General features: G+C 37.2%; 1 protein-coding gene and 1 long non-coding RNA gene across 4 annotated transcripts; one reads left to right on the top strand and one right to left on the bottom strand.

Moving 5' to 3' along the window:
- Window positions 1–75,205: 75,205 nt before the first annotated feature.
- On the bottom strand, window positions 75,206–89,508 carry LOC127680459 (uncharacterized). Of its 2 annotated transcripts, none has more exons than XR_007976951.1 (4): window positions 89,269–89,508; window positions 78,326–78,419; window positions 75,823–75,909; window positions 75,206–75,622 (listed from the first exon to the last, which is right to left on the bottom strand). It is a non-coding gene; the product is annotated as an uncharacterized LOC127680459 (long non-coding RNA). The 2 variants fall into 2 exon arrangements; XR_007976952.1 differs by lacking the exon at window positions 89,269–89,508 and adding an exon at window positions 86,677–86,738.
- Window positions 89,509–89,588: 80 nt separating this feature from the next.
- On the top strand, window positions 89,589–124,415 carry Crispld1 (cysteine rich secretory protein LCCL domain containing 1). Of its 2 annotated transcripts, XM_052175907.1 has the most exons (15): window positions 89,589–89,936; window positions 90,782–91,101; window positions 108,587–108,705; window positions 108,974–109,106; window positions 109,938–110,053; window positions 110,668–110,768; window positions 112,735–112,875; window positions 113,325–113,385; window positions 113,494–113,560; window positions 113,766–113,896; window positions 115,744–115,787; window positions 115,874–115,946; window positions 118,506–118,581; window positions 121,357–121,487; window positions 123,322–124,415. In XM_052175907.1, the coding sequence occupies exons 2-15, from the start codon at window positions 90,844–90,846 to the stop codon at window positions 123,371–123,373; spliced, it is 1,503 nt and encodes a 500-aa protein (XP_052031867.1). In that variant the 5' UTR covers window positions 89,589–89,936; window positions 90,782–90,843; the 3' UTR covers window positions 123,374–124,415. The 2 variants fall into 2 exon arrangements, with proteins under 2 accessions (XP_052031867.1, XP_052031869.1); XM_052175909.1 differs by lacking the exons at window positions 89,589–89,936; window positions 90,782–91,101; window positions 108,587–108,705; window positions 109,938–110,053 and having other exon boundaries at window positions 109,039–109,106.
- Window positions 124,416–144,179: the final 19,764 nt, after the last annotated feature.

Raw genomic sequence — 144,179 nt, 5'->3', positions numbered from 1 at the left:
TAGGGTTGGTAATGATCTTTTCCCAATTTGTTGGTGGCCGATTTGTCCTTTTGATGGTGTCCTTTGCTTTACAGAAACTTTGTAATTTTATGAGGTCCCATTTGTCAATTCTTGATCTTAGAGCATAAGTTATTAGTGTTCTGTTCAGGAACTTTCCCCCTGTACCAATGTCCTCAAGGGTCTTCCCCAGTTTCTTTTCTATTAGCTTCAGAGTGTCTGGCTTTATGTGGAGGTCCTTGATCCATTTGGAGCTGAACTTAGTATAAGGAGACAAGGATGGATCAATTCGCATTCTCCTGCATGCTGACCTCCAGTTGAACCAGCACCATTAGTTGAAAAGGCTATCTTTTTTCTATTGGATGTTTTCAGCCCCTTTGTTGAGGATCAAGTGGCTATAGGTGTGTGGGTTCATTTCTGGATCTTCAATCCTGTTCCATTGATCTGCCTGCCTGTCACTGTACCAATACCATGCAGTTTTTAACACCATTGCTCGGTAGTATTGCTTGAGGCCAGGGATACTGATTCCCCCAGAATTTCTTTTGTTGTTGAGAATAGTTTTAGCTATCCTGGGTATTTTGTTATTCCAGATGAATTTGAAAATTGTTCTTTCTAACTCTGAAAAATTGAGTTGGGATTTTGATGGGTATTGCGTTGCATTTGTATATTGCTTTTAGCAAAATGGCCATTTTAACTATATTAATCCTGCCGATCCCTGAGCATGGGAGGTTTTTCCATTTTCTGAGGTCTTCTTCCATTTCCTTCTTCAGAGTCTTGAAGTTCTTGTCATACAGATCTTCCTAAGATTAAAAACTCAGGAGACAGCAGATGTTGGTGAGGATGTGGAAAAAGAGGAACACTCCTCCACTGCTGGTGGGGTTGCAAATTGGTACAACCAGTCTGGAAATCAGTCTGGTGGTTCCTCACAAAACTGGGCATGTCACTTCCGAAAGATCCTGCTATACCACTCCTGGGCATATACCCAGAGGATTTCCCAGCATGTAATAAGGATATATGCTCCACTATGTTCATAGCAGCCCTATTTATAATAGCCAGAAGCTGGAAAGAACCCAGGTATCCCTTAACAGAAGAACGGATGCAAAAATGTGGTATGTATACACAATGGAGTACTATTCAGCCATTAGAAACAATGAATTCATGAAATTCTTAGGCAAATGGATGGAGCTGGAGAACATCATACTAAATGAGGTAACCCAGTCTCAAAAGATCAATTATGGTATGCACTCACTAATAAGTGGATATTAGCCTGGAAAACTGGAATACCCAAAACATAATCCACACATCAAATGAGGTACAAGAAGAAAGGAGGAGTGGCCCCTGGTTCTGGAAAGACTCAGGGTAGCAGTATAAGCAAAACCAGAACAGGGAAGTGGGAAGGGGTGGGTGGGAGAATAGGGGGAGGGAAGGGGGCTTATGTGACTTTTGGGGAGTGGGGGACCAGAAAAGGGGAAAGCATTTGAAATACAAATAAAAAATATATCGAATGAAATTTTAAAAAATTAAAAAAAAGAAAGAGAACTTTAGACCAATTTCCGTTATGAATATCAATGCAAAAATTCTCAATAAAATTCTTGCCAAAAGAATCCAAGAACACACCAAAAAGATCATTCACCATGATGAAGGTTCAATATATGGAAATCCATCAATATAATCCACTATATAAACAAACTCAAAATGAAAAAAACCCACATGGTCATTTCATTAGATGCTAAAAAGGCATTTGACAAAATTCAGCATCCTTTCATGCTAAAGGTCTTGGAAAGTACAGGTATTCAAGGTGCATACCTAACCGTAGTGAAAACAATATACTGCAAACCAGTAGCCAACATTAAACTAAATGGAGAGAAACAGGAAGCTATTCTACTAAAATCAGGGACTAGACAAGACTGCCTTCTCTCTCCTTATTTATTCAATGTAGTATTTGAAGTTCTAGCTATAGCAATTAGACAGCAAAAGAAGGTCAAATTGATACAAATTGGAAAGGAAGAAGTCAAGTTGTCACTATTTGCAGATGATATGATAGTATACTTAAGCACAACAAAAAATTCCTCCAGAGAACTTCCACAGATGATAAACAACTTCAGCAAAGTGGCTGGATATCAAATTAACTCAAGCAAATCAGTAGCCTTCTTATACTCAAAGGATAAACAGTCTGAGAAAGAAATTAAGGAAATGACATCCTTCACAATAGCCACAAACAATATAACGTGTCTTGGTGTGACTCTAAGCAAACAAGTGAAAGGATCTTGAAGTCTTAAGAAGACCTCAGAAGATGGAAAAGTCTCCCATGCTCATGGATTGGCAGGATTAATATAGTAAAAATGTCCATCTTGCCAAAAGCAATATTCAGATTCAAGGCAATCCCCATCAAAATCCCAACTCAGTTCTTCATAGAGTTAGAAATAGCAATCCTCAAATTCATCTGGAAAAATGAAAAACCCAGGAGAGCTAAAACTTTTCTTAACAGTAAAAGAACTGTGGGAAACAGTGTCCCTGATCTCAACAGTACTACAGAACAATAGTGTAAAAAAACTGCATGGTATTGGCACAGTGTCAGGCAGGTAGATCAATGGGAGAGAATTGAAATGAACCCACACACCTATGGTCACTTGCTCTTTGACAAAGGAGCTACAACCATCCAGTGGAAAAAAGATAGCCTTTTCAACAAATAGTGCTGGTTCAACTGGAGGTCAGTATGCAGAAGAATGCAAATTGATACATTCGTATCTCCTTGTACTAAGCTCAAGTCCAAGTGGATCAAGGTCCTCCACATAAAATCAGATATACTGAAATTAATAGGAAAGAGACTGGGGAAGAGCCTTGAGCACATGGGCACATGTGAAAATTTCCTGAACAGATCACCAATAGCTTATGCTCTAAGATCAAGAATTGACAAATGGCACCTCATAAAATTACAAAGTTTCTGTAAGGAAAAGGACAGTGTCCATAACTTCTGTTAGTTTCAGTGTGTCTCTCTTTAGTGGACCATTTGAAATTATGTACCAAAATAATTCTCTATATTTAAGAATTTGTGTCTAAGGGAACCATTTACATATTGTCAATAGATTTTTATCAGAGTCTGTAAGTTTCTTTTTTATTATATATATTCATTATTCACATTTCAAATGATTTCCCCTTTCCTGGATCCCCCCACCCCAAAAGTACCATATGCCCTCTTCCCGCCCTCTGTATCCCAATCAACCCCTTCCTGCTGCCCTATCCTGGTATTCTCCTATACTCCTGCATTGAGCCTTTCCAGGTCTAGGGGCCTCTCTTTCTTTCTTCTTGGGCATCATGAACATAAAAAAAGAACTAACTTGTAATTTACGTGCCATACAATAAAATTTAGATGGCTATAGAATTGTGGATAAGAGCTATCTTATGGTTTCAAAATCATAATGGGATGTTTGACATTATTCAAAGGACAAATTGAGTGGAAGGAACATTAAACAGAAGTTAAATAATATCCATCATAACTGGGGCCACAAACTCATCTCAAAATTTTTGACCCAGAATTGTTCCTGTCTAAAAGAAGTGCAGGGTCGAAATGGAGCAGAGACTGACTGAAGAAAAGACTATCCAGAGACACCCCAACTTGGGATCCATCCCATGCGCAGGCACCAATCTCTGACACTATTGCTGATGCCATGTTGTGCTTGCAGACAGGAGTCTGGCATGAGCGTCCTCTGAGAGGCTCTACCAGTAACTGACTGAGACAGATGCAGATACTTACAGCCAATCATTGGATCAGAGACCCCTATGGAAGAGTAATGGGAAGGACTGAAGGAGCTAATGGGGGTTGTAACCCCATAGGAAGATCAACAGTATCAACTAACCAGACCCCTCAGGGCTCCCAGAGACCAAGCAACCTACCAAAAAGCATACATGGCCTTGTCTGGCCTCAGTGGGAGTGGATGTGCTTGGACCTGTGGAGTTTGATGCCTCAGAGAAGGGGGATATTAGAGGTGTCAGGTTGGAATGGGTGTGTGGGTAGGGGAGTACCTTCTTAGAGGTGAGTAGGAGGGTTGACTGTGAAGGTGACAACATTTGGATGTAAATAAGTAAAATAATTCTTAAAAAGAAAAATATGCATCATAACATTTTTATATCAACTATAGCAAACTACCATTAATTCCTGCCTTGCCAACCAGGTTAAACTTTCTACATTGTTGTTTGATCATGAACAGAAAATAAAACAATTCTGAAAAGTTTTCACTGAGAGCTGAGAGGACTATATACATAAAAGTTGAAATTCAACTTTAAAATACATAAAATACATAAAAATACTTAAAAAATACTTAAAAATACATAAAGGTTGTCCTTTGGGGAAAGAAGATGTTGTTAAAGTAGAAGAACAATTAACTCAATACCCAGTACGGGCAGTTAGTTAAAAAGTCTTTTTTTTTTTCCCTAGGTAATTTTCCACATTAATTTGCCAATTAGAAAGCAACATGGTGCTTTTGGACATGGATTGTGAATGGATAAATATCTATGTTGATATTTCCTCCAAAACTGAAGCCAATTTATTCAGAAGTAAGGTCATGTTGGCACCTACTGGAGAGACCTCTTGAGCCAAGTTCAACTCTATGCTTAGAAACTAGCTATGCCCTGCTCGAGCTGTCCAGCTAAAGACTTACTAGGAGTGTTCTTCTACGCAAAGCCCTTTATTAGTTGGCAAATTTTCTCTCAAAAGAGTTATCAAAAAATTTACCAACTAATTGTTGGTGACACAATTTAACCTGAGACCAAGAGAACTATCACCAGTAAACTACTGTCCACAACTGTCCACAGTGATGGCAGCAACTCTAAGACCATCAAAAAGTTTCCAGTGTATGAAATCAAAATAAGAGGATATGAACAGTATTTTCCATTCAATAATTATTTATATTCTTTGTATTAAATACTTCAATTTCTTTTTAAACTTGTTTCTTTTCACGATTTTGTTAAAAAGTTGCCTCCCCCCTTTTCCCCACTGGATTTGATTCTCAGAACAAATAAGATTCCCTTTAACTATAGCCGTAAGTTTGGACTGGTTCTTGAGCAGAGATCTCAATGACTACTTGAACATATTCAAACTTTTCAAAAGTTAGCAAGTAAGTTTCTGGTTTAGAAAGAACTTGAAAAATAAACAACAAATTTTACATTTTATTTGATCTATACACCACTACATCTGGCCTATTAATCCATTTCTTCCTTACAGAATAAACAATAAAAGGGAATGACATGTCATTTTGGAAGATGTTATGTCTATACAAGAAAACTTAGCAATCAATAATTAAAACTTTTCAGCATAATCTAGGGTCATTTATACTATCAATCACTAGCTTAAAACTAAGCAATTTTGAGTAGTCAAAAGAGAAAAATGAAAATGAAGCAAAATAATCAGAGAGAACTTCTTACTGCAGATGAGTTCACCTGATTTTAATCTAACTTTCCCCTTTCTGTACCACATTTAATGTAAACCTGAGCAGCTTCTCCTCTCCAAAGCTCCTTGTGTTCTTTGAACAGCAAACTGCTTTATTGAAACAATGATTGGAAAGTATATTAGAGTCTAAATATTTTTTTCTAGGTTTATGCACAGTGTGGAAGCCATTTTCAGGAAAGCACTACAGTCCTGTTTTGCATTCACTCTCTCTTCCTCATTTGGTACTTAGCTTAGAACAGGCACCTTCTTATTGGAGAATACATGAGAAACTTGACCCAAATGTTACAGATGATACTCTTATTTTCATAGTCTGTCATTTGCATGCATCTCTAAGGGGCTCTCTGTAGAGATTTTTGTCTTAGGTACAGTTTCTATTGCTGTGATGAAACACTACAATCAAAAACAAGTTGGGGAAAAGGATTTACTTGGCTTTTCTTGCCATATCACTGAAGGAAGTCAGGATAGAAATTCTAACAGGGAAGTTATCTGGAGGCAGGAGATGAAACAGAGGCATGGATGAATGTTACTTACCCTCTTATTTTTTATGGCCTGCTTAGCCTGCTTCCTTATATAACAGAGTACCACCAGACACACAATAGCACTGTCTACAATGGAAAAGGCCTTCTCACATCAATCACTAATTAAGAATATGCTCTACAGTTTTATCTTCTAGACAGATTTTCTTAATTGAGGTTCCCACCTTTTTGATGAATCTATCTTTTCTCAAGTTGATATAAAACTAGCCAGAATAATTGATCACTTTATAAATTGACACACAAACATATTATTGTTAAGCCATAACGTTTCCTTTTCTATTCATACCAAGATTGCAAGATTGCATTGATTGATTATTCAATCTTGACTTAACTTTGGTAAATGGTATCTAGAAAATTGTCCATTTCATTTAGAATTTCCAATTTTCTGTAGTACAAGTTTTTGAAGACCTAACAAATCTTTGGATTTCTTTATTTTCTCTTGTTTTGTCCCCCTTTTGATTTCTGATTTTGTCAATTTTGATATTCTCTCTGCTTTTTAGTTTGATTGGATAATGATTTCTTGATGATCTCAAAGAACAAACTCTTTCCTTGAGTCTTTGTACTATTTTCTTTGTTTCTAATTAATTTATTTTAGATCTGAGTTTAATTATTTCGTGCTATCTACTCCTCTGTAAAGAATCACACCAAACATAGTGTGTTTGATCATTTTTGTACTAGAGCTTTTAGGTGTGTTGTTTTTCCTGGTTGTCCTCCAGAAAAGGAGTCAGAGTTCTAGGCCAGAATATGGAGCCCAGTGGAAGGCTGCAGTTTGGGGCTGTTGAGTGGGCTTTAGGTAAAGTTAGAAGCCTGTTGGTGTCTCTCTTTCTTTTTTAATTTCAAGTCTCATATTTTATTTTATTTTTTTATTTCTGTTAGTTTTTTTTTTCATTTAAACATGTATTTTTCTTTTTTTTTATTTGATATATTTTTTATTTATATTTCAAATGATTTCCCCTTTCCGGGCTCTGGAAAGGCTCAGTGCAGCAGTGTAGGGCAATACCAGAACAGGGAAGTTGGAAGGGGTGGATGGGGGCACAGGGGGAGGGAAGAGGGCTTATGCTGGTCTCTTCTTAATCACTGCCAATTTCTCAGCTTTAGCCAGCTACCACCAATTGTCCCAGCAACTTCACTACACTTCAAAGAACATTGACTTCAAAAGGTTTCACTTTAATGATGCTGGTCTCTTGTTAATCACAGCTGCTTCTGAAGCCCTCTTAAGACAGCACAGATTCTCCATCCAAATGGCTCTGTAATATCCAAATTTGCTGCCCTCACTAATTTTGCAAGATAAACCTTTATCATCTACACTGCTTTTTATCTTCCAAGCTCCTACAGATCATTCAACTGAGCTCTCAACACTTAATGGATTTTCTAATCCAAAGTTTGAAAGTATGTACACAATCCTCAGAACACAGTCAGGTCTGCCACAGCAATACCACCCTATCCTGGTAAGAATTCCTGTCTTAGTTACTGTTAGTTGCTGTGATGAAACACTATGACCAAAAACATTGAAGCAAAACGGGTTTATTTGGCTTATGATTTCACATCATAGTCTATATCTGAAGGAGTTCAGGACAGGAACTCAAACGGGTCTGTAAGGAAAAAGTATGTTGGAACAAAAGGCCTTTGTAGACGTATGCTGTCTACTGTGTAATAAAAGATTAATCTTTTTCATCACTGTCTAAATTATTTTGATGATTAAAGTGTGCACTCTAGGGCTCTTAGCATTTACCAGGATAAATATGTGAAGACTACAATATAGAGGGGAAAATATTTGCTTGTGGTTTCAGATATTACGGTCTGTCGTGGTAGCAGGAGCATGGTGGAGCACACCATCACACATAACAGTGGTTTGTAAGCAGAAACCAAAATCCTGTGAACAGCTGGCTTTCTCAGCTTTTTCTTTCCACACAGATGCCCAGCCTACAGAATGTGACACCAACAGGTCTTCTCATATCAGATAATCTGTCTCCAGAAACCTTTGCAGACACCAAGCAAGGAGTACTTTCTAATCTCTTAGCCATTTCTCAATCTAATCAAATTTACAAACATAATTATGTCTCATAAAAAGGCCTTATATGAACTAGGCCTTGACATTTTCAAAGTAATTTAGTTTTATAGTATCAACATTTTTATATCTATACAATGGAGATCACCAGAAAGTTGATCAAAAATCTTTATTATGTTAAGGATATCAAATTGTGCCTTTCCATTGAAATTCACAGAAAATGGTGGTTGATCCATTTAGTCTTTGCATTTGAGGGAACAGTAGCAATTTCTTGGCTTTACCTGCCCAGTTTGTAGCATACCTTAAGTTAACAACAACAACAGTCCAAACTTTTTCCCCTGAGCCCTAAGTGTGCTCCTTCCTCTGTTGGGATTATTCTTCACCAATTCTCATTGAAACTCAATTTTAAAAGTGAAGCATTTCTCTCTCAAGGGAACAGCTAGGTGTACATGGGGCATATGATCATTTGAGCAGCTGGGACAGGAGTCTCCTGGCCATCATTTGTACCAAGGAGCCAGGCCGCTCTACAGGCTTCTGTGCACAGACCCTGCCAGTAGAGAGTTGGTCCCCCAGGAGTACGGCCACAGCCTTACAGACCCACAGGAAGGACAGGCTCCAGCCAGAGACAACAAGAACAACATTAGAGATAACCAAATGGTGAAAGGCAAACACAAGAGCCCTACCAACAGAACCCAAGACTATTTGGCAACATCAGAACCCAGTTCTCCTACCACAGCAAGCCCTGGATACCCCAACACACAGAAAAAGCAAGAGTTGGATTTAAAATAGCATTTGATGATGCTTATAAAGTACCTCAAGAAGGACATAAGTAACTCCCTTAAAGAAATACAGGAGAACATGGGTCAACAGGTAAAAACCCTTAAAGAGAAAACACAGAAATCCCTTAAAGAAATACATGGGCCAACAGGTAGAAACCCTTAAAAAGGAAACAGAAAATCCCTTAAAGAATTACAGAAAAAGAGGAACAAGTGAAGGAACTGAACAAAACCATCTAGGATCTAAAAATGGAAGTAAAAACAATGAAGATTTCACAAAGGGAGATAACTCTGGAGGTGGAAAACCTTGGAAAGAAATCAGTAGTCACAACAGAATACAAGAGATAAAAGAAAGAATCTCAGGTGCTGAACATACTATAGAAAAGTTTGACTCAACAGTCAAAGAATATGCAAAATGCAAAAAGTTTGTAATCCAAAACATCCAGGAAATCCAGGATACATTGAGAAGACCAAACCTAAGGATTATAGGTATAGAAGAGAGCAAAGATTTGCAGCCTCAAGGGCCAGGAATTATCTTCAACAAAATCATAGAGGAAAACTTCCTTAATCTAAAGAAAGAGATGCCCATGAACATACAAGAAGCCTACAGAACTCCAAGTAGACTGGAACAGACCAGAAAGTCCTCCCAGCACATAAAAATCAAAACACCAAATGCACTAAACAAAGAAAGAATATTAAAAGCAGTAAGTGAAAAATGTCAAGTAGCTTATAAAGGCAGGCCTATCAGAATTACATCAGATTTCTCACCTAAGACAATGAAAGCTAGAAGATCCTGGGCAGATCTCATACAGACCCTAAGAGAACACAAATGCCAGCCCAAACTACTATACCCAGCAAAACACTCAATTACTGTAGATGGAAAAACTAAGATTATTCCATGGCAAAACCAAATTTACACAGTATCCTTTTACAAATCCAGCCCTACCAAGGGTAATAGATGGAAAACACCAACACAAGGAGGGAAACTACACCCGAGACAAAGCAAGACAGTAATCGGCTTCAAACAAACCAAAAAGAAAGTAACAACAAAACATAAAAATAACATCAAAAATAACAGGAAGCAACAATCACTATTCCTTAATATCTCTTAACACCAATGGACTAAATTCCCCAATAAAAAGATATAGACTAACAGAAATATTTTTGTGTAATCTTCAATTTTATCAGAAAATGTTTGTTATTCCTCTTTCAATCAATTTAGTAAGGTTTTTATCTACCATTTTATCTGTATTATTTTCCATGATAATATTTAGTTTTAACATGTTTTTCTATATATTTCTTCAATTTTATCAGAAATATTGTGCATGTAAATCTTCACTTTTATCAGAAAATGTTTACTTTCAATCAACTTAGAAATATTTTTATGTCTACCATTTTATCTATATTATTTTTCATTAAATAGTCAATCTTAACATGTTTTTCTATATATTTCTTCAACTTTATTGAGATCTTTTCATGTAAATCTTCAATTTTATCAATAAACAGAAAATGTTTATAATTCCACTTTCAATCAACTTAGAAATATTTTTAAGCCTACCATTTTATCTGTATTATTTTCCATGAAATAGTCAATCTTAACATGCTTTTCTATATATTTCTTCAATTTTATCAGAGATATTTCCCATGTTAATCTTCAATTTTATCAGAAATTATTTATAATTCCATTTTCAATCACTTTAGAAATGGTTTACCTAAGATTTTTTCCATATAATTTTCCATGGTAATCTTCAATTATAACATGTTTTTCTTTATATTTCTACATTTTTATCAGATATATTTTCCTTGTAGATATTTAATTTTATCAGAAAATGTTTATAATTCCACTTTTGATCAACTTAGGAATATTTTTATGCCTACCATTTTATCTGTGTAATTTTCCATGACAATCTTCAATTTTAACATGTTATTCTATATTTTTCTACAATTTAATCAAAAATATTTTTCCATATAAATCTTCAGTTCTAACATAAAATGTTTCTACTTCCCTTTTTCAACTAATTTAGCTATGTTTTTATGTCTACCATTTTACTCTTTAATTTTTCATGAAAACTGTCAATTTTAACATGTTTTTCTATATAGTTCTTCAATTTTGTCAGAAATATTTCCATGTAAATCTTCAATTTTATCATAAAATATCTTTATTTCCTTTTTCAATAAAAAAATGATGCATTAAAAAGAGCTATCCAAGCCATGTGTTTTAAGATTGCTATTTTCTATTGTATATTTTCCTCATATTTTTTCACACAATTTGTTATTTGATTTGTTTTACAGTTACATTTTGTCTCTATTCTCCATAAACAGTAAAATAAATGAAATTAGAAAATAAGCCTGTTTTGTATGTTGTGATTATGTACATAGATACATAGAAAAATACTGACAAATACTTAATTTTTACTAAAAAATTGAAACACGCTCAGAATTGTAAGAACAACAACAGCAACAACTCTTGTTACATTATTACATTAGTGTCCTTTGAAAATAATTGAAGAAATACATATCTTTTGGAAACTCACCTAATAATATTTCCCTGCTTTTCTTTAAATAACACAAATAGTGATTTAATATTTTATAGCCTTACTGGTCATTTGAATTAGCAGTTAACATCACTGAAGTCTACCTAAGATAGGCAGGTATCTCTTTCTGACTTAAAAAATCTTGAGCTCATTGGTTTCAATGTCTCCCTCAAGGATCCACATGTATTTATCCACTTGTCCACAACCAAGAGGCAAATGATGAGAAATATTTGGTGCCTTGTATTAATTTGAAATGCCCTAGTAGTAAATGAATACCCTCACACATCTGTATAACCTTCAAGTCAGTCCAATATCACTAATATTTATTATGTAAGTACATCATACTTATATGTCAAAAATGCATGTAACTAGCAGTTTGCACTTATACTTTTCAGAATGGATCTAGTGGGATAATTACCTAATATAAAAAATATCTTAGATATATTGCCACATTTATTCTGCTAATGTAACCACTATATAAAACCATGAAGATGCAATAAATTATCACATTAATACCCTTTATTTATAGGAACTTCACACATAGTAACTAACACTATACTTTTTTAAATGAAAATTGACTCAACACTTAAATCTGGCTTTTGAAAAATTCTCCAGTTTTACTTTGTGGTTTGGGGCATAATAAAAAAAGTACTGAAGTGAAAACATCAGTAAGTAAGTACTTAATGGTTCTTAAGTAGGATTGGCAATACAACTGCTTTGATATATACATAAAATGTGTGTGCATGCACATGTGTGTGTGTGTGTGTGTGTGTGTGTAAACAAAATTATATTCTCATGCTTACTTTACTCTCAATTAAACCAAGACAGAGAGATACTGAGTTAATGACTTGCTTAAGGTCTAAGAGATGCAAGGTATAGACACAATACATGATTCAAGATAAGAACACAATATGTAGCTTCAGTTATAAATTAGAAGCCATTGAAAACGTTACAAGTATAGGTGTACTCCCATGCCCATTGAAGTAATGTTTACAAAACTAAGATACAGAATCAACATAGATGTCCATCAGCAGAAAACTGAATAAGTAAAATGTGGTATGTGTAAACATAGAAGAATTCTCCTCACCCTTAAAAGGGTGAAAAGCTATACTTAGCCATAGTATAGGCAAATATGTAGGAGAATATACTAGGTGAGATAAGCCATGCACATAAAAATGAATTTCTCATGATCTTTCTTATATGTGTAATGTAGAATGAAGGGATTTAGAGATGGTCAGTAAAATGATGGTTAAAGGAGCTGGGGTAGAGCTTGGGAAGGAGGGAACAAACAAGAATTACAGAGCTCTAGGAGATAAGGAGAATCTTGGAGAAGCTGGAAGGAAGAGACATCATGATCAAAAGGTAGGGAGGGACCTGGGAGGGAAAGTGAATGGGGGGATGGGGTGCAGGGGAGGAGAGGGGAACCTTATCTGGTATTTATGAGCGAAAAGGACTAAAGACCTGAGGGACAGTAGAGAGAATGGAAACAGGCAGCCTCAGGAGGTAGGAGGTTGGCAGAATGTCCAGAATGTGCCAGAGATCTGGGAGGTGAGAGATTCTCAGGACTCAAAGGAAGGGATTTAAGATGAAATGCCCTACATTGGGGAGATGGAACTTATAGAACCCACCTCCAGCAGAAAGACAGGGCATCAAGTGAGGGATGGGGTTGCCATTCCACAGTCAAAACTCTAACCCATTTTTTTCTGTATAAAAGTACTACAGGGATGGAAATGGAGAGGAGCCTAAGGAAAATAAAGTCCAATGACAGGCCCAATGCAGGATCCAGCTCAAGGGGGGACACTTGGCCTGACACTATCATTGAGACTTTGAAGCACTCACAAAAAGGACCTATCATGACTGCTCTCTGAAATATCCAACAAACAGCTGAAAGAGTCAGATGCAGATATTTGCACCCAACTAATGGACAGAAGCTGCTGTGGCTGATTTAGGGAAAGACTGAAAGAAGCTGAAGAGGAGGGTTACCCTGTAGGAGGATCAGCAATTTCAAGCTGAACCTCTGAGATCTCTCAAACACTGGACTACCAACCAGGCAGCATATACCACTTGTTATGAGGCCCCCAACATATATACAGCAGAGGACTGCTGGGTCTGGTTTCAGTCAGAGAAGATATACCTAACGCTCAGGAGACTAGAGGCCTCATGGAGTTCTATTGGGATTGTGGTTAGGGGTTGGGAGCTGGGATATCCTCATGGAGACAGGGGAGTAGGGAGAAGGTATGGGATGTGGAACAGTCGGAGGGTGGACTGGGAGGGGAAGAAAACCTGGAGTATAAATAAATAAATACATAAATAAAAGATTTAAAAAAAAACCCAAAATCTTAATTATAAAGTAAAAATAATTTAAAACCATCTGATAGATGGAATGATTGACTTTGAGGTGTTTTGTATAACATAATAACCATATTAATTAAAATCAATAATAATACATATTTCAAACTTGATTATAATGTGATTATAACTTTCAAAAGATTCAGCATAACATATGAAAGTTAAATGAGGTGATAATTGCCTTTATTGGTTAGATTCAACCTATATGTGTATGTATGTATATATGGACATACATGTGCGTCTACCAAAGCTCACATCAAACCTCATAGGTCTATATACTTTTGATTTATCAATCAAAAAAATAATAAAAATTTTGAAAATGAAAAATAAAAAATGACTAGAGAATTCAAATCCTAGGTAAAGAAAAGATAATAGTGCATTTCAGCAGCATGCACCATAGTCAATTTATAAACTGTACAAAGCACACACATGGCACATTCTCAATTGAAGACCAAAGATTCCAAGAAAGAAAGAGGGGAGAACTGGGAACATCAAATGTGCCAAAAAATAAATGAAATTTTACTAAATCATGATAAAACAAAATAAAATATATTAAAGCCTAAATATAGAAAATGCAGCACAAAAAAATGACAGATGGCAACCTACTTTTTCCCCAAATTTCAGTCCTGTTGTACCAGATCTCATGCGTAAATGCCAAACTTTTGGTATTGATAAGAATCGTTTTCGCTATTCTTTTTTTTTCCTTTGTAGATGAATTTGAGAATTGCTCTTTTCATGTCTTTGAGGAATTGTGTTGGGATTTTGATGGGGATTGCACAGAATCTGTAGATTACCCCTGGTAAGATGGCTATTTTTGCTGTTAGCTCTGCCAATCCATGAGCATGGAAGACCTCTCCATTTTCTGAGATCTTTGATTTCATTCTTGAGATACTTGAAGTTATTGGCATGCAGATCTTTCACTTGTTTGGCTAGAGTTACCCCAAGATATTTTATATTATTTGTTGCTATTATGAAGGGAGTTGTTGCCCTAATTCCTTTCTCAGCCTATTTATCATTTTTATAAAGGAAGGTAACTGATTTATTTGAGTTAATCTTACATGTGGCCACATTGCTGAAGTTGTTTATCAGCCAGAGAAGTTCTCTGGTAGAATTACTGGGTTACTTATGTATAGTATTATATCATTTACAAATAGTGATACCTTTATTTCTTCTTTGCCAGTTTGTATCCCCTTGATCTCTGTTTGTTGTCTTACTGTTCTAGCTAGAGCTTTGAGTACTGCTAGCTAATCATTTCCCCTGAAGACAACATATCCTGAGGCATCCCAGGAGATCCATTGCATTCAGAGCATTTGTTAAGAACCCTTCTGAAATCCCATAGCTGCTGTTGAGAACCCAGTGGACTCAGGACCCATCATCCCCAATACCTCCATCCACAGAATTCCACTCCCCTTCTGGCTGGTCATTTCTGCTGGGCAGATGTCTAGCTAGTCTGTTCCCCTGAAGAAACCACACCATGAGGCATCCCAGGAGATCTGCTGCATTCAGGGCATCTGACACCACAGCCTGAGATATCCTGAGATCTACTGCACTCAGGGTAACTGACAGCACAGCCTGAAGTCATCATGGGATATCTGCTGCACACAGGGCAACTGAGCAACTGATTGCCAGCTTGTCTGCTTCCCTGAAGACATCACAGCTTGAAGGCATCCGGAGTCCATCTGTTCACAGGGCAACTAGGCAACCAACACCACAGTCTGAAAACTTCTGGAGGGCTCTGTGACATGCAGGGCAACTGACCCAACAGACTGAAGGCCTCCCTGGAGTTCTGCTGCACACAGGGAAATAGAAACCACAGTCCATAGGCCCCCTGGAGAAGAGTTTTACACAAGACAACAGCTTGACTGATCTTCTGAAGACCAAAACAGTCTGAAGGACTCACTGGAGACTTACTGTAGCCAGGGCAACAGATCAGCAGCTTGTCTGGCCCTCTGAAGACCCACCAGCTGGAAGGCCCCACAGGAGGTCTACTATAGTCAGGGCTGCAGACCTATCAGGAGACCTGAAGCAACCCAAGGACCAAAGAGGCAAAGTCCAGACAGAGTCATCCAGATGAGCAAACACCAGGGAAAATCAGATGGCAAGAGACAAGCACAAGCTCATATGCAATAGAACACAATATATGTGGGCATCATCAGAACCCAGTTCTCCAACCACAGCAATACATCTGAAAATTATAAAGCTGACCTAAAATCGTATCTCATGAAGATAATAGGGTCATTTGCAGAGAATATAAATAATTCACTGAAAGATATACAGGAAAACACAGGGAAACAGGTAAAAGCCCTTAAAGAAAAAACAAATAAATCCCTTTAATAATTACAGAGAGACACAGTGAAACAGGTGAAAGAATTGCGCAAATTGGTCTAAGACCAAAAGCAGAAGTAGAAACAATAAAGACAACACAAATGGAGGCAACCCTGGAAATGGAAAACCTAGGGAAGTGGTCAGGAATTACAGATGTAAGCATCACCAACAGAATACAAGTCATAGAAGAGAGCATCTTAGGTGTAGAAGATACAGGAGAAGAGATTGATACAACTGTCAAAGAAAATTTAAAACATAAAAATCTCCTAACCCAAAAATATTCAAAAAATTCAAGACACAGTGAAAAGACCAGACCTAAGAAAAATTGGAATAGAGGAGAATAAAGAGTCCCAGCTTAAAGGATTTGAAAACTTCAACAAAATCATAGAAGAAAACTTTCCCAACCTAAGGAAAAAGATGGCCATAAAGTTACAAGAATCCTATAGAACACCAAACAAGTGGAACCAGAAAAGAAAATCCTCTCATCACATAATGATCAAAACACTAAACATGCAGAACAAAGAAAGAATATTAAAAGTTGCAAGGAAAAAGGGCCAAGTAACATACAAAATTAGACCCATCAAAATTGCATCAGACTTCTCAACAGAGGCACTAAAAGCCAGAAGAACCTGGTCAGAGACACAAATGCCAGCCCAGGCTACGATACCCAGCAAAACTCTCAATCAACTTAGATGGAGAAAGCAAAATACTCCAGGACAAAACCAAATTCAAAAACTATCTGTCTACCAATCCAATCCCAAAGAGGATCCTAGTAGGAAATCTCCAACACAAGAAAGGTACCTACACCAAAGAAAAGATATTAATCATCTCACAACAAGGTCAAAAGGAGAGAACCACAAGCACATAAAGCGACCTACAAAAAACAAATCTAACAGTAACCAATAATCATCTGTCTTTAAGATCTCTCAATATTAATTTACTCAACTCATCTACAAAAAGATGTAAACTGATGACTTTTGAGATATCTCTCTTGATGATAGCAGGGGATTTAAAAAGGAAGCTTAGTCCCAGAATTGTTCCTGTCTAGGAAAAATGAGGGGTCAGGGAATGGAGAAACGACTGCAGGGAAGGGCCATCCAGATACTGTGCCTCTTGGGGATCCATCCCATGTGCAGACACCAAGCCCAGACACTATTGCTGATGCTGGGAGGAACTTTCTGACAGGAGCCTGATACAGCTGTCTCCTGAGAGGCTCTGACAGATTTTGGCTACTGCAGATACAGATGCTTGAAGCAGTAGCCTGACTGGGCACAGGGACCCCCCAGTAAAGAGGTTGAGGGAAGCATTGAGGGAGCTGACAGGGCGTAGATGGGAAGGGAAGCCCTTTGTCCTGTTGATGGTCTGGTGTGAAGGGATGCTGGGGCAGTGGAGTGGAGTGGGTGGGTGGGTTTGGGTGCCCTCTTGGAGGCAGGGTAGGGGGATGGGGTAGGGGTTTTGTGCCAGTGGAGGGGTGTAGCTGGAAAGAGGATGGCATTTGGGGTGTGAGCAGATAAAATATCCAATCAAAGGAGAGAAAAGAAAAGAAAGAAATTAACAACCAAAGCATACAGAAATATACATATCACTGTATATTTAAGAATATAGACCCCGGGAGCTCTGAGGTGCAGGGTCTGGTTGGTTGATATTGTTGTTCTACCTATGGAGTTGCAAACCCCTTCAGCTCCTTCAGTCCTTTCTCTCTCCTTTTTAATCTGAATATATTCTTTATTTACATTTCAAACATTATTCCCTTTCCTGGTTTCTCCCTGTGCAGAAAACCCCTAACCCATCCTCCCTTCCCATACTTCTATGAGGATGATCCTCCACCCAACCCACTCCCACCTATCCTCCCTAGATTTCCCTATACTGGAGCATTTATCAAGCCTTCATAGGACCAAGGACCTCTCCTCCCATTGATGCCTGAAAAGGCATTCCTCTTCTCCAAACGCAGCTGGAGCCATGTGTACCCCTTGGGTGATGGCTTAGTCCCTGGGAGATCTAGTGGGGTTTGGGTAGTTAATATTGTTGTTCTTCATATGAGGTTGCAAGCCCTTAGAGTTCCTTTAGTCCATTCTCTAACTCCTCCTTTGGGAACCCAGCTCTCAGTCCAATGGTTGGCTGCTAGTAACTGCCTCTGTGTTTGTAAGGCTCTGGCAGGGCATCTCAGGAGATAGCAATATAATGCTATTTTTGGCAAGTATTTCTTGACATCCACAATAGTTTCAGGGTTTGTTGACTGTTTGTAGAATGAATCCCCAGGTGGGACAGCCTCTGGATGGCTTTTCCTTTAGTCTCTGCTCTAAACTTTTTCTCCATAATTGCTTCTGTGAGCAGTTTGTTCCCTTTCTCAGAAGAACCAAAGCATGCACACTTTGGTCTTCCTTCTTCTTGAGCTTCATATGGCCTGTGAATTGTATCTTGTTTAACTCCTCCATTGAGGCGTCAATGGGAGGAGAGGTCCTTGGTCCTATGAAGGTTTGATAGGTGCCCCAATGTAGGGGAATCAAGGGCAGGAAGGCAGGAGAGGGTGCGTGAGTGGAAGCATAAAAACCCCTCATATAAGCAGGGGGAGGGTGGATGGGATAGGGGGTTTCTGGGAGAGGAGGAAAACTGGGTAAGGAAATAACACTTGAAATGTAAATAAATTAAAATAAATAAAAAATATAGTCAAAGTCAGAATACTCTAATACTGTAATGAATATATGTAAATCACCACTAACTGCAGTATAAAAAGTAAAGATAGTAGATTCATTAAAAAAAAATTCATAAAAAAAAGTGCTATTCTCCAGGCAGTTCAGAAGGCCAGCTGTGCACCCGGAGGCCAGCTGCAAAGAGCAGCTTGCACTGTTGAGTCCGGCCGGCCCAATGGATACAGTCCGGGGGTCTCTGAGAGGAGCCTTCCAGTCTCCACCTCTGGATCTGGAACAGCCTGGGCCACAGCAACCCATCTCCAGGCAGTACAGAAGGCAGTGGAGGCCTGCTACGAGGAGGCAGCTTGCACAAGTGAGTCCTGCATTGACAACAAGACCAACTAACACCAGTGAGAACTAGATAGCAAAAGGCAAATGTAGGAATGTTACTAACAGAAATCAAGGCAATGTGGTAGCATCTAAACCCAATTCTCCATTAAAAGAAAGTCCTGGATACCCCAACACACCAGAAAAACAAGATTTGGATTTAAAATCACTGGTCGTGATGCTGTTACAGGAACACATGAAGGACACAAATAAATCTCTTAAAGAAATTGAGAAAAAAAAATGGATTAAAAGTTAGAAGCCCTTACAAGGGTAACACAAACAATCATTAAAAGAAATTCAGGAGAATACGGGTTAAAAGATAGAAGCTAATAAGGAGCAAATGCAAAAATCACTTAAAGAAATACAGGAGATCTTTGATGAACAGGCTGAGGTCATGAAAGAGGAAACACAAAAATCTCTTAAAGAATTACAGGAAAACACATACAAGCAAGTGAAGGAGCTGAGCAAAGTCATCCAGGATCTAAAAACAGAAGTAGGAAAAAACTAAGAAATCACAAAGGGAGACAACTTTGGAGATAGAAAACCTTGGGAAGAAATCAAGCGCCATAGATGCAAATATCAACAAAAGAATACAAGAGATAGAAGAAAAAATCTCAGATGCCAAAGATACCACAGAAACCATGAACTCAACTGTCAAACAAATGCAAAATCCAAAAAGCTCATAACCCAAAACATCCAGGAAATTCAGGACACAATGAGAAGGCCAAACCTAAGTATTATAGGCATAGATGAGAGTGAATATTTACAACGTAAAGGTCCAGCAAATATCTTCAATAAAATTATAAAATAAAACTTCCCTAATCTAAAGAGAGAGATGACCATGAATATACAAGAAGCCTACAGAACTCCAAACAGACTGGACCAGAACAGTAATACCTCCTGTTACATAATAATCAAAACCCCAAATGTACTAAACAAAGAAAGAATGTTAAAGGCAGTAAGAGAAAAAAAAGCCAAGTAACATATAAAGGAAGACCTATCAGAATTACACCAGACTTCTCAACAGGGACTACAAAAGCTAGAAGATCCTGGGCAGATCTCATACAGATTCTAATAGAACAGAAATGCCAGCCAAGACTACTATACCCAGCAAAACTCTCAATCACCATAGATGGAGAAACCAAGATATTTCATGACAAAACCAAGTTTACCCAATATCTTACCACAAGCCTAGCCCTACAATGGATAATAGGAGGGAAACACCAAAACAGGAGGGAAAATCCACCATGGAAGAAGCAAGATAGTAACCTTCTTTCATCAAACCCAAAAGAAGATAACCAATCAAATATTAAAAATAACATCAAAAATGACAAGAAGTAATAATCACTATTCCTTAATATCTCTTAAAATCAATGTACTCAATTCCCCAATAAAAAGACATAAACTAACAGATTGGATATATAAACAGGACCCTACATTTTGCTGCATACAGGAAACATGCCTCAGTGTTAAAGACAAACACTACCTTAGAATAAAAGGCTAGAAGACAATTTTACAAGCAAATGGTCACAGGAACTAAGCCGGAGTAGCCATTCTAATATCAGATAAAATTGACTTTCAACTTAACTCATCAAAAGAGACACTGAGGGACACTTCTTGCTGGTCAAAGGAAAAACACAAAAGAAGAACTCTCAATCCTGAACATCTTTGCTCCAAATGCAAAGGCACTCTCATTCATAAAAGAAACTTTACTAAAGCTCAAAGCACCTAACAAAATAATTGTGGGTGACTTCAACACTGCACTTTCCTCAATGGACTCATCAGGAAAACAGAAACTAAACAGGGACACAGTGAAACTAATTGAATCTTTGGACCAATTATATATTATATATATATATGTCTGTGTCCGTGTCCGTGTCCGTGTCCGTGTCCGTGTCCATGTCTATGTCTATGTCTGTCTATGTCTATGTCTATGTCTATGTATAATATATATATATATATACATACATACATATATATATATATATACATACATACATATATACATACATATATATATGTATGTATATATATATATATATATATTTAAAACATTCCACCATAAAACAAAAGAATATACCTTTTTCTCAGCACCTCATGGTACTTTCTCCAAAATCGACCATATAATTGGTCACAAGACAGACCTCAACAAATATAAGAAGTTCAAAATAATCCCATGCCTCCTATCAGATCGCTATGGAGTAAAAGTGTTATTCAATAGCAACAGAAACAACAGAAAGCCCACATACACATGGAAACTGAACAATACTCTACTCAATGATGCCTTGGTCAATGAAGAAATAAAGAAATCAATGACTTTTTAGAATTTAATGAAAATGAAGACACAACATACCCAAATCTATGGGACACAATGAAAGCAGTGCTAAGAGGAAAACACATAGCCCTGAGCACCTCCCAAAAGAAAATGGAGAGAGCATACACTAGCAGTTTAATGAAACACCTGAAAGCCCTGGAACAAAAAGAAGCTATTTCACCCAGGAGGAGTAGAAGACAGGAAATCATCAAACTCAGCGCTGAAATCAACCAAGTAGAAACAAAGAGAACCATACAAAGAATCATTAAAACCAGGAGCTGGTTCTTCGAAAAAATCAACAAGATTGATAAAACCCTTAGTCATACCAACCAAAGGGCAATGAGACAGCATCCAGATTAACAAAATTAAAAATGAAAAGGGAGATATAACAACAGAAACTGAGGAAATTCAAAAAATCATCAGATCCTACTACAAAAGCCTATACTCAACACAACCGGAGAATCTAGAGGAAATGAACAGTTTCCTAGACAGATATCAAACACCAAAATAAATAAGGATCAAATAGATCATCTAAACAGTCCCATAACCCCTAAAGAAATAAAAGATGTCATAGAAAGTCTCCCAACCAAAAAAAAGCACGAGACCATATGGCTTCAGTGCAGAATTCTATCAGACCTTCAAAGAAGATCTAACACCAATACTCTTCCAACTGTTCCACAAAATAGAAACAGAAGGAACACTACCCAACTCATTCTACGAAGCCGCAATTACACTGATACCAAAACCACACAAAAAACCAACAAAGAAAGAGAACTTCAGGCAAATTTTCCTTATGAATATCAATGCAAAAATACTCAATAAAATTCTTGCCAACTGAATCCAAGAACACATCAAAATGATAATTCACCATGATCAAGTGGGCGTCATCCCAGGGATGCAGGGAAGGTTCAATATAAGGAAATCCATCAATGCAATCCACTACATAAATAAACTCAAAGAAAAAAAAACATTATCATTTTATTAGATGCTGAAAAAACATTGGACAAAATTCAGCATCCTTTCATGCTAAAAGTCTTGGAAAGAACAGGAATTCAAAGCCCATACCTAAACATAGGTAAAGCAATATACAGCAAACCTGTAGCCAACATCAAACTAAATGGAGAGAAACTTGAAGCAATCCCACTAAAATCAGAGACAAGACAAGGCTGCCCTCTCTCTCCATATCTTTTCAATATAGTACTTGAAGTTCTAGCTAGAGCAATTAGACAACAAAAGGAGGTCAAAGGGATACAAATTGGAAAGGAAGAATTCAAATTATCACTATTTGCAGATGATATGATAGTATACTTAAGTGACCCAAAAAACTCCACCAGAGAACTCCTACAGCTGATAAACAACTTCAGCAAAGTGGCAGGTTATAAAATCAACTGAAGCAAATCCGTTGCCTTCCTATACTCAAAGGATAAGCAGGCTGAGAAAGAAGTTAGGGAAATGACGCCCTTCCCAATAGCCACAAGCAATATAAAGTATCTTGGTGTGACTCTAACCAAACAAGTGAAAGATCTGTAGAAAAAGAACCTCATATCTCTGAAGAAGGAAATCGAAGAGAGTCTCAGAAAGTGGAAAAATCTTCCATGGTCGTGGATTGGCAGGATTAATATAGTTAAAATGGCCATCTTGCCAAAAGCAATATACAGATTCAATGAATACCCATCAAAATCCCAACTCAGTTCTTCACAGTTAGAAAAAGCAATTCTCAAATTCATCTGGAATAACAAAAAAACCCAGGATAGCTAAAACTATTCTCAACAGTAAAAGAACTTCTGGGGAAATCAGTATCCCAGACCTCAAGCAATACTACAGAGGAATAGTGTTAAAAAAAAACTGCATGGTATTGGCACAGTGACAGGCAAGTGGACCAGTGGAATAGAATTGACAACCCAGAAACGAATCCACACACCTATGGTCACTTGATCTTCGACAAAGGAGCTGAAAACATCCAGTGGAAAAAAGATAGCTTTTTCAACAAATGGTGGTGTTTCAACTGGAGGTCAGCATGCAGAAGAATGCAAATCGATCCATTCTTATCTCCTTGTACTAAGCTCAACTCCAAGTGGATCAAGGACCTCCACATAAAACTAGACACACTGAAACTAATAGAAAAGAAATTGGGGAAAAGCAATGAGCACATAGGCACAGGGGAAAATTTCCTGAACAGAACACCAATAGCTTATGCTCTAAGATCAAGAATTGACAATTGGGATCTCATAAAATTACAAATTTCTGTAAGGCAAAGGACACTGTCGAAAGGACAAAATGGCAACCAATAAATTGGGAAAAGATCTTTACCAACCCTACATCCTATAGAGGGCTCATATCCAAAATATACAAGGAACTCAAGAAGTTAGACCCCAGGGAACCAAATAAATCTATTAAAAATAGGGTACAGATGTAAACAAAGAATTTTCACCTGAAGAAATTCGGATGGCTGAGAAGCACCTTAAGTAATGCTCAAGCTAGAACTTCAAGTACTATATTGAAAAGATATGGAGAGAGAGGACAGCCTTGTCTAGTCCCTGATTTTAGTGGGATTGCTTCAAGTTTCTCTCCATTTAGTTTGATGTTGGCTACCGGTTTGCTGTATATTGCTTTCATGATGTTTAGGTATGGGCCTTGAATTCCTGTTCTTTCCAAGACAGTGGATCAAGGACCTCCATGTAAAACCAGACACACTGAAACTAATAGAAAAGAAACTGGGGAAGACCCTAGAGGACATGGATACAGGGGAAAAGTTCCTGAACAGATCACCAATAGCTTATGCTCTAAGATCAAGAATTGACAAATGGGACCTCATAAAATTACAAAGTTTCTGTAAGGCAAAGGACACTGTTAAAAGGACAGAATGGCAACCATCCAATTGGGAAAGGATATTCACCAACCCTACATCTGATAGAGGGCTAATATCCAATATATACAAAGAACTCAAGAAGTTGGACCCCAGAGAACCAAATAACCCTATTAAAAATGGGGTACAGATCTAAACAAAGAATTTTCACCTGAAGAAATTCAGATGGCCGAGAGGCACCTTAAGAAGTGCTCAACATCATTAGTCATTAGGGAAATGCAAATCAAAACAACCCTGAGATTTCACCTTATACCAGTCAGAATGGCCAAGGTCAAAAACTCAGGAGACAGCACGTGTTGGCGAGGATGTGGAGAAAGAGGAACACTCCTCCACTGCTGGTGGGGCTGTAAAATGGTTCAACCACTTTGGAAATCAGTCTGGTGGTTCCTCAGAAAACTGGACATGACACTTCCTGAGGACCCTGCTATACCTTTCCTGGGCATGTACCCAAAGGATTCTCCGGCATGCAATAAAGACACATGCTCCATTATGTTCATAGCAGCCTTATTTATAATAGCTAGAAGCTGGAAAGGACCCAGATTCCCCTCAAAGGAGGAATGGATACAGAAAATGTGGTATATTTACACAATGGAATACTACTCAGCAATTAGAAACAATGAATTCACAAAATTTTTAGGCAAATGGTTTGATCTGGAAAATATCATCCTAAGTGAGGTAACCCAGTCACAAAAGAATACACATGGCATGCAATCTCTGATAAGTGGATATTAATTAGCCCAGTAGCTCTGAATACCCAAGGCACAAATCGCATAACAAATGACTCCCATGAAGAAGTATGGAGAAGGTCCTGATCCTGGAAAGGATTGATCTAGCATTGGAGGGGAATATAAGGACAGAGAAGAAAAGGAGGGAGGTAATAGGAGAATGGATGGAGAGAAGAAGGTTTATGGGACATATGGGGAGGGGGGAATCCGGGAAAGGGGAAATCATTTGAATATAAACAAAGAATATACGAAATAAAATATTAATAAAAAAAGAAATGCTCAACATCATTAGTCATTAGGGAAATGCAAATCAAAACAACCCTGAGATTTCACCTCACACCTGTCAGAATGGCTAAGTTTAAAAACACAGGAGACAGCAGGTGTTGGCGAGGATGTGGAGAAAGAGGAACACTCCTCCACTGCTGGTGGCATTGTAACATGGTACAACCACTATGGAAATCAGTCTGGCAGTTTCTCAGAAAACTGGACATGATACTTCCAGAGGACCCTGCTATACCTCTCCTGGGCATATACCCAGAGGATTCCCCAGCATGCAATAGGGACATGTGCTCCACTATGTTCATAACAGTCTTATTTATAATAACCATAAGCTGGAAAGAATCCAGATGTCCCTCAGTGGAGGAATGGATACAGAAAATGTGGTATATTTGCACAATGGAATACTACTCAGCAATTAAAAACAATGAATTCATGAAATTTTTTAGGCAAATGGTTGGTACTGGAAAATATCATCCTAAGCAAGGTAACACAATCACAAAAGCATACATATGGAATGCAATCATTGATAAGTGGATATTAATTATCCCAGAAGCTCTGAATACTGAAGACACAATTAGCATATCAAATGGTTCCCATGAAGAAGGAAGATCCCTGATCCTGGAAAGGCTTGATCCACCATTGTAGGGGAGTACTAGGACAGAGAAAAGGGAGGGGAAATGATTCGAGAATTGATGGAGAGAGAGGACTTATGGGACATATTGGAAGGGGGAAACTGGGAAATGGGAAAGTATTTGGAATGTAAACAAAGAATATAGAAAATAAAAAAATATATACAAAAAATAAACACTTTGAATTGAAAACATGCAAAAAAGAAAGAAGAAGAAGAAAAGAAGAAGAAGAAGAAGAAGAAGAAGGAGAAGGAGAAGGAGAAGGAGAAGGAGAAGGAGAAGGAGAAGGAGAAGGAGAAGGAGAAGGAGAAGGAGAAGAAGAAGAAGAAGAAGAAGAAGAAGAAGAAGAAGAAGAAGAAGAAGAAGAAGAAGAAGAAGAAGAAGAAGAAGAAGAAGAAGAAGAAGCAGCTTAGTTAATTGGGTTTTTTTCTCCTTGACTCATGGGTTGCTTGCTGATAAGGACTGATTAGGTGAGAGTGCCAGAGTTTATTAACTCTTTGTTAGTCAGAGAGAACAGAAAAGTAAGAAAGTCAAGCACATGTACATGCACACTGGTGAAGAAGAAAAGGGCTGCACTGCCATCTTGTTCTTAGTGTTTATACCTTCTCAGGATAATTGATCACATGGTTTTCTAAGCGAATTCATAGTCCATAAATTCATAGTAAGTTTAAACTAATAGTTCTTGTCATAGAACTATAAGGCTTAAGGAGTTACAGCAGACTTGGTTACATGTCTTTCCATTAAAGCAAGTACTTGATTAAATATTTATTATCTTTTCATAACTTCATGAGTTCATTATAAGTTTAAAGCAATATTTTTTATTTCATAAATTAGTATGGTTTTTGTCAAGACCCAAATATCTGCCTTGTGTCTTATTACTTTGATGCCTTTTATAAATAAACTAGTTCATTGTTTATTTTCTGTCCTTGCACCTATAATAGATTGCCTATTCACAGTTTATGACCTTTAGTTACCAGATAGTGCTATTCCTTATTACTAACCTAGAAGGTATATTTTTTCTGCTATGCAACAATTGCATGTCTGGTCCCACAGAGGTGAAAAGAGGGCATTGGATTCTCAGGACTTTGAGTAACAGACAGTTGGGAACTGACACAAAGATGCTGGGAATTGGATCTAGGCCCCTAATCTCTCCAGCCCCACCATCAATAATTTTCTAAGATAAAGTATGTAATAAAAGTTGCAGGTTTTCATGCAGGGCAGTGGTGGCACACACCATTAATCCCAGAACTTGGAAGGCAGAGGCAGGCAGATTTCTGAGTTTGAGGCCAGCCTGGTCTACAAAGTGAGTTCCAGGGCAGTCAGGGCTACACAGAAAAACCCTATCTCGAAACACCCCCCCCCCTAAAAAAAATAAAAAAAGTTGCAGGTTTTCAAAAGCTGCACTTTGCTTAACAACTGCATCAAGGTAGCTAATCACATAAAATGGTAGAGGAATTAAAGAAATGGCTCAGAAGTCACAAGCACCTCCAGGTTCTATTTCAAGCACTCATGTGGCAGCTCACAACTGGCTATAACTTCAGTTCTTGGATATGTGAGATCTTCTTCTGGCCTCTAGAAGCACTAAGTACACACTTGATGTACAGGCATGCAAACAGTGAAAACATTCATACATATAAAATGAAATCAATTAAAAATAAAAGAAAGTAAAACTGAGCTGCAATTCCCCCCGCCACACACACACACACACACACACACACCACTTTGCCTTATGACTGAAAACCTGGCTGAACTCCTTCCTGCTCAGTGTGCTTGCCTGCCTGACTTAACATGACTGTACACTCTTTTTTTTTTTTTTAGGGCCCCTTCTTCTGTTTCTATTTTTTTTTATTCGATATAATTTATTTACATTTCAAATGATTTCCCCTTTTCTAGCCCCCCACTCCCCGAAAGTCCCGTAAGCCCCCTTCTCTTCCCCTGTCCTCCCACCCACCCCTTCCCACTTCCCCGTTCTGGTTTTGCCGAATACTGTTTCACTGAGTCTTTCCACAACCAGGGGCCACTCCTCCTTTCTTCTTGTACCTCATTTGATGTGTGGATTATGTTTTGGGTATTCCAGTTTTCTAGGTTAATAACCACTTATTAATGAGTGCATACCATGATTCACCTTTTGAGTCTGGGTTACCTCACTTAGTATGATGTTCTCTAGCTCCATCCATTTGCCTAAGAATTTCATGAATTCATTGTTTCTAATGGCTGAATAGTACTCCATTGTGTAGATATACCACATTTTTTGCATCCACTCTTCTGTTGAAGGATACCTGGGTTCTTAAAATTCAGGAGACAGCAGGTGTTGGAGAGGGTGTGGAGAAAGAGGAACACTCCTCCACTGCTGGTGGGGTTGCAAATTGGTACAACCACTCTGGAAATCAGTCTGGCGGTTCCTCCGAAAACTGGGCACCTCACTTCCAGAAGATCCTGCTATACCACTCCTGTACACTCTTCTATAAAATTAAAATATTCTATTGTGCAAAAACACTTTGGATACTATGGTTGTTCTCCCAAGATCCTAGTCCAAATCATAGGCTCCAGAGGCATAGTTTTGAAGTTCCTGAATTTACTTTAAAGTTTGTTATTATATTATTATTTTTGACAGAGAATTTTTTGAGTATAGTATTTTAAGATGAAAACATTTTGCTCAAAAATTTGATGGCATTCTTTACATTGCTTCATAACCTTGAGAATAGATTTTGAAGAAATTTTTCTGGAATGATCTAAGTCAATATGGCATTTCCCCATGGAGATTGCATAATGACAGTGGGCAGTTTCTTTGCCACAATCCTGATTTTGCATGGCTCCAGCTAGCCAGAATCCCTGATCATTTGACAACCAAACTAGTGGTTTTGTTGTTGTTGTTTTTACCTTATATCTCTGTTTAAAGTAGAGATATTTCAATGAACTTTTAAATACATTATTCCACAATTAACTGTAATCACAGTTCTTTTGATGATAACATTCCTGAAATACTTTCTTAATATTCAAAACAACCTAAAAAATGTGCAATTCTACAGATAAAGAAATAGAAGTTTAGGTATTTAATTAGTTTTTTTCCCTATTGAGTCCTAGATTCAAATTCAGTCTGATGGAAATCTAAAATAAATGTCTTTATGTTTGATTATATTAGCTATTACTTCCATCCATTTTTTTCTTCCCTCTCTTCATGACTCCTAGTCACCATGTTTCCTTCCCTCCCATTCTCATTATTTTTCTTCTTTTTCTATTTCTTTCTGGATATTGAGACTAGGATATTGAGACTTCTGTTGAAGTCCCAGTATTTGGTTGTAGGAAGTAGTCAAGAGAGAGGAAAAAAAATCTAGTATTGGGGAGATGGTACAGTTAGTAAAGTATGAAAAAAAAGCTGGCTATGCAAGTATGAAAAACTCAATTTTATCTGCAGGTAAGAAAGCCATGTATAGAGGTGTACACTTGTGACCCCAGCAGTAGGATGTGGAGACAGGAGTGTGATGAAGCACTTTGGACCTAGCTTCATTTTTAAATTCCATGTTGATAGGAGACCAACCATATCTTTTTTTTTTTTTTTTTTTTTTTTTTTTTTTTTTTTTGGCTTTTTTTCGAGACAGGGTTTTCTCTGTGTAGTCCTGTCCTGGCTGTCCTGGGACTCACTCTGTAGACCAGGCTGGCCTCAAACTCAGAAATCCACCTGCCTCTGCCTCCCAAGTGCTGGGATTAAAGGCGTGCACCACCATTGCCCAGAGAGCAACCATATCTTAAAAGAAAGAATAACAACAGGAAGTAACTGAGTCTGATGCCTGTTTTCTATATGCACATGTACACATTTATACACATGAACAAGTAGCTGAACACATGTACATGTACACATGTATACATGCAAAAGTAGATGAACACATGAATATTCAGACATATACATATAAACGAGTAGGTAAGCAAATGTATATGCACACATGTAAATAAACATAGATAAGCACATGTACATGCACACATCCATGAACATAAATGAGTAGCTGAGTATATGTCCAAAGATGAAATAAAAAAAAAATAGTTTTATAATGTTGAGGGTTTTTTTTTTTTTTGAAATCTATCTCGAACAGTTTTGTGGGGGATAAAAATTTTATTTTATATGACTTCATAATAAAAACAAGAAGACATTTTATTCATGTGATTTTCAGTGAGACGATTTTGCCTCAACTATGGTTAGATATTATCATCACAAAGACTAGACAACTATAGCCAGTTCATTAAAAATGCAATGTCAGATTTTTTTTTTCTTTTTACTGGATAGATCAATTTAAGCAAGAATATGCTATTTCTACCAGAATATTTTCTGAGTTTTTTAAAAATGCAAAATATTCAAAGTTTCATGAACCCTAAAAACATCTATAAAAATGTTTCTCCCAAATCAAGATGCTGATCCTAATGATTAACCTCAAGCTTTATCCAAAGGAACTATCTTTGTAGAAATCTTCAGTGTTAACATAAAATAAAATAGTGGACCATTTTATGATGACTTGGTTATTTTTAAAGATATTCATAAAGTTTATGAACCTTCTTTCATTATCACTTTACTTCACATAACCACATGGAAATCCACTTTTCAAACGTCTATGGATTTTGGTCACCTATGCATTCTGGAGGTATTAGTCATATTTTTTATTTGTTCTTCTCTCATGCAATACATACCAACTACAGCCTTCTCTTCTCCCAACCACTCCCCCTGTTTCTCTATTTCCCTTCAGAAAAAGTAGTCCTTTTAACAAGGTAGTCATATTGTTATGGTTAGATGCTTAGCATTTATTCTACCTGTTGCTCTATTGGCTTTCTGTCACTGCAATAAAATATCTGGCACAAAAAATTCCTAGGGAGGAATTTTTGGCTTGAAAAATTTGCAGTCCTTAACTTCATTGATTTTGAAAATAACTACTTCATAGTGGAAATGATAGAAAAGACTGCCATGGTCAGAGAGAGAGGGGAGAGGGAGAAGGAAAAGGAAAGGGAGAGGGAGAAAGAGAGCGGGAGAGAGAGGGAGGGAGAGAGAAGGTGAGGGAGAGGGAGAGGGAAGAAGAGAGAGGGGAGGGAGAGAGAGGGGGAGGGAGAGGGAGAGGGAAGAAGAGAGAGGGGGAGGGAGAGGGAGAGGAAGGGGAGGGGAGAGAAGGAAATGATGGGGAATGAGAGAGGGAGAGGGAAGGGGAAAGGGAGGTAGAAGGAGGCAGAGAAGGAGAGGGGGAGGCAAAGAAGGAGAGGAAGAGGGAGAGAGAGAGGGGGAGGCAAAGAAGGAGAGGAAGAGGGAGAGGGAGAGGGAGTGAGGGAGAAGGAGAGGGAGTGAGGGAGAGGGAGAGGGAGAGGGAGAGGGAGAGGGAGAGGGAGAGGGAGAGGGAGAGGGAGAAAATGAGTTAGTATTTTCCTTTGCTGAAGTCTAGTTCATTGGGAGCCCAGACTGGGGAATAGGACATCTCCTCTCCTCTTCCCCATCTTAGTCCTCCTCATCTCCAAATCCTCCTTCTCCTTTTTTTTTTTTCTGGAAATTCCATTAAAGATAAACTCAGAAGTAAAACTTCCTCAATTGCTCAGGATACCTCAATTCAGTAAAGTTGACAATAATGATTAACTATTACAGAAACTTTATTTTAGTTTTCTTGTTTCAAGTATATTTATCCTGTCCCTACATTTATTTTCAAAATTTACTTTAGTCTTTAACTAAGACAGCCCTAACTCCTATGTCAATTCTGAAATTTTTTATTTCCACTATTCTAGGTAACGTCAAATTTTCAAAATTGATGCAGTTCATTGCCACACTTCCTTCAACCCTATTTAATTAACAATATAATCACTTTATACCCATCTTCTTGCCTCCAGTGAGATATTAAGATTCAGAGACCCAAACAATCATCTAACCTGTAAGCATAACAAATACCTTAATTTAAATATAACATACTCAAAATAAGAAGGATAAAAAAATATAGCTAGTGTTTAAATTGGCATGCAGATTGGCAAAACATCAGTTAAAGGTAGGTAATGTAGCATTTCTTTCATTTCTTGATTCAAACATAGTTAAGAAAGATACAGAATAGAAATTCTGATTTTCTAGAATAAGATAAATACCCAGTCCTTTATGCTTTTTATCATAAGAGAGTTAAAGCCCTCCCACCTTTCCCTCTCTCTGTCTCTGTCTCTTTCGTTGTGTGTGTGTGCGTGTGCATGTGCGTGTGCGTGCACGTGCGCATGCGCGTGCGTGTGCGTGTGCATGTGCGTGTGCGTGTGCGTGTGTGCGTGTGTGTGTGTGTGTGTGTGTGTGTGTGTGTGTGTGTGTCTAAAGCCCCTCTTGACCACATGGAAAGGACAGAGTGACATGGTTTCATGCCCCTGGAACAGAGCCAGCAGGAATTAGGTTGATGGTTTCTAGATGTAAGGAATTCTTTGTATACTTTACTTTTTTCCTCCTTTGGGGGAATGTCCTCTCTACCAAGGTTAATGACTCCATGATAATCAGAGACAGGACAAGTCCAAGAGGTAAAGGTATGTCTAATGTCTCAGGAAAATGGCAGATGCTAAGACCTTCAGTACAGCACTTAAGGTTGTGGGAAAAACTCTGAAAACATGAATTCAAAAATATATAAATTGTCAACTATGCAAAATGAATATTATGAGAAGCTTCATGGATGTAAAAGAACAAAGGCACTATGAGCCAGCTTGTCAGAAAGATACATAGGCAGGCAGATACAAAGGCAGGCAAATTCCAGAGTTCAAGATCAGCTTGGGACAGAGCTAATTTAAATCTAGGTATGGTCAGAATATTGATCTCAGAGTGAGATCCTACTCAGCTAGCTTATTGTCTGTGCTTTCAATGGGATGCAGATCTCTAAAATTATTTGCAATGTTTAAAAAAAAAGTACTTGCTGTCTTTTCCTAAGAGTCAAGAGGCTAAAGTCATGGAATGCTGATTCCTGTAATATTCAAAAGTAAACCTGAAGTAAATGACTAAGTTGATCTGTATGTAAATAAAAGACTTGGTTTTTGGTCTACATGAGATAAGCTAGCAGAGATTGATAGTACTGTTTTGACATTATTGCTAACAAGAACTGAACTGTCTGGAGATCTCTGGAGAGAAAACAGAATCTTTTTAAACAGAATTTCTGATTTTGGCAGGAACGTCCATGGAGAGTGAGCATGGCTCCTTTAGAATTTTTTCTAGCAAGAGAGCGCTGCTTTTTCAATCAGAGAGTGCTGACTTGAGCTGAAAGCCATCTTGAGCAGACTACAGGGTGTCAGCTTGAAGACCACTAATGACTGAGTTCTTCTCTTCTCTGCTCCCAAACACTCCTTCTGCAGGATTCCTGAAAAAGCTGAGGTCTGACCTTGACACTTGTAGTGTCCAGGAATGTGTGTGTACTTATGTACGGATGCCGAAAAATATTTTGGATGTCATTTCTCAGAATCATTCTCTGACATCTTTAGGACATGGTCTTTTATAAGCTTGGATCTCAGAAATAATTTGGCTCTCCTCAGTACTAAGATGTGAAGAGTGTGGCACCATGCTCAGTATTTCTCTTATTGAACACATTCTTCATTTATATATCAAATGTTATACCCTTTCCCATTTTCCCCCTCCCAGAAAACCAACAATCCACCCTCACACCCCTGCCTTCAAGATTATGCCCCTCCACCCAACCCCACTCCCACCTACACCCCACCACACACACACAGAATTCCCACACCCTAAGGCATCTATCGAATCTTCATAGGATCAAGGACTTCTCTCACTGATACCCAACAAGGCATTCCTCTGCCACACTTTTGGCTGTAGCCATGTGGACCCCTACACATGGCTTAGTCCTTGGGAACCCCTGCAGTGTCTAGTTGGCTGACACCATTGTTCTTCCCATGGGGCTGCAAACCCTTTCAATGCCTCCAGTCCTCCCTCCAACTCCTTCATTGAGGATCCCATTCTCAGTCCAACAGTTGGTTGCTAGTATCTGCCTCTGTATCTGTAAGGCGCTGGCAAGGCCTCTCCAGAGACAACCATAGCAGATTTCTTTTGGCACACACTTCTTGTAACCCATAATAGTGTCAGGTGACTGTTTGGTGACTGTTTATAGAATGAATCCCCAGGTAGGATCGTCTTGGAGTGGCCTTTCCTTCAGTCTCTGCTACACACTTTGTGTCCATAATTGCTCCTGTGAGTATTTTGTTCCCTTTCTCAGAGGAACCAACCACCTCCACTTTGGTCTTTCTTCTTCTTGAGCTTCCTGTGGTCTGTGAATTTTGTTTATTTTGAGCTTTTGGGCTAATATTCCCTTATCAGTGAGTGCATAAGAACCATGTGTGTACTTTTGTGATTGTGTTATTTCACTCAGTATGACACTTGTTAGTTCCTTCCATTTGTCTAAGAATTTCATGAATTCATCATTTTTAATAGCTGAATAGTACTCCATTGTGTAGATACACCACATTTTCTGTATCAATTCCTCTGTTGAAGGACATCTGGGTTCTTTTTAGCTTCTGGGTATTATAAATAAGGCTGCTATGAACATAGTGGAGCATGTGTCCTTATTATATTGGAGCAAGGGTATATAACCAGGAGTGGTATAGCTGGGTCCTCAGGTCTATGTCTAATTTTCTGAGGAACTGCCAAGCTGTTTTCCAGAGTGGTTTTACCAGCTTGCAGCCCTACTAGCAAGGAGAAATGTTCCTCTTCCTCCACATGATTTCTAGCATCTGTTGTCCCCTGCGTTTTTCATCTTAGCCATTCTGACTGGTGTGAGGTGGAATCTCAGGGTTCTTTTGATTTGCATTTCCAAGATAACTAAGGACGCTGAACATTTCTTTAGGTGCTTCATAGCCATTCAGTTTTCCTCAGTTGAAAATTCTCTGTTTAGCTCTGTACCCCATATTTTAATAGGGTTATTTGACTCTCTGGAGTCTAGTTTCTTGAGTCTTTTGTATATATTGGATATTATCCCTCTGGTAAAGTTCTTTTCCTAATCTGTTGGTTGATGTTTTGTCCTATTGACCTTGTCCTTTGCTTTACTGAAGCTTTGGAGTTTTATGAGGTCCCATTTGTCGATTCTTGTTCATAGAACATAAGCCACTGGTGTTCTGTTCAAGAAAATTTCCCATTCTTATGTGTTCAAGATTCATCCCCACTTTCTCCTCTATATGCTTCAGTGTATCTGGTTTTATGTGTAGATTCTTGATCCACTTGGACTTAAGCTTTGTACAAGGAGGTAAGAATGGGTCGATTTGCATTTTTCTGCATGCAGACTCCCAGTTGATCCAGCACCATTTGTTAAAAATGCTGTCTTTTTTCCACTATGTTTTTAGCTCCTTTGTCAAATATCAAGTGACCATACGTGTGTGGGTTCTTTTCTAGGTCTTCAATTCTATTCCATTGATCTTCCTGCCTGTCTGCATACCAATACCAAACAGTTTTTTTCACTATAGGTATGGAGTAGAGCTTGAAGTAAGGGAAGGTGATTCCCCCAAAATATCTTCTGTTGTGGAGAAAAGTTTTTACTGTCCTGGGTTTTTTGTTATTACATATGAATTTGAGAGTTTCTCTTTTGAGATCTATGAAGAATTGATTTGGGATTTTGATGGGGATTACATTGAATCTGTAGATTGCTTTTGACAAGATGGTCATTTTTACTATATTCATCCTGCCAATCCATGAACATGGGAGATCTTTCCATCTTCTGAGACCTTCTTCGATTTCTTTCTTGACAGCCTTGAAGTTTTTGTCATATAGATCTTTCAGTTGCTTTGTTAGGGTCACACCTAGGTATGAAATATTGTTTGCGACTATTGTGAAGGGTGTCATTTCCCTAATTTCATTCTCAGCTTGTTTATCCTTTGAGTATAAGAAGGCTACTGATTTGTTTGGGTTCATTTTATATCCAGCCACTTTGCTGAAGTTGTTTATCAGCTTTAGGAGTTCTCTGTACACAAATTGGAAAGGAAGACATCAAAATATCACTATTTGCAGATGATATGATCATATATTTAAGTGACCCCCAAAATTCCACCATTTGATGGCCTTTTGTTGTCTGACTGTTCTAGCTTCAAGTACTATATTGAATAGGTAGGGAGAGAGTGGGCAGCCTTGTCTGGTCCTGATTTCAGTAGGTTTGCTTCAAGTTTCTCTCCATTTAGTTTGATGTTGGCTACTGGTTTGGTATATATTGCTTTCACTATTTTTAGTTTGGGGTCTTGAATTCCCCATCTCTCTAAGACATTCATCATGAAGTGATGCTGAATTTTGTCGAGAGTTTTTTCAGCATCTAATGAAATGACCATGCTTTTTTTTTTTCTTTGAGTTTGTTTATGTAGTGGATTACATTGATGTATTTCTGTGTATTGAACCATTCTTGCATCCCTGGCATGATGCCTACATGATCGTGGTGAATTATCATTTTGATGCATTTTTCCATTTGACTGGCCTGAATTTTGTTGAGTATTTTTGCACCAATGTTTGTAAGGGAAATTGGTCTCTTTCCGCATTTGGTCTTTGTTTGGTTTATGTATAAGATTTATTGTGGCTTCATAGAATGAATTGAATAGTGTTCCTTGTGTTTCTGTTTTGTGGAATAGTTTGAAAAGTATTGATGTTAGGTCTTCTTTGAAGATCGGATAGAGTTCTCCAGTAAACCCATCTGGTCCTGGGCTTTTTTTGGTTGGGAGACTATTTAAAACTGCTTATATTTCCTCAGGACTTATGGGACTATTTAGACTGTTTATCTGATCCTGTTTTAACTTTGGCACCTGGTGTGTATCTAGAAAATTGTCCATTTCATCCAGATTTTCCAATTTTGTTGAGTTTAAGATCTTCTAGTAGAATCTGGTGATCCACAGTTTCTGCTGTTATGTCTCCCTTTTCATTTCTGATTTTATTAATTTAGGTCATGACTCTGTGCCCTCTGGTTAGTCTGGCTAAGGGTTTATCTATCTTGTTGATTTTCTCAAAGAACCAGCTCCTGGTTTTGTTGTTTCTTTCTATAGTCTTTTTCTTTCTATTTGGTTGATTTCCGCCCTGAGTTTGATTATTTCCTGCTTGGGTGCATTCACTTCTTTTTTTCTTCTAGAGCTTTCAGGTGTGTTGTCAAGCTGCTAATGTAAGCTCTCTCCATTTTCTTTTTGGAGGCACTTAGTACTATGGGTTTTCCTCTTAGAATTACTTTCATTGGTGTCGCATAAGTTTTGGTATGATGTGTCCTCATTTTCATTAAATTATAAAAGTCTTTAATTTCTTTATTTCTTCCTTGACCACATTATCATTGAATAGTACATTGTTCAACATCCATATGTATGTGTGTTTTCCATAATTTTTGTTTGAACTTAAGGCCAGCCTTAGACCATGCTGATCTGATAATGTACATGGAATTATTTCAATATTCCTGTATCTGTTGATGCCTCTTTTGTCACCAATTATATGGTTAATTTTGGAGAATGTACCATGAGGTGCTAAGAAGAAAATATATTATTTTGCTTTCAAATGAAATGTTTTATAGATATCTATTAAATCCATTTGGTCTATAACTTCAGTTAGTTTCACTCTGTCTCTGTTTAGTTTCTGTTTCCATGATTTGTCTATTGCTGAGAGTGGGGTATTGAAGTCTCCCACTAATATTGTGTGGGGTGCAATCAGTACTTTGAGCTTTAATAGTTTCTTTTATGGATATGGGTGCCCTTTCATTTGGAGCATAGATGTTCAGAATTGAGAGTTCATCTTGGTAGATTTTTCCTTTGACCAGTATGAAGTGTTCCTCCTTATCTTTTTTTTTTTTTCGACAACTTTTGGTTGGAAGTTGATTTTTTCCAATATAAGAATGGTTCTTCCATCTTGGGGAACATTTGCTTGGAATATTATTTTCCAACCTTTGACTCTGAGGTGGTGACTGTCTTTGTCACTGAGTTGGGTTTCTTGTATGCAGAAAAATGTTGGGTCCTGTTTAAGTATCCAGTCTGTTAGGCTAATGTCTTTTTATAGGGGAATTGAGACCATTAATGTTAAGAGATATTAAAGAAAAGTGATCGTTACCTCCTGTTTTTTTCATTTTAAATGATGGAATTCTTTTTGTGGCCCTATCTTTTTTTGCGCTTATTCAAAGAAGATTACTTTATTGCTTTTTCTAGGATGTAGTTCTCCCCCCACCCCACCCCCACCCTTCTGTTGGTATTTTCTAGCTATTATCCTTTGTAGGTCTATGTTTGTGGAAAGATATAGTATACATTTGGTTTTGTCGTGGAAAGTCTTGTGTTCTCCGTCTATGGTAATTGAGAGCTTTTCTGGGTATAGTAGCCTTTGATGACATATATATTCTCTTAGGGTCTATATGATATCTGCCCAGGATCTTTTAGCTTTCATAGTTGCTGGGGAAAAGTCTGTTGTAATTCTTATAGGTCTGCCTTTATATGTTATTTGACCTTTTTCCTTTACTGTTTTTAATATTCTTTCTTTGTTTAGTGAAATTGGTGTTTTGATTATTATGTGATGGGAGGAATTTCTGCTCTGGTCCTGTCTGTTTGAAGTTCTGTAGGCTTCCTGTATGGTCATGGGCATCTTTTTCTTTAGGTTAGGGAAGTTTTCTTCTATAATTTTGTTGAACATATTTACTGGGCCTTTAAACTGTAAATTTTTACTCTCTTCTATACCTATAATCCTTTTGTCTTCCCATTGTGTCCTGGATTTCCTGGATGTTTTGGCTTACAAACTTTTTGCATTTTCTTTGACTGTTCAGTCAATATTTTCTATGGTATATTCAGCACCTGAGATTCTTTCTTCTGTCTCGTGTATTCTGTTGTTGATGCTTTCATCTATGACTCCTGATTTCTTTCCAAGTCTTTCTATCTCCAGAGTTGTCTTACTTTGTGATTTCGTTGTTGTTTCTACTTCCATTTTTAGATCCTGGATGATTTTGTTTAGTTTCTTGACTTGTTTGTTAGTCAAGAAATTCTTTAAGGGTTTTTTTGTTTGTTTGTTTTTCTCCTTTAAGGGCTTCTACTCTTGAACCATGTTCTCCTGTGTTTCTTTAATGGATTTGTGTGTGTGTGTGTGTTTCCTCTTAAAGGGCTTCTACCTGCTGACCCATGTTCTTCTGTATTTCTTTAAGGGAGTTATTTATGTCCTTCTTGAAGTCCTATATCAGCATCATGAGATGTGATTTTTAAATCTAGATCTTGCTTTTCAGGTGTGTTGGTGTATCTAGGATTTGCTGTTGTGGGAGAACTGAATTCAGATGGTGCCATGTTGCCTTAGTTTCTGTTGGTAATGTTCTTGCATTTGCCTTTTGCCGTCCGGTTATCTCTGGTGTTAGGTGGTCTTGCTTTCTCTGACTGTGGCTTATCTGTCCTGTGAGCCTATGTATCTGTACTCTCTGGCTTCCCATTCTCTCTTTGTGCACAAGTATGTAGGCACTCCGGGGAGAGTATCTCTTCTGTGCTGGTGTTTGTGTATGCAGCACTGTGGCCCAAGATCTGCTCTGTGCTCTCAGGCCTTTCCACAGACCTGGAAGGTTAGATATCTCCCTGCTTCACCTGGCACACTGTGCTCCCAGGCCTCTCCACACTCCTATGGATGGACCAAATACCCTGAGTGTGGTGGGATCTTTAGGATGTGTCAGGAGATGGGGTCTTCACTGAAGGAGACCCAAATGCCCTGAATGCAGCTGGTTCTCAAATGCCCTGAGTGTAGCTGATTCTCCAGGATGTATCAGGAAATGTGTGTTCATTGTGGTAGAACTGGGAAGAGTCTGCCCCAGCAGAAAGGACAGGAGGTGGTCAAAGGAGCAGAAGTAATGGGCCATGCTCAGTATTTTTAAGTGGACTCTCAGAATTGAACTCAATTCTTTATGCTTGATAAGAGCTTTATAAAGTGAGGTAACTATCCAGACACAGGCTAAAACATTTTCAAATTTATTTTTTTTAATTAAAATATAATTGCATTATTTTGTTCCTTCTCTGTCCTCACTCCTGTCCTTTAGTCCCTCCCATTCCCCTTGCTTCCTGTCAAATGCATGGTTTCTTCTTTTTTGTTTTTTTTTTTTATTCTTATTCTTGTAAACATGTACATTCATATGCATGTCTAAATATATAAATGCTATTTGCTGTATCCATTACTATTGCTATATGGACATGATTTGAGAACAGTCCACTTGGTATTAGATACCCAATTAGGGGGCTTGTCTCTAGGAAAGACTAATTCTTCCTCGCTTCAATGCGATTAGTTTCTTATAGCTGTCTAGAGGTGAGACCTGTGAGATTTCTTTCTTCCAAATTAGCAGGTCTATTGTTATTACACTTGTTAAAGTCTTTTTTAGGCAGCCATCTTGTGGTATCATGAGTGAAGCTTCCCAACTGAAGATGACTGTGAGAATAACCCTCACAGAGGTCCTCTGGGGCTTATAGTCTTTCTTTAGTGATGTTTCCTGCATTTAGGATTAGGAATTATTTCATAGATATATCTATTGGGGTTCAGGTACCTCACAGTGTTATTCTCTAGCAATTGTAGTTTGAAAAAAAATGTGATTTGGAGATTTTTTGAAGATGTAGAGAATCAGCATTATATATTATCTGTCCAAAGATCACTTGCCATAGTAAAAATAAGTATATCCCAATAAGTAATTCTGGGAAATTTTTCCATCTTTCTCCATCTTGGACTTTAAATCCCTGATTGCATAGAGGAAATAGTTTTAATTAACTCAGCTGCACCAAATTTACTGCTGCTGCTGCTGCTGCTGCTACTACTACTACTACTACTACTACTACTCACACACACACACACACACACACACACCACAGAGTTTTTTCTTTATTCTAGTCATTTGGGATACACTGACTAGTGAAAGAAAGTTTTCACAGAAGTTCAACAGAGCAGGGAAAAGCTACAAAAAGTGAGGTCCAGGGATGCTGAGGAGCTGTGAGTTCCTGCTTAGTGATTTGAAATAGAAACTCTGACTCCCACCCAGGAAAATGTTTTTCATTTATGACAGCACCAAGGAAGTTGAAGACTGAAGTATAGGCAGCCATGGAAGCAGAGAATGTAACATAATATCCTCAGCCCTTACCCTGACCCAGAAGCTTCTGAGTCTAAGATGAACTTGCTAGAAGCAGACTAGTAATGTGATGTCACTGAGATACCCAGGTGACTGAAATTATCCTAGGACAACAATTCATTGTCTTGTAAGTCAATGGATTTTATTTGTCTGTTTTGTTTTTGTAACATTACATTTTCTTTATTTGAATTTATTTCCCTTTCTAATTTTACTGATAAAAATAATTTGTAAACTGCTTGCTTCCCTGGAAATAAAAAATGACTAGGTATTTTTTAAACTGAATTCAGAAATCATACAGAGTAGTGAAATATAAACAACATATGTATTTGTTTGTTTTCTCCCACACTGGTGGATCCCTAAAACTTTCTTGAGGTAAATATTTCATACTCAAGTTATTTTGGAAGGGAATGCTCCACACGCACACCCAGGAATTGGTTTCCCTTATGTTTTCCCCTTGTTTGTGGGTAAAAGACAAACATATTCTCAGAGCACCATGCTTAGGAGGTAACTTCACAACTATGTAAATCCAGTTTTCTTACTACCTCCATACCTCTGAGACACACTCTCCTAATATGAAATATGTATTTTTAGCATTAATCACACCTTTATGTACTACATATATTTAAATAAGACTAAAATAGAGGAAATACTTATTTCTCTATTCATAGATATTATAGAGCCTTTGGGAAATTTTTTTATGCTCATGCTTTGGTGTGATCACACAAACATATGCCATGTGCAGTGCACACACACACACACACACACACACACACACACACACACAGTCCCTTATAAGACTCTTGAAAGAACCGATATAAGAACAAAACAAACAAACAAACAAAAAACCCAAAGCAAAGCACACCACCTCCAATTTAGAATGCCTTGATTGCTTTTTAATATAGAACATGTGCTCTTTTCCTTCCTTAGTTGCACCACAGTTGTGTTTTTCCATTTGCAGGACTTGTAATTAGGTAGCTAACCTTGCTTTTATAAAAGTGCCAGGCCAAAATGTGCTGAGCAAGTTGTTTGTGTCTAAACCTTGAAGAATCAAAAGTAGCCTGTAACTTTATTATGATGACATTTTAATTATGACTGCACTCAGAGCTTTTTTCTCCTTCGGATTTTTGAATCACTTTATGATTCTGAAGGTTAAGTTTGCAAGCTTGGTGAATGATTATTTAACTAAAGAGTAGTGCCCACTCTATGTTTATATAAAAATAAAATTATATGAACCTGTCTTCAGATTTTCAAAATTGCAATTTACATTTTTGCTGTGCCCTGGATTTCATACATATAATTTAATCTGCTAACTAAATAGCTGTAATACTACCAAAGTAAACTCTTCTCCTCCCCTATGTCCCTCCTCTTTCTTGATTTGTTTATTTATTTTTTTGTAAATAATAAAATTGAAGGGAAAAAAAAGGGAAATGGAGACCTACAGTCATGCAAGAGGGATAAGTGGTTAGGTCTGACCTAAAGCTGAGCCACGGAGTCCTCTCCCTACTTGGCTTCTTGGCAGCATATAGTTGTGTTTCGATTTAGGAACTGAGTCTTTCCTAAGGTAAGCATTAACCAGAAAAACATCTGAGAATGCACTGTAGAAAAGATGGTGAGCTAGAGTGTGGAGCTACAGAGAATTTGTTCTTTACAGCTCATCTCCACAAGAGCCTACTGAGTGAGCATGGGACCAGTTGGACACTGCATGTTCAGGAGAGAGGACTGGGAAGTGACCCTGGACTTAAGAAAGACATGTCTAGGGTCTTCACATATAGTGTCTGTAGCAAAGTATACTAAACTCTTTGGGCTTGATAATCTCTCTGAGGCCTTGTAATTAAAAGAGACCCAGTTTACACGGTTCAATATGTGTGTAGGGATGTCAGAAGTATAAAACTTCAATAAAGGTCTTTAAGAAACAATGACAAGAATTACAAATATACAGCTAGGTGCAAGGTCTTGGAAGCCACTGTACAGAGAGCAGTCTCTGAAGTTTAATCTTATTTAGCTTCACCATGGTCTTGGTAATAGAAGAAGGAAGTCCTGAAGAAGATATTTGAGCAATCACCATCCAGAGGCAAGTATGCTTTGTAGACAGTGTTAGTAATTGTACCAACTTAGAGGCTATCACATTTTAAAAAAAATCTCAAGAAGAAAAATAAATGAAGAAAAATAAATGAATCCCTTATAGAAAGAGCCCAGTGACAATATAAAGTAATATTTCCTCTCACAGAAATTATTCTCTAATATTTTTAAAGTGGTTAATCTTGAATAATTACCAATATTTTCTAGGGGCTTTGTTATTTTGTGAGAGTATCTGCCCACTCCTAGTGATTTGTATGCTAATGCCTAATCCTCAGTGCAATGGCATTCAGAGGTGGAGTCTTAGGAAATAACAGCAACTGGGTCGAGGCATCATAAGTAGATTAGGGCCCTCATAAAAGAAGTACAGAGGAGCTGGGTGGCTCCTTTCACCATGTAAGAACACAGAAAAGGCACCACCTATGATGAACAAAGCATCCTTACATATTGAATCTTCTGGTTTCTTGATCTTGGACCTCTTTCTGAAGAGCTATGAGGAAGAAATATGTGTTGTTTGTGCATAGATTAACCAGTCTAAAATATCTTGTCACAGTACTCTGACTGATATGTTTTACAAACCCTAAATTGCAAAACATAATTTCGAGGATTGAAATCCTCACAGAGAGTTAGTCTTTAAAATGTGAACTTAAAGTAAATGTGGGTGGAAATGATGAGAATTTTGTCTTCTGTTTAATAAGGCTTTGCTGAAAAAAATTTTGATGAATGCTTCCCAATGTGTGTATAGTACAAGGCAAGTATGTGACCAAGCACTTATGAGGTAAGTCACATCTAGAACTGAGAAAGCGCAGAATGTTCTAATGTCTCCCTTTGTAAATGAGTCATTAGCTGACTTATTTGGTAAACAAATATCCACTGAGTGTTTCTTTTATGACTAATGTGATTGTAAGCATGAAAGGGATAAGATGGAAGAAAATAAAATAAAACCTCCCATTTTTATGGAGGTTATGAAACAGAGAGAAAACTGATAAACATAGTTCAAGTAGAACTGCCTACTTAGAAGAAGAAACAAAAAGGAGAGAATGAGTGGGAGAGTGGGTGCTGGACCAAGGTAGTGCAGGAAGGGTGAATTTCATAAGTATCAGATGAGGTTCTTACATGAGCTCCATGAGGAGAGATCCCAGCCAGAACCACATGCACAATGATTTATGAAATCTATGACGAGGCTAACTAACCATCACATATCACATTTGATTTATGCTTTAATAAATCTAGATGTACAAATAATAGACTTATAGTGTTGAATGTAACTAATTAATAAACACTTGATTTTTTTTTGATTATTTGATTCACAGTCTCTGAATGATTGATTTATTTCAATATACTCTCTCATTTTGTTTAATGCACTCTCTGACACTCAGGAAAATAATCCTTAAAACCTGGGTAATAGGTCTCAAACTTTATTTTATTCAGTGCTACTATTTTAACAATAGAGTGGATTTTAGGCATCGAGAAACCTGTGTAATACAGATAGGAACTGGGTTCAGCAAAGACAGGGAGATTTCTGAATTTGAGGCCAGCCTGGTCTACAGAGTGAGTTCCAGGACAGCCAGGGCTACACAGAGAAACCCTGTCTTAAAAAAAAAATGAACAAGAACAACAAACCAAAACAGAACAAAAAACAACAACAAAAAAATGTTTCCTTTGAGATGTATGTAAGTCTATTTTGATCCTTTATCCCTCTGGGAGCTCCATCTCCAGATGGCTTCATACCTAGTCAGTTGTAATCTTTTTCCAAGTCAATTGCTTTGCTAGTTAGCTTCTTGAATCCCCTGAAGTCAGTTCTCAATAGTGTGTTAATACAATTTCTTAACCCTTTTGATTTCCCAAGGCCACAAGTGATTTTCAGTTGTTTCTTAAACTTTATTTCTACAGAAAACACTCACAGTAAGAATTTCTGTGTGCAAAAGACTATATCAGCTGTTGGGGCAATAAGGTTACCTTCTATCCCTTTCCAGAATTTTAAAATTATCACTCAGTGGGAATGTCCTAGCAACAAAATTTCTCAGCAGTCTCTGGCCATCAACTGTGTTCTTAGTCCCCCTGCCGTCTAGCACCTCCCTGTCTGTATATTTTCTTTGTACTGAGAAATTTAGCTTTCTCTTTGTTTCACTCTTGGAAAATTATCCATTTGCCTTTCCCAACTATATACGTGACAATAAAGTCAGCTTTGAAGTTAGAAGGCTATTTTCCTCCCTGCCCTTCCTATGACAACTCTGAAAATATATTATCGCTTTTATAGAGAATGGATTTAGAATTTAGGTGACATATTTTTGCTGGAGGCCACACAATGGGTTCTAAGTTTATTTATTCCCAAATTCTATGCCCCAGATGAATTCTACAGTTCCATACAGGAAAGCTACGACCAAGGATGCCAGGCAGGGTCTAATTAGAGTCCTAGGAAAGAATATGTTCTTGTTATTATGTTATTGAAATATTTTGAGCAGGCCATGGATGTCATAAAAATAGAGTCATTTTTGGAACAGTGTTAAAATACTAGTAAATCAAAACAAGTTCCTCATGCATGAGATGATAGATGTACAAAATTAGAATCCCTTGAGGAAAAGAGTGTAAGTAGACAGAAATAGAGTCAAAGTTGTAAAATCATAAATTCTGTGAAATGAATGAATATTGACATTTTCTAATTATTCACATACTCTTTTACAAATGAAAATTGGAATAAAGCAGGACAGTATTATTTCTGTTCAATTTAAGGAATACTATATGGCAATTAATAGTTACTGATTAAACTGGAAGTTTTTTTAATTACAAACAAAGCCTTTATGGCATTCTTAAAGTAAATTTTATTAAGGTCTGACATTATTAAGTATAGCTTGAGTCTTCCAAGATTCCTTTCTAGTAATTTACTGATCCAATCAATTATTTTCCATAGTTTCACATGTCCTATCAGGTGTGAAATGCTATTCTATAAATAAAAAGTTTTAGTTTCATGGCTCTTTTGGTGCAGGAAGCATTTCAATGATGGCTACAAAAAGAGAGTGTTATCTATTTTATGTAACACATGTTGATACTGGCTGGATTGAATTCAGATGTGAAGATTCATAAAGATATACAACAAGGCCCTCTGTTCAAATGTCAGAACTCTGTTGGCAGCAAATGGCCAGGACCCTGTGTACTAGCAGTAAGAATGTGAGGATTGGGAGATTGGACATGCAGAGTCATCCTAAAGCATTGTCACCACAGAGACAGTGAAAGACAAGATATAGTCTGTGAATAGTGCTATTCAGCAATGACTTTCATTTCAATAGTATTTGGAGTCCATTAAGAGTAAACTTTTACTCTTACATGTTGTAACCATTCCAAGGTACATACATCATGAGTTAATCTATTTGTTCATTCAACCACCTGGCTAATCAACTTCCAAGAAGGCTAATTCATGCTAAAAAAAAAAAATTAAATGTTCAACATCCTTAGTCATCAGGGAAATACAAATCAATCCAACCCTTAGATTCTACCTTACCCAGCCAGAATGACTAATATAAAAAATGCAGGTGACAGCATATGCTAGTGAGGAAGTGGAGAAAGAGGAACACTCCTCCATTGCAGGTGGGACTGCAAGCTGGTAAAACCACTATGGAAATCAGTCTGAGCATTCCTGAGAAAATCGGAAAAAAAATTTTCTGAGTACCCAGCTATTATCACTACTGGGCATGTATCCAAAAAATGCTCTAAAATGTAACAAGGACAAATGTTCCACCATTTTCTTTTTTTTTTTTTTAAATTGAAGGATATCTTTTTTTTATTCGATAAATTTTTTATTTACATTTCAAATGATTTCCCCTTTTCTAGCCCCCCACTCCCGAAAAGTCCCATAAGCCCCCTTCTCTCCCCCTGTCCTCCCACCCACCCCTTCCCACGTCCCCGTTCTGGGTTTGCCCTATACTGCTTCACTGAGTCTTTCCAGAACAAGGGGCCATTCCTCCGTTCTTCTTGTACCTCATTTGATGTGTGGATTATGTTTTGGGTATTCAGTTGTCTAGGTTAATATCCACTTATTAGTGAGTGCATACCATGATTCATCTTTTCAGTCTGGGTTACCTCACTTAGTATGATGTTCTCCAGCTCCATCCATTTGCCTAAGAATTTCAGGAATTCATTGTTTCTAATGGCTGAATAGTACTCCATTGTGTATATATACCACATTTTTTTGCATTCACTCTTCTGTTGAGGGATACCTGGGTTCTTTCCAGCTTCTGGCAATTATAAATAGGGCTGCTATGAACATAGTGGAACATGTATCCTTATTACATGCTGGGGAATCTTCTGGGTATATGCCCAGGAGTGGTATAGCAGGATCTTTTGGAAGTGAGGTGCCCAGTTTTCGGAGGAACCGCCAGACTGATTTCCAGAGTGGTTGTACCAATTTGCAACCTCACCAGCAGTGGAGGAGTGTTCCTCTTTCTCCACATCCTTGCCAACACCTGCTGTCTCCTGAATTTTTAATCTTAGCCATTCTGACTGGTGTAAGGTGAAATCTCAGGGTTGTTTTGATTTGCATTTCCCTAATGACTAATGAAGTTGAGCATTTTTTAAGATGCTTCTCCGCTCTTAAAAAATGCTCAACTTCATTAGTCATTAGGGAAATGCAAATCAAAACAACCCTAAGATTTCATCTTACACCAGTCAGAATGGCTAAGATTAAAAATTCAGGAGACAGCAGGTGTTGGAGAGGGTGTGGAGAAAGAGGAACACTCCTCCACTGCTGGTGGGGTTGCAAATTGGTACAACCACTCTGGAAATCAGTCTGGCGGTTCCTCCGAAAACTGGGCACCTTACTTCCAGAAGATCCTGCTATACCACTCCTGGGCATATACCCAGAAGACTCCCCACCATGTAATAAGGATACATGTTCTACTATGTTCATAGCAGCCCTATTTGTAATTGCCAGATGCTGGAAAGAACCCAGGTATCCCTCAACAGAAGAGTGGATGCAAAAAATGTGGTATATCTACACAATGGAGTACTATTCAGCCATTAGAAAAAATGAATTCATGAAATTCTTAGGCAAATGGATGGAGCTAGAGAATATCATACTAAGTGAGGTAACCCAGACTCAAAAGGTGAATCATGGTATGCACTCACTAATAAGTGGATATTAACCTAGAAAACTGGAATACCCAAAACATAATCCACACATCAAATGAGGTACAAGAAGAAAGGAGGAGTGGCCCCTGGTTCTGGAAAGACTCAGTGAAACAGTATTCAGCAAAACCAGAACGGGGAAGTGGGAAGGGGTGGGTGGGAGGACAGGGGAAGAGAAGGGGGCTTGCGGGACTTTCGGGGAGTGGGGGGGCTAGAAAAGGGGAAATCATTTGAAATGTAAATAAATTATATCGAATAATAAAAAAAAAAAAAAAAAAAAAAAAAAAAAAAAAAGATGCTTCTCCGCCATCCGAAGTTCTTCAGGTGAGAATTCTTTGTTTAACTCTGTACCCCATTTTTAATAGGGTTGTTGGTTTTCTGGAGTCTAACTTCTTGAGTTCTTTATATATATTTGGATATTATCCCTCTATCTGATGTAGGATTGGTGAAGATCTTTTCCCAATTTGTTGGTTGCCGATTTGTTCTTTTGATGGTGTCCTTTGCCTTACAGAAACTTTGTAATTTTATGAGGTCCCATTTGTCAATTCTTGATCTTAGAGCATGCGCTATTGGTGTTCTGTTCAGAAACTTTCTCGCTGTGCCGATGTCCTCAAGGGTCTTCCGCAAATTCTTTTCTATTAGCTTCAGAGTGTCTGGCTTTATGTGGAGGTCCTTGATCCTGTTGCAGATGAGCTTAGTACAAGGAGACAAGGATGGATCAATTCCCATTCTTCTGCATGCTGACCTCCAGTTGAACCAGCACCATTTGTTGAAAAGGCTATCTTTTTTTCATTGAATGTTTTCAGCCCCTTTGTCGAGGATCAAGTGGCCATAGGTGTGTGGGTTCATTTCTGGATCTTCAATCCTGTTCCATTGATCCTCCTGCCTGTCACTGTACCAATACCATGCAGTTTTTAACACTATTGCTCTGTAGTATTGCTTGAGGTCAGGGATATTGATTCCCCCAGATTTTCTTTTGTTGCTGAGAATAGTTTTAGCTGTCCTGGGTTTTTTGTTGTTCCAGATGAATTTGATAATTGCTCTTTCTAACTCTGTAAAGAATTGAGTTGGGATTTTGATGGGTATTGCATTGAATCTGTATAGTGCTTTAGGCAAAATGGCCATTTTAACTATATTGATTTTACCGATCCATGAGCATGGGAGGTTTTCCCATTTTTTGAGGTCTTCTTCCATTTCCTTCTTCAGAGTCTTGAAATTCTTGTCATAGAGATCTTTCACATGTTTGGTAAGAGTCACCCCAAGATACTTTATACTGTTTGTGGCTATTGTGAAGGGGGTCATTTCCCTAATTTCTTTCTCAGCCTGCTTATCCTTTGAGTATAGGAAGGCCACTGATTTGCTTGAGTTGATTTTATAACCTGCCACTTTGCTGAAGTTGTTTATCAGCTGTAGGAGCTCTCTAGTGGAGGTTTTTGGGTCACTTAGGTAGACTATCATGTCGTCTGCAAATAATGATAGTTTGACTTCTTCCTTTCCAATTTGTATCCCTTTGACCTCCTTATGTTGTCGAATTGCCCGAGCTAGTACCTCAAGTACAATATTGAAAAGATAAGGAGAAAGGGGGCAGCCCTGTCTAGTCCCTGATTTTAGTGGGATTGCTTCAAGTTTCTCTCCATTTAGTTTTATGCTGGCTACCGGTTTGCTGTATATTGCTTTTAGTATGTTTAGGTATGGGCCTTGAATTCCTGTTCTTTCCAAGACTTTAAGCATGAAAGGTTGCTGAATTTTGTCAAATGCTTTTTCAGCATCCAATGAAATAACCATGTGTTCCACCATTTTCATAGCAGTCTTATTTATAATAGCCAGATGCTGGAAACAACCCAGATGTCCCTCAACAGAAGAATGGATACAGAAAATAGATACATTTGCACAGTGGAGTACTATACAGTGATTAAAAACAATGACTTCATAAAATTCACAGGCAAATGGATGGAACTAGGAAATATCATCCTTAGAGAGGTAACCCAGACAAAAAAAGACCATACATGGTATGTCTTCACTGATAAGTGGATATTAATACAAAAGCTAACAATGATAGAACCCATACACCATATGGAGGTTAGAAAGAAGGAAGACCGGGGTGGATGCTTCTGTCCTGCATTGAGGGGGAAACAGGATGACAGTGGCAGGTTGATGGAGGGGGGTCCTAGGAGGGAGAGAGGAGGGGGAAGAAATAAGGAGACAGTATAAGGAACTGGAGGACATATGAGGGAGGTACAGAGGGTCAGGAAATCAAACAAAATACATGTAGCAGGGGGAATAAGGAACTGGGGATAGCCACTGGAGGGTCCCAGATACTAAAGAAACTTGAGGTTCTCAAGACCCAATGGAGATTACTTTAGCCAAAATGCTCAGAGAAGGGGAGATAGAACCTATTGAGACCACCTCCAGTAGATAGGCAAGGCCCCTGGTTGCTGGATGGGGTCACTCACCCATCTCAAAGTTTTTAACCCAGAAATGTTCCTGTCCAAAGCAAGAGCAGGGACAAGAAATGGTGCAGAGACTGAAAGAAGGGCCAACTGTGGACTGCCCCACCTGGGGATCCATTATGTCTGTAGACACCAAACCCAACACTATTGCCATGGTCAAGAGCTGCCTGCTGACAGGAACCTGGTATGGTGGTTCCTTGGGAGGTCTGGCCAGTAACTGAGCAATGCAGATGTGGATGCTTAGAGCCAACCATCAGACTGAGCTCAGGGAACCTGGTAAGGGAGCTGGCAGAAGGAGCAGAGGGTGATTGTAACCCCATTGGAAGAACAATGGGGCTCAACTGACCACCAGTTCTCCTAGAGGCTAGACCACCAACCAAGGGGTGTACCTAGAGGGATCCATGGCTCCAGATACATATGTAGCGGAGGATGGCCTTGCCTGACAGCAGTGGGGGGGAGGTCCTTGGTCCTGGGGAGGTTTGATGCCACAGTGTAGGAGAGTGCTGGAGTGGTGGGACAGGAAAATGTGGGTGGCTAGGTGAGGGAGCACCCTCATATAGGCAAAGGGTAAGGGACAGGGAGATGGGGGTTGGGGGGTTGGTGGAGGGGTAGCCAGGAAGTGGTATATCATTTGAGATGTAAATGAATGGAATAATGAACAGAAAAGAAAGCAACAAAATACATTTGAAGGAAAAAATAAAATTACTTTGATTTATTTTTTGTGATAAAAAATAATTATTCCCTTAATTAGATGATGTCTGTGTATTTATTTCCTAGAATCTCAGCCCTTGTAGTTGCTTATGGAATAACAGCCCTGTACCTCTGTTAAATCTGCCCAATTTTCTGAATTATTCAGGAAAGGAGTAGCATCCTTTTTTCTTTCTTTTTTCTTTTCTTTCTTTCTTCCTTCCTTCCTTTCTCTCCTTCCTTTTTTCTTCCTTCCTTCCTTCCTTCTTTCCTTTCTTTCTTTCTTCCCCTTCCTTCCTTCTTTCCTTCCTTCCTTCCTTCCTTCCTTCCTTCCTTCCTTCCTTCCTTCCTTCCTTCCCTCCCTCCTTCCTTCCTTCCCTCCTTCCTTCCTTTTTCATTTTTAAGCATGTCTTAACTATACTCTGGGATTCCTTACTCTAGTCCGTCTCTTGGTATTTCTCCTGGACAGCTGCCAAAATTTGTACCTTACCTATCCTGGGGATACTCTTTAAGTGCTAATAAAAAAAATGTGCTAAAACTTTCCCCCAAAGCTACTCTGAAATTCTTTCATTAAGGAGAGTGAAAATCCTAAGAAAAGCCCCCAATTTTCTCCATAATATATGGCTCCTAAGGTGGGGCTCCCTAAAATTGTGGTAATGCTAAGGTTCATCGTGGTACTTAAAGGTAAAGTAAAAACATGGCTGTGTACATCATACATGCTCAGTAGTAGCTGGTTATAACTGCATAAGTCACATGGTTCTCTTTCCCTTTGCTGAGGTTATGGGCTCCCTAATTTTAATTCCCTGGGGCCAATAGCTGTCTGAAAGTATCACACAGAAAATTTCAGGAATAAATAGTTGATATTTTAAATTACACACCATTTTGAGTTGGATTATGAGATCTTAAAGCATCCTGCCTATTCCTGCCCAAGAATTTAAATTATCCCTTTCTTCACAGTGCCCATATTATAAACTACCTGCATACCTGTCTGCTAGTCACTTAATTATTTTAGTAGACTTAAAAGATCTACTGCTAAGACTGCCTGTTTTCACCATTTTTCATTAATGGCTCCAAAAGAAAAAAGTGGTTGTTTTAGCAATACAGATATTCCAAAGGGGAACTATACTGTGTCTTCTTCAACTCTTACCAAAATCTCACAGTATGCACAATGTCCACTACACCACAATAAAGTACTCTGCGTGAGAAAGGTGTGATGCTCAGTCTACTGCTATACTCGTTTTACTGTATTGTAAATTTGTCAATGTGGCTAATAAATAATTTATATCATCTGCTATTACAGGCACCTGCTGAGAGTCTTAGAAAAAGAAAGTAGTGTGATTCTAAGATAGAAATTACCTACAAGGTGAACTCTGAAAGGTACTTTACTTCTTTAAATGAACTTTTGTTGTCATAAATGTTCGTGTTGTTGCTCAATCCTAAAAGGTCTGTTTCATTTATTTATGAATATCACTGCTCAATCTTTTTTAAAAAAAGGTTATTTTTTTACCTCACAGGAATATTAAAAGCAAATATGAGAAATAAAATTATTTTAATTTCAAACATGCTATACTATAGAGATACAAAGATCTAGAATATTTTAAAACTTAAAATAAAAATTTCTGGAAATAATTTTACACCTGTAATGGTAGCAAATCTCCAGGCCTACCTAGGCTTTCTTCTGATGCTGCAAACTGATGTGTATTTTAAAATGCAGTAGAGTGACCTTTAAAATGATATTTGAGAGAAGAAATACAAATTAACCACTGTGTGGTCACAAGCAGTAATTCAGACCCAGTGGTTTACTCCCACACACTCTCACAGGAGACAAACAAGGATTTACTTGCTCTGACTTTGGTCACGCTGGGACAAATTCTATTAACAGATTTGCCTTCAGCATGATGTTAGCTTGTGAGTACTGAAGGAAGACTTGTCCCTATAAATGGTTTTAACATGTCAACATTCTAATTAACATCCACATGTAAGGGGCCTGTTGTTGTTGGCTGATCTGCCTCTGTAATCCTAACAAACCATTCAAATGAAAAGCCCTGTTGATGTAGTATATAGCAGCCTGTGACATTTTGGGGGGGAGGGGTAAGGGAATATTAAAGCTGGATCCAGATTACAAATGTTTAGCCTGGCAAGAAATACCATGACCTCTCAAGCAAATATTGTGTCATTAATATAGCAATATCCACACATGGGGTTGGCAATCTGGTAGGTTCTCTGTAAACATTTTCAAATTATATTTGAGATCCTTAATTAACCCCATTAGGCTTACAGATTGAAGCCAGTGCCCAAATAACACCGAGTGAAAAGAGAAATAAAGTTATTTTGTGTATTTTTGTACACAGTTATTTTGTGTACTATGTGAGGTACTACGTGACTCTAAACCAAGCTAACGAGACTTAAATTCACTTTCCCCTTAAGGATCAAATTTTTAACAAGTAGGAAAAATATGAAAGTCCATCTTTGCCTCTAGATACACCCCCACCCCCATCCCAGTGGTATGACTCCCTGTTGTCAATTCTCTATTATTTCTTTATATATCGAGTGATGGCCACTGGTCTTGTTTCTGAGCTTGACGTAGTGTTTGATCACGTTCTTTGTACTACTTACAGTACTTTCCTTGCATTATACGAGATTTTTAAACTTTTTTTTCTTTTCAGTGCTGAGATTGAACTCAAGGCCTCCCGTGTGCCAAGCAGACACTAGACTGAACTAGGTGCCAATGCCCTGTCCTCAGGTTTGCTGTCCCAATTATCCATTTGCTTACTCAGCATCATTTGCAACTCTTTTTATCTACTGGCCTAGCCAGTCTTATTGTGTTTGTGTCTCTCACTACAGTTTCTTAGACAACTTCTCCCCAGTCTAACATGTGAAAAATGCTTCAGTGTGTCTTCTGACTGTCACCCCTGCATTTCATGATGCGCCTCATTTCTCAGTAGCTTTGGATGTTTCCTGATTGCAATTATGATAAATGACTAAGTAGAATTTTGCTGCAGTGGCTTTGCTCCAACAGTGTGTAATATATCATACTGTAAATACTCCTCACTTGTGAATAGAAATGAAAACAAAATATTAACGAGAATCTCTTTGTTTTGATGAAAGTCTATTATGGCCTAACACTCACAAGATATTTTTCCCAGCTGGAAAACGGAGAATACCATAAGGTAGTCTTGTAATTTCAATCTTAGAGTGCTCTTAAGTGAAATCTATTTTTAGATTTTTAGAAACATCCATACTTACTTGCATAGTGGCTGAATAGTTTGCATTTCTACCAATATGTGGGAGTGCACACACATATTCAGAATATATACACACATATGATACATACAAATGTGTATATATGTGTGTAATGAATATATATTCTCTGTCTTTCTGTTTCTGTCACTCTATGTCTTGTCTTTTATGCCCCTTGTATAACTTACTCAGACCTTCATAACTTTCTCATTCTTTTTAACATTTCTTTTAACATTTCTTTCCCACTCTGAAGAAAACACTCAGACGTTTATATGTAATAAAATATAAAAATCCATCTTTACTAAAAATATTTGGTTTCTTATATCTTTTTAAACATTTCTTCTCTTCCTTACCTTTTTTTTTCTTTTTTGATAGCACAGGCATAATAGCACCAATAAATATATTTTTCATCTTAACTAAAGAAAGTTACAACTACATATATAGCATAGTTCAATAAATTATGGTTACATATGCTGTTAAACTAAGGTTTTGTAAGTACTCAAGGATACCGATAGAAAGCATAAGATAGCCCAGCCCATCTTGTTCATGGTACAGAGAGGATAGTGATCTGCTCTACCAATGATTTTTACCTAGATGAATGAAATTAGTAGACAAAAGCAGCAAATAAACAGCGAAGCATCCTCAAACTGCTCTTTATAGCATCCAGCAGGAGTTAGACACATCACAGCTGTGACACTGGAAGAAGTGTTTGAAAGAGTTTAAGCCAAGTCTTCTCTGTCTTCTCCCAGTCACTGTTTCCATAGCCAGGAACTTTGTTATGGGATAAACACTAGTAACTGGAAAAATTTAGTTTTCAGCTGTTCTCAGGGCACAGTACATTCACTCAAAAACTAGAAAACTATCCTGACCCAAAAATCGGAGTTTGGGATAGGCGTTTTTAGACTCTGACTGTAAGTTACATACTCAATTAATTGCCTTATATTTGGGCCAGGCACAAATATATAAAAACTATGAAGCTTTTTTTCCACAAGGCCAATATGGGTCAAATTAATGGTGATTGGTTACCATCTTTTTCATCAGGGCATCCCTTCGTTATCTCTTTGTCTTTCTCTCCATTAGGTAAGAAGCATTTTTTTCTCACTCAGTAGATCTTCAAATCTATCTCCTTTCCCCCATTGTGACCCTAGGAAAGATGAGGCCTAGAATTCAATCTTCCCAAGTGCTCAGAACTGTGACATTGATGTTATTTTCACATTTTGGCCTGGTTAAGCTTTCCTGCCTGTGTAGGAAGAAAAGTGGAAAAACAATGTTGGAAGTACATGTAGACTTACATGTGTCAGGGAAATCACCCAGTTTCTAACATTTATATGAAGCACGGCAGTCTAGATTTCTTGTGGATTTGAACTCTATTTTCCTTAGATTATGTTTCTTGACTCTCATGTCTTTTATCAAATTTATTATGTCAGTATGTATTTCATTTCTCAATTGATAAAGGGGGTAAACTTGATTAGAAAAGTATCTTTGCAATGTGCACATGTAACTTAGATTCATTCATGTCTGTAATCTAGAGACTGCTGAACACAGAATATAATCACAAGATATCTAAAAAGGATTCATAAAGGGATTATATCTGCCTCATTTTTTTTTCCTCTAGAATGTCTATTTCACTGAACCTGAAATACAAAAATAAAAGAAAGGCACAACATGGCAGCAGAATATAGAGCAGAGGAAAGAACATGTAAAGAGCAGGAAACATTATGTGTAACATAGGCATATGGGCATGAAACAACAAAGCAAGGTCAAATAATAAGAAATTCCATGGTCTATACACACTCATTTCATGCTTCTTAACATCAGTTTTAACTGAACTTATCAAATCCAGTTGCTGGGAGAGAAGTCATTGAAAGAAGCAGATGTACGTGGGTGTGCCTGTTGTCCATAGGTGGTGCCATTGCTTTGAGAGCTCATGAAGAAATGGAGGAAAAAGTAGCCTTGGCATCATTTGTCCCACCCAAGTAGAACATGGGCTGAGAAAAAAACAGACCAGTGACTTTCTCTGTTGGTCAGAAACACTAACTCATTAAAAATAGTTGATTTAAGACCTGAACATCCTTTGTGAGTTTCACAAAGAAAAGCAATTTGTTTGTCCTTTCAATCAGTCCATTCAAGCAATGTGTATGACACCCAGATTTGGCACTGGGTCCCCATGAATCTATCAAAGTGGGCTCTTTTCAAAGTGTTCTCTCAGCATCTGCTATTGTAGTGCATCTCCCTTCCAGGAATAATTTCAATGTCTCTTTTTCATCTCTGCTTCTGGCCTCCTAAGATTAGAGAGATTCAATAAAAACCCTACAAAAATACAATTTCAAATTAATATGACTGGTTCAGACAAGAGAGTCTGAAATGGAAAGAGAGAAATGAGGGATGCAGCAGATCCTCCCTCCTTCCTGAAAGAAGATGGAATATCAAGGAAATAAGCACAAAAACACAATGATGGAATGTACTTTCACTTTCTGATTCCCTAGCCCAGAACTCAACTCATTAAGACTTTGTTGTCTTACAGAAAGTACATTATTGTTAACATGGACAATGTGTGTGTGTGTGTGTGTGTGTGTGTGTGTGTATTTGTGTATGTATATGTGTTTGTGTGTGTCTGAGTGTGTGCTTGCACGCATGTGTTTCTGTGTGTATGTTTGAGTGTGAATTTATTTCTTTGGCTCTTTATTGTAACAAAACTATGTTGTATGATGGTGATAACTGAAACTCATTGAATAAATCCTGAACAAGAGTAGCATTGTTCAGTGCAGTAGCATTGTTCAATGGAGTTCTCTAGGAGTACTAACTTGATGGGGGCAATGTTGACATCTCTTAGACCTGGGAAGTTATCTTAAAGAATGAGCTTGTGGTTTCTTGATTATAGTTATTCCCTGTAATGATACAGGAATTTTGTGTCCATTTGGATGTTACGAATGCAACAAAGATAGGAAATGGCATGCACAGAACACAGCATAATTCTACTGTGCATTTTAGAGGAGCCCATTCCTCTGAAGCCTTAACTATCCACTCTTGTTTACACATAGTTAACTGATTCATTGTAACAGATTCATTATTACTATAAATTATTGGATTATCACAAAAAATGTATTATTATAAATTCATTTGATTATCAATATTTAAGTGAAAAATGTATCTGCTATGTGCTTGGCCTGACTTATAAGCAATATTTATAAAATAATGTCATGGCAAGAAAGATGGCTCCATGCTTAAGAATGGTCCTTGCAGAGGACCAAAGTTCAGTTCCCAGCACTACTTTCAGCAGTTCCAATATGTTTGTAACTCTAATTCCCAATCATCTGACAGCTACTTTTGGCCTACTGAGAAACCTGCACACACACACTGTATGTACATGTATGCATAATTAACAAGTTTTTAAACAAATAGGGGAAAGAAATAAAAGCAAGAAATTTGAAAAATTGAAGGTGGGCTGGGTAGGTGGCTAACTGCTTAAGAAGAGTTACTCTTGTATAATAGTGTAGCTCCATTTCTAAAATCCATATCAGAGGGTTCGCGACTATCTGTACCTCCAGTTCCATGGATGTAACAATCTCTTTCAGCCTCCTTGGGTACCCCCAGATATGCGGCATGCACACATACATACACACACACACACACATACACACACACACACACACACTCATACATACACTTTCATGCATGGAAACACAAGCACACATACACACATACTCTCATACTCAGACATAATCACATAAAATCATACATACATACATACACAATCTTATAGGCACATACACATACATTCACCAACACACACAAAATTCAGAAAATGTAGTGGCATTGTACACAGCATTGGTAAATTTTAATTAAGAATGTTCTTAAACCTTTTTTAGTATATATTTGGGAAGAGAGATCCTTTTAAAAAAACATACTAAATATTAATTAAAATTTCTAAAGGATAAATGGTTTTCTACTTTTTTCTGTCATCACAGATTTTTTTCTATCTCGGATCTTTCTTATGCACCAAACATTTCCTTGAGCATTGCCATATTTCCCAGTATGCATGAATATGGAAAGTATATATTTGTTGACACTGAGGAGGCAAAACTGATCAGAGCCAACATGAAAATAAAGGTATGATTTTATATTCTTATTATGGTGCTGAACATATTATTATTCAGAATATTAAGACTAAATATGCAAAAATGTTTTTCACAAGAGAAGATGCATTCATTTTTTGCACACACATCATTATCCATTTCAAAACTTCTTGAAATTTTTCTAGAATTTCTTGAAATTAGATAGTTTTAGTTTTGATATTGTCATATTTTACCTTAAGTATAATTGTTCATAGTCCAAATATTTTACCCTAATGGAGGAAAGTTTTGTAAAATCTTACATCCTGTGACTACTGACTCTAGAGTCAAAATTAAATACAGAAGAATGCCAGAAAATTAATCACTTAAAACAGAAGTTCCTCTAGTCCAAGTGTATACAACAGATGCAAGCAATTACTAAGAGAGCATAGTGGGCATTTTTCAGGCTCTTAGCTGGAAGCATACACTAATGTTGTACAAGAATGGGCCTGATCTCTATGAGAGCAGAGGAAGCTGATTGTAAAGCAGTTAGAAATGAACATAAACATCTGAACAGCAGCTGTAAGCATTTATAGTAATAAGATTATCACAAACATTTAAATGCTTCTATCTGATTTTGAGACAAGGGTCCTTAAAGTTACAAGAATTAACAAACCACTGTCCCCAGCCTTGACTAGGAAAAAAGCCGATAGATGATCCAAAGACTTCAGTCGAAGCTACATAAGTGTGTTCTCAGGCAGAGGGCCTGTGATCACAGTCATCATTGAAGAACATACTACATGTTCACTTGTTTGTTCATATGGTCATTTTCTGTTCCCTGTTCCCCAATGAAAACTTTATGGCAAAACTTTTCCTGTCTTCTCAATGCTACAGAGAGACCACATAAGATACAAATCAACATTTCAGAAGGCTTTTATAAAATACTACACAAGGGACTAGGGTGATGGCTCAGTCAGAAAAGTGCTTGTCATATAAGCATGCATCTAGAATTCAAAATTTCAGCCTCCACATAAAGAAGCTGCATATGGAAGCTGTCATCAGTTGTCTCAACACTACTGGGCAGGCAGGGTCTCCTTAGATCTCTCTGGCTAGTGAGGTTAGATGAATGAGGGAGGAATACACTCAACATTAAATTCATGTTGACATATACATGTGCATGTATGAGGGCCCATATGTACATGAACATTCACACATATACACACAAAAACATGCAAGCACATTCATAAACATTAACAAAATAAAAATAATAGAGTTGTACTTAATAGATTCAGGTCTTTGCCCTTCCACTTTTCTAGTCATGGTAAGACTTATCATTTATTTTGGTTAGCATGTAAACACTATATATAATAAATATAAATAGAAAACAATTAAAATCCATATTTCTTAGAGAACTTATTATTTAGAGCCATTGTTAATTATGTTAGTGATAAATGGTCAATTTTCTTTGGAAATAATGGTCAGTAGTTGATTTCTTGTATCCCTCTCGATGACCCACACCTATGCACAAATGAACATCATTAAATGGACTCAGTAGGTTAAATAAATAAACAAATAACTAAATAAATATAAAAAGGGAGTAAATTTGGGATTGAGATATATTAGGAGGGGTTTTAGAGGTATGGAGAAGGTAGAGAAAGATGGATATCAAGTTATATTGTATGTATATAAAATTATTTTTAATCAAAATGTGTCTTGAATATTTCATTATCCCAACCCTTCTTTTTTCTTGTTTCTTGCAACTTGTCTAATTAATCAAACAGTGCAGTAATGGATAGGTGGTAAAAAAAAAAAATAAGTTGAGTACTGCTTTCCAGAGCATAATAGTGAAATTTCCCATAGTGTCTGGTGTCCTCTGTATTTATACATTATTCTCTGTGTTGGTTTAGGTAAGAAAAAATGTGTAGATCCCCTCTTGTGTGTTTTTCATTTTTACCTCTATTATCAATATTTTGTCTTTGTTTTAAACATCATTTTTATCCTGTCCCCTGTTTTCTCCACTCTAGAAATTTCAAAGGCACTTGAATAGTTACACAGTTTTATTAGGAAGACTTTTCTAGTGCAATAAATACACAATGGTGTAACTCTCAATTGTCAATGTACTTCCTTCTTTTTAAAGTCTGCCTGGACAGCTTTTTGGATCAATAATATAGTTCCAGTTTTAGTCTTGATTGGGTAGTAAAATCAACTACTTTAAGATGTCAAAAAGTAAAGGAATGTAAACAGGGTAATTAAGGAGTTCATTCTTGATCTTAGGTATTCTGACTGGTGTGAGGTGGAATCTCAGGGTCATTTTGATTTTCATTCACTCATGACTAGGGTAACGGTTCTTTGGAGTCTAACTTCTTGAGTTCTTTGCTTATATTGGATATTAGCCCTCTATCAGATGTAGGGTTGGTACAGATCTTTTTCCAGTTTGTAGGTTGCCATTTTATCCTGTTGACAGTGTCCTTTGTTTTACAGAAGCCTTTTAATTTTATGAGATCCCATTTGTCTATAGTTGATTTTAGAGCTTGAGCCATTGGTTTTCTGTTCAGGAAGTTTTCCACTGTGCCAAATGTCTTTGAGACTTTCCTACTTTCTTTTCTGTTAGATTCAGTTTATCTGGTTTTATGTGGAGGTCATTGATCACTTGGACTTGAGTACAAGGAGATAAGAATGGATCAATGTGCATTCAACTACATGCTGACTGCCACTTGAGCCAGCATCATTTGTTGAATATGCTGTCTTTTTTCCACTGGATGATTTTGGCTTCTTTGTTAAAGATCATGTGACCATAGGTGTGTGGGTTTAATTCTGGATCTTCAATTCTATTTCATTGATCTGTCTATCTCTGTACCAATACCATGCAGTTTTATCACTATTGTTCTATACAATAGTACAGCTTGAGGTCATGGATGGTAATTTCGCTAGAAGCTTGAATATTGATGACAATAGTTTTCACTATCCTGTGTTTTTTGTTATTATAGATGAATTTGAGATTTGTTCTTTCTGTCTCTGTGAAGATTGAGTTGGAATTTTGATGGGGATTGAATTGAATCTGTAGATTGCTTTTGATAAAATGGCCATTTTTACTATGTTAATCCTCTGATCCATGAGCATGGGAGATCATTCCATCTTCTGAGGTCTTTGGATTCATTCTTTGGATACTTGAAGTTCTCCTTGAATAGATCTTTCACTTGCTTGGATAAGTATTTTATATTACTTTTGACTATTGTGAAGGGTGTCACTTCCCTAATTTCTTTCTCAGCCCATTTATCCTTTGAATAGAGGAAGCCTACTGATTTTTTTTTTTAAAACAGTGATTTCATAAAATCTGAAAGCAAATGGATGGAACTAGGAAATACTATGCTGAGTGAGATAATGCAGTCACAAAGGAAATAAAACACATGGTATGTATTCACTCATAAGTGGGTATTAGGAAAAAAGCTAGGAATACCCATGATACAACTCACAGACCATATGAAGATCAAGAAGAAGGAAGAACAAAGTGTGCATGCTTCAGTGATACTTAGAATGGGGAACAAAATTATTATGGGAGGTAGAAGGAGGGAGGGTTCTGGAAGAGAAAATGGGGGAAGATCAGGTATGGGAGGAGATGGGGGAGAAGTACAGAGGGTCAGGAAATTGAACAGGGGTGTGTAGCAGTGGGAGAAGCGGAACTGGGAGTAGTCACTATAAAGTCCTAGATGCCAGAAAAACAAGAGGTTCCCAGGGCCCAACAGAGATGACATTAGCTGAAACACTCAACATGGGGGAGAGAGAAACTGTAGAGACAATATCCAGTGATCAGGTACAGCCTCATGTTGAGGGATGGGACCACCCACCCATCTCAAAATTATTAACCCGGAATTGTTCCTGTTTAAAGGAAATACAGGGACAAAGAGTGGATCAGAGACTGAAGGAAAAGTCATCCAGAGATTGACCCACATAGGGCTCCATCCCATCTGCAGACACTAAACCCATACACTATTGAGTATGCCAAGAAGTGCTTGCTCACAGGAGTTTGGTAGGCTGTTTCTTCCAGCACCTGACTAAAACAGACAACCATCAGACTGAGCACTGAGACCCCTATGGAAGAGTTATGAGGAAGGACTGAAGAAGCCAAAGGGGTATGCAACCTTATAAGAAGAACAATATCAATCAACCAAATCCCCCACCCAGTGCTCCCAGGAACTAATCTACCAACAATGTACTCTTGTACATATGACTCCAGTTAGATATGTAGCAGAGGATTGCCTTATCTAACATCAGTGGGAGGAGAGGCCCTTGGTCCTGTGGATGCTAGATGCCCCAGCATAGCGGAATGCTAGGACAGTGAGAAAGGATTGGGTGGGAGGATGTGGGAGCTCACTCATAGAAGCATGGGGAAGAGGAGGGGACAGATGGTTTGTGGATGTGAAGTGAAGAAGTGGGATAACATTTGAAATGTAAATAAATAAAATAAGCAATAAAAAAGGAGTTATGATTCTAGGAGTGCTGTGTTCAGAGTAGTTAACACAAAAGCAATTTGTCTCTAAATAACAGTACTATTTTGTATAAGACTTTATGTTAAAATTATGTTGTATATATTTATGCGTTTAATTGCAGTAAGTATCATCTTTCCAATTATCATCTTTTTACATTTAAAATTAATATTTTTCCCTATAAAGACAGGACTGCTCTACCTCAGAAAGGAAAACTGGAAACAGCCTCAGGGTAGACAGACAAAAAAACAAATAGCAAGGTTATATTAAGTACAGGTTGGGAACTTGTAGCTGGGCACTAGTCTGAACCAGCAGCTGCAATCCGCACTAGTGCAAGTCCAACAAGACAATGCGGACCTTGTTAGTACAGATCTGGGGGAGAAGTCATAACTGCCAACCTGGAGCAGAATTCTTGACCCCAACTTCCTTCCAGGGATTGCTGTAGGAAATTAAGGTTCAAGAGGCTTTCAACAATAAGGATGAAATTCACACGGTTGTCCATTCAAGTTAAAGTAGGGGTCAGATGCCAGCAGATGGTCATTAATACTTGGAGAGAGACAGGTAGGACTGTAGTCCACAACAGTGTGTTCTTTGATCCACTAAAGAACTGCTACAGGATGAAAGAAAACATCCAGAGAACATCACAATATTATCTATAATTATGTTTGGAATATGGAGAAATTTGGGAGTAGAATTCCCTACAGGAGCATTAAGAGATAATTTGTGAGTTACAAGAGTAGGCTGTGATATGAGCAAGGAAAGAAATTGAAGACTCAGCCTGTGTTCTTCCTACTTAATTTGGCAAAGCAAGTACATAGAAATCATTTCCCAAAAAGATCATTTGGTGAGTCTAATTCTCACTATTAATAGGACAAATAATCCTACTCGTGTAATCTTGATCGTAATATGATCTTAACCTTGATTCTTGTATTACATCTGTGTTTTGCACTGAAACCATCTTCTTTGAAGGTCTGACAGAATTCTGCACTGAAATCATCTGGTCCTGTGGGTTTTTTTGTTTGTTTTTGTTTGTTTGTTTGTTTTTTGGAAGACTTTCTGTGACACCTTCTATTTCTTTAGGGGTTATGGGACTGTTTAGATGATCTATTTGATCCTGATTTAATTTTGGTAGTTGGTATCTGTCTAGGAAATTTTTCATTTCCTCCAGATTTTCCTGTTGTGTTGAGTACAGGCTTTTGTAGTAGGATCTGATGATTTTTTGAATTTCCTCAGATTCTGTTGTTATGTCTCCCTTTTCATTTCTAATTTTGTTAATTTGGATACTTTCTCTGTGCCCTTTGGTTGGTTTTGCTAAGGGCTTATCTATCTTGTTGATTTTCTCAAAGAACCAGCTCCTGGATTCGTTGATTCTTGTATTGTTCTCTTTGTTTCTACTTGATTGATTTCAGCCCTGAGTTTGATGATTTCCTTTCTTCTACTCCTCCTGGAAGAATTAGCTTCTTTTTGTTCCAGGACTTTCAGGTTTGCCATTAAGCTGCTAGAGTAACTCTCTTCAAGTTCTTTTTACAGGCACTCATGGCTATGAGTTTTCCTCTTAGCACTGCTTTCATTGTGTCCCCATAGATTTGGGTATGTTGTGCCTTCATTTTCATTAAATTCTAAAAAGTCTCTGATTTTTTTCTTTATTTCTTCTTTGGCCAAAGTATCACTGAGTAGAGTATTGTTCAGTTTCCATGTGTATGTAGGCTTTCTGTTGTTCTTGTTGCTATTGAAGACCACTCTTAATCCATAGAGATCTGATAGGAGGCATGGGATTAGTTCAATCTTCTTGTATTTGTTGAGGTCTGTCTTGTGACCAATTATATGGTCTATTTTCAAAAAGGTACCATGAGGTGCTGAGAAAAAGGTATATTCTTTTGTTTTAGGATGAAATGTCATATATATATATATACATACATACATATATGTTAAATCCAATTGATCCAATGCTTTAATTAGTTTCAATGTGTCCCTGTTTAGTTTCTCTTTTCCTGATCTGTCCATTGAGGAGAGTGGAGTGTTGAAGTAGCCGACAATTATTTTGTTAGATGCAATGTGTGCTTTAAGGTTTAGTGAAGTTTTTTTTTTTTTATGAATGAGGTTGCCCTTGCATTTGGAGAATAGATGTTCACAATGGAGAGTTCTTCTTGGTGGATTTTTCCCTTGACCAGTAAGAAGCAACCTTCCATGTCTCTTTTGATAACTTTAGGTTTTAAGTCACTTTTATTTGATATTAGAATGGGTACTCTGGCTTGTTTCCTAAGACTATTTGCTTGTAAAATTGTTTTTTAGCATTTTACTCTGAATTAGTATTTGTCTTTGACACTGAGGTGTTTCCTGCAAGCATCAAAATTTAAGGTCCTGGTTATGTATCCAGTTTGTTAGTTTATGTCTTTTAATTGGGGAATTGAGTCCATTGATGTTAAGAGATATTAAGGAACAGTGATTATTACTTCCTGGCATTTTGATGTTATTTTTATATTTGAGTGGTTGTCTTCTTTAGGGTTTGATGAAAGAAGTTTACTACCTTGCTGTTTCCAGGGTGTATTTTCCCTTCTTGTATTGGTGTTTTCCACCTATTATCCTTTGTAGGGCTGGGTTTGTGGAAAAATTCTGTGTAAATTTGGTTTTATCATGGAATAACTTGATTTCTCCATCTATGGTGATTGAGAGTTTTGCTGGGTATAGTAGTCTTGGCTGGCATTTCTGTTCTCTTAGAGTCTGTATGAGATCTACCCAGGATCTTCTAGCTTTCATGGTCTCTGGTGAGAAGTCTGGTGTACTTCTAATAGGTCTTCCTTTATATCTTACTTGGCCTTTTTCTCTTACTGCTCTTAATAGTCTTTCTTTGTTTAGTACATTTGGGATTTTGATTATTATGTGATGGTAGGTATTTCTGTTCTGGTCCAGTCTGTTTGGAGTTCTGTAGGCTTCTTGTATATTCACGGGCAACTCTCTCTTTAGGTTAGGGAAGTTTTCTTCCATAATTTTGCTGAAAATTTTTGTTGGCCCTGTAAGTTGTAAATATTCACTCTCATCTATACTTATTATCCTTAAGTTTGGTCTTCTCATTGTGTCGTGGATTTCCTGGATGTTTTGGGTTAAAAGCTTTGTGCATTTTCTTTGACTGTTGAGTCAATGGTTTCTATGGTGTCTTCGGCATCTGTGATACTTTCTTCTATATCTTGCATTCTGTTGTTGATATTTGCATCTATGGCCCCTGATTTCTTCCCAAGGTTTTCTATCGCCAAAGTAGTCTCCTTTTGTGATTTCTTAGTTATTTCTACTTCTGTTTTTAGATCCTGGATGGTTTTGCCCAGTTCCTTCATGTTTTTGTGTTTTCCTGTATTTCTTTAGTAGATTTTTGTGTTATCTCTTTCATGACTTCTGCCTGTTAACTCAAATTCTCCTACATTTCTTTAAGTGATTTTTGTGTTTCCTCTTCATTGGCTTCTATGTGTTAACCCATATTCTCCTGAATTTCTTTAAGTGATTTTTGTGTTTCCATTGTAAGGGCTTCTAACTTAGTCATGTTCCCCTGTATTTCTTTAAGAGATTTATTTATGTAATTTTTGTGTTCCTCTCACAGCACCATGACCAGTGATTTTAAATTCAAATCTTGCTTTTCTAGTGTGTTGGGGTGTCCAGGACTTGCTGTTATTGGAGAATTGGGTTCAGATGTTGCCATATTGCTTTAATTTCTGTTAGTAACATTCCTGTGTTTGCCTTTTGCCATCTGGATATCTCTGGCGTTAGTTGGTCCTGCTGTCACTGGGTGGTGCTTGGACCTCTTATGGGCCTGTAAGGCTATTTCCGTACACCTGGGTGACTGGGTTTCCCCTGGCACAGATTGCTGATGTGCTGCCCTACTCTTGGGTGCCATTGGAACCCTAGTGTGCCTTGTCCCAAGAAATGCTATACTTGGGTTTTCTCTGTGTACCTGGTATTGCCTGTCTGGTCCACTTGGTAGTAAAGATAGAGGATGCCTTGAGGACCCCCTCCAAGCACTGATCACTCTGTAGGTCAAACGGCCCAGGACAGGGTTTGCTGCTAGATTTCAAATGCTCTGCTGATGCTGGTTCTCAATGCCCCACTTCTACTGAATAACCTGCTCCTGTCAATTCTCAAGAGAGTGTCAAGAAGTAGGATCTTCCCCATGTGTCTGATGTGGCACAGGTCTACCACATGCGATGGAAAGAGGCAGTGACGATTAACCTGCTCCTGCAGGCTCTCTAGAGAGTATCAGGAAGTGGGGTCTTCCCATGTCAGATATGGCACAGGTCTCTGGTTGAGCTGGCTGCTTGGCCACAGGAGCCAAGATGGTGGGGACCTCCATCTAACTGTGGGACTCCCTGCAGGTCAGATGTTTCCTTGCAGGATATGTGCCCAGACATCTGTAGACCTGCCCAGTTACTGCGTGCAGAAGGAACCCAGGCAGGCTGTGTCCTCAGCAATCCTTCACTCTGGTGTCCTCTTCTTCAGTATCTTAAAAATCATATAGTCATTGAAAGTATTTTATAGGGAGTATCTATAATCTACTCTGAGTTAAATGAGTTTTACTATATCTTCTTTGTAAATAGCTCCCTTCTGTCTATTTATGATTTGCCCGTGTTAGTTTTTAAATTAGATTAATGCACACATCTGTGTACCTCTCTCTAAATGATTTGGCATTCTGATATAAATTACAATGTAAACTTAGCTTAATCTGATGGATTAATTTACTATCAATAAGTTAAATATCTATGACAAAGAGAATGACATTTAAGAAGTGCTATCATGCAAGGACAAAGATTGTCAGCAATCCTATTTCTATTGAGATACAGAACTGCATAAAGAGACATTCCTTTCATTTCCAGGAAACCATCATTGATTTTTAACCCAAAGAAAATATTTTGACCATGTTTTGTTTGTTTGTTTGTTTGTTTGTTTGTTTAATTTCGTAGAAGTGACAAGCAGCATGTACTCTGTATGCTGTCAGTCCTCCTGGTGGTGGGAATTAACTTATTTTATCAATAGTTGATTATCCACCCATTTCTAAGTGTAATTCCATTATTCGATTGTATCAGTTTGTTTATATGGTTTCTGTGGATTGAAACTCAGGCTGTTTACAGTGTTTGTCTATTTATGTAGAACTTCAATTACTCACTTCACAGAAAAAGACATATTAAAAATGCACAAAATGTAAGCATTCAGTGTTAGTATGCTCTTTAAGGAAAGGAACTGACATGAGAGCAACACTGGATGCCACTGAACCTCAACTAGAAGGCCAGGTTACAAAGACCCATGAGACTGAATAGCAGACACAGAATTTTAGAGTTATTGAATTCCCATGCACTATTATTTGAAAGAATATGAAAAATAAAATCACTATGGGAATATTTGGCAGTTAATTATAACACTTTAAATATTATCTTAAATGCCTAGAATTTTTCATATATTATTAAACTGCAAATCAAACTGCATTTGACAAATGCATTTGGCAAATCAAACTGCATACAGACATTTTAAGCTGAGGCAGGTAGATATGCAAGTATAAACCCAACCTGGTCTACATGGTGACACCTTGTCTGGTGGGAGTATACAATATATTCAGTGGAACATTATTATGGTTTTAGCAGAAATAACGAACTAAAATTATGCATTGTAAGTTAACTTTGAACATTCTTTCAAGTGAAACAGAGGAAAAATACACATTTATGGGTACATATAGCACGTGTGAAATAAGCAAATCCCTGGATATCTGCATATATCAGTAATTATGAGATTTCAAGTGAAACTAAGCCCATGTTTGATAACAATTTTCTGTTTCTCTATGGAACATTGTACATTTTCTGGAATTAAATACCGATGATGACTTCACAATCCCATGCATTTAAAACTGGTTAATTATATGTTTGTGAATTTCATGTCAGTTTTTGAAGTACACTAACTAAATAAAACTAGAGCAAATGTAAGCCAGGAGTGGTGGTACACGCCTGTAATCCCAGCACTTGGGAGGCTGAGGCAGGCAGATTTCTGAATTCGAGGCCAGCCTGGTCTACAGAGTGAGTTCCGGGACAGCCAGGGCTACACAGAGAAACTCTGTCTCAAAAAACCAAAAAAAAAAAAAAAAAAAAAAAAAAAAAAACCTTGAGCAAATACAAATTATAGCAACATTGCATATCACTGAGCTCCTATCAGAACAGATATGTGGAAAGTAGATTTATTCACAGACTAGAAAAGCCCTCCATCTGTCTGCAGTAAGCATGTGTGTGTATATGTATTAGCACAGATACTTTAGCATTGGTAACTTGCTAAATTCTATATATGAACAAGAGCTTGTTGATGAAGGATGTGGAATATAGGACCACACATGGAGAATTTTCTGTTAAGCAACAATGCCACTTACACAGCACTGACAGCACTTTAAGATCCAAATGGAAAGAGTCTCAACCCTACACAAAGAACAACAGGCAACTAAGTAAACCTAGGAAGGGAAGAAATGTTCCTCCCCAGAGAAGAGTATGGTTGTCCATTGCCAAGTTAGCCCTGGGGCATCTATACAAAGTGACATTATATGTACTCAACAGGTATATTTAGGAATATGTATATGTATATACAAATATATATGCATATGCATATAGTAGCAATTAATTTATAAAGAGGCCATGGACTAGAAGGAGAGTGGGGCCTGGGGCTTATGAAAGAGTTTAGAGGAAAGAGAAGGTAAAAATGTAGTCAAATTACAATCTCAGAAACAAACAAACAAAAAGACAATAAGTCATAAACTTGGGGGCTCCTTTATAGAATTGTTGAATATCTGAGGAAAGAAAGAAGTGAATAGTGCTTATAGGGCCAAAAAGAGAATTTCATAACTTTTTAAATTTTATATGAAGTAAAGCACTGAGGGGAAGGAGTGAGGGAGAGGGAGGAAAAGCCCTTCTCCTAACAACCTCATTTTTAATTCCATTGTGAAACAGCACTGTCTTATTTCACTCTTGAGCAAAATGAAATAAAAAATAAAGGCATATGTCCATAGTTAATTAAAAGCTCCTACCCAGAAAACTAAGGTCACATCTTTAAAAAACCTTCATGATCAGAAGCAGATGAAGATTCCACTGGTGGCCAAGGCAGAGATGGAGATGAGAACCCAGAAGGTCAGAGATACCAGTGTGGCTACCTTAGAGTAAAAGGCTGGAAGACAATTTTACAAGCCAATGGTCTCGGGAAGCGAGCCGGAGTAGCCATTGTAATATCAGATAAAATTGACTTTCAACCTAAAGTCATCAAAAGAGACACTGAGGGACACTTCTTGCTGGTCAAAGGAAAAATCCACCAAGAAGAACTTTCAATTCTGAACATCTATGCGCCAAATGCAAGGGTACCCTCATTTGGAAAAGAAACTTTACTAAAGCTCAAAGCACACATTGCACCTAATACAATAATTGTGGGAGACTTCAACACTCCACTCTCCTCAATGGACCGATCAGAAAAACAGAAACTAAACAGGGACACAGTAAAACTAATTGAAGCTTTGGACCAATTGGATTTGACTGATATTTATAGAACATTTCACCCTAAAGCAAAATATACCTTTTTCTTAGCACCTCATGGTACCTTCTCCAAAATCGACCATATAATTGGTCACAAGACAGACCTCAACAAATACAAGAAGATCAAACTAATCCCATGCCTCCTATCAGATCACTATGGTGTAAGAGTGGTTTTCAATAGCAACAAAAACAGCAGAAAGCCCACATACACATGGAGGCTGAACAATACTCTACTCAATGACACCTTGGCCAAAGAAGAAATAAAGAAAGAAATCAGAGACTTTTTAGAATTTAATGAAAATGAAGGAACAACATACCCAAATCTTTGGGACACAATGAAAGCAGTGCTAAGAGGAAAACTCATAGCCCTGAGTGCCTCCAAAAAGAAAATGGAGAGAGCAAACACTAGCAGCTTAAGGACACACCTGAAAGCCCTGGAACAAAAAGAAGCCAATTTCCCCAGGAGGAGTAGAAGACAGGAAATCATCAAACTCAGGGCTGAAATCAATCAAGTGGAAACAAAGAGAACCATACAAGAATCAACGAATCCAGGAGCTGGTTCTTTGAGAAAATCAACAAGATAGATAAACCCTTAGCCAGACTGACCAATGGGCACAGAGAAAGTATACAAATTAACAAAATTAGAAATGAAAAGGGGGAAATTAACTTCTTTTTAATTGAGGTTTGTCCCGGCATAGTGACATCAGCTCTCTCATATTTAAATCACTTGTATCACTAGCTGACTTGTACTCCAACAGAGAGGAGGGACAAGTTCAAACTATGTTGATTATTGACTCATTCTGAGGATTGAAGAGAATACAGGATGGTCTGGAAAAAGGACTATAACTGAATGCTATTTATCATTTTTTTTTGGTAATTACTATCTCACAACAATTTTAATTTGACTATTTAATTATTAATAATTAACCTGGTATCTTCCTCATAACACTGAGGAGAAATATAATAACACAACTTTTAAATATTAAACTATATGTTACAAAATGAAGATTGTCAATTAATTAAGAAAAACAGTCTGCTTTGTGCTCACAAGTTGAAGGTTTCCAACTATGGTTTGGAAAAAACCCTACTCATCTCATGGTGAGGAAGCAAAATAAAAATGAGATCATCTGCAGTTTCAATACTGACTTCGGGCCGTCTCCAGTGACAGGGTCTCATGAGTCCTATGAGTCCCTAGTAAGATTAGAATCACTCCTCAGTGACTCCCAGAGCCTTTCTGCATGAGTTACCCAAACCACTACAAGTTGAAACAAGGAAAAAAAATGTTATAATCATCTATGTATTATGGAACTGTTGTCCATACCTGTAACTCCAGAATATTGGAGGAAGAGGCCAAGGAATCAGAAGTTCAAAGCCAGCAAGAGCTAGACTCAGCCTGGATTGGACACCTCTTTCTCAAACAAAAGGCAAATGAAACAAGCAGTAAATACTATATAAAATGGCTTTGGAAATCTCTGAGAGTCATGTCAGAGAAAATTTTTATTAATAATAATAAAAATAAATAAATGCTTTAGATATGATGCTTAACAGAATAGGCTGGTTTCCACTATGTTACTTATTTAACTGTCAATCATGTGAGTTATCTCAATGGGTAGCTTTATTACTAAACTTTTATGAAATGCCCACATTTCCCCTCTGAGAATTTAATATTTCATTTACATAAAGTGAAATTCTAAGTCATTGTTTCATTAGTTACATTTATATTTTATTTTACTTGCAACAAAATTAGAAAGTTACAATAAAGTTGACATTTTGTAAAAGTCTATCTCTATGGAAGTCTCTACTAGATTATTGAATATATAGCAATTCAACATTGTATCTAAGTTATTATTCCTGTAAAATTGTTTATCATGTTTCATCTCTTTCTCAAATATCAATTTGTATGTTAAACTTATTAAAAATTTTGAACTCAAAATTTTAAAAACTCTCCAAAAGATACATATCATTTATTAATCAATGCTTATAAACATCATATTTGCCTAAAATAATCTACTGAAAAATTCAGGTCAATGAAAAAAATCTTTGAGAAACTTCTTGATAAAGCAGTAATATTTTTCCATTATTGATAAATCAAATGCATATCATTACAAGTCTAGAAGAAATGGATTTTTTAGATAAAAATTTTGGTTCATATAATTGTCTATTTTAATTTCTACATTCACTTTTTACTAAACCAAACTCTAATGTAATATCAAATATTGAACAAAATGCTATCACAATGATTGGATATTACATCATCAACATTTCAACATTGTTTTTTGACAGCACCTATAGGCATGCTACTATTTTTCATCATTGATTCACTATAATTTACAATCTGGAACTTTATTATATTAGATATTTTTAGAATGCATTAATAAACTTATAATTCCCAAGTTTTCCTTTAGTCATAGAAACAGGACATGTTTTCCTATCTCATTTTTCCTATGTTTTGCTGTACAGCCTTCGTTTCATCTTGGCTAACTGCCTTGCTTCACTGACAGTAATATTTACAATTTAAAATATGCACCTGTCCCAAGCATTCTATTGATGTTATAATTAATCACATTTTTATATGTGACATTTGGAAATCATTGGTGTATTAAAATACAAAAAAGTCATATTACTTTTTATTTATGTTTCTTTTGCTTAACTTTTTTTTGTGGATGGGGGACTACAAAGAGTATTAGAGGTCTTAAGCCAGACTCCTATGACCAAGTTGACTAGTAAATCACCTGGCCAGAACCGATATCTTCACACTTGGAAAGAAGCCCTCGATTTGTATAAAAAGTTTTTTTTGGATGCCAGCTTTGAATAAAGTCTTCACTGTTGCCAGGAAGAGTATTTTTCCATCCTTTTAACTGAGCCATAAAATGAAATATTTCCAAGTCACAAACCTCAACAATTTCAAACATGCTCCTGTAGAGGGCACTGGGGTGCTCACTATTTTACATGGCAGTGGTTGTGGGTAGGATGTAGGGGATGGGGTGTGGGGTAAGAAAAGGGACTTTTACAGAGTAAGAGCTTTCTTAGATATTCTTTACTCACCTGACACTGAGGCTGCCAGTTAGCTTGCCTCTCTTCTTCTCTTTAATAATTTACAGATTTCTCCTATGGTTCTCACAGTTCTAGCACACAGCACCCTTACAGTCGATCAAGGATATTACTTCTTTGTAGACGGAATCTTCAACACAATAGTTTCTCCTCCACAGCAGACTGGTAAGGCATTCCGCAGATACCTGTACCCATAGGAATGTGACCATCTCCCTTCTGCATAATACACATTCATCTATCTTTCAGGAAACTAACACAATTTTACAGCTAAGTTCTGTGAAAAATTAAAATTCCAAGTTAGTGGTTTATGAATTCGTTTGAGCCATAGGCCATTTTCCTAGGTTCTAATCAACCCTGTTAACAATAAGCAAAATGAAATAATCAAAAGTTCAGGGAAAAGTGAGCTTTACTTTCTCATAAAGAATTGAAAAAAATTACTGTATTTAATCAGATTCCTTTATCACACACAGTGCTTCCAGCCACAACAAATACCATCTGAATTGTAATTATCTGAAAACTCAGTGGTCTGGGGAGCCTTTCAAGTATTCCCAGGCTAGATAAACCTTGCCCCTCAGTAAAAGCAAGAAAATATATGTCCAACAACCAAACACCCACCTTTAAATCCCTGTCCTGCCAACTCAGCTTGGAGGCGTGGTTATTTCATGGGATCCTATTATAAATAATTAATAGTACAGTTGTGTTTTTGAATGTAAACCAAATAGTCACATCACCTTTTCTTTTTAATATAGATCTACCAGAAGAGGGAGCAGTCCATCTAGGCTCTGGGTGTTTGATCTGTCTGTTCTACTTCATTAACCCTTTGAACACTAGCTACAGTTTTAAGTAATTGTGCCTTTGGCATCTTTGAGTTTTATGCTTTTTTTAAATTAAAATAAAACATAAAGGAAAGTAATAATCCTAACTTACACCAATTAATGGGCAATGAGAGTTTATGGAATGACTACCTTTAATATTTTTTTTCCTGAAGAAATTAAATGAGTCTTTGTATACTTGGAGTAGAGCCCTGGAGGAAATAGAAACATTTTAGGAGGTTAATGGGCAATTAATGGGCAATGAGAGTTTATGGAATGACTACCTTTAATATTTTTTTTCCTGAAGAAATTAAATGAGTCTTTGTATACTTGGAGTAGAGCCCTGGAGGAAATAGAAACATTTTAGGAGGTGGGACTTCACATAGCAAAGATTTGCAACTGCTTTTCTCCAATTTGCCAAAACCATTTTGACTATTTACACATTAAAAAATCAAGTAATTTTTAAAAAAATCAAGTTGTGAGACTTTTTCATGTTTTATTTCTTGCTTTTACATTATATCTTCTAAATAGAGTGTATAATTTGTCAATGCCCAGTGTAAAATTATTTTAATCTGTAACTTTAAGATTGAATTGCTATGAAATTTTACTATCATTTATAGTATACAGTATATTATCTTAACTGACTGCTTCAAAAATGTGTCAACATTTACAGCCTAAACAATAAGGAAACCATTTCCATCTAGTTTGTGATGTGATTAGATTATACTTATGGATGATACTAGACAGAAGAAATTTTGTCAGAACCTTTTTAGAGGAGACATTAGCAAATGTCTACTCACTGGAAATGGGACATCCATGAGAAAAATAGGAAACAAACAACAAACACTTAGACCCAAGTGTGCTTTGGTCAACCAATGATTTTAATTGGGATTAGTTACAGTGGCATGGGCAACAAATGGCTGGCAACAATACCCGATGAATCTATTTGTCTAAATAACTATTAACTACCTAGAAATCCTAGAATGGGGTGCTTCTGTGCCCCCTCCTTGTCCAGGGCAGAAATAGATGAGCCTAAGGCTGTGTAGGTCTTCTTCAGGTAATTACAGCTGCTTATAACTCAAGAGGGCCAGGACAATGCCTAGAGTGTCACATTCTACACTATCATAATTGAGATTATTTTATTTACCCATGTCTTTTAAGTAATATTTGCCCAGTAAGGCAAGAGTGGGTGGGTGGATGGGGGAGCACCCTCATAGAGGCAGGGGAAGTTGGAATACGGGGTTCCACAGCAGAGACCAGGAAAAGAGATAACATCTGAAATGAAAATAGAGAAAATATCTAATAAAAGAAAAAAGTAAATTATTAGATAGAATTTAGAGTATATGCATAATAAGATAATACTGAATCATGAAAAGAAATAAAATCTTATCATTTGCAACAATATGGAAGAATACAGAGATTATAGCTAAGTAAAATGAAGCTGATACAAGAGAGCAAATACCACATGATCTTACCTGTGAAATCAAAATGCTCATTCATTGATATCGGCTACAGTTGCACAACAGCCAGAAAATTAGAAGAACTTATTAGAGGAAGAAAGTCTGTTAATAAAAAAACATTAGATTAAATAAAAGGAGTAAGTTTTAGTTCTTCATTGTACTAGATAATGAATATAATCAGCAACTATGCACAATAAATAAAAAGATTTGTTTGCTCTCATCACATTGAAATGATGTTTAAGATGATGAATATGCTAATTACCTTGATTTTATCATCGTATAATACATGCATGAATTAAAACATGTCATTCCTTCATGTGTATAATTTTGGATAATAAAATGATTTTTAAATAAAAAATAATTTAAATTAAAATAGTAAATATTAGACTATGGATATATATAAACTAAGAAACTGGAATGAAAATGTGCTGTACCTGTAAATATTAAATGCAGAACTAATGTTTTGCCAGGGCTATGGTGAGAGAAGGTTTGTTATGTCTATAGTGTGAGTGCCCTCTGAACATAATACCTCGGAACTAAGAAGAACTCGTATTCTTTGTAGCCTGGCTCAACTCCTTTCAAGACTCACTTAACTGAAAGTTATGCCTCATCGCTGAATGGTCTTTCTTGATGTCTCTTTTAAGCCACACATACTTCTCAGCTCACTCAGTCGCGGGAGAGAGGCTTGGACAGGGTGGACATGAGCCAAGGCTGTTACTGGAATTAGGGCTCCACACGGCCAGGTCAGTGTGAAGATGGTTGTGGTGTGGTTTTTCAGGGTGTGTATGTGTGTGTATGTGTGTGTGTGTGTATGTGTGTGTGTGTATGTGTGCCTGCCTTTGAAGCTGTCCCTATTTGAACTTCCAGTTCCTTTTCCTCATAGCCTAGATGAGAACTGCATTTCACAGTGAGCTTCACTTTCCTCTGCAGCAGATGGGGTGCCTGGTTAAGGTAACATGCATATTGAGTTGCTCCATGGTGGTAACCCAGCATGCACAGATTGATTAAGCTGCTGCAGTCCCATGCAGACCATAGAGCTATCTGGTTAAATTGATGTGATCAACGATAATATTTTGTGCATTACATTTACTTCTCTCCTTCAGCACAGTTCTAACAAAGTCAACCAGACATTTTTATCAACAGCACAGAAACATTTTCCTAGATACCTAATGCCAGAAAGGTCTTCTCAAAGTTAACAGAAGCTATTTTTCATCAGTGTATATGATTATAAATATGAATGAGAATGGCATTAGTATTTTAGCTTCTTTAACAATGAGAGTATTAACTTTGGCATGGAGGTGATATTCTGCCCAGCAGTTTCCATTGGAGAATGACTTGAAATTCCCCAGTTTTCCTCCAGCTTTCAAGTTAGCTTGACCGCTAAGAGTATTACAGGGCTAGGAGGAAAAGATAGGCTGCTGAGAGGACTACAGTTGCTCTGTGCCTGAACTTGACTTTGCCTTTTCCTCCATACAAATGAGCTGGTAAGAGGCACGCTGAGAGGACTCCTCAGAGAGGCCAGTGAGAGACTATCTATCACAGCCAGAAAGTGATGCAAAGCAGCACTAAGCACCAATGATTTACCTGATCCCCACCCAAAACCCCGACAAAAATCTAGCAACACATGCATCTGCACTTAAACTTCTTTTTACCCCTTCTTTGGAAAAAATTCAAGTCACAGTAGTTTTGGGGAAACTATTAACCCACTTTGGTTCCTTGTCGATCACTCATCTGTCCAATAATGTAGAAGCATTCAGAGATTTCTAGTTCATGGGAGGTGAGTAGGCTGTTATCTGTCACTTAGAATGGGAGGAATGTATTTATAACATTTACATTTGTACTAGGTATAAATTATTGCTGTTTATTTAGATATAGCTTCTTTAGTCAACCATACTAGAAGAAAAAAATGAAATATTTTTCTATTGTATCTTTAAAACAATTCAAATTGTTGTCATATAAAAGAGAAAGAAATATTATTTATCCCAGGAATAAATAATCAAGGAGTGTGGAAGTGTTTTATATAGTAACATAAGTTAAATATATATTTCATTATTTCTTAAAATAATAATTATTTATTAAAATAATAATCTCAGCTTAAGATTCTCCTTGCAGAGTGCATCCTCCTTGTAGTTCATCACCCTTGTACACAAAGGCTGGCACATGCTTCCTGTGAATAAGGGAGTTTATTTAGCTGACAGTTTGGAAGATTGAGGAACATGTCATATGCAGCAAATTCAGGTGTGGTGAGGGGTCCCATGGCAAGTGGCATATGGACAATGGTGGCCATGTTGCTCAGTGCAGGTGATTCTATCTTCAGCCAGGAAGTAGAGCAAAAGAGAGAACAAGTCATGGCTGACCTCTGCTTGATCCACATTCCCAAGAGAACTCAAAGGGTTCAATGGCAGCTACATTGTGAAAGCGTACACTGGAGGACCTAGGAGCTTTATCTGATCCCCTTCTTTTAAGGCCCTGCAACTTCCCAAAGCACTATCCTCTGGAGCTAACATTTAACACTTACCTTGTGGAGGTTAGAGTGTATCTGAAGCATCTCACTGGAAATGTGTTTGTTGGGAACTTTGGTAAAGGGCTCCATTGACTTAACTTCTGGTTTCCTATGTGGGCAATGAAGGCATCAATATTAGAAGAGAAATGGGGGTTTCAGTGCTACTTAAAAAAATTATTTTCTGTTCTAAAAAATTACAAGTAACCTTGAATTGATACATGATATTTTACAGCAAGTGTCTGCTAAAGTTGTTAACACGTTTATTTTTTGAGGATAATAAAATAAGATGCAGAGAGCACATAATGTTTATGACTTCCTTAATGTCAGAACACTGACAAATGACAGAGCTTGGATTAGACCTCCATCCAATTGTACACTCCTGTCTCCTGATACAACTTGCAGGAGGCCTTGCTAGAATACTATCTTGGACCACAGCAGTTTAGATGGAGGATTTCATCAATTGATGGCTTTGAACAAATCACTGGGGCCTTGTGCTGTCTCTTTCATTGTCTTTTCAAAGGAAAATGCCATTTCTTAACTTATTATGGTTATCTTCAGCAGGACTATGAGGAGAGTTCAAAAGTTCTATGAGGGCCAGTGGTAAAATGCCTGGAAATGTTTTATAAGGATTTTCTCTCCCACCCTCTCTTCTTTCTTCATGTCTCTCCTCTGTCTTTGTCTCTCTCTGTCTCTCTTTCTCTCTATCATCTCTCTCCTCTCTCCTTTAAAGATCTAATGGATAGCAATATCTTAAAATGATGTTCTGTCCCTATGCTATCGGTGTATGGACTTCATAACTTCTGTTTATAATGGTGTATACTTCCAATGTATGTTCTCTATTTTCTCACAAAAAAGTAGGTCAATAATTTAATATACTTGAGTTCTTAGAATTGGAATCCAATTTTCTGTTCTTTCTATCAGAAATTAATCTTATGCGTATGACCCTTAATTGTTTTAAAACAAAATCACCCTAATTTGTTTTAAAACCCTAAATAACATAATTAAAACAAGATATATAATTCTCCTATCTTTAGATTACTATTTTTCCTTTTGTTTCTTTTAGCATTCTTTTATAATTGAATCATTTTGTTTTACTGAATGACTTTTGAGGCTGCTTAAATATTTTGAGCACAAATCCATCAGTAATTCAAAAGTTACAGCAAATGTCTGTTTAAACTTAAATTTGCTATTTAATTTGATAGTATTTTCTTGTTTAGCCTAATATGGTTAATTTTAACTTAAATTTTTTTTGAGAATTTTACATGTGAGGACGCTGTTTATTTCATTTCTATGCTTCTATTTCTCCTTCTGCCATGTTAATATCCCTCCCAAATATACTCATCTCAAAAATATGAGCGCTTCATCATAGTCAAATATAAAAAGTTTCCTTTCTGTGTTATGATTATTCTATTTTTTTCTTTATTTAATAATGTAAATATACATCTCTTGACTGGATATGATGGGCACGTGCCTGTAATCTTAAACTATGCCAGTTGAGATAGAATGAATTTAATTTCAAGGCCTACGTGGGTTACTTATGTGAACCTGTCTCTAAAAGACAAGGCAAACAATTCTCTTATATAATCTCATTTTAAGTGTCTTCTATAGATTCGGTGTCATATTTATATTTTTTTATATTGAAGACAATTTCTTGAATGGTCTAAAGTACCATCTAGGTATCATTCCTAATCATTCCAAGCAAAGGATTGATACCTAGATGGACTTTGTGTGTATAGACAGACTTTGCCTTGTTTGATCTTCTTAATGTAAAAATTATTAATGTTATATTTGGAAAAATAAAATATTCTTATACATTATGAAAATTTACAATTTCAATTTATTAAAAATAATTACAGTATATGTGAAATTCTTATGCCTACATAAAAGAGTGGAGTGAGACTCATTAGTTATAGGTTTATAATCAGGGCACTTGCCCATTTACTCCATCAAAAGATGTGTGTTTCCCTGTACTGTTCCTTTCCTACATTGTTTGTTGTGAGCATCTGTGGTAGGTAAGCCATCTGGTCTTGGAAAGGACATGAGGAACAGCTGCCACATTGTCAGGACAAGCCTGAAACCCTCATCTGGCATAGCTTTAAGGAGTCATCTCAGATTTCATCCAAAGCAGTGAGTTTTTTTGGAAAACCCTGCCAATTGGAAGATTATTTGCTAGACTTCTAAACCCTGAACTTCAAGACACAACATGGTATAATGTTCATAGTTTGGATTTTATTTATAAACTTACTCTTCTATTTATAAAATGAATAAATTGGAATAGCTTTAGAAAGCTTCAAAAGATAATAAAGACCATAGAAAATGACCAGGTATGCTCAGTATTTTGAATTAAAGTTCTAATTATTGAAGTATAATTCTAGCAGACTTGAATCTAGAAGCAAAAGTGATTTCTTATATTGGAAATCTGGAAATAACAGTGAACTAAAGTTAAATAGTGTTGGTGAAGTTAGAAAAATAGGTGGAAATAGTTTCTCAAAATATGGTACAAAGGTTCTGTCCTCAGGAGATATTATGGCCTTTGAATGTAACTTTTAATTAAGGCAATATAATGAATTTAGTACCTTGAATACATTTGGGGTTTTGAGATAATATCTTTATTAGTTTTACTTCAAAAGTAGATTGACTTGGCTTTCATAATTTTTCATAGACATAAAAATAATGATTTCTGCATTTTACAACAAACCAAATCAAGCCAAATTTTGACATTTTCTTTGTTAACATAATTGTTAACATTGATTAGATTTTTGTGAGGCTGTCAGGTTTATGTGGAGGATGGAATTTAACTTCAGGTGCTTTTATAAACCACTCTATTATTTTTTTGAGGCTGGATATCTCAGTGGACTTTCAGCTTACTAAATTGACTAAGATGAATTAGGGGCCAGGGAACCCCAGAGACCGTCTATTGCTGTTTCTTCAGCACTGAATTATAGGCTCAGTCCTCCATGCCTGGCTTTTTCCATTGGGCATTGGAAATCTGAGCTTAGGTTCTCATGCTTAGATGCAGTAGACATTTTACTGACTGGCCCATCTCCCCAGCCCCATCTTTGCACAGTTTCAATTTTTCAATTAAATGGAAATTTAGCTTAGAGTAAATGTATATGTATAACAGCACAGGAATAGTCATTTCTTTGTCTTATACTTACCTTAAAGTAAAAAATAGCAAAAACAAAGTTAATAAAGAGAATTTCATTTCTTTACAGTTTATTATCTATAATGATAGGGAGTAGCTCAGTTTTATAATCAGCTAAAGGCCATTAACACGTTATTGTAACATAAATGACTAAGTGAAAGCTATACAATGAGAAAGACAGATTTCCCAATGGTTGCTACGAACCTTGGTTGGTATTTGATTTGTGACATTAATTACCAGTGGAAAGCACTGAGTCCCAGAACTTAAGCAGGAAGACATGATCACTGAGTATTCATGAAATGCCAAAACAGAGCTACTTCTGTCTAAGGAAATTATATTCAGCTTGGAAGGTTCCAGAAAGAGAGTGATGCCAGGTTTATGCCACAAACTGAAGATCAATTGCAGCATATGTTTTTACCAAATTAAATAGCTTTAGAAAGGTTTAGAAAACAGTTGAGACATATAAAGTTGCTAATGCTCAAAGCAGCACATAGTGTCACAAAGAAAACGTCGTCTTTGGAAAAAGACATAAGAAGAAAAGTGAAGTAGTGGGCGAAATAGTAAAAAGATGGGGAGAAAGAAAGTGGGTCTGTATTTCTTTAGATGATTTTTCTCTTGGTTTGCATCCCTTTAATTCTGACACTGTCCCTTGGATTAGTAAACTGAACCAAGGATCTACTTTAAACAAATTTTGAGAAGCCAGAAGTAGAACAGAAAATATGGTTAGATAGACCAAGGCAATTTGCTCAATATATGGGAGCAATGTTCAGTTTGTTAATAGACAGTCTGTGAGCTGAATTGTTATAAACAGAAAAGTTATTAATTTAAAGTAGAAATCAAATCCATCTTCTAGGATTTGATGAGGTGGATGATTTTTCTTATATGTCCCCTTTCAAATAATCTTTTAACAATTGTAGGCAGTCTTTATTTTTACATATTTAGAATATATAATAAAATCACAGATGCACCTCAACTTATCCTATAAAATCTTGAGTGAGCTAGAGAGAAGGCTGCCTTGGCCAGGGGAGAAATGTGTCTTGAATGTTTCTGATTCCTTGCTCAGCCATTCTGTTGGCCATCTGGATCTCAGCCACTGTTCACATCTCTAAACACACACCTACTACTTCCTTCCTGGCACATGCTTAACCTGACTCTGCAGAACATTGCTTCCTTTATATAATAACATTGAGGCCAGACAGTCTTTATAATTCATTTTATTTTTCCATATCACAAAATGTGCTTCACCTTGGATTTGACCCTGCATGCTTCCCGCCATTCACTTTCTGTTTTAACCAGTGAGTGTTCCTTTTTGCAGAATCAGCTCTTTCTAAAGTAAAAAATCCTGTTTGGTTTCAAGGTTAGTTTTCTTAAATATTTCATTTGTTAAAATGCTATGTGACAGTGGAGCATTATTGACTGTCCCTTCCCCCTCCAGCATTGAGCTAGGCTTTTTAGCCTCTTTGGTCAACCTGCGACATTCCTGGCTGCCAGCCCCCTACCCCCCTGCTGCCAGCCCCCACCCCCCCTGCTTTCCCCTTGTGTTATTCTTGGCCTTTGTTCTTCAGAGAACAATACTGCTGCTTTCACTTGGAAGTCATGGCAGCCTCAGGCCAGTCTCAACTGGAAGCCTTCTGGACCTGTTAGATGTGAAGTGCTCTGATCCTAGAAGGCAACCTGCTGAGATTGGAGCCAACGAGTTCTCAGTTCTTGGATCTCTCCTTGAAGTGTGGGGGCAGGGATTTATTCTGAAGGCTATATATTGACTAAATATTATTAAAGCTTTGGTCATGATCGGCTAATGTTGTCCTGAGTCAGTTCTCTTTTGTTGCCTCCCCGTATATCCCCAGTATTCTCTTTCAGGTCTCTGGTTCACCTGTAGCTGCTGGCAGCAATAATTGACTAAATCATACATTTTTAAATCTATAAATCCTTTAGGAAAAGCAATTCAATTCTTCCAAGTGAACAATCTCTTAGAAAGGAGAGCTGTGGAGCACAGCTTGATACAATATTTTATATACTGCTTTCCTGCTTTTCTTTAAAATTGAATCAACCTAAATACAATTATCCTTGTATTTATTTATTGTTGGTTAAGAGTCACTAACTGGATTATTGACAAGATTCATAGAAAAACAAAACAAAAACAAAACAAAACACCTGCAACATTTCAAATGGTAGGCCACCCGTGAAGTGAAAAGCAAGCAGGTGTCTGAACTTCAAAATAAAATGGTTTGTTCAGATGTCTTCTGTGATCTTGCCATGGCCTTCCACTTCTGATGCCAGTTTTTCATTGTACAAAGAAAGTAGCAGCTGGTGGACTAAGGTTTGGTTATGGGATTGCTCTGGCAAGGATTTTGGCAAGGATGATGGGTCATTCAGTTCTAGTTACCTGATCTCTCTGAACCTCAACAATACTTGTTCTACATGACCAGTTCATTACTTCTAGTGTTAAGGGCTCATCAGGAAGATACCAAAATTGGTCCTGAAATTAAGATCATTAACTGAAGCAAGTCAGAAGCAGAAACAGGCATCTCCTGTGACATTATGGATGTTTTAGATATGTTTGCAAAAGCTGGCTATTTAAACCAATAATTTAATATTTTCTATTTGTCCATATGCTTTTCTTATTGTTTATAAAATCATCTAATACTTTATTTTATAGTAATTGTCCCCACTCTGTCTGTATCTTCCCCTCTCTCTCTCCTCCTTGCTGTCCTTCTGTCTGTCTTCCCACCTTTCACTTTGTGTGTGTATTATGTGTTCATTCAGCATGCATATCCTTATGTGCATGCATGATGGGAGCTGATGTCATCTGTCTTGTATATTAGTTCTTCACCTTAGTTTTTGAGACAGGCTCTCTCACTGAACCTGGTGGTCACTGAATTAACCAAGCTGTATGGAAAATGAGTTCCGAGAATCCTGCTGTCTGTGCTTACCCAGTTCTTCTGCTGCCTGTCCAGCTTTTACAAGAGCTCTGATTCAAACTCATTTTCTTGTGCTTACAGGCCAAATGGGTTATTGACAGATCCATCTACCCAGCAACTCTTTTTAATTAGAAAGCTTGGTAAGGTCCATACTAATCTTTATGCTTATTTTCAGGAGACTAGTTGGAGGCTATATATTACAAATAAAAGGGTTGCTTAAATCCTCCCCATTTTCAGTGTTTTCTCTATAATTTGTCTAGTTATAATTAAATTTTTAATAGCTCCTCTAATATGGATTGACAAAATATTTGATCCTAAGGTACTACACACACACACACACACACACACACACACACACATACATGCACATGTGCATTCTGAACTGTAGAGCGCATCTATATGTCAGACACTAGAGTTTTTATTCACTTTAATTAAGTACGATTCTATAAAATTGTCATTTAAAGTGGAATATGGGCTTCAGTCAACTATTTCTTCATAGGCTAGCTAATGACAGCTGAAGAAGCTTTCATGCCCATTAGGCTGGAATGGAAAACTTTCTTCAGCCATTCATTCTACTGATGAACAGGTGGATATTTTCCTTCTATCAATGCTCTTCTTTCAGAAGTTCTTTCCAATGATGCTGGAAGACCTATACCCTAAACATTTAATGAATCTCATCTGTAGGTCTAGGTAGGGGGGACTCTACCCCTGAATGTGCTCTACAACTTTTTTCATTTTAAAATAGGTTTGCATTTCTCTATGCTGTGCTTTAAGAAAGTGAAAATAAACTGCTCAAACCAGATGGATGGTTTTATGTCAATGGATGTATCTTTCTATCTCTTGGACATACTTTAGATTAAAAATCTGCTCATGCTGTAATTATACATATAGGTTATATAGTGATATATAGAAACATAATCCACTAAATGAGACAACATTTATAACACCTTCCTAAAATATGTGACCTTTCTACTGTTAGGAAACATTTTCTACAGATCATTAGGAAGACAATATGAAAAAGAAAAAGTGAATTAGATATGTATTGCATTTATTTATTTAAAAGAGAGTTTATATCCACAAATTTTTATTTAAATGAATGTCTTAGGACAGTACTCCTTAACTAGAAAATACTGAAAATATATTAATGTTATTTAGTTTGGAGAGTCTTCCTATAATTGCTAGTGTTCATTTCAGTTTTTACTTTTAAAACAATTGCCCCTTTCTCAGTAGCACAATTGTCTCTGATATATTTACTTCAATCATAGATACTTCGCCCCCAAGGAAATATCTTAGGTAACAAAGATGTCAAGTATGATGAACTTTGCTTATTTTGTAGATTCCAGTTCATCTGCTATGCACACATGCCCTTAGGTTCAAAAGTATTTACACACTTAGTCCTTGGATAGTGGTATTGTATGTAGAGGCTGTACAGCCTTTGGGACATGAGGCCTAGCTGGCATATGGAGGCTCCTAGAGATGGGCCTTAAGGTTCATTGCCTCACTTTCATTCTGGCCAGAATTCTCTGCTTCCTGAACAAGATTTCTGCTTCTGGATCCCATTTGTCACCAGCCATCTCTTGCTTAAACTGTTCATCAGCCATACCTCCAGAAATGAAAGATTATATGCATCCTATACTGTAAACCCAAATAAACCCTTTCTTTTCCTTGCTTCTCTATGGTATTTTGTTAAGGCAATAGGAAAAATCAACTAACAAACATACTTTCTCAAGATCATGTTTTGTATTTTCAAAAGTCCCATTCATCTGTGTATTTAATATACATTGTAAGAGATAAAGTGGAATCCATATACACAACTTACTCTATAAGAAATTTTACCATTGTTGGGAGTAGGGCAAGTATGCAAGCTCTGACTTAAGAAAGTGGAAGAGGTCAGGGAAATGGCAGGAGGGGTGGCTGAACCATGCAAACCTGTGGCAGGGGATGGTTGGAGTTAGATCATCAGATTGAATGTTACAGATTTCCTAGGCAGAGTAGAATAGCAGCAAAGATAGAGAAGCACAAGGAAATTGCTGAATGTTTTATAAATGCATAGAGAGTGGCCCAACTGTGAGCAAAGATAACTTAAATGAGAACTCCTGAATGAGGAGCACCCAGATTGCAAAATAACAACAAAGAGTCTCATTCAAATCTTAAGTCAGGCCACCTTTTTTCTTAGACCCCAAGACACACTAAAAGACTTACTTATAATGTGAAAGTGGGTCTGAATAGTTACAGTCTCTACTAATTCAACTCAAGCATCATAATAAAGCTTGCCTCATCAATGGAATTTATTTCTGTACCTTAGTTTTGAAATCATGATGGTAACTCTATATGAAGTACCTTCTTCACATGAGAGCACAAATCCACCCTATATGGAACAAAGACATGATTGGAAAATGGCTAGCAGTACAGTTAAACCATAACATAGCAATGTTTTCTTCATGACTTTTGGGATAGGCAAGTATTTCTCCTGCAGGCTCCAGGGCTGGTAAAATGGCTCAGGAGTTAAGAAGAGGTACTGTTATTGGAGAGAACTTGGGTTTGGCTCTCAACCCTGTCTTCATGGCTCACAACCTCCTGTAATTTCTGCTCCAGAGCACATTGGTTGTCCCCTCTGGCTTCCTTGGGGACAGGGCATCTTGTGTGTGTGTGTGTGTGTGTGTGTGTATAATGCATAAATACATATACACACAAACTTGCAGGCACTTATACCATATGTACACCAAAGGCTTGCCTGGGTATCAGGCATCATGTAATGTATATATACATACATGTGCACATATATGCAGGCACTGACATACAAAGTTTTTAAAATAAATAAATACATCTATACAAGTTCTCGTTATTAAAGTACTAAACACAAGAAATGTATCATTACACATTAACAAGAGAAGAGATATAACCATGTCTTGATAGATTAGATGTGAGGTTTTGGCAGAATATGGAGTAATTGATACCTCTACAACATGTACTCACTTGGAAATTTAGAGGTAGGTTAGCACACATTTTAAGATAATTCCTTACTCTGCACATATATGTATAATTACAGTATGTGGAATATAACACTAGCAAAAAAGAATCATCTTTGCAGAAATATGTGGATTGCATTGCTTTAAGCTACAAGTAGCTAATACTCAAGCTAAACCAGTGTGGCTTAAACATGCATTTGTTATCTCATATAACAAGAAAATGGAGTGATTGGTCAGGAGCAGGGAGAGACAGATACTATTTGTTCTTTTGTTCAACAGATAAAGAGGTCATTCCTTTAGTCTGTCCCTTGTCTTTGCTCAATAGCAGCTGTATTTTTCAAATCTCACAAATTAGCCCTTAAATATATATTTTCTTTTGATCACAAAAGAAAACCATTGCAACCTGTTTCCTTAGCTCTAAATACAGCTCTGACTTCCTTGAATTATGAGCAAGTATTACTTCAACTGTCTCTTACTACACAAGTCACTACTACAGGGATCTATTTTGAAGAATTGCTTAGAATAAGCAACAGTCACTTCCTAAGATTGCTGCTGATGAGAAGGTGGTTACCTACGTATTTGAATGGAATAAAGAGGTGGGAGACCTTGTGTTGACCAAGTACACAACAGTGTGTGCCACAATAGAGGAGAAATGTTGCATCCCACCACAGCTTTACAAGGAACTGCTTCAGTCATAAACCAAAATGCCATTTTGACATGCACTTTATATAGATAAAATGTTTTCTTTTTTGACAAATAGACTTTGCAATAATAAATAAAAACATGAACTGTATCCAAAAAGCTTTTTATACTGAATTGGAAATGCAAGATTATTGAAGGTTAATGCTTAATATGATGAATTTTAGGTCATTCTTATATTAAAATGCAATAATTCCTTACCAAATTTCTTGTCATCTTTATTTAAGTTCCTTTTCAAATATTTCAAATATTTGCAATTACTTTTAACAGGTTTAACTCAATTCTCTGTATGATTTTCAATGGCACATAAAGTGTTCAGGAACTGATCCTCCAACTTTAGTCATATCACCAGTCCTTTACCACAAACTTGAATGCTTCAGATGCAAAAGCCCTGTTTCTTGAATGCCCGGCACGTGAATTATGAATTAATATTCCAAAGCTACAAATTTGCGGCCATTCAGTGGGTACAATGCTGAAGATAAAACTTGTGACTCTACCCACAGCTTCCTCTTTCTGATAGGTCGGCTCTGCATTCTTTGCTGTTTGTTCTAGGCAGCAAGGACTCCTTTCACCAGAGACTTTGAGGCCTGACTACAGAAGAGCAGCTGGATAATGGAAAGAGGCAGGTAATGGTTGGGACAATCTCAGAATCCCTAGCACAGGGTTTTTGTTTGGTCTTGTGAGATACTCCAGATAAAGAGACAGAAATTTGAGACTCTCAAAGGAGCAGATGCAAAGACAGGAGATTAGATAATCCACTTCAAAGCAAAGTGTGTTTGTACAAACTGCACTGCACTCAGTAGGGCAACACTTTTTGAATTTACAATTAGTAAATTCCTACTCTAGGATGTAAAACAAGTATCTGTCTTGGGACTGAGATTTGAGATCCTGACAGACTACCCATGATATATTGTTTAAAGGACTCTTCTCATTTTCACAAATGCCAGGTGTCAGTGATCCCTTTTCAGAAGCCAATGCAGCATGTTTCATTAAATGTCTCAACTGTCAGGCAATATCCACTTCAATGGTCTTCTGAAACTCCTTTTCCATCTGGTCCTCATTAAGCTTTAGTAGCCAAAGAAAGACTTCTCCCTTTTAGAAACTAGAGACCAATGGGGATCCATTAGAGAAATTAAAAAGCATTTCTGTCTTCATCTCACCTCCTAGATTTCCTTTTGTGTATACAAGACTGGAAGTTCTTAGCATACCTCCATACCCACCTACCTCAAGTTCTGGGGCTAGCTCCTTTGCTACCCAGACTGAAAGGAATTTCAGAGTCCAGTCAGAGGAACTAGAGGGAGGGTGTCTGATCTGAGAGAGGCAGGAGGAGTTAGGGGCGCTCTTCCCTCAGGGTCCAGAGCTTGCCTGCCCCCACTCACAGAGGCACAGAGCATATACCCATGAAAGCTCCTGGCTTGTTGCAAGCCGACTCCCGTGGGCCTCCGGCCAGGCCAGGACTGGGTGGAGGTGGAGGGGGGAGGGTGTAGGCAAGGAGGGCTTTGGCATCACGTGCCTACACAGGGACCTCAATAAACGTCCCTGAGCTCTGAGGAGCAGCGGAAGTGCCTAGCGCCAGAGTTCTGCATGCCCAGACGGCACCCAGCTGAAGCACGAGGTTCCCGCGGAGTTTCCCCTTTGTCCCACCTTATCCTCCAGTTCTGGAACAGCAGGGAGCCCACTCTGAGAGCTGCTTTCCGTGGCCACTCTGCTAAATTTGGAGTCCTTACTCGCTGTTCCTCCCAGGTTTGCGTCCCCAGGGGTCAGCCGGCTCCTCAGTCAGACTCCGGCTGTGGCTTCGCCACTGAAGAGAAGAATTAATTAAGGCTGGGAAAAGCTGCAGAGACAAGCCGTCCTGCTAGGCTCTGCTCTCAGGGGAACATCACACTGGAGAGGTAAGGAAGATGCACAAGCTGGATCTAGAGTGATCCAGCTGCCAGGTTTTCCTGGTTCCCTATTTGGAAACAGGATCTAGGAAAAGCTGACTTGTAGAGAACAGCCTGGTCCGGACAGAGTAGATGGGTGGCAGGGCAGGAACCCTTCCTTTCACCTTGTCCTGAAAGCGCCCTCCCTGAAGGGTTCAGTGAACCTTGGACTCGTGTTGTATGTGAGGGACATGCTCTGAGGTTTTCCAAGAGTGCTCTTGGTAGGGTATAATTCATATGTTGGGCACAAACTTTGCCAGAATATGGGAATATAATTGATTTCTCCTTCTGCGCGTGGGTGAAAAAAAAGTTGCTCCAGGGACTTGTGCCATTATTTGCAGTGAATCACAGGCCCTCTCCAGGTACCCAGGAACACAGGCATGAGTAGTTCATGAATAGTGATGAACCAGAGATGAAATGCTGGGATATTATGCCTTTAAAAATAAAATAAAACATAGCAAAATAAATAAAAAACTTTAAAGTGTCTACAGAAAATAAAAGCCTCTAGACAAAAATAAAACTCTATATAAATAGAACTCCTTGCAGGATATATCATTTAGAACCTTGTAATTCAGAAATTATTCTCAAGCCTTGAGCTTCCCTGGCTACTTTTGCCTTCGACTTTTGGCATAGTGGGAAGCTTGGAAAAAAGTATTTTGTGTCAAAAATATTGTACAGAAAACATTGTACATTGTAAAAGTTCTTTATGGGAAAATGGAGGTGGTAGAAAATATATTTTCAAAATCGGAGTGCTTACATATTGGGCTTTGCTATCATAAAATAATTTCATCTGAATCACGTGACATGTCTTATAGCCAAGAGGAGTGGACGAGCCTGTCTTAGAGACTTTCCCGGGGAACCCCAGAGGCCATTCATTATGATGTGTAAGGCACGGGAGTGGCTCAGAGTGACCACACTGCTATTCGTGGCTAGAGCAGTTCCAGCTATGGTGGTTCCTAATGTCACCTTGTTGGAGAAACTTTTGGAAAAGTACATGGATGAGGATGGCGAATGGTGGACAGCTAAGCAAAGAGGGAAAAGAGCCATCACAGACAACGACATGCAGAGCATCTTGGATCTCCATAATAAACTGAGAAGTCAGGTGTACCCAACAGCCTCTAATATGGAGTATATGGTAAGACATTGTTCACGTGAATATCGAAGAAATGTTCTTGATACATAGAGCAGAGGAGGAAAATTGCACGATGCTGTTCTTTAATCTTTACTCACTCATTCTGCTTTAATTTTTAACATTTTCTTTAAGTATATCCTTATCTGCACACTCTTCTGTTCACGTTTGTATTCTTAAGAACTCTTTCAATTTCAGTGTAAACTTAAGTACCTTCAGATCCACTGTTCCTAAGTATTCTAAGCTCTGCTCTGAAGGAAGCTCACTGTTCCTAAATAGCTCCTGTATCGACTTTAAATGTCTCTTTTTATATATAATTCTTTTACACAAAAGAGGGGTCACACGCCGTGATGAAAGAAGGGCAATCAGAGGCCAGCTTTCAGCAGTCAGTTTTCTTTTAGCACATGAACTCAGGTTATCAGACCTTGATTCTCAGGCTTGGCGTTTATTGCCTGAGTCATCTAGACAGCCTTGCCATATTGACTGAGTTGAACAATTTCCCCAGCCTCTCTATTGGATTTTATTTAAAATAAAGAACTTAGGAGTTCAATACTACATAAGGGATTGTGATGGTTTCTGTGTGTGATTTAATATTCAAATCATGAAAAATAAGTTTCATGATTCTTATATCTACTTGCAAAAACAAACAAACAAAGCAACAATAATTGCACAGTATGTATAATGACTAGTCTTGGATGTTTGATTTTCATTTTGATTCATTGGTTTCTTTCTATCATTGAAAGGTAGGTTCAGAAACAAGCCAAGGTTTATGTTGTTATTGCCCTTAGATATTATTAACATCAGAACTGTGTGCTGGCTTTAACTAGTTGCAGATCTCTGTGCCCCACTGTAATAGTAGGAAACAATAATTTTAGAATACTGAAGAGGTATTTAAAAATAATTATTGGGACTATTATTGATTTTATGATATTCATAAGGATGAAAGACTGATACTGATTAGTCTTTTAGAATACAGTTAGCTTGATTATTTAAAATGCTATTACTTTAAGGAATAAAGCTTAAATCTCAAAGTTGGCCAAAGAGCTATTTTCTGTGTAACTTTCAATATTCTCTTGCAGTCTATTTGCTGTTTCAGATTCATTGTTGAAACAGCAATGTCCATATTTGTAATTAGTACTAATTATAGTCCTACAGCAGCCAAGCCACACATCGGCTTATTAATGTTACATCCCTATTTCTACCCTTATCGTCACTTAATGGATAGAGTTAAATATTTCTATAGAAAAGCCAGACCTTTTTTTGAAGAGCTTATAGTTTGATTGAGGAAAAAGAATATACTTAAAATCTTTACATACATGAGGCACAAAATTCTTTGATCTGAGGGTATTGAAATGTTCCTTCTCGTGAGAGCTCTTCCAGACTACCCCTGAGATGTGTCCTGTTTCATAAAGGTAATCAGTACCATTAAAGGTAAGAGAAGAGGTTGTGGGTAAGAGGTGGAAAAGTAGAGAAATGTACATACCAGACATAGTCAGCCTACTCTGGGAGAATCAGGTTAGGTAGGTACAAGCCCAGAGCTGGGGAAGAATCTGGAACCACAGACATGATGATGGAAACTGGAAAGCCCAGGGAGAGTTTGGTTCAGGGTTAGTTAAGAAATGAGCCTTAGGACATCAAATGAAGTGACAAGAGATTACCAAGTATAAACACTGGCTTTGTATGTGTAGAACAGCAGGCTCACATCTTGTCTCTGTTGTTTATTGGAATGTGAACTCTGATAGTCTGCTACTATTCTGGGGCTAAGCTATTCAGTTGTAAATCTGGTGGAAAACTACAAAACCCAGAGGTGGCACTAAAGAGACTCTGGTGAACTAATGTGTTTTCTTTGGGCCTGCCTTCTTGTGGATTTCTGACTCTGAAGTATTGTGTGATCATCTATATCCTTCTTTTTTTCAACATTGAAAAATATTTTCTCTGCGTTTTGCTTTATCAATTCAATTGAAATATCCTCAGACTTCCATGGCTCTGTCTTCCATAACTCCATCTGGCAATCCTCTCTGCACTGTCTTCATGCATTTCCTAGTATGCATGGAGTGGCTTCCATGTGGACTCATTCTATGATAACTTCAAAGGAAAGCTAAGTAATGTCTGTTCAGTCCTTGCCAAGAAACAGGCAAATAGCTGTATTCAAGTCCACACAACTTATTTCCACACCATACATATGAATGTGCATCTGCTAATCCAGTTCTAGCATCCACCTCACAAATGTCTTTGAGCCCCACCTCTTCTATTTTGTTCTCACTTCGGTTTCTTTACTCAAATCTGCATTGGCATCACACCTTCCCATTTAGCAGACTGCATTAATTTATTCCTGTTTTATAGCCTAGTGTATCCTCATCACACCTGGTAAAGCTGACCTTTCTCTGAGCTTGTCTGTGTCAGTTACTCAGTTGAACAAAAGTTCTATTAACTTCTTCCTGATTAAGAAGCTAATGGCTCTAGAATTAACTCAGTCATGATAAACCTCAGCTACCTGTGTTCACACTGCTACATTTGCTGTTCTGAATGAAGTACATGCTTCTTCAGCTTCTTCATCCATTTACATGCCTGTGTTTCTTCTCTTCCTATCAGTCTCATGTATATCCCTCAAAACTGGGCTCAGATGTCATCCTTTCAAAGAATTTTCTAGTGGGTGCCATCATCTGTCCCATTCTAAAATATCTTATTGTACTCTAGTTATAATACAGAAGTTTCAGTGAAATATATGCATGTCTTGTTTCTTTTCTAGACTTTGAATTCAATTCTAAAATATATGTGTTAAATGAAGGCATAAGAGAAATAATAAGTAAGATAATATCTGAGATAATTCTGGAGAATAGGCATGAAAGAGAAATTAAAATAATAAACAGGATAGCTTAATTTCTCCATAGTATTTTAATTTTTCTTTAATAGTATTGCTTAGATGATGCTTGCATCTGTTGTTCCTGTTCTTTTCATTAGGTTTTCTATATCCAGGATTCCCCTAGTTTGTATTTTCTTTATTGCTTCTATTTCTCCTTTCAGGTCTTGAACAGTTTCATATATTTCCTTGACCTATTTAATTGTATTTTCCTGTATATCTTTCAGGGATTTTTTTCCTCTTTAAAGACTTCTGTCTGTTTGATTATATTTTCCTCTATTTTTTTAAAGGAATTTATTCACTTCCTTCTTCAAGGCCTCTATCACCATTTTTTTAAGATTAGGATATTTTATTTATTTACATTTCATATGTTACCCCCTTTTCAGGTTTCCTCTCTGCAAACCCCCTATGTAATCCCCCCCTTACCCTGCTTCTATGACTATGCTCCCCCACCCACCTACTCACTTCTGCCTAACTACTCTAGCATTCCTTTACACTAGGGCATCAAGCCTTCACAGGACTAAAGGCCTCCCCTCCCACTGATACCAGATAAGGCCCCTTCAGCTCAAGAGAATCTCAGGTGTAAAAGATACAATAGAAGAAACTGATACATCAGTGAAAGAAAATGTTAAGTGTAAAATATTTCTGACAAAAACAATACAGGAAATCTGGGATACTATGGAAAGACCTAACCTAAAAACAATAGAAATAGAAGAAGGCAGAGTCCCAGTTCCAAGGCCCAGAAAATATTTTCAACAAAATCATAGAGAAAACCTTTCCCAACCTAAAGAAAGAAATGTCTATAAACATAAAAATATATTATTGCTTAGAAACAATAAAGTTATATTTTAGAAGTATTTTTAGCTACAATTCATGGGAATTATATTTTTATAAAACTATCTGCACTTTAAAATTAATGTATTTTTGTCTTTGGAATTTTTTGCCACTACGATGGCAATACTGGAGAAAGAAATAATGCAGAAGTCCAGCTTTACTAAGGTTTGTATTCATGGAGTGACTTGCTGGAGTTCAGGAGAGAAATGTGGAAAGAGTTGGGAATTATGCTGGGGTTTGTTTCTCCATTCAGCATAGCTTGGGAGATTCCTTTATATGAGGAATATCTAGGGCTCAGCACCAAATGCAAGCATCCCTCCCTTGACTGTCTAGACTCAACATGTTGTTCTGTGTGGCTAAGAGTGAGTCTCGGAAGTGGTAGAGAAAATGAAGACAAAGATTTCATTGGAAGGGACAATATAGGTCCCTTTAGTCAGTATGTATGTGTATTGAATAGAGCCTGATTTTAGGATTGTTCCAAGCATCACTGCTTTAGGCTTTAAGTGGCTGGAATGCAATTTTCTACAACAATACAATGGTTGTCAAGTTGATAGTGACCAAAAGTGGATGGCAATATGAAGGTGGTGAGAAGTGGTAGTCATATAAATACTACCTCATAGTTCATGCAATCTGAAAAATTCAAAGAAGCCTTTTTAAAGCTACATAAAGTTGACCTGGCTAGCAGGCATCCAGGAGATTGAATTCTCTGTTCTCGTGAAGTCCTATCTATCCAAGTCATGGTACAGAAATTTGAAGATTAGTGATGGTTTTCACTTTGGATTAGCGGGGCCCTTGTACCTGCATAGGCATGGTGAGCACCCATGTACCTGTGGAGGGAGGCTGCTCGGCAGGAGGGGGAAATCCGGACTTGATTCTGTGGGGCAAAGGGCTGGAATACCTGCAGAGGGAAAAGAAAAGAGATAGAGAAGTAAAGAGAGAAAGAAAAGATAAAGGAGTGAGAGCTGGCCATGACCATGTGGAAAGAGGGGAGAAAATGGGACAAGAAAGGGAACAGGGGTCAAGAGAGAGAGAGAGAGAGGCAAGAGAGAAGGGGCAAGAGAGTTAGGAGGGGCCCCGCATCCCCTTTTATAGTGGGCCAGGCTACCTGGCTGTTGCCAGGTAACTGTGAGGGTGGAGCCCAGCCAGAACACTATGTGACTGATGGCCACAGGATTATGGAGTTGAGGAGTCAGGAGTATGGAGTTGGTGTCTCTGGGAGAATGGCTCACAAGTTCCGTCCTTTGAAAAATATTCCACTGGGTCTCCAGAGTAAGCCTCACTCAACCAGGCCACAGAGTGCCTTTCACAGTCCCACAATTATGCATCCTACAAAGTTAGATGGACTTTTAGAATGTTGTGAAAATTGTAGAATGCTGATTATATGGTATTCAATATAATCCCAGAAGATTAAAGGAGGAAGAATCTGCACTCTACCTCTTCCTTTCCCAGGACAGAGTAGCTTGTTGTTCCCTATCTGCTCTGACTTCTTTCCAAACCAAATTTTGTCTCACATTTCATCTACAAGGAAGTTTCCTCTATAAGGAAGATGGAAACTGTAACATGTATGCAAAACAGCACAGGGACCGGTTTCTTCCAAGGTCATCACTGTGCTATCATGGGTGGATCATTTAAGCTCATTTTTGAACTAGTATTGTTATGCTTTGCATGTGGCAAGACGATATTTGTTCTTGGGGAACTGTTTTTGTTAGAGGAAACTAGAGCTCAGTGCGGGATATTGTGTAGATATTCACATGAATTTATTAAACTGGTTAGACAAACAACAGTAGAATTCATGGTATCCAGTCTGCAGCATAAAGCTATGGCTCATGAACATTCAGACAGTATAGTCAGGATGAGAGCAAAGATCTCCATAGAGACATTTAAGACATGAGATCTTGTTAGGGTGTTGGGCAGTGGTGGAACCTGACTTTAATTCCTGCACTTGGATCTCTGTGAATTCCATGCCAGCCTAGTCTATAGAGTGAGTTCCAGGAAAGCCAGGGCTACACAGAGAAACTCTGTCTCAAAAACAAACAAACAAACAAACAAACAAACAAAAACAAAAACCAAGCTAGAAATATGGATAGAGAGAAGGAACTACAAAGGAAATGGAGGACTAGGAAGTGGGATGTGAGCGGTGATGTTGGGCTGGGCTGAATACAAAATGGAGGAAGGCTAAAAGATAAGTAACTCTTGCAAATGCTACTTTAAAATCTTAGAGCAAAAAAGATCAAGGGTGTGTTATGATACCTGACTGTGTGGGAACCACTGAATGATGAGATGGCTGGTTCAATGAAGAAGAAATTAGCATGTTTTTTATTTTATTCTTGTTCCAGACCAGTATCATTTTATTTAGCCTGGTAGTAGTCACAGTGCTGAATCTTTTCAAGACAAAAGTTTTCAATTTCAATTACAGACCACATCACGAATTTAGTGAGATTTATAAGAAAATGCAATTTCTTTGTATATTTAGTTTTCTATATTGTGTACCTTCATGAGAAATTGAAAATATCCATTTGTATAACTATAATCACAGTAAATAACAATGTTACTTAAGGACTATTCTTTCTTTACTGTTTTGTAAATTTTGTTTCTTCACACATACCTCTTAGGAATTTATATAATGAAAACATTCCATTAATTACCTAATGATACTTCATAACTATAATTTCTCTACTGATATGAATCATAATGTAGATATCTGATGTACAGTTTATCTGATATGTAATAATAATGTGAGTCTCAAAGAAATTACAACCCACAGGTTGAGAACCACTGACAAACTTTCTGTATATCTTTTGTCTTTGTAATTGTAAGAGTAGGTGACAAAGCCATAATAATTCCTTAAACAATTTATTTGTGTCAGAAAATTTGAAATTTGTTATATTCAATAGATATTGGCTGTATGTTCTTGCTTCAGACATTGTACTAGAATGTCAGAAATCAATTAATGTTTGAAAACTCAACAAGTCCACAAACATAAACTGAGTGAGGTAATAAAAATGATAGAAAACTAACCTGCCATAATCATTACAGAACATCTTTTCATTGCCACTGGATTAAAATGCTTCAGCTAATCACAGAAACAGAGGCTATTGTACCAGGCAGAAAGAAGACCATACACAAAAGTGGAATAAGTTCGGAGGTTTACAGTTCAAAATGACTGAGTGTTCTCCAGCAACTAGAGGAGTAAAAAATGATGTAGTTACATAAGCATTGACTAGAATCACTTTTTTCTCATGTAAAAAGAAAACTGGATTTTTGTATTCTGAGTAAATGCAAAACTTAGTGCACAGCGTGTTTTACCTAAAGTATTGTGAAATGTCATAAAATTACTCTGATTAGACAACCATGTGATAGAAGACAGAATTAAGTTAGAAAGATCTCTCTGTACTCTCAGGGAGATGCTTGGACCAGCATGAGACTGGTAATGATGGAGTGACACAGGGAGTTTCAGAATGTGTTTCATTGATATGGTTGACTCACTTAATATAGAATGATAAAGGATAAGGAAGAATTTGAGGTTATATTAAGAGTTCACAGATCCTTGATGATTAATTGAAGGATTTCCTGTGGCAGAAGGGGAAACAGGGCAAAGTGAAAATGGTATGACACAGTTTTTGACTGAGTATGAAGGGCCACACCATCCTTAATTGAATTTAGTGTCCAGTGAATAGGTGATGTTTGAGATAATAATAAGGGAAATGTTGTAGATATTGTCAATAGTTATCCTAGATAAACTGTAATTGCCTGAATAAAGGACAAGATTGTTATGAACTGAAGATCGGAGGCTTTGGATTGACACAGAGTATGATATATGGGTGTTAAATGAAAAGAAAAGGGCAGCAAGGCACAGAGTACAAAGGCTCAGCACGGTTGGAGGAGCAGATGCCATAGACAGCTTTCTTGTAAGGGAGGGGGAGAGATAACAAAGAGTTCAACAATTTTTCAGTGTTGTTAAAAAGCTCATAAGAGAAAAGAATGTAAATAAATGATTTGTGCCCAGAAATCCTACTGGGAGATAGGAAGAGTGAGGGCAGCAGGTGGCAACATCACCTTGACTCCCCGAGATGATCCTGGGAAACCAGAGAAGTGAGAGGATGACTTATAGATAAGACCAGAATGCTTTTGCTCTTAAGTTTAGGAGTGAATGTGTTAAGAGAGAAGGTATATCCTCCACAATGTGATTTCATTCATTTCAGCAGCAAATTTGAGGTCACAAGTGTAGAAACCATTGGATTCTATTGATAAAGAAAAGAGATATTTGTGAAAATGCTTTTGGTTTCCCCAGTGAGCTCTAGAGCAAAATTCACCAGCTGATTCTGAGCAGATAAAAATGAAGAGTGTGATGAAGAAACATTGTGAAACAGTGTCTGTGGCTCTTCTATGCAAGGGATCTTGGTGGAATTGAGTGTAAGTGGGATTTCCATTACTATAAGCCTTGTTTCACAGTGCTACAGTTTAGAAGTCAGAGGACTCCCGGGACAAGGAAGTTTCTTGGAACAGAGAATATGCACACACACACATACACACACACACACACACACACACACACACACACACACACACACACACACAGAGAGAGAGAGAGAGAGAGAGAGAGAGAGAGAGAGAGAGAGATTCTCTGACTACTAGTGTCTCCTACCAATTATATACAGCTAGAATCTAAGAGACAAATGAGCTAAAGTAACAGCTCAGTATGAGTTGAGCCTTTGAGTGCAGAATCTAGCAATAGAATCTGAGGTGGCAGTGCAGAGATAAATGAGAGCTGCTTGACAAATTTTCATCAGATGATCAAATAGAAATACTTCCCATATATATTTATATGTACTTATATGTATATATGTGTATCTATATATATATACATACTCATACATATAAATCATCATAGTCCTTGTTTAGTATCATCATTTATATTTTAACTGTTCAGAGAAAATTATTTCTCAGTAGTGTTCAAAAATATCATGGAAAATATTCTGCTAATCAAACTGATTTTACTTCTTCTAACAAGTAAGGGAAGCTGGGGGTATAGACTCTATGTATCTCTTACTGGCTGGAACATACAAATTTTTTACCTTTATGGGATAATTAATACAGACAGCATAGGATGTAAATATATGAATTTAAGTGTGTAAATAGCAGTGTAGAGAATCAAAGAGTGCAATACAGCAGTTGTGTTGAAAGCATGTAGACTTGCATTTGTTGTAAGTTTTAGGGTACATTGTGGTTTCATTTTCTTTGTTTACATAAGATTCTTTTAACTAATTCATTCAAGGAGGAGTTTTTCATTTTTACCTTTTAAAAGAATAACTGAGGCTCTTTCAAGTACAGTAAATAGAAACAGTTAGTGTTTCCTTTAACTTTAAAAGCCTAAGTTATTGCTGTTTGTTACAGATTGATTGTAAAATGCCAACCCAAATCTCATCTGTTTTAACACTTTGCCATCAGTTAATGGTACTGTTCTAGGAGGTTAGAAGTGCTTTGTCACGTGGAGGCCATTAAGGATGGGCCTTGAAGGCCATGCCCACTTCAGGTTCCCATCTGGCTCCCTCCTTTCTAGTTGCTGCTATGTAACAAGCTACTGCTTTCTGGTTACTCTGCCACAGGCCAGTTGCTCTACTATAGTTCTCCAGTTATGGTGGACTCTCAGAAACCTGATCCAAAAGTCTGTTCTTTTTGACATGTTTCTGACAAGTTCTTTGGTCCCAGTGATGAGCAAAATAACTAATACAATATGTAAATAGATACTGTAATTTATTGTGAGATTTTTTTTTTGCATCATGCATTTTCCTAGATTTGACTCTCTAAAACTTGTTGGTATATAAATATAACTAAAATTTATTAAGCTCTAAATATATGTAATGAAGACATTCATTGTCACAAATTGATCCCATATCCACTGATCAAGATGTAAAAGACCAATAAGTTATATTGCTATTTTGGCCTGTTTATTTTGTGTGTGCAACATTTGTGATTGCACATGTGTGTATGTGTTTGCACTCTCATGCATGTGCGTGCATGCATGCATGTGTGTGTGTGTGTGTGTGTGAGAGAGAGAGAGAGAGAGAGAGAGAAAGAGAGAGAGAGAGAGAGAGAGAGAGAGAGACTATGTGTGCATGTGAAGGCTAAAGGTCAACACTGAGTGTCTTTATCACTAAGCATCTTATTTTTGAGAAAAAGTATCACTGTCCCTTGTACTCACAATTTCAACTAGAATGGCTGACCAAGCTATATCCACAGTCCATACTACTCCCATCTGAAAAAATAAACATCAATATGAATAATGAAGATATTGTTTGTAGTAATGTAATAAAGGTAATGTAGACTGTGTTACCAGAAAGTCTATTAAAAGGTAATAGCACTCACAAAAAGAATTCAAGTTTGCAGAGGTTTATTTTTGTGTAACACGGGTGCATTATGGTTAGTTTACCACTTGAACCTAACTAACCAAAGTATGTTATTGCCTACTATTGGGGATCTGGTGAGATGAGGAGCAGAGAACACGCACACTTGAACAATCATATCTCCTCTGAGGCAAATTAGATATTAGGAGTCACAGAAATCTCACAAGACACAACAGGCTTCTGCTTTTTAAAGTTCTCATTTGGGAATTAAGATTCAGAACAATGGAGACAGAGGAAGAAAATATAACAACACATAAATAAATCTGCTTAAACAGATTGATAGGGTGGTATAGAAAAGAGTGTTGGGTGAACAGTCCTTTGGAGAATCTAAAAATGGAGTAATTTAAGAGAAGAAGGAAGAAAAGAAAACAATCCTATTGGAAAGAGACTAATAAATTTAGCATCCAAGAAAGATGCCTGTAAAAATGCAGACCTTGCTGCTCTGTGTTCATATGGGTCTTGGCTCCAGGTAATGAACATGCCATAACTTCTGTCCTGTACAACTGCGTCATAATTTGCATTTTGATAAGAAGCCCTTCTTCAAAGTGTGATAGTGGAAGCTGTAGAGGGCTAGCAAGGAGGAATGTTTAGCTATAAATGCCTCAACAGTCGGAAGAGATGAATAAGTACAAATTTTATAGACAAATACAGGGATGGTGTCAGGCTAGTGTGTGCTCTAGCCCCTGAGGACAGGCTCACTAAAGTCTATGATGTTGAAATAGTATTCCTGGAAAAGCAGACTACTGATACTGTTTATTGAGTCCATCTGTATTAAATTTCCATATCAGAAATTAAACTTATTAAAATGAAATGGCATTGTTCTAAATGTCTAGGTTTCTGCTTTCTTCATGATCACGGAGGCTTCATTTAAAAGTAGATTTTAATAGAAGCCCAACTCACATCTCTGTGGTTTCTAGGAAACCTTAATAATCATCCATTGCCTCAGGGTAATGCTGCTTTATCTTCAGCCTCTGAGCCTTCTGAATGTTCCCTCCCACTACAGAGTTTTTAGAACAAATGAGGCAGAGTAGTTATAACCTGAAGTCATCCCCAAATTGGAAGGAATGCATTACATACCTTTCCCATAGGTGTGTGTGTGTGTGTGTGTGTGTGTGTGTGTGTGTGTTATACATAATTCAGAAATAACTATGTTTTATTTCTGACATACCTCATGTACCCATTTTATGAAAAAATGGTACTTTTAGTGTTGGAGCTGACTTCAAATTAGTGTCGGGTGAATAGGTTAGAGGAAGAAAAAGCCTCTTAAGGCATCTTGATTTGATTTACAAGCCAAAAATTAAATAGAAATCTGTAATAGTTCAACCTCCATTTAAATAGTATGGGTATGAGTTATTGGCAGTCTAAACTTTGAAATATCCTGCATACTCAAGTACATGTGTACTAAAAACTATACATACATGCACCATGCTATCATTAAGCTTTAATAATAATTCTTCTAGGACAAGTGTATTTTTACTTCTTTATTATGGAAAGTTTTAAAAATTTTACATTGTTAGTCTTCACTTAGACACTTAGGCATAGTTAAATTTGATAATGATCACTTTAAAATTATTATTAATTAATATTGAATATGGATTTATAATTAAATTTAGTTACATGATTTTCTGCTGCAGTCCGTATAAATATATTTACTATCAATGATAAATTATAGATTCTGTTGACTTTCTTCTCTTGTTTTATGTGTGTTAAGCAAAAAAAATGGTTGTTGCTTTTTTAAAAATTATTTATTATTTTTGAGATTATAATATAATTAGATCATTTCACCCTTCACTTTCCTATCTCCTTTTCAAATTCACTCCTCTGTTTTCATTAAATGTTCTTACATTATATCCGTATATCTTCACATACATGTGCATGAATGAATATATTTTACTCCTTAACACACCTTTCTGAGTCACCTTGTATTTTATCTGACACATTTTATAGTTAAGGAAGGTTGGCCAAACTGGTTTGAGCATGTTTTCAATTTTATTTCACTTTCTGTATAACAGATATAAATACTCTTTTGGAAAACACAAATTTGTGAGTTTAGAAGCAGTTGTATTATCCTTCTCAAAAGTTACAGTTTCTATGGAAAATCCCACAGGCCAAAGTATGTAGTCAATGAAAAGCAAGAAGAAACTGGCCTTCAGTAGTCTTCAGGTCTTTTCCGTAGGCTCATCTGGGTGGTCCCTGTCAGTGGGTGGTGGGGGAGATGCTTTCATTTATTACTAGATCTGAGCCACCATCACCTGAGGGTCTATACTCTCTCCATTCTCAAGCTTGGGCCAAGAAATCTCACAGCTCCTGATCCCTCTGTGTGGTCTCTCCACAGTGTCCTCAGCCAATTTTCCTCTGTGGTTGGCTGCATAATGTGTTGGCTCAAGTTAGTTAAGATGTATCTGAAAAGAGAACCAAATAGAAGCTCTGTTTTATAACCTAGGCGCAGAATTCTTGGAGCCTCCTTGCATTTGTTAGCTGTATGTCACTGCAGCTCTGATTGAAAGGGAGAGACAAGAAATCTGCAACATCTTGTGTAAGATGAGTATTTAAAAATCAACACTATAGTCTGTAGGCATTATAATTTTTAGTCATATAAGTTTTTTTGTGTGTGTGGTTTTCCTCTTGTTTCTGGATATTCCTTAGCATGAGATTGGCCTACTGGAAAACTTATGGATTAGTGTGGTTTTGCAATGTGACTTAAAACACTGTGGGAAAGGCTGCAATCTTGTGTTTCAAATTGGGCAACAAACCTTTCATTGTTTTTTCTTAAGGATGTTTTATTCCAGGTGATTACCTGGGAACTTGATTATATTTCCAATTTTCTGGATGAAAAAGGAATACAGTATTTTGCTCATCCTCTGGGATTTCATTCAAATTCATATTTCTGGCATAAATTTTTGTTGAAAAGATAACAATAGTCACTTGAATATTTTGCATAATAAATTAAAATATGTAATTCAACTTAACTAAATAATAAAATTAACAGCATATATAGGATCAAACAAAATTCTTGCCTAATTAATATTTATTGGTAGCCTATACTTACTGTGTCTTTGGAGTATTTGATGTTAACCCAAAATAAAATAAAGTTTTTAGTTATAATCAACTATTGTATAACACTTGTTAATTTTTAGTTGAATGTAGATATGTTTCGGTACCTTGATAAATAATAAAGGTATACTATGACAAGAATATAGAAACTTAATGTAAACTTTTACTTTTTTATAGTGAAGACATTTTCCATATTTTATATTCACAACTAAAAGGGAAAAATTCTCATTATGAAAAATTATATGAAATAAAGAATTCCATACCTACATGTGTTTGTAAATGCATGTGCATGTGTATGTGTATATATGAGGGTGCTCACACACATGCATGTGTGTGAGCATGCAAGCACATCTGCCTGTGTGTGTGCTTGGGTGTGTTTGTGTATGTGTTCATGTGTATATGTGTCTGTGTAGGAAGGCTGAGTCTCATCGTGAGACTTGTGATCATATTAGGGTTCTTTCAGGTTCTGAAATCAAGGAGAGAAAACACATTTTCTTAGAGCTCACGTTTACCTTTCCTAACTTCTCCACCATATTAGCCATAAACTATCTGGAAAGTCAATATCTGTGACTCTGCTTTTTACTTGCTTTCTAACCTCTATGGTCATATTTCTCCATCACTGACCTGGAAGTGCTCTTACTCATCCAGCAGCTAATCTCCTGTCTTGCTCTCTTCACATCACTGCCCATCTTCTCCCGAAATCTCTTTGCTCTCAGTATAGTGGAATTTGCCACTAGTTTTCTTTTAGCTTTTATGATGCATTTTTCTTGGCTTAAAAATAGTATTATCTTACTGTTTTGTTTCCTTTCAATTTTTTTCTCCTTTATGCCATTTTTGATTTGCTTTTTTTTCTTGATATATTTTTAATTTACATTTCAAATGATTTCCCCTTTTCTGGCTCCCCATTCCCCGCAAGTCCCATAAGCCCTCTTCCCTCTTCCTGTTCCTCCATCTACCCCTTCCCACTTTCCTGTTCTGGAATTCCCCTATACTCTTGCACTGAGTCTTTCCAGAACCAGAGGCCACTCCTCCATTGTTTTTGGATATCATTTAATATGTGGATTATGTCTTGGGTATTCAAAGTTTCTAGGCTAATATCCACTTATCAGTGAGTGCATACCATGATTGATCTTTTGAGACTGGGTTACCTCATAGTATGATGTTCTCCAGCTCCATTCATTTGTCTAAGAATTTTATGAATTCATTGTTTCTAATGGCTGAATAGAACTCCATTGTGTAAATATACCACATTTTTTGTATCCATTCCTCCGTTGAAGGACACCTGGGTTCTTTCCAGCTTCTGGCTACTACAAATAGGGCTGCTATGAACATAGTGGAGCATGTGTCCTTATTGCATGCTGAAGAATCCTCTGGATATATGCCCAGGAGTGGTATAACTGGGTCCTCAGGAAGTGTCATGCCCAGTTTTCTGAGGACCCACCAGACTGATTTCCAAAGTGGTTGCACCATCTGGCAATCCCACCAGCAGTGGAGGAGTGTTCCTCTTTCTCCACATCCTCGCTAACACCTGCTGTCTCCTGAGTTTTTGACCTTAGCCATTCTGACTGGTGTGAGGTGAAATCTCAGGGTTGTTTTGATTTGCATTTTCCTAATGATTAATGATGTTGAACATTTCTTAAGGTGTTTCTCAGCTCTCTGAAGTTCTTCATGTGAAAATTCTTTGTTTAGCTCCATACCTCATTTTTTTTAATGGGGTTATTTGGTTCTCTGGGTTCTACCTTCTTGAGTTCTTTGTATATATTAGATATTAGCCCTCTGTCGGATTTAGGGTTGGTGAAGATCCTTTCCCAATCTGTTGGTTGACGTTTTGTCCTTTTGACAGTGTCCTTTGCCTTACAGAAACTTTGTAGTTTTATGAGGTCCCATTTGTCAGTTCTTGATCTTAGAGCATAAACTATTAGTGTTCTATTCAGGAACTTTTCCCCTGTGGCCATGTTCTCAAGGGTCTTCCCCAGTTTCTTTTCTATTAGTTTCAGTGTGTCAGGTTTTATGTGGAGGTCCTTGATCCATTTGGAGTTGAGCTTAGTACAAGGAGATAAGAATGGATCGACGTGCATTCTTCTGCATGCTGACCTCCAATTGAACCAGCACCATTTGTTGAAAAGACTTTTTTCCACTGGATGCTTTCAGCTCCTTTGTCGAAGATCAAGTGACCATAGGTGTGGGGGTTCATTTCTGGGTCTTCAATCCTCTTCCATTGATCCGCTTGCCTGACATTGTACCAATACCATGCAGTTTTTATCACTATTGCTCTGTAGTAAAGTTTAAAGTCTGGGATACTGAATCCCCCTGAAGTTCTTTTACTGTTGAGAATAGTTTTAGCTATCCTGGGTTTTTTGTTATTCCAGATGAATTTGAGAATTTCTGTTTCTAGCTCTATGAAGAACTGGGTTGGGATTTTTATGGGGATAGCATTGAATCTGTAGATTGCCTTTGGCAAGATGGCCATTTTAACTATATTAATCCTGCCAATCCACGAGCATGGAAGATTTTTCCATTTTCTGAGATCTTCTTTGATTTCCTTCTTCAGAGATCTGAAGTTCTTGTCATATAGGTCTTTCACTTGTTTGGTTAGAGTCACCCCAAGATACTTTATGCTGTTTGTAACTATTGTGAAGGGAGTCATTTCCTTAATTTCTTTCTCAGTCTGCTTATCCTTTGAATATATAAAGGCTACTGATTTGCTTGTGTTGATTTTGTAGCCAGCCACTTTGCTGAAGTTGTTTATCAGCTGTAGTTCTCTAGTAGAGTTTTTAGGGTCACTTAAGTATACTATCATATCATCTGCAAATAGTGATAGTTTGACTTCTTCCTTTCCAATTTGTATCCCTTTGACCTCCTTATGTTGTCTAATTGCTCTAGCTGGGACTTCAAGAACTATATTGAAAAGATATGGAGAGAGGGGGCAGCCTTGTCTAGTCCCTGATTTTAGTGGGATTGCTTCAAGTTTCTCTCCATTTAATTTGATGTTGGCTACCTCTTCATTCCAATTTTAATAATCCTAGACTTTTTCATTGCTCTTATTGCTCTATATCATTTTTCTGAAGTTATTTATCTCTACATAATTAATTTAAAATTATATCTTAAGAACATATCGTTTCTTTAGAACTGCTTTTGCATATTCATAAGTCTATTGGCAAACATATCACTATCATCTTGGTATACACATTACAACATTCTGCAATTCTACCAAACAAATACACAGACACATGCTTGTTATTTCCCTTATCCCCTTGTGGCAACTGTATTGCCCCATCATTTCTTCTGACAGCTTAAATTAAGTCACCCATCAACTTGTATTTACATATCTTTGTGTTATTTTGTCCTTTCTGCTCATCTACCGCTCCATTAAATTGTTCAAATGTTCTGCTCCTAGGACTGTTTTCCTGTCCTTTTATCATATGGAGTCCTGTATTGAAAGTGCCAATGTTCTCATTTGTATATAGGTTTATCAATTTAATAACCACAGCCCATGTTTTGAATGGGTAAAAACTTGAATACTAATTTTATAACTGGCAAATTTTCATTAAATTATCAATTTGTATTTTTATTTTTCTAAATTAGTTTTAAATGAGACAGACATCCTCATTGGATTTTGTAAATAAGAATAGTCTATACTTGATTGTAGTCAGAATCAATATTTATTCATATATCCAACTTGTTCTTATTTGTCATTGTATCCATATAATGAACACAGGAAATAGAACAAAAATACAGGCAGGAGTAAAACAACTACTTTCAGGCAACCCATACTCTTTTGGGAGAAGTAGATATGGAAATTAATATTGCCATGCTTGGTAATAGTGATAAACACAGAATGGAACAAAGTTTTGAGAACATCATGGAGGGTGGAGATTACTTCTGAAGGAGTTGGAGAGGTAACATAGAGACTATTTTACATAATGGAGGATAGAAAACCAAAGATAGATTCTTGGCTGGCAAATCACCAAAGGATGCTTAGACCAGGATCAAGTTCTGAAGATACTATAGGCTCTATGTGGAAACCTTGCTCTAGATACCTGTGGGATTTTGTTGACTATATTAAGGTAGAAAAGTCAGGTAAATTAAATTCGTATAACTCTGTCAATTCTGAAAGAATTTAGGCACACTAGAAGAGAAGCAGGTGTAGTCAGAAAAGTTATGTAGAAATCTGATGGAGAAAAAAATTCTAGGGAAATGATAAGGGAAATTCCAGGGATGAGAGAAAACTAGACCAATGTATTCACTTAAGAAAGAAAGGAGAAAACAAGAACCCATGATGTATATTTGAAGAAATGTCCAATGTGAACATTGTGTATCTATGTTTTATTTCTGTTAGACATGGGATGTGGAGCTGGAGAGATCTGCAGAATCCTGGGCTGAAACGTGTTTGTGGGAGCATGGTCCCGTGAGCCTGCTGCCCTCCATTGGACAGAATTTGGGGGCACACTGGGGAAGGTAGTAGAAAGCACAGCTTTTTATTTCTGGAAACACAAATGTCATGAATAAAATGTTTTCTAATGCTTGTTACCTAGATTAAAAGAGCAGACCACTAAGCAAACTCAAATAACCTACCAGAAGAGACACCTATTTTCTAGCCTGTTTTCATATCATTTGTATATTTAGGACTTGTAAATGAACTTTCTGTCAAATCTTATCAATCTTTGTTGGTTTTATATGTTTTTTCCCACTCTTCTTGTTATTTGTGTTTTTTTCCCTCTAACAGATACCGACCCCCAACCTTTCATGTACAAGCATGGTATGATGAAGTGAGAGATTTTAGCTACCCATATGAACATGAGTGTGACCCTTACTGTCCTTTCCGATGCTCTGGCCCTGTTTGTACACACTACACTCAGGTATGCTTTGTGTGAGCTACAGTTGGTTGCTCCAAATTCAGCTACTGTAACTACCAGAGAACATACAAACATGTATGTCTTTCTGCTTTACTTTATGTGATTATTTAAGAAATGTATAGCATTGCTAATCCCTTGTAATAGTCATAATGATTTCTATAAGCAATAACACTGTCACAGAACTCCAAATACTTCCCTTAAAAGGTTATTTTAATGACTTCACATATAAAATAATTTATTATGGCTTCAATAAATATTGTTAAGGAACAGTTTGCCATCTTTGAAATAATTTCATACCAAAAATATTATATTTATGCACTATATTTACATATGTGCAGAATTTATAATATGTATGGATATATTTTATATTTCAAATTCACGTTTAGGATTGAATGTATTCCTAATCAGTAAGTCAAACAAAGGAAGACAGGCTTGAGTAGACAAAGGTCACTGTTGCCCTGTTTCTAGAATGGGGGAGCTTCTGAGCATTGGACATTTACTTCTTATACAGACATCTGTTATTTTAGTTAGTAAGCTTTTTCATAGAAATGGCCATAGCATAATATGGAAATGTAACTTGAATTATTTAGTAAATTTTTAATTTGAAAATGTGGACATTGTACTGCAGAGAGATCTCTTTGCTTTTAAGTTTTATTTATAAATTGCATAAAAAGCACAAACCAAATTACAGACAAGACAAATGTTGGGCACATCTCACTTTAGCATGAATGATCTGTCTGGGTTTCTGTAGTTTGTTTTATATCCATTTCCTTTGATGCACTATTGTCTCATTCCATCTTAGCACTCCTTGAGCCTTTCTTTTCTCTAACACAGGTGGTGTGGGCTACTAGTAGCAGAATAGGCTGTGCCATCAATCTGTGCCACAACATGAACATCTGGGGACAGATATGGCCCAAAGCTGTCTATTTGGTGTGCAATTATTCTCCCAAGTAAGTAGACAGGGCATGAATTTCTAATGGAAAGTTTTCTTAATGTGAAAATAATTTTGAAATTCTCATTTTTTAAAAAAAGTTTCAAGTGATTATAGTTGTTGAAATGCAAAATCAATGTAGAAAGGGAATTGACTATTGAAATCTAAAGAAATAAAACACATTTTTTGTGTGTTTTAAGTTTCATTTGCTGTGCCATTTTAGTGTTCATATTTACTAATTTTGATGAGATGTTTTTAGCTATACATAGTTGAGAATATGTTTTACACATGTAAAGAAGATTTGAAAGATTATGTTAAAAATCTGATAACTATGCTAAGAATCACATTTAATTATTAAGATGTGTGGGATAGGTAAATGTTCTTCTGAATTCAGTTTTTGGTAAATGTTTGATTTTTAATAACATTGATATGAAGTTACTTTGAAATTTTTCAATATAATGAGACATTTAACTATATGTAAGCCTAGACCAAAAGGAATCATACTAAATACATACAGAAATCTTTATCTTAAGATGCCTGTGTCATTACTCTGGAAATGTTTATGTAGTGATGTTTACACCGTCTTAGTAATGCTGTAAGACTGTTTCTTAATGGAGTGCATCATTTCTTTAGGGGAAACTGGTGGGGCCACGCACCTTACAAACATGGAAGGCCTTGTTCTGCTTGTCCACCCAGTTTCGGAGGAGGTTGTAGGGAAAACTTGTGCTACAAAGGTCAGTGTTACATGGTTATAGCTTTCACTTTGAAACATCTGTCAGCTGTGTGGCGCTATGCATGTTCTTGCAGGTTATAGCAAAAGGCTAGGGTTTGCCACATGTCTGTGAGGCTTTTAGTGGAATCCCCAGCGCTGAGAAATTAAAAAGGAATCTAAACCCACATTAGTTGTCAAATGAACTTTGAAGAGGTGATTTTATATAATGAATAATTATTTCAATTTAATTTTAAACTATTCGTATAAGGAATCCATTTTGACAGGGGTCATGTGCCTAGAGAACAGTAGCAAGTTTTAAACAACTGCTTCTAACATTTATTCCTACCTCAGAAAGACATTCTATATCTTAGAAGGCATCTTAATATGTTGTTGGGAATTGTCTCCTTAACTGTCATGTTTAAGGATTTAGCACTTTAAGTTAATTCACTTTTAATGCTTTGAGAGTTTGGACAAAAGTACACCTCTATGTATCGTACTGACCCATGCATAGTGAGTCAAACATGTCTTTCTGTCTGTCTGTCTCTCTCCTTCTCCCTTCCCCTTTCCTTCTCCCTCTCCCTCTCCCCTCCTCCTCCCTCTCTCCCTCCCTCCCTCCCTCCCTCCCACCTCCTCCCCCTCTCTCTCCCTCCACATCTCTCACCATATCCTATGTTTCTTAAGCTGGAACAATTTTAAGAGTGTGATTATATTGTAGAACTTATAAAAGTGGTGCTCTCAAATAGATTTGAAGTCATAACATGAAAATATCAGGTAGCAGAATGCCTGCCTAGCATGCAAGAAGCCCTTGACTGAATCCCTGGCCACAGGAGTAGTCAGACTTGCATTTACTCTCAGCACTAGTAAAGTGGAGGCAGAAGAACCAGGAATGCAAACTCATCCTCAGCTGTATCAAGGCCAGCCTGAAATTCCTGAAATCATGTCTCTGAAGCACGTAATACAAATATAATGCCATGTTAATGATGCCGGAAAATATTATTTGTATGATAAGGAATTGGGTAAAACCATGATCTTAGCTGTGGCCATGTTTTACCTTATACTTTCCACTTTTGATGACAAAATGAAGGTTGTGATAGAAAGGCTAGAATCATGTTCCCTCCTTGCCCCATGCTCGTGGGAAGGCGTGTGTTGTTTGCATTTGTGTCTGAATGCTCCTTTGAGGGGATGAGCAGGGCAGGAACACCCATTCTTCCTCTCTATCCTGTGTCCCTTTTTGGTGTCCTGCTCACTTTGCAGCATGTCCTCCTGTGATGCTCTTTGTACATGTACCTTCAAGGCTGCACCTTCTCTGCCCTTCACTGGTAATCAGTGCATCCTTCTTAAAACCAGTACTCCTCTTTATCCACACCTTCCTTCTAGGTTCTGAGTTTAGGAAAACAAATGGAAATATACACTTTTTTTTTACAGCAGGACAACAATAAGCTTTTGTTATTGGCTAACCCAAGGTGGGAGAGTTCAGTGCCAAGCTTGAAAGTATTCTTTATTTAAAGTGAAGAACTTTGCAACTTGAAGTTTATTTTAAAAGTCAGAAAATTCATAGGAATTGATGCTGAAAAATATAACAAGGGCATACCTACCCTTTAGGGGATATTTTCATTTGGTGGGGGGAGATGCAGATTTCCTAAGCCCTGGTATTATTAGAGATTAGGATCAGATTCATGTGTCTTTATGAAAACAAAACACTGATGCCATTACTAGAACTAGATTAGAGATGAGTCCACTAGGCCCAAACATACACACACACACACACACACACACACACACACACACACGTATTGAAAGCTGATATGTGTGTTTCACTTCAGTTGGGTCATATAACCATGATCATGTGCCACAACCTGTGCTGTAAAGAGTACTGAATTTGTACTTTTTTTCATTATCATGTATAATAAAGAATTTGTTCAATAATTTCTACTCATGTAAGTAAAATCTTTTTACTTACATATTTTGTAATCTTTTCCCTCTGGCAGAAGGATCAGACAGGTATCATACCCCTAGAGAAGAAGAAACAAATGAAATTGAACGGCAGCAGTCTCTGGTGCATGACACACATGTGCGGACAAGATCAGACGATAGTAACAGAAATGATGTCATCAATACTCAGCAGATGTGTAAGAGCTTAATCACATATCAGATGCTTAGACTTTGCAGGGATGGTCCTAGTTTTATTTGCACATTTTCAAAATATCAAAACCATGTTTTCGCTGGGAAACACAGATATCTTTTAATCTTAGCACTCAGGAGGCAGGGATGGGTAGATCTGTAAGTTTGAGGCCAGACTGGTCTACAGAGTGAGATCCAGGACAGCCAAGGCTACAAAGAGAAACTCTTATTTCAAAAAGAAAAAAGAAAAAAAAGGGAAAAAAGGGAAAAAAGAGAAAGAAAGAAAGGAAGGGAGGGAGCAAGGGAGGGAGGGAGGGAGGGAGAGAGAGAGAGAGAGAGAGAGAGAGAGAGAGAGAGAGAGAAGATACCATGCTTTAATAGTAGTATGCAAAGCCCATTTTAGAAGCATTGGAATTATTAAAACTATCTGGGTTTTGTTTGTTTGTTTTTCTTTTAGCTCAGATTGTTTCTTGTGAAGTGAGATTACGAGACCAGTGTAAAGGGACAACCTGCAACAGGTGGGTGTCACTGCTAGTCCAGCATCAGTTGACAAAATAAAAGAAGTGTGCACATTCTGTGCTGGTATCCAAAGAAACTAAGGTTTCTTTCCCACAACTGTCACTTAGGTACGAGTGCCCTGCTGGCTGCTTGCACAGTAAAGCTAAAGTCATTGGGAGTGTACATTATGAAATGGTAAGTGGAAATGAAAATTATTTCAGGATGCAACCTTTTCATACAGTATCTATTTTTAATGTGGAAATTGCAACTTATATCAAGTGTATTATTTGTTATTTTCCTCAGAAATGTTTGTTTATGTTAGAGTAATATAAAGAGTCATTTGCTTCTTCATATAGAGCTTGAATTCTTTAATATCTTCTGTCTCTTTCTTTCCTGAAAGCAATCCAGTATCTGCCGAGCTGCCATCCACTATGGCATAATAGACAATGAAGGCGGGTGGGTAGATGTCACTCGACAAGGGAGAAAGCATTTCTTCATCAAATCCAACAGAAATGGCATTCAGACAATTGGGTAAGAGCCCAAGCAATTTTTTCTCTCCGATGAAATGAAATTGTGAGGAGCTAACATATCTTTGACCCAATAGTAGAAGAATTTATGGAAAAGAAGTTGCTAATTTTTCAAAGTTTAGCTTATTATTTACATACATAAAATGATGGTGATCATTTTGTTTAGAGGCATGATAAAATTCTTAATTTTCAGGAGATTCTGTAAGTATATGTAGATTTATAGTTAGCCTCTGGGCTGAAGAGATGACTCAGTAGTTAAAAGCACTGACTACTCTTTCAGGAGACCAGATTTGGCTCCCTGAACCCACACTGAAGGGCACATTTATCTGTAGTTTCACTTGCAGGAAACCCAACTCCCTCTTACAGAATTGACAGACATCAATCATACACATGATGGACATAAATACATGTAGACAAACTCTTCCACTTATAAAATAAAAGATATTTTAGATTATAGCTAACTTTTAAAGTTAAAGAGTAAATTTTTCAGCTATGATAGAAAATACCCTAAAGAAGACTAATTTATTGAATGTTATTTTATGCAATGAAAGATGTCTTATTTCATGCAATAGTAATTTGACTAATAGAATAAATATGGTCACTAAGTAAGAGAAGATTTTGAAGAGTTTTCTAAGCATGCAATGTACTCTTGTCTTTTTTGTTTACTTAAGTGTAATTTAAACACAGGAAAAGCATTAATTCACTTTCTGAGTGTTTCTCAAATTTAGTACGATGTGTCTCATTCTAAAATGGAACATTTTCATGTGTGCTTCAAAGAAGAACAGTGTACTCTTTCTAAATGTCTTTGAGTAGTGTCATTTCCCTTCTATGGAAAGAACAATATTGAACTTCACAGAAGAAACTTTGCTTAGGGATTGAAGCATATACTCTTTCCCTGTAAGTATACAATTGTATGAACGTTCACAGATTAAATTGGAATTCGTTTCTGGGTATAGTGGTATACTTCCTCAATTCCAGCATCTTGGAGGCAAAAGCAAGCACATTTCTGTGAGTTCAAGGCCAGCCAGTGTGTGCCAGGACAGTCAGAGTTCATGCTGAGATCCTGTCTTGAAAAAACAACAAAAATGGATTTCATAATTATAACATATAATCTTTAGAATGTTCCTTGCAAATCAGTGTCCTGAAGTTCTCTGTACAATTGTGTGGTTTTACTTATTGACAATGTCTCTTCTTAATTTATTAGTTTATTCACTTAACAAAATTTATAAATAATCATTAATAAATTATAGTCATTATTAAGCAGATATAGTTAATGATGTGCTAAGGGACACTCTTTCTATCTTAAACTTCATTTTTGATTATCTGTTATAGAAAAGCTAATGAAATATGAACTGTGATACATTTTGTAAAGAGAAAGATCTTAATTTGTAGGATCACATTATAAATGAGGAATATTAAACAAATAATATGACACCGATAAAAACAAAATATTAAGGTTTTACATCTTTAATACTAAGCAAGTAATTTAATGGGTGAATAATGTTGAAATATCACTTGCAAATTAACCATAGCTCAATAACAGATGATTTTCTTAACATTTTAGTATATGTTAACCAATTAAAAAGTTTAATATATGAACTTTTCTTTCTTTCTTTCTTTCTTTCTTTCTTTCTTTCTTTCTTTCTTTCTTTCTTTCTTTCTTTCTTTCTTTTTTTCTTTCTTTCTTTCCTTCCTTCCTTCCTTCCTTCCTTCCTTCCTTCCTTCCTTCCTTCCTTCCTTCCTTCCTTCCTTCCTTCCTTCCTTCCTTCTTTCTTTCTTTCTTTCTTTCTTTCTTTCTTTCTTTCTTTCTTTCTTTCTTTCTTTCTTTCTTTCTTTCTTTTTTGTCCTCAGAAAATATCATTCTGCTAATTCCTTCACAGTCTCCAAAGTGACAGGTTTGTACATTTTTCTTACTTGTCCTCTTACCTTGTCTGGGTTGTTTCACAAAGGAATTCACTTGCTTTCTACTTTAATCCTTCAGTTCAAGCTGTGACTTGTGAAACCACAGTGGAACATCTCTGTCCATTTCATAAACCTGCTTCACATTGCCCCAGGTAACCCTTTGCACAGCTTCTTTACCTTGTAATAAATATATCGTTTTGCATATGTGCACATGTATCTGCATAGTCACTTAATGTGTACCACTTTGATCTGTGATATCTGTTTTTATAAAATTCTGGTTTTGTGGTTTAGAATTGTTTGTGATTTAGACTTGCTTCCTAGACATTGCACACTACATGTGCTCCAGAAACCTACTGCATATTCTCTACATGTTGCCATTCCATGGGATAAGAATTTATTCATGTGATCACATGTTCATATGTGCCACACAAGGTTTGTACTAGTTCAAATAGACTATTATAATAAATGTCTCACTGGATGTTATAAACATCAGGTATTCTCATATTGCTAAAGATTGGAAATCCAAGATCAAGGTGTCACTGACTTGGTCACTGATGGTCTCTCTCTAGTTTATAAATGTTCTTACATGTGTTCTTACATGATGTGAAGAGTTCTTTCCCATCTAACCTTTTCTCAGGGGCACTAATCCAATTGGATAAGGGTTCTTCTCTTCTGACCTCATTTAGCCAAGTTCCCTCCACAAAGGCCCTGCCTATCTCCAGAGTAATGTGGGTTAGGATGCATGTGAGACTGTCAATATAATTCATTCTACAAGTTCTTCCAACAGAAATCAATGTGATTCACATTTAACATTGTTTTGAGATCCCTAATTTAGAGGAAGAAAACTGGAGCTGGTAACTGAAAACAGTGCCAATTAAGATTGAAAAAAGATTTTTCCTTTTCTGTCTATAGGAAGGCTCACACTTTCAATGATTTACGATCATAGACATGGTTATCCTGTCATCTTAAAGGAATTATCTCAAAAAGAAAGTGAAGACCCACAACTTACTGTATTTTCATGTCCTCAGAGATTCCATATCTGAAGTAAACTTTAAAATAAATAATAAATATATAATATATGATTCTTCATTATTGATGTAAACCTTAAATGTCTCACTGTGAATAATTAGAACTTTAAATGCCTATTGAAAGCTTAAATGAGTGATTAGCAATTTTATTCACAGCATATAAGCAAATGGGAGTCAAGGACTGGCTATTAGATTACCCCTTATCAGGAATATATGGAATAATAGTAAAAATAGCATAAATAAGTACCACACCACATCTTTCTTTACCTAAACTGTTTAAGTAGGAAGAGAATCAAGTTGCAGCTGTTGATGGAAGCAAGAGTAAGACACAATTTACACACAGCATGAGCATAGGGAAAGGGAGGTGGTCTGACAGCCATAGGAGGAAGATAAATTCCCAGAAGTTTTTACATTTTGTGAGATCATGTCTAGTCAATGTGGACATGTTTCAGTTTTTAGAACCTCCAGCTATATTCTTTATAAGAATCCACTCTCTAAAACTTGTTATTTATTTTTAAGTGGTTATAACTTATATATTCAATGAGGTATACACAGTACAGAGTGTTATATGGGTTTACACAAATTTTAGAAGTAACAACTGAAGCTATTTCCTGAAGAAGATATATCTGAATTGGTAAGAGTACATTCAATTTAAGTATTAATACTGTTATTATTATTATTACTGATACTATTAGAAAACTTATGAATATGATTATGTTCAAGGTTATTTCATACAGTTATAATGTTGAATCCATATACTATGTAAAATAATGTTTTCACAGTTTTAAGTGCCTATTTGTGTGTGTGTGGAGGGCAAGAACTATACACACACAGACACATAGAGAGAATATCAACTAAGAAGTAGCATCATTTTTAAAAAATATGAATTGATAGTTTCTTGAATTCTAAAACTGTATTTAATTATTATGAGCTACATGTTTCAATTTAAAAATAAGCTTTTGGAAAGTTTTTAAAATTAGCATAACCGATCAGTTATTAAAATGGCAGTAGGCTTTTAGGATAAAGAGAATTCCAAGCAGAGAATAGAAATGTAAAGGTCCTGAGATTCCAGCAATTATGGGTTTACATTGTGTTGTGATGGGAAGTGCATAGAAGAGTAGGACTTGACAGGAGATAAGTTATATTTTGGGGAGATAAGTTTGAGATATTTATTGGATGTAAGAGGAAGTGCTAGAAAAGCAGCAGACATTCAGAGTGCAAATAGATACATTCCAGCCAGAGACAAGAACTGGAAATTAACTCTTTGTAGATGAAACTAAGACTGTGACCCTAAACAAGACACCTAAGTTGTGAACACAGAGAAGAAGCATGCTATATGAAGCATAGTGAGTGACAAGCAGTCACACTGATTTGCCAAGTCACACCTTTATCAAATTCTGCCAACCCTGTGTTCCAAACTCAGTTCTACTGGGCTTTGTTTATGCTTTTTTTCTGCTTTAAATTCCCAAGTCAGAGGCTTCTGTCTAAACATAAACAAATAAAAACCCAAAGAACAACAACAACAAAACATGGACTTAAATGAAAAGGAGGCACAGTGTCAAGTGCGGGCTCATGCCACTGATCTCTCGTAGGAGAGATGAAGGCAAGCAGGCTCTACAATGCTGACTTCATTTCTAAGAAGCACTGAACATACCAGCTTACTTTGTGTGTTCTTTTCTTCAGAGTATACTGTCCTCGAAACTGTAGGCAGGCAAATCCACAATATGCTCGTGTCATCGGATCCAGAGTTTATTCTGATGTAAGTATGCTGACTTATGCAGCTCCCAATATCTGCAAGGATCTAAATATACATGCTCATTTAGATGTGCATGCATGTCCTATACAGAGTCATGGGATTGTTTCTGAATAGCTATACATATTTTCAGAATACCTAATTATAAATGAATATTTACATAAATATGCTTGTATAATTATTTATTTTTACTATTTTATTGCATGTCTTTCCTGTATATCAGACCCTTAATGAGAGAGCCTGGAGGCATTTTGTATGAGGAAGGAAAATTCAGTTTTTTCCCCCAAACTTTCTTTTGGTTCTTCTGTGTCTGAAATGTGAACTAGACATAGTTTATAATTCGCCAAATATGTGTGTGTGTGTATGTGTGTATATATATATGTATATATATGCATATATATATATATATTCATATGTTCACTGTCAAGAAGGCATTTGAGAAATAATAAAGGGTTGTAAACAGGTAATTTGTTAATGTACATACAAAAGGGAACTAAATGCCAGCACATTCTAATGTGATACTTTAGGTTGGTTGGAACACGAGCTCTAGTAGCAATGGCTTCAGAATAAATACACTCATTGCAGGTGCCTTTTAGAGTACTGATCACTAGAGGGTTTTAGGAAGATCAGTTCTAGTGGGAATTTTGGTGAGTGTAGATGCAGCAGGCAACAGTGACAGCTTTGCTGGGCTCTGAACACATAAAACTGCAGCTAACGAGAGGGGAGGAGGCAGAGCAAGTGAGGAAGAAGGAATATGACTAGCCCATGGAGATGGACATTCTGTTTTCATGATGGTGAATTCAGATTTCATGCAGTGGATATTTGGAAGGCAAATTTTAAAAGAGTTACAGAAACAAATGTAGAAAGTCTCTTGGTGATGTATGAAGTCAGTGAAATAGTCTAGATGCTTGGTTGCATAACAAAGCCTGGATTATATACTTACTTTTCTTATCAATCAGGTAAGTTCAAATTATTCTCAGCTCAGCTTAGAGGTTTTCCCTTTAATTTCCACAACTTCTCATTTTAGTCGTGTCTAATAGAGTCTTTCAAAATCCCTTTCCCACTATTCTGTCTGTAGGGGATCTCTTGCTATTTAAAGTTCTACTCTGAGATGATTTTAAGGTCCTAGCTAAAGCCTGTAGATAATATGAGCTGTTAGTGAACTGGAAGATTCTTATCGCACAGTAATTGCAGAACTGTAGACTAAGCCTCCCAGTCTTCTTCAGACCCACAAGATGTGTAGTCTCCCAGTTAGGGTTGGTATGGAAAGGTAGGAAGGAATCAACTGGCTTCCCTCCTGTTGTTTTCGCTTCCTCTGCATGTTGCTCTCTTTCTGCCTGTAGAGCTCAATGCATGTTATGTATCCTGCTACTACATCTTTTTTTTAAACCACAGATTGTATTAATTCTCACTTTGTCCAAAGTTCTACTATATTCACAAATGAAATGCATTATATTAATAATATATTCTTCTAATGTATGTGTAGGAAGAAACTTGACCTCTGAGCTTAAGGGGAATGCCTGTTGAATGCATGCTTGAGAGTATAACAGTACTCTAAATATCTACAGGATTAATGATCATCACATGGAAGCATTTCCAGGGCCTTGAGGGGAGAATCTGATTCCACTATTTTAATAAAATAAGAGGAATATTGAAATGTGCAATTTCAATATTCAATATTAATTTTGTCCATTATGAGCATTCAGTGACCAATGAGGTCTTGACTTAAACCTGCTGTGTGAGATGCCTTCTCCTCAGAGAAAGGACATGCAGTCTTTGACAGACTGCATTTTGTAATTGAGAAAAAACAGAAGAAGGATTAGACACCTTGGCCTTCAGGCTCTTGGAACTAATAAATCCTGACTGATGTCCAGGGTTCAGTACACTGTGATAGAGCAAGGTCAGGCCAGACATGCACGCAGTTTAAAACCCTTGTGAAACCATCCCCGTTGTGGCTGCAGCAGGTTGGGGAAAGACTATCCGGAGGTGAAATGGATTGTGGGTTACTGAATCAAGCCAGGTCCTTCCTGTCCAGCTTTTCCTTGATAACCAGCTGATTCATTTCCATAAAATTTTTTGATGGAAGCCAATGTTTACACTGAGGGATGATGTTCATGGTCCAAAAAAAAAAAAAAAAAAAAAAAAAAGGATTTGACTTTGGAAGAGAGTACTTTTATACATTGAAAATTTGGATCAGAAACATTAAATAAAGCTTCTCCTCTATAGGATTCCTGTTTAGCTTGGATTTTGTAGCTGAGTATGTGAGCATGGCATGAGTAAAATGGTTGTGTATAGATTGTTTTTATCAGGGGAAAAAATCTCCATTTCATATATGCCTACATTCTGGTAAATGGATCTTAGATTATGTGAAGGCTGTGGATGAATTGTTTATAAGTAATCAGAATGAAGGGAGGGCCATTTCCTCTATATTGTGACTATTTCACTGCAAATGTACCAATATCTAGCAGCAAAGGCTGAGAATTATGAATGGCAACAAATAGTGCTTGAAGAATTAAAAGAAATTAATTTTCTCTATACTTCTTTGGTATTAAAATTCTGATGGGATAGAACAAGTATTTCCAATATTGGCTATGGTAAGGTACATTATGCTTCTAAATTCAAACTTGCTGAGAACTAGTTTGATGCATTACTTCCCAAATACCCCTTTATTTTGTGGAATATTATGCAATACTTGTTCACTGGCTACACTATAGAGCAGAGGCTAGTCAAGTCTGGCATGGAATTTCTTCCTAATGGTGGCTATTGTCTTCACTTGCTCAGCTGTCTAGTATCTGCAGAGCAGCAGTGCATGCTGGGGTGGTTCGAAATCATGGTGGTTATGTGGATGTCATGCCTGTGGATGAAAGAAAAATGTACACTGCTTCTTTTCAGAATGGAATATTCTCAGAAAGGTAAAGTCCAACAAAACATATATTATTTTACATTTTACTTGGTTCTCTTACCTGTTGCTACAGTTCTACTTAGAATGCTATTTAAGTGGAAAAACTATGTGTTTCCTTTGAGCCCTTGCATGGCTGCTGTTTCTTCTGTGATGAGAGGAGCTGTAGTACCAGACGTGCCTGTCTCCTGCAGGCTTAAGAAAAAACAACATGGAAATCAGATTACCCAGAGAACCACTCCTTTGTTAACTGATCTTATAAAAAGGAAATTTTCTTCATCCTCTTTCAGATTTTCTAGATTAGTTTTTATATTTCTTTCTAGGTGTGCAAGGCACTGAGTATTTCTCTAATCCAGTTATCTGATAAAGTATTTGACCAACACAACGAGTCTTATTTTCCCTAGAAATAATTTCCTTTTTGATTTGAAGGCATATACTTAGTGTGATGTAAATGAACTCTATCTGGCTCATTAATGAGACATATATTTTTATGACTTGGAAAATTACATCTACTCAGTTTATAAACTATTAAAATATAAAAAATAAACTTTTAGCAAATTTTAAAAATCATTAGTATTCCATTTATTTATGCAGATATCTAAGTTTTAGATGTTTCCTGAAACATATTTCAAAATTATAATATAAAGGAGTCAGGCTTCTAGTAGTTTCTAAAAACACTAAGACTATCCCATGGAGCTCATGGAGAGTCCAGATTGTCATTCCCAATCAAGATTCACACATCGAGTGCCTTTTTTTTTTCACATGGGATTATATCAGGAAGTCATGGCTGAGAAGGAGACTTTCTGCATCTTGGTTCATGACCTTGAAATGACTTTAAATTAGTATTATATGTACAGGTATGACTGCTGTGTCATGTCAGTGTGTTGTGCATGCTTATTTTGGTCAGTACCCTCACTTTCTCTCTCTAAAATTCATTCCCTACTAATTGTATGAGAATAAATACAGAAAGAAATTTTATTATGTCCTTAGGAATATTTAAGTGCATCAATTAGAAAACAAAATTTTGTATAAAATATAAATAATCCATGTGCTTAAAATAAAAATACATAGTTTTACATTACTTTTACTATTTGTTTTAAAATAAAAATAACCCCCAAATGGCATTGGGTAGAGAGAAAGACATAGACACAGACACACACTCACAGAGAGACACACACAGACACACAGACACACAGACACACAAACAGAGAAAGGGGGAGGAAGGGAGGGAAGGATGGAGAGCCAGAGAGAGAGAGAGAGAGAGAGAGAGAGAGAATTTTCATATTTTAGGTCTTTCCAAATTTGATCATTAAATTACGCTGTCATTTTTCTCAAAACTATCAAGGCTATGACTTACACTGTGTGATGGTGATACAGTTTGCATTTGTATTGCATTAAAGTTAGGAAATGATATAAGCCAGTACTCTAGAGTGTTACTTAAGGCCAGGCTCTAAGTTGTAAATAACTATTAATGAGATAAACCAATTGCAAGTGCAGTCTCAGTATCCTTGCAACAGGGGTGAAAGAGCAGCTGCCTAACTCCACTGTATTAGAACTTAAGTAGGCAATTCCTGATAACATGCTGAAGATGCTGTGAAACTGTAGAGTGGATACCCTTCTTCATGAGCTTCTCAAGTTACATTAGTAATGTTCAGTCCTGCAGGCAACCACTACCTAGAGGATTATGTCCTTACCAGAGCATCCCCAGAACAGTTATTTATGGCAGTCTGAGACAGTTGGGCCATCTGGCTTCATGGAGCTACTTGCTTGAATATCCTCAAAGAGCAAGATTTATTAGGAGGATTATATGTACAGATGACCTTAATGTCACTTTTGTGCTCTTTCAGTTTACAGAACCCTACAGGAGGAAAGGCATTCCGGGTATTCGCTGTTGTTTGACTGGGGACATTTGAAAGGGGAACAGAAAGCCTGCTCCAAATGCCACATTTCTGAAGTTTGTATACAACTGTAACATTACTGTACAGAAGAGAGCAACTATTGCCAGCCCACCATCAGACTTCAAATGTGGGCCACTCTTGATAGACAAAGTCTATAAAGTAAAACATAGGACCTTAGCTTTGGGGAAAGTAATGAACATTTAATGGTTTTAGAAATCCTGTGTTAAATATTGCTATATTTTCTTAGCAGTTATTTCTGAAGTTAATTACATAGTTTTGATGTTCTATATTTCTTATATTATATTATATGGTGCTTTGTATATGCCACTGATGAAGTGTTTCTAAAGTGACTCTGTAAGACTCTTAGAAAATTATCTGTGCATTGAAAAGCAATCAGCCCTAAAACTAAATGAAACTTTTAAGTTACCTTTTTTCAGACCAGTCCAGTACTGTGTTCTCACCTATTCCAAATCTCTATCTGCCTTATCCTTAGAGCTGGGCAGTTTTTCGCTTATATTAAGTTGCATTGTGCTAAATATTAAGTCCTGATGTGATGCTTGCTATTTTGTATTAAAATAGTCTTTTGATTACCGACTGGGAATATTTGGTTCCTTGGGAGGGGCCACACTGGCATGTGGGGAAAGCCCAAGCAGTTTTGTGGAATCATGGGATCATGTAGTAGAGGGCAAGATGGCAGAAAGAGCTGACAGAGTTGTGGTTAAATCTGAGTTCATTTTTTTCCTTTTTATCCTGGCAGGTACTCCTGCAGGCCAGGAAGTATAATTTAAAAAAAAAAAAAAAAAAACTCTAACAAGGATGAACTGGTGCATTACATTATTATTACCACTGGTTTACATAATAGTAAACAACTTTATGTATAAATCTTTCATTAGCGTGATTCTATGGTAGTGATGTATTTGTTTCTGTGAAAATGTATTGTGCTTTGATACTTAAATTCTGTAAAATGCTAGGATGTTTATTCCTGCTAATGAACATAATTGTTTCCTATAAGCAAATTAAATTTAATTGGTTTCAAAAGATTATTTTTACTTTTACATGCATGCTTTGACTTAGAATTATTGTAAAATAACAAGAGTTGATTTTATTTTTCTAAAATTGACTTACTGACATCAATATAAATAAATGGTTCCTAGTAGAAATGCACAAAGGCCACCTAATCATGCAGAGATTTGTTTGTGGTACAATAGTAATTTATTTAGAAACATCATAACAAGAGAAATGTTGAATAAGAGGAGAGCTGTGAATTTTGTAAAGGACAAAAGAAATAAGAGACAATTAAGGTAATGATTATAATTATTAAAGAGTCAAATACAAAATAACTACTTCAAATGTTTTTAAATGCATAGGAATGTAGACGCCAATAAGATAGAGATAATTTACATGCAGGGTAAATCAGGGAAAGCAACTGGGTAATATAAAAGAAAAATGAAAAAACAGGGACTCAGAAATAATTTCAGAAATACTTTTCAGAAAAGTAGTTTAAGAATAAGGCAACATTATTGGTCATTTGTTGAGACAGTTAAATTGTTCAAAAGGTAATCAAGAGTTATAAGATTCTGTATGGCAAAGGACACTGTCAATCGGACAAAACGACAGCCAACAAATTGGGAAAAGATCTTCACCAACCCTACATCTGACAGAGGGCTAATATCCAATATATACAAAGAACTCAAGAAGTTAGACTCCAGAGAGCCAAATAACTCTATTAAAAATGGGGTACAGAGCTAAACAAAGAATTTTCACCTGAAGAATTTTGAATGGCTGAGAAGCTCCTTAAGAAATGCTCAGCATCATTAGTCATTAGGGAAGTGCAAATCAAAACAACCCTGAGATTTCACCTCAACCAGTCAGAATGGCTAAGATTAAAAACTCAGGAGACAGCAGGTGTTGGCCAGGATGTAGAGATAGAGGAACACTCCTCCACTGCTGGTGGGATTGCAAGCTGGTACAACCATTTTGGAAATCAGTCTGGCAGTTTCTCAGAAAACTGGGCAAGACACTTCCAGATGACCCTGTTATACTACTCCTGGGCATATACCCAGAGGTTTCTCCAGCATGCAATAAGGACACATGCTCCACTATGTTCATAGAAGCCTTATTTATAATAGCCAGAAGCTGGAAAGAACCCAGATATCCATCAATGGAGGAATGGATACAGAAAATGTGGTATATTTACACAATGGAATATTACTCAGCAATTAAAAACAATGAATTCATGAAATTCTTAGGCAAATGGTTGGAACTGGAAAATATCATCCTAAGTGAGGTAACCAATCACAAATAAATAAATAAAATAAACAACAACAACAACAAAAACAACCAAACAAAAAACCATGGAATGCAGTCACTGATAAGTGGGTATTAGCCCAGAAGCTCGGAATACCCAAGACATAATTCACATATCAAATGATTCCCAAGAAGGAAGGAGAGGGCCCTGGTCCTGGAAAGGCTTGATGCAGAAATATACCGGCATTATCAGAACAGAGAAGTGGGAGGGCGTTGATTAGGGAATGGGTGGAGGGAAGAGGGCTTATGGGACTTATGAGGAGGCAGGGACCAGGAAAGGGGAAATCATTTGGAATGTAAACAAAGAATATAAAAAAAAAGAAAAAAAGAAAAAAGTTGTAAGATATAGCTTTCTAGAATTATTTTTTCCAAAAATTCACATTACCAATTTTTTCCATTCTGAGATATTTTCATTGTATTGAGAATTAGATTACATAAGGACATTTTATACAAGTGTTTAATTGTAAATTTTCTGCCTGTGTGTGCATGTTCCCACATGTCTTTCACCCTGTTCATGTTCTGGTCACTGTTCTCTGTTTTGCTAGGCTAAGTTTCTGCAGACTGGTCTCTAGTTCAGCTTATAATGACTGAGACATATATGGTGTGGTAAAAGACAACATTAGGCGTGCAATATGCCATCAACATATCTTAACTTTTGCTATGCTCTTTTTTATTTTCATTTTCCATGGGCAAACTGTTCACCTGTCATATTATACTGCTTCTACTGGTGAGCATATTAAAAACTGATCACTTTCAAAAGATTACTTTCTCTTTCCCTTATTTACCATCTTTAGTTCACCTAAGTCCATCTGTCCTTTGATGGATACCTCACTAAATATGAAATCTTGCAGAAATTTCCCTACAGTTCTTATGATATGAATTAAATACTGTCTATTATAAAACCCTTAAATTTGTCTATATTATTATAAATTGTACTTATATATAGTTTTTAAAAAAATTAATGTTTTTTTCCTTGGCTTCCAAAGTGTCAGCTGTGGGGCCAGTTCTATACAAGCCATTTATACTATTATTGTAAGGTTCAGGACACACTGTAAGAGGAAGTAGGAAGTACTGAGCTGGAAGATAGGGTACAGAGCTAGGACACATGATTTGTTAGGCTCTTCCAACCAATGAAATCCTCAGCTACCTGAACTGGACCCACACAAGAATGCCTTACCAAAAATCAGTTCAGGAAGGAGGCACATTCATGAATCTCCACATCTACCTCCTATTAGCTAGATTTCTGTTAATGAGACCAAAAGTGGCTTAGGAAGGAAAGGATTTCTTTGGCTTATGGGTTTTTGTAGAAAGTCAGTGCAAGAGCCTGAAGTAAAGACCATGGTGGTGAACTGCTTACTAGCAGCTATTACTACACAAAATGAACTGGATTCTCCCACATCTATTGTTCACTAAAAAAGTGTCCCACAGAGTTGTATGCAAGCAAGTTTAATGAAGGGAATTCCTCAACTGAGATTCCTTTTCTCCAAATGACTCAAGTTTGTATAAAAAAAAATAAAATAAAAATGAAACAGCACAGCTCTGAGCCAGTGGACACTGATGAATTCTCAAAGAAAGGGACTCTATTTTTAGTTGTTTATCTACTGCTGAGCCCAATAAGGTGTGGATTGCTGCAACCATTTGTCATATAGATGATCCCAATTAACCTCAATGAGTCACAAAACAAGATAAATAGACTAGAACTTGGGAATTTTTTTTGCCGGGGTTGTAAGAGGGGATTGAGCATGGTTGGCATAGACAGCATATGTGTGAAAAGAAAGAACTCTTCAAGAATGGTAGATTCTGAGAATGTAGGATGTATCCAACCTAGGAACCCATATTTTCTGCCACACTATAATTATATGACTGATTTTTTTTCAAATCAAAAGTGCTTTCTAAAAGTGACTGGTCAATATTATTGAATGAACGTTAGTAGATCCTCATTTTATTTGTTATGACATAAATAAATGCTTCTTATACCATCATAATTGAAGCTACTAATGTGCCAGCTCTCTGTATTCAGATTCTTTTTAAAGACTGGTGTTTATAGAATAATATTATCACTATTGGACCTTGTAAATTATAGTAGATCTCATGTATAGTTTTTCATCTATTGAAATAATCATTGTATTTTAAACAAAAACAAATCATTATTCTAATTGTGTTAGGTAGTATATGCATATGCCAATGGCCATTTTTTCTCTTAATGTTTTATTCTATAAAAATTTCTTTTTTGTTGAATATTGTCTTCATTTAGATTGCCAAAGGTAAAACCTTTCCTGATTTCCCCCCTCCCCAAAGACCCCCCAACCCCTCCTCTCAACCCCTGGCTCCACATACATGCCCCTCCACCTGACACACTCCCACGTCCCTCCCTCAATTTCCTTTTGTTGGGGCATCTATTGAGCCTTTACCTGACCAAGGACCTCTCCTCCCACTGATGCCCAACAAGGGCATGTCTGCCACATTTTTGGCTGGAACAATGTATGTCCCTTGTTTGATGGTTTAGTCCCTGGGAGTCCTGGGGCATCTTGGTGGCCGAAATCATTGTTCTTCCCATGGGGCTATAAACTCCTTCAGCTCCTCCAGACCACCCTCCAGCTCCTCCAATGGGGACCCCATACCCAGTCCAATCATTGGCTGCTAGCATCTGCCTCTTTATTTGTAAAGCTCTGGCAGGGCCCCTCCAGAGACAGCCATGGTGTGCTCCTTTTGGTATACACTTTTTGTCACCCATAGGAGTGTAGGAGTTTGGTGACTATTTATAGGGTGAATCCCCAGGTAGGGCAGTCTCTGTGTGGCATTTACTTCAGTCTCTGCTCCACATATTGTCTCTCCCTTATTGCTCCTGTGAGTATTCTATTACCTTTCTCAGAGGAACCAAAGCACCCTCACTTAAGTCCTCCTTCTTGTGCTTCCTGTGCTGGGTAAATTGTAGCTTGTTTATTTTGAGTCTTTGGGCTAACATCCACTTATTAGTGAGTGCATAGCAAGTTTGTTCCTTTGTGATTGGGTTACCTTGCTCAGGATGAAAATTTCTAGTTCCATCCATTTGCCTAAGAATTTCATGAATTCATTATTTTTAACAGCTGAAGCTCCATTGTGTATGTATACCACAGTTTCTGTATCCATTCCTCTGTTGAGGGACATTTGGGTTCTTTCCAGCTTTCTGGCTATTATAAATAAGGCAGCTATGTACATAGTGGAGTATGTGTCCTTATTACATGTAGGAGCTCTTCTGGGTATATACCCAGGAGTGGTATAGCGGGGTCCTCAGGTCGTATTATGCCTAATTTTCTGAGGAACTGCCAAACTGATTTCCAGAGTGGTGTTACCAACTTGCAATCCCGTCAACAATGGAGAAATGTTCCTTTTCCCCCCCACATCCTCTCCAGCATCTGCTGTCCCCTGAGTTTTTCATCTTAACCATTCTGACAGGTGTGAGGTGAAATCTCAGTGTTGTTTTGATTTGTATTTCCCTGGTAGCTAAAGATGCTGAACATTTCTTTAGGTGCTTTAGAGCCATCCAAGTTTCCTCAGTTGGGAGTTCCTTGTTTAGCTCTGTACCCCATTTTTAATAGGGTTATTTGACTCTCTGGAGACAAACTTCTTGAGTTCTTTGTATACATCGGATATTAGCCCTCTATTGGATGTAGGGTTAGTAAAGATCTTTTCCCAATTTCTTGGTTGCCGTTTTATCCTATTGACTGTGTCCTTTGCCTAACAGAAGCTTTGCAGTTTTATGAGGTCCCATTTGTTGATTCTTGTTCTTAGAGCATAAGCCATTGGTGTTCTGTTCAGAAACTTTTCCCCTGTGCCCATGTGTTCAAGATTCATCCCCATTTTCTCCTCTATAAGTTTCAGTGTGTCTGGTTTTAATGTGTAGATCCTTGATCCACTTGGAATTGAGCTTTGTATAAGGTGATAAGAATGGGTCGATTTGCAGTTTTCTGCATGCAGGCCTCCAGTTGATCCAGTACCATTTGCTAAAAAATGCTGTCTTTTTTCCACTGGATGATTTTTAGCTCTTTTGTCAAATATCAAGTGACCTTACATGTGTGAGTTCTTTTCTAGGTTATCAATTCTATTCAGTTGATCTTCCTGCCTTTCTGCATACTAATACCATTTTTCTATCAGTATAACTCTGGAGTAGAGCTTGAGGTCAGGGATGGTGATTCTCCCAGAAGATCTTTTGTTGTGGAGAAGAGTTTTTGCTATCCTGGGCTTTTTGTTATTCCAGATTGTTGCTGCCTGCAGCTACAGGTGAACCGGAGACCTGAAAAAGAATTCTGGGAATATATGGGGGAGGGGTAAGGAAAGAGAACTGAGTCAGGATGACCTTTGCTGATCACCAAACGTTTAATAATTATTATTCAATATATAGCTTCGGGAAGAAATCCCTCCCCCTAGACTTCAAGGAGAGATCCGAGAATTCTTGGCTCCAATCTCAGCAGGTTGCCTGCTGAGATCAGAGCACTTCAAGTCTAGCAGGTCCAGAATGCTTCCAGGTGAGGCTTCCCTGAGGCTGCCAATGGCTTCCAAGTGAAAGCAGCAGCTATATTGTTCTCTGAAGAACAAAGGCCTGGAATAACACAGGTGGAAAGCAGGGGCTGGAGGCCAGGAATGTCGCAGGTTGAGAGAAGAGGCTAAAAAGCCTAGCTCAGTGCGGGAGGGGGAAGGGACACCAGTTGAATTTGAGAATTGTTCTTTCTAGATCTAGGAAGAATTGATTTGGAATTTTGGATGGGGATTGCATTGAATCTGTAGATTGCTTTTGGGAAGATGGCCATTTTTACTATATTGATCCTGCCAATCCATGATCATGGGAGATCTTTCCATCTTCTGAGACTTTCTTTGATTCCTTTCTTCAGAGGCTTAAAGTTCTTGCCATATCAACCCTTCACTTTCTTTGTCAAAGTTGTTGGTTTCTGCGCAAAAGGTCCTGTCTGTCTGTGGGAATGCAGTGGAGACGTGGGCCACAATGAGATACACCAGGCCAAACAGTTCCACGTGGGACTTTATTTAAGAGAGGGAAGGGGTAGCAGGCAGGAAGGAAGGAGAGAAAGAAAAGAAAAGAAAAGAGGACAGGGGAGAAATGCTGCCTGGTTATATACGGGTGATGACATAGTTACAGGTAAAGGTGGGCTATGGAATTCTGGGTAAACAGCGGCTGTTGCCTTGGCAACAGACCTATACATTGTCTTTATTGTCGCTTGTATGATGTCACTATCCTTGCGGGTCTCAGAACCTACAGAAGTCACACCTAGGTTTGAAATATTATTTGGGACTATTGTGAAGGGTGTCATTTCCCTAATTTCTTTCTCAGCTTGTTTATCCTTTGAGTAGAGGAAGGCTATTGATTTGATTGAGTTAATTTTATTTCCAGCCACTTTGATGAAGTTGTTTATCAGCTTTAGGAGTTCTCTGGTGGACGTCTTGGGGTCGCTTTAATATGCTATCATATCATCTGCAAATAATGATATTTTGATTTTCCTTTGCAATTTGTATACCTTTGATCTCCTTTTGATGCCTGATTGCTTTGGCTAGGACTTCAAGTACTATATTGAATAGATAGGGAGAGAGTGGGCAGCCTTGTCTGGTCCCTGATTTTAGTGGGTTTGCTTCAAGTTTCTCTCTGTTTAAATTATTGTTGACTACCAGTTTGCAGTATATTGCTTTCACTATGTTTAGGTATGGCCCTTGGATTCCCAATCTCTCCAAGACTTTTATCATGAAGAGATGCCGGATACTGTCAAAAGCCTTTTCAGCATCTAATGAAATGACCATGTGATGTTTTTCCTTTAGTTTGTTTGTATAGTGGATTACATTGTTGGATTTCCATATATTGAACCATCCCTACATCCCTGGGATGAAGCCTATATGTTCATGGTGAATTATAGTTTTGATGCATTCTTGGACTTAGTTGGCCAGGATATTGTTGAATATTTTTGCATCAATGTTCATGGGGGAGATTGGTCTGAAGTTCTCCTTCTTTGTTTGGTTTACGTATAAGCATTATTGAGGCTTCATAGAATGAGTAGGGTAGTGTTCCTTGAGTTTCTATTTCATGGAATAGTTTGAAGAGTATCAGTATTAACTCTTCTTTGAAGATCTAATAGAATTCCCCACTAAACCCTGGGTTTTTTGTTTTTTGTTTTTTTTTTTTGTTTTGTTTTGTTTTTTGTTTTTTGGCTTTTTGTTTCTTTTTGTTTTTAATGGGAAACTATTAATGACTGCTTCTATTTCCTCAGGACTTAGGGGACTATTTAGATGGTTTATCTGATCCTGTTTTAACACTGGCACCTGGTATGTATCTAGAAAGTTGTCCATTTCATCCAGATTTTCAAACTTTGTTGAGTGTAAACTCTTGTAGTGGGATTTTAAGATTTTTTTTTTTTAATTTCCATGGTTTCTAGAGTTATGTCTCCCCTTTCATTTCTGATATTATTAATTTAGATACTGTCTCTGTACCCTCTGGTTAGTCTGGCTAATTTTATTTAGGTCCTGTTGATTTTTTCAAAGAACCAGCTCATTGTTTTATTGATTCTTTGTATAGTTCTTTTTGCTTCTGTTTGGCTGATTTTGGCCCCGAGTTTGATTATTTCCTGCTATCTACTCCTCTTGGATGGATTTGCTTCTTTTTGTTCTAGAGTACTGTCAAGCTGTTAGTGTAAACTTTCTCCATTCTCTTTTTGGAGGCACTCAGAGCTATGAGTTTTCCTCTTAGCACTGCTTTTATTGTGTCCCGTAAATTTTGGTATGATGTGTCTTCATTTTCATTGAATTCTAAAAAGTCTTTAATTTCTTTCTTTATTTCTTCCTTGACCAAGCTATCATTGAGAAGAGCATTGTTCAAAGTCCACGTGTATGTGTGTTTTCCATTGTTTTTGTTTGATCTTAAGACCAGTCTTAGGTCCTGGTGATCTGATAAGGTACAAAAATTAATTTCAATATTTCTGTATCTGTTGAGACCGATTTTGTGACCAATTATATGGTCAATTTTGGAGAAGGTGCCATGAGGTGCTGAGAAGAAGGTATATTCTTTTGCTTTAGGGTGGAATGTTCTATAAATATCTGTTAGATCCATTTGGTTCATAACTTCAGTTAGTTTCACTGTCTCTCTGTTTAGTTTCTCATTCCATGATTTTTCCATTTTTGAGAGTGGGGTGTTGAAGTCTTCCACTATTATTGTGTGGGGTGCAATGTGTGTTTTAAGCTTTATTAAAGTTTCTTTCATGAATGCAGGTACCCTTGCGTTCAGAGCATAGATGTTCAGAATTGAGAGCTCATCTTGGTAGATTTTCCCTTTGACCAGTATGAAGTGTCCCTCCTTATCTTTTTTGACAACTTTTGGCTGAAAATCAATTTTATCCAATATAAGAATGGCCACTCCATCTTGTTTCTTGGGACCATTTGCTTGGAAAATTGTTTTCCAACCTTTGATTCTTAACTAGTAACTGTCTTTGTCACTGAGGTGGGTTTCTTGTATGCAGCAAAATGTTGGGTCCTGTTTATATATCCAGTCTGTTAGTCTATGTCTATTTATAGGGGAATTGAGACCATTCGTATAAAGGGATACTAAGGAAACATGATTGTTGCTTACTGTTATCTTCTTCGTCAAAGGCGAAATTTATATGTATAGCTATCTTCTATTGGGTTTGTTGAAAGATTAACTTATTAATTTTTCTACGGTGTGATTTCCTGATTGTGTTAATATTTTCCACCCATTATCCTTTGCAGAGCTAGATTTGTGGAAACATATTGTGTAAATTTGCTTTCGTCATGGAATGTCTTCTTTTCTCCATCTATGGTAATTGAAAGTTTTGCTGGGTTTAGTAGTCTGGACTGCCATTTATGTTCTCTTAGGGTCTGTATGACATCTGCCCAGGATCTTTTGGCTTTCATAGTCTGTGGTAAGAAGTATGGTGTAATTCTGATAGGTCTGCCTTTATATGTTACTTGACCTTTTTCTCTTACTGCTTTTAATATTCTTTCTTTGTTTAGTGTATTTGGTGTTTTGATTATTATGTGATGGGAGGAATTTCTGCTCTGGTTTAATCTGTTTGGTGTTCTGTAGGCTTCCTGTATGTTCATGGACATCTCTTTCTTTAGGTTTGGAAATTTTTCATCTATAATTTTGTTGAAGATATTTACTGGGCCTTTAAGATGTAAATCCTTGCTTTCTTCTATACTTATAATCCTTAGGTTTGGCCTTCTCATTGTATCCTGGACTCCCTGGATGTTTTGGATTACAACCTTTTTTCATTTTGCATTTTCTTTGACTGTTGAGTCAATGCTTTCTATGGAATCTTCAGCATCTGAGATTCTTTCTTCTATCTCTTGAATTCTATTATTGATGCTTGCATCTATGACTCCTGAATTTTTTCCAAGGTTTTCTATCTTCAGAGATGTCTCACTTTGTGATTTCTTTATTGTTTCTATTTCCATTTTTAGATCCTGGATAGTTTTGTTCAGTTCCTTCCCTTGTTTGCTTGTTTTTTTTTTTCCTGAAATTCTTTAAGGAATTTTGTGTTTTCTCTTTAAGGGCTTCTGCATGTTGTCCTATGTTCTCTCATAATTCCCTGTAGGATTTTTGTATTGCCTCTTTAAGGGCTTCTACCTGTTGACCCCTGCTCTCCTGTATTTCTTTAAGGGGCTTTTTGTGTTTCTTCTTTAAGGGTTTCTATCTTTTTATCTATATTCTCTTGTATTTCTTTAAGGAATATTTATGCTTCTACCTGTTGACCTATGTTCTCCTGTATTTCATTAAGGGAGTTATTTATGTCCTTCTTGAAGTCCTCCATCATCAATATGAGATATGATTTTATATCTAGTTCTTTCTTTTCTGATGAGATAGAGTATGCAGAATTTGCTGTTGTGGGAGAACTGGGTTGGGTGGGAGAACAAGATGGTATCATGTTGCCTTGATTTCTGTTGGTAATGATCTTATTTTGCCTTTGGCCATCTCATTAGCTCCAGTGTTAGCTGGCCTTGCTGTCTCTATCATTTCTGTCCTGCAGGCCTTTGTTTCTGTACTCCCTTTCTTTCCAATGCCCTGCAAACAGCTGGTTCTCCCAGAAGTATCAGGTGATGGGGTCTCCCCTGTGGCAGAGTTGGCAAGTGTTGAATGCCATGCAGGCTGTTATTTTTCAAATATTCTACTGCTGCCAGATCTCAAATGCCCTACTGGTGCCAGTTCTCAAATGACCTACTCCTGCCAGTTCTCTAGATAGTATCAGGAAGTAAGATCCTCCCAGTGTCAGAAGTGGTGTAGGTCTGCCACATCCAATGGGACAGGGCAGTGGTGGGGTAGGAGGGATGGGTAGAAGGGATGGGAGAGGGGTGGTGATCTGGAAGTTGTTGGGTAGTGGGTCCCAGAGCAGCTTTGGGACTCTAGGGGTGGGGGGATGATTCTTACCAAATGCCCTGATCCTGCTCGTTCTCTAGAGAGTATCAGGAAGTAGGATCCTCTCCTTGTCAGCAGTGGCATAGTCTACTATATCCGACATCTATGAAAATTTCATATATGTTCACAATTCATTTTGGTCATAGTCATCAGTCAATTCCTTCCTCCAACTCCCCTGAGGCCACTTTCCCCAACACAATTCCTTCCCAATTTCATAGCCAATTTCATGTTCATGGGTATCTCCTTCTTTAGGTTAGGAAAGTTTTATTCTATAATTTTGATGAAGATTTTTACTGGCCTTTTAATTTGGGAATCTTTGCTCTCTTCTATACCTATTTTCCTTAGGTTTGGTCTTCTCATTATATCCAAGATTTCCTGGATATTTTGGGTTAGGATCTTTTTGCATTTTCTTTGACTGTTGTGTCAATGTTCTTTATAGTATATTCTACACCTGAAATTCTTTCTTCTATCTCTTGTATTCTCTTGGTAATGCTTATGTCTATGACTCCTGATCTCTTTCCTAGGTTTTTGATCTGCAGGATTGTCTCCCTTCATGATTTCTTCATTGATTCTATTTCCATTTTTAAATTATGGATGGTCTTGTTTAATTCCTTCACTTGTTTGATTGTATTTTCCTATAATTCTCTATAGGAGTTTTGTGTTCCCTCTTTAAGGGCTTCTATTTAACTGTGTTCTCCTGTATTTCTTTAAGGGGATTATTTATGTCCTTCTTAAAGTCCTCTATCAGCATCATGAGATGTGTCTTTAAATCAGAAACTTGCTTTTCTGATGTGTTGGGGTATCCAGTGCTCACTGTGGTGGGAGAACTGGATTCTGATGATGCCTTGGTTTCTGTTGCTTATATTCCTACCCTTGCCTCTTGCCATCTTGATATCTGTGGTATTAGTTGGTATTGCTGTCTCTGACTGTGGCTTGTTTCTCTTGTAAACCTGTATGTCAGTACTTCTAGGAGACCAGTTCTCTCTTAGATGAATTTGGGTATGGAGAGCTATGGCACAGGGTCAACTCCAGGGTGTAGAAGGAAACTTGAAGGATTCTGTTGCTGGTTCTTCTTTGGTTCCTGTGTCCTGATGGCTCTGGGCTGGTCCCTATTGGGTCAGGAAATTGAGCAGAACTGGTGGTCTTACCTGTGCTCACAGGTGTGTCTGTACTCCTGGGAGATCAACTTTCTCCTGGCAGTATTTGGGTATGGAGTGCTGTGGCACAGGATCAGCTCTGGGTGCTAGATTTCCTCTTTCAATAGGGATTCTAAACTAGTTGTATTAGAGATCCACTCTACTCCCCCCTCTTAAGTAATTACATCTGAAATGGCCCTGTGTTCAAGTAAAGTTACATTCTAAAGTACTGGCCATTTAAACAAAGGCATGGGGGATAGGTAATATACCATCATGAAAATCAAGATGGAAAGTATTTCCATAATCTTTTACAAATTTTCCTGTGCTTTTGTGACAATGCTAAATTCCCTGATATTGTGGGAATTAACTTTTGAAGACTGATGTTGCATGAAATATTAAAAAACATCCCCAGCTATCACTGGCTAGCCACAGGCTGGTGGCCTCAGTCTGTCTCCAGCCCTGTGGACAGGAAGAGACCACATTCTTTCCATTTACCCAGGGCCTGTTTCACTCACACTGGCTCTATCTACTTGACCTGCTCTTCAAAATTCCTGTGGCTGGCTGGGGTGTACTCCTGCACTCTTGTACACTCTGCCTGTACATTTCTATCTTGAGTCACCACATGAAGAAAAACAACACACAATTTTAATTTAGAACCAACTTGAAACATAGTCAGTGGGCACAGAACCTAGCATCTTAATTTGGTAAACTAATCTATGTTAAAATTCTCTGGTGGCAAATCTGCCACATAAACCCAACAGTGTCTGGCTCCCTGCATTGAGCCTCCATGCTCTCTGCCATCCAAAAGAGGGTTATCCTATCTCCTGCCTTCCTCTTCCTCTTCCTGACCTAGAAGTCCCACCTACTTGCCCAGTTATTGGTTTCCTGTAATGTTTATTTATTAGCTGAAAGTCCTACCACACACTGATATCGATCACAATATTCTAGTGTTTTCTCTAAGTGTAATTATGTGGTATCTACTGGAAATGCTGTAAAGCTAACTTCTTATGTTATATTTTTCATACATTTTCCCTTATCATTGCTTTTGCTTTACAAATACACACCAGATTGCTTATCCTTTCACCTGCCAACTGGTACCAACATTATTATGTGTCTCATCTGTGGAGAACAAGACATCAGGACACTTCATGAACAATTCTTTACACAAACATATACTTTCATTTATTTGAGATAAATAAGTCATATGGTAGACATATGACTGGGTTTAACTTTGTTGAATTATTGTTTAAGGTGTTGTTATTCCTGCAGAAATATGAGAGGACCTTAGTCTGAAGTTAGGCAAACATGGCAATTTTACTCTGAGTGTTCAGTGCTTTTGCATTACTGTAGCAGTTGCAACTGTTAAACATCTTTTCAATTGTCATTTGTTTTTCTACCATGTAAGCTCAATGTTTGTTCAAGTCTTCTGCCCATTTTTTCATTTTATTAGGAGTTATAGTGGTGAGATTTTTCTGACCTTATATTATGCCTCCATTAGAAAATTTATTTCTGGAATTACTCTTTCAAAATGTGTCATGGTGATTTAAGATAATCCAGATATATATCATCTAAATTTTCCAACAGCTTTGTTAATAGAGGGGAAAACAATCAAGTACTCTTTAATGATATTTTATTTAATCCATATATCTAAAATAATATTATTATTCACTTAAAAATATTTGGAAATTTTGCTCTGAGATTAATTTGTTTGGTATTAATATCACTCCAGGCTTTTTATGATTGAGCATAAAAGATCCATTTGTACTCATTTATTTATGTGTTTTAGACGTCTAAATTGTATGAATTGTAGTATATACATTCTATTTGGTATACTATTTCCTAATGACTGGCAAATGCATGGCCAACTAGCGAACAACACAGTCTTTATCAGTGCAGAAGCTTCTTTGATGCTGACTTGCTGGCCTTGTCTGCATTCTAATTTGCCTGGAGCCAGCCCTAGTTGGAGGTGTTCCTTTTATTGTTTTGTCTGCTCTTCTTGAGGCAGTGGAGGGGGAAGAGCATTGGTAAGAGGTGGGGGTAAGACTTTGTCTTATGAAATTCTGGGGTAAGACTTTGTCTACAAGAGATTCAGGGTAAGACTTTGTCTTATGAGATATTTAGGCTTGCTGTATAATAAAAAGTTTACTTATCTAAGTCTAAGTTACTATGCTATTATAGCTGTCCTGCCTTCTTTGTTCCTCTGAGGTCAGAGACTGCAGTCTTAGGCACTTAGCACCTCATCCTAAAAACAGCAGGAGATTTTTTAAAATATTTTTTATTTGATATATTTTTATTTACATTTCAAATGATTTACCCTTTTCTGGCCACCCACTCTCTGAAAGTCCCATAAGCCCTCTTCTTTCCCCCTGTTCTCCCATCCACCCCTTCCCACTTCCCTGTTCTGGTTTTGCCCTATACTGCTACACTGAGTATTTCCAGAACCAGGTCACTCCTCCATTCTTCTTGTACATCATTTGATGTGTGGATTATTTTTTTGGTATTCCAATTTTCTAGGCTAATATCCACTTATTAGTGAGTGTATACCATGATTGATCTTTTGAGACTGGGTTACCTCACTTAGTATGATGTTCTCCGGCTTCATCCATTTGTCTAAGAATTTCATGAATTCATTGTTTCTAATGGCTGAAGAGTTCTCCATTGTGTATATATATACACCACATTTGTTACATCCATTCTTCTGTTGAGGGATACCTGGGTTCTTTCCAGGTTCTGGCTATTAACAGCAGGAGATTAAGTAAAGTAACTGCTAGAGCCTTTTCTTTCTTTTTTTTTTAAAATAAATATATATATTTTATTTTCTATATTTATAGTTTACATTCCAAATGATTTCCCCTTTCCCAGTTGCGCCCTCCCCATATGCCCTATAAGCCTTCTCTCCACCCATTCTCCAGTCACCTCCCTCCTTTTTCTCTGTCCTGATACTCCCCTCCAATGCTAGATCAAGCCTTTCCAGGATCAGGACCATCTCCTTGCTTCTTCATGGGAGTCATTTGTTATGCTAATTGTGCCTTAGGTATTCAGAGCTTCTGGGCTAATTAATCCACTTATCAGAGATTGCATTCCATGTGTATTCTTTTGTGATTGGGTTACTTCACTTAGGATGATATTTTGAAGTTCCACCCATTTGCCTAAAATTTTCATGAATTCATTGTTTTTAATTGCTGAGTAGTATTCCATTGTGTAAATATACCACATTTTCTGTATCCATTCCTCCATTGAGGGACATCTGGGTTCTTGCCAGCTTCTGGCTATTGTAAATAAGGCTGCTATGAACATAATGAGCATGTGCCCTTATTGCATGCTGGGGAATACTTGGTTATATGCCCAGGAGAGCTATAGCATGGTCCTCCGGAAGTGTCATGTCCAGTTTTCTGAGGAATCACCAGACTGATTTCCATCACCAGACTGGTTGTACCATCTTGCAATCCCACCAGCAGTGGAGGAGTGTTCCTCTTATTCCACATCCTTGCCAACACCTGCTGTCTCCTGAGTTTTTAACCTTAGCCATTCTGACTGGTGTGAGGTGAAATCTCAGGGTTGTTTTGATTTGCATTTCCCTAATGACTAATGATGTTGAACATTTCCTAAGGTGCTTCTCAGACATGATAGTATACTTAAGTGATCCAAAAACTCCACAAGAGAACTACAGCTGATAAACAACTTCAGCAAAGTGGCTGGTTATAAAATCAACTCAAGCAAATCAGTTGCCTTCCTATACTCAAAGGATAAGCAGGCTGAGGAAAAATTAGGGAAATGACACCTTTCACAAAAGCCACAAACAATATAAAGTAGCTGGGTGGGAATCTAACCAAACAAGTGAAAGATCTATAGGACAAAAAAATCAGGTCTCTGAAGAAAGTAATCAAAGAAGATCTCAGAAAATGGAAAAAAATCTTCCATGCTCGTGGATTGGCAGGATAAATATAGTTAAAATTGCCATCTTGCCAAATGCAATATACAGATTCAACACAATCGCCATCAAAATCCCAACTCAGCTCTTCATAGAGTTAGTAAAAGCAATTCTCAAATTCATCTGGAATAACAAAAACCCAGGATAGTGAAAACTATTCTCAACAGTAAAAGAACTTCTGGGGGAATCAGTATCCCAGACCTCAAGCAATAGTGTTTAAAACTGCATGGTATTTGCGCAGCGACCGGCAAATGGACCAATGGAATAGAATTGAAGACCCAGAAATGAATCCACATACCTATGGTCACTTGATCTTCCAAAAAGGAGCAGAAAACATTCAGTGGAAAAAAAGATAGCCTTTTCAACAAATGGTGCTGGTTCAACTGGAGGTCAGCATGCAGAAGATTGGGAATTTATCCATTCTTATCTCCTTGTACTAACCTCAACTCCAAGTAGATCAAGGACCTCCACATAAAACCAGACACACTGAAACTAATAGAAAAGAAACTGGGGAAAACCCTTGAGGACATGGGCACAGGGGAAAAGTTCCTGAACAGAACACCAATAGCTTATGCACTAAGATCAAGAATTGACAAATGGGACCTCATAAAATTACAAAGTTTCTGTAAGTAAAGGACACTGTCAAGTGGACAAAACAGCAACCAACAAATTGGGAAAAGATCTTCACCAACCCTACATCCCACAGAGGGCTAATATCCAATATATACAAAGAATTCAAGAAGTTAGACCCCAGGGAACCAAATAACCCTATTAAAAATGGGGTACAGATCTAAAAAAAGAATTTTTACCTGAGGAAATTCAGATAGCCGAAAGCCTTTTCCATATTGTCCAGATGCCTTGATTTGTGCTAGGGAGAAGTTTGAAGCAGTATGTAGTGGTAATTATTTAAAAAGAGTACCACCCTTCCAGGCCTCTGCACCACTCCTTCCAAGTATCAGGTAAAGCATGACTCTTAGACTTGAATAGTTAACCAAGTATATTTATGTATATAAGCTCCCAATTACATAATGCCAAATTACAATGATAAAATCTCATCCCAATATTTCTAACTTCTCCAAAACACCAGAAATACATCTGAAATCTAGATATCCTGTCTCCCTCTCAGCTCCATTCATGTGGTCCCCAAGCCTCTCTCTCTCTCTCTCTCTCTCTCTCTCTCTCTCTCTCTCTCTCTCTCTCTCTCTCTCTCTCTCTCTCCTCCCTTTCGTTCTCTTAGCTCTCTTCCTTCCAATCGCTGGCTGGCCTCTCAATGCCTCAGTGTGGATGGATAGAAAATATCTTGCAACACAATTAACTTCTATTGAACATGGAGAAGAGAATAACACTTGCAGAAAGAAAAACTTTTATATAAGCGGATATGCATAATCTCACATAACTTCATACACAGCTTCAAGAATGCAGAGTTCTCATTTATACATTTTTATACAAATTCAGTTGAGCCCAGCTTGCATGCATTTTTCACAATTACATTCTTACACTCACACATGCATTCATTCTCACAACTGCATACTTACACAAACATCCATACTTACATATGCATAAGGAGCAAAAGACCAAGCACCAGTGCAGGAAAAACTCACTCAATTCTGGATCAAAAATGAGCTCCAATCTTTACTTCATTGATAAAGAAAAAGATTCCACCCTTTTAATGCTAAATGAATTGAAATCATTCTTATAAGAAAAAAGTTTTGTTCCTTTTAATAAGACTAAGCTTGCCTTGTCCTTACCATGGGTTCTGTTCTGTCCCATGGTAAGAAGTCTACCTGCTCATCTGCTCTCTGTAGCATCTTTTTTCCTCTTTTCCTCTACATTCTGCACATTGTTCTTTTAGGTTTTTGTTGTGTTATCTATAATTTCTAAGTTATTCCACTCTGTGTTCTTCTAATCTTGTTCTCTCTAAAACGTGTTCTGACTAAAACGCTCTCCTCAGTTCAGTTCCTCTCTCAGCTCAGTTCTTCTTACCTCAGGTCCTTAGTTCTGACTCTCCTCTTTGACCTCAGCTCTTAAACATCTTTCAGAATACGTGATCACACATTACAAAGTTCATCACATGTTCATACAAAAAACCAAATCATAAATCGAAATAGAAGTTTACTACAGAGAATGTTTACATGCATATCCATTAGGAGTAATTATGTAGCTGAACATCCAACACCTGTCTCTGCTCCTGAAGTTCATAGAAGGTTTAAAACCATAACTAAGTTATAAGTGAAGTTTTATATAGATAAACCCAGTCAATATTGTATCTTCTGTCCTAGCACCTATAATAAATTGCTAATTCCCTTTATATGACCTTTGGTTAATGGTTTTACAGTCTCTTGGAATGTGCTTTGAGTAGGAGAAAGTCTGGTTATTATCTAAAAGCAATTAACTGGTGATACTTGGGAGACTGGTGAAGTTCTCATTGCAGTTTTAACTAGAAAAAGATCTAATAGTAGTCCTGTTATAAAAGAGCTTAATAATTAGAGATATATTTTTAAGAATTTTTATGGGATCATCAAAAACTTAAGTCATTTATTTGTCTACATAGCAACACTATAAGACATTGCATCTTCATGGATCTGTTCCAAAGGGGTATACTACTACTTATTGAGTATTATATATGTTCAATAATAACAGAAAAAGCATATTAATAGCACGAATCTTTCTTGAGTCCCTTACAGCCTTGCTTAATAAGGGGTCACCTGTCACAGATTATATAATAATCCAAAGCAGGGCATTTCAAAATGACCACCTGCTAGTAAATTAGCATGTCCCATAATGGCTCCTGACAGTAATTCTGCAATCACTCCTGTGTCTTCTGCTATGATTGTGTTAGCTTCTATAGAATTTCAGACAGAAGAAATTAATCTAACTTTTTGTGTTTGGCTTGTTTCATATAACAACTTTGATGTCATGTTGTTGTATGCTCACACAGTTCCTTGTAGTGTTCTGAGTAGCACTGTGTGATGTGAAGATACTATGCTGTGTTTCATCATTAGTAATTAAAGATGTTAAATAAAGCTTTTTTAGAGAATGCCTGCAAAGTTATTGTTATGGTTTGTATATGCTCATTACAGGGAGTGGCACAATTAGAAGGTAAGGCTTTGTTGGAGTAGGTATGTCACTGGGTGTTGGCTTTAAGACCCTCATCCTAGCTGTCTGGTAGTGTGTCTTCTCCTGGCAGCCTTTATATCAAGATGTAGAACGCTTACCTCCTCCCATGACATGCCTGTCTGGATGCTGCCATGCTCTCTCCTTGATGATAATGGACTGAACCTCTAAACCTATAAGCCAGCCCCAACTAAATGTTTTCCTTTATAAGAGTTGCCTTATAAAGGTCATGATGTCTCTTCATACTAATGGAAACCCTAACTAAGAGAGTTGTGTGTGGGGGTGTGTGTGTTTGTGTGTGTATATGTGTGTGTGTACATTTCTTTTGTAAACATCTGAGCAATTTTCTAAAGTGGTTCTACAACTTTAGTATGTCCTCCAGGAATATATGGGAACTCTTTGGAAATAACCTTCCATAGTATGTGCATTGCCATGCTAATTGGTATGCAGTGAGCTTGTACTTCAATAAAGTTATTTTTAATCACTCTTTCTATTAGTTTAAAATGGTATTTTTATTGCGGGATACAACTAAGTCTTGGTTGTTTTGTGGGTTTTTCATTTTGATTTTCAAGATGAAACATTTTATTAATTTACTTATTTTATTTTACATCTCAATATCAGCCCGCCTGTCTGTTCCCAGTCCACCCATCACACAGCTACTTCCATGATTTTCCTACCTCCTTCTCCTTTGAGAAAGGAGAAGTTCCTCTGGGTATTACTCCACCCCGGCACAAAAAGTCATGTCAGGACTAGGCCACTGAGCTGAGACAAGGTAGCCCTGTTAGGGAAATAGGATCAACAAGCAGGCAACAGATTCAGGGATAGCCCATGCTCTAGTTGTTGGGGCACCCATATAAAGACCAAGATGCACATCTGCTACATATGTTTGGAGGACCTAGATCCAATCCATGCTTAC

Source organism: Apodemus sylvaticus, chromosome 3 (assembly GCF_947179515.1).
Source record: "Apodemus sylvaticus chromosome 3, mApoSyl1.1, whole genome shotgun sequence".
In the NCBI taxonomy this organism is placed as follows: Eukaryota; Metazoa; Chordata; class Mammalia; order Rodentia; family Muridae; genus Apodemus; species Apodemus sylvaticus.
This window is presented reverse-complemented; position numbering and strand designations above follow the sequence as displayed.

Bases quoted from the DNA above. Each gene is read 5' to 3' on its own strand.
- Crispld1 (XM_052175907.1), top strand. From the start codon at position 90,844: ATGATGTGTAAGGCACGGGAGTGGCTCAGAGTGACCACACTGCTATTC. The intron at 108,706-108,973 runs GTAGTAGAAAGC...TCCCTCTAACAG, and splicing joins TTGGGGGCACACTGGGGAAG to ATACCGACCCCCAACCTTTC. The intron at 110,054-110,667 runs GTAAGTAGACAG...TCATTTCTTTAG, and splicing joins GTGTGCAATTATTCTCCCAA to GGGAAACTGGTGGGGCCACG.